We start from the raw sequence: 144,179 nt of genomic DNA on the forward strand, positions 1-144,179 counted from the left end.
TCCTGTGGAACTTTTCTCAGGCTTTCTCAGGCTAACCTAAGAGGTGACCTAACAATGCAAAGCAGTGGAGTATTTAGGGATTCAACTGTGCTGTAAAAGAAAGGCTGTGCAGAAAAGAAAAAGAAGAATGAGATATAATCTAAAAAGCTATGTCAGCTTTTCCTTTGGGCTGTTTTGTAAATGCCCTTCCTGTCATCACGCTGTACAGAAGAACGGCAAAAGGACTCTAGAAGTTTTAAACACTGCACCTGCTGCAACCACATTTTAATATGGAAGTTTGACGATGTGTTTTCTCCCCCTCCCCCCATTTCAAACAGAATAAAAACACAAAACTTCTCACAAAGATCTGAATAGCTTTCTCTGCTGGAGCAGAAAGTCGGTAGATGTGGGGGTTAGGGTGGGAGTGGGGGGACTGCCTTCAGTGTAGGAGGGGGTGTCTTTTGTGAGTTTTTTTAAAAATTAAAAGGATCTCAAGTTGGGTCAATAGTGTTGATGCCCAGTGTAGAGAAACCTCAAAATTATAACTTCCCATATTTTGTAACTTTTCACAGAAGAATCTTTTCTGTATGGTTTCATCAAACATTAAAAAAAAATGTAGTTTTAATTAGCTGTCAATTCAAACATTTGGATTCTACTGAACAATTTGACTGAAACTCAAGTCCCTTAGAAACACTACACTTTCTTCCAGGCATTTGTTAGCTCAGGTATAAAACTGTGAACTAAAAAAATTAGCACATGATTTCATTTCTAAACATCCATGCTTTAATGAAAGAACAAAACTTTGAGCATACAAATGACGTAGCTCTTTAAGTTTCCAATTAATGGCTACAGAAATCAGAACTAACTATATTAAATTTAAAAACCTACTGTGCTGTTCACCACGTTGTCAAAATCTTTTCAGTAAGCCTTGCAACTGGATGTAAACAATGCAATTAAAACCCCAATTCTAGCATTACATGGCTCTATTTCAAAGGCTCTGAATGTGTAGGAAAATATAAGCACATTCATGTAAAGTCATTTTTTCAGGTCACTAAACAACATAATTGGGCAATCATTCCTAATGCCCATCTCTAAAGCTAGATTTTTTTTTTATTATTATTTCTCTGTATTTTCTCCTGTTCACAATGAAGACTGAGGTCAAACGCGTATTATAGGGATCCTGGCTTGTGGCATATACACAAGTTCTTCTGATTAGCTCCCTTCGAATTAGTTACAGAGGTCAAACTCCCAAGTTCACCTTGAAGTGACTCTCCATCTTAGAACAGCAGTCTCTAAATATTAAGCTGAACCATAGGAAATTGCCACTTTGGAAGGTCAAAAAATATGAGATAGTGGCAATTTCATATGCTTCAACATAACACTAACATCCAACTGCCTTACAGGAGACCATAAATATTTTACACCTTTACATCTTCAGTTACTCCTCCCAGTCCAGCCCTCCCGAGTTGAGAGCAATGCTCGTAGTGATTCTCTAGGAACTATCTCGGAGGGACCGATGATCACAGTTACTTGCCTCTCGTGCCTCTTGGTTCTTGGCAAGTCTTCCAGGAGGGGGATTTGGTTCTGTCTACACCTGGGCTGCCAGCACTGCTAGCAAACGAGGGTGTTGGGACGTGGTGAGTGTGAGAAAGAGGGAGAACTGGTAGTGCAATTGCATTGCAAAATAGAGCTCTCTTCACATTAAATGTAAAGGTAGGAAAAAGACGCCCCTTTTTATGGCAAAGCGCGTACAAGACAGCAGAACGTGGGGGGCAAATCGCGCGGGTCAATCTTGCCAATCTCAGTATTACGTGCGTTCGCTTTGAAGTGCAGCGGGATTCGGTGGACGGCTCCTGCCAGCAATGAGCAGTCGCTCTTTTCGGTCCCCCACTTCATCTGCGCCAAGAGAGAGGCGACTTTTAAGGGTGACGATAAATCTCCCTGAGCTTAAAAGGCAGAGAGGGCCAAAGTGTGAACTTTTTACTTCGGCAACGGAAGCGAGAAATCAGTGATTCATTAAAGCGGAGACCTCCTTGGAAGCTGGCAAAAGAGGAGGAAAAGCAGCTAATTACGTCTCCCCTTTTCTGGGCTCGCTGCGACCAGTTTATAATCTGCTGCTTTAGAGGGTTTTGTCCGCAGCATCCTCTGCTTTCTTCCCCAGCCTCTCTCCTTCTTCTGGGAGCCAGAGAGGGTGGGTGGGGGCCGGGGTGGGGGTGGGGGTGCGGGTGGGGGTGGGTGGGGGGACAACCAGTCAGCCAAGCACCGAGCTCCAGGTGGCTCTCAAGTACTTCACTGCCAAAAGCCCGGGGGTGGGGTGGGGTGGGGTGGGGGGATCCTGCGCTGGAAAGCAAGTGAGAAAGGGGCTCCCCAGAGGGGACTGGCTCGGGCTGGAAGGCAGCAAACCTCGGAAAGCCCGAGCACCCAGCTCGCGCCGCTGGCCAGCGCCGCCGGCGCACGGGCGCTCCCCGGCAGCTCGCGGGGGCTGCAGGCGCGGGCGCGGGCGCGGGCGCGGGCGGGGGCGGCGGCCGCGGGGCCCCGGGGAGCGGACCCGGCCCCCCCAGCTCCGCGCGCGCAGGCACCGCGCTCTCTGCTCCCGGCTCCCCTGCTCCCCCCCCCCCCCCGGCCCCGGCCCCCTCCCCCTCCCCCTCCCGGAGTTCCCAGCAGCCGAGGGTTTCAGATGTCCCACCGCCGGTTGACCCCCTCCCCCCCGCTCTCCACCCCTGCAAAGGAGGCTTGACCAGCAGAGGCTGAGCCCACCTCTGGCTCCGAATCTCTGACATTTGGACTCGGGGCTGCAACCTGTTTACAAGCGGCCTTCCCAAAGGAAGGGGGTGGCGGGGAGGGGGCGGGGGGGAAACAGGGCCAAACAAAACACCAACCGCCATCTCCCCCAAACAAGAAGGGACTTTCTGGAGGCTTCACATCCACAGGCACCACCAAAAAGAGAAAGCAAGAGGGGGGAAGGAGACAGCGGCGACCGGCAGCTGCCTCCAGTTCTGACAACTCCAAAGGGACGCGCTCTGCGGACGGGCGCGCAGGCTGGGGCTCCGCGCGGAGGGGCCGTGGGCCGTGGGCGCCCACCCCGGGGCGGCGCAGCGGCTCCCCGGCCTCCGCCCCGGCCGCCGCGGGGTTTGTTCGCCGCGCTGTCATCTGTTTTTCAGACCTTTTTTTCGTTTTTTTTTTGTTTTTTTTTGTTTTTTTGTTTTTTGTTGTTTTTGTTTTTTTGCATCTAACATGGTGAAGAAAGGAGTGAAGAAGCGAACAGAGTAGCTCCCGAGGGGCGTGGAGCGCGCTGTGACCCAGAGCCCCGCCGCCGCCGCCGCCGCCGCCGCCGCCGCCAGCTCCCGCTACCGCGGCCACCCACGTCCACGTTCACCGGGAGGCTCGCGCGGCCGCGGCTCCCAGGACGCAGCGAGGAGAGGCGCGGCCCTTGCGGGGAGTTATGGATGTTGGTGCACTCGCTTCTGGCCAGATCCGCGCCCCGGGGGAGCTAACCAGCGGCCGCCACCTCCAGCTGTCTCCTTGCCTCGCACCAGGGCTTACCCTTCCAGTATGTTCCTTCTGATGAGACAATTTCCAGTGCCGAGAGTTTCAGTACAATGTGGAAATGGATACTGACACATTGTGCCTCAGCCTCTCCCCACCTGCCTGGCTGCTGCTGCTGCTTCTTGTTGCTGCTCTTGGTGTCTTCCATCCCTGTCACCTGCCAAGCCCTTGGTCAGGACATGGTGTCACCAGAGGCCACCAACTCCTCTTCCTCCTCCTCCTCCTCCTCCTCCTCGTCCTCCTCCTCCTCCTCCTCCTCGTCCTCTTCCTCCTTCTCCCCTCCTTCCAGTGCGGGGAGGCATGTGCGGAGCTACAATCACCTCCAAGGAGATGTCCGCTGGAGAAAGCTCTTCTCTTTCACCAAGTACTTTCTCAAGATTGAGAAGAACGGGAAGGTCAGCGGTACCAAGAAGGAGAACTGCCCGTACAGTAAGTAACAAATGCGCGCTCCCCTCCTTCCAATTATCCACCCCCCACCCCACAAGGGGGGGAAATCTGTTCCAGATGTGGCCAGCTAAATATTTACGTCCCCAACCCCTGTAAAATGATTAAGTGGAAGACTTTCACACTAAATCACTCCCCCCCCCATACATCGAGCTGCCGCCCCCTCCCCTTGGCGCGGCTCCCCCCCCCCCCGCCACCCCGTCCGCCCCGGCTCCCCCCCCCCCCTGCCACCCCGTCCGCCCCGGCTCCCCGGCTTGTCATTCCCGGGACCTCGCCGGGCGCCCGAGAGTCGTTGCGGTGCCCGATGCCCCCTCTCCGGCTCCGTCAACCCCGCCGCACCTCATCCCAAGGTCCCCCTTTCCCTCCCTTCTGGAAGTGGCTCCGGGTAAACACATTTTGTTTCTTTTCGCTGGCAATCTTATTAAGAGGTTTGGGACGGTTTCCTCAAGCTGAAAATAATTATCCGCTGTCAATTACAGGGGCTTTATGGGAGCTTTATTTAAGGAAGAAAAGTCAATTCCTCGGGCTCCCCACCCCCCATCTCTTTACCCTACTACCTATCTGGACAGGAGTGCAAACATTTTTCTGGTTTTGATTTTTTTTTTTTTTCCTTGACCCCTCATGTTGGTTTGAGTGATCGCAGCCCATGAAGTTAGCTTTTCAGGCACCAGCGCTGCTATTTGTCTTCCGCCTGCCTTCTCTCTCGGTAACATGATGCTCACGTCTGCATTGTCAATGGCATATGCGCTGCTTTGTGGTGTCCCGTTGTACTCGTTTCTTCTGAAACCTCTCATATTGCAGAGCCACACTACTACAGCATTGTAAACATCTGGGACTGGATTCACACAGACCTCACACAAGTTTCATTGTCATTCTTTTATTTTCAAAGTAAGAGTCATAAGTCTGTTTCCATGGCTGTAAGTTTGTCCCCATTGGATGAAGTTTTCTGCTCAGGATTAATTATGCTGCCTCCCCCCCCCCCTCCACCCCCCCACCCCCACCCCCAGCCCCATCCCTAGATTTCTTTCCATTTTCCTTTCTCTCTTTCCTTCTTTAGCTCTTTCTCTTCTTCCTTTCTTGCAGGGGTGTGGGCTGGGTAGGGGGAGGGAGAACTAGAAGAGGAGGGGTGGATATTGTGTCTCTTGAATCAGTCCAGCAAAGCCAGATTACTCTGTTGGCTTCCTTTCCTAGTTACTTTTCAAGTGGTGAGACTTATTCACCCTCTATTGATGGCTATTTGAAAGGATCCCGAGGCTATGTAATGGCACACTGAAGACAGTAGACAATGACATTTAAACATCTTTAATGACCATTTAGCATTATCTCAATGGTCTTTCCTAAGTTACCTTTTAAAGGGACCTTTATGTGTCAGTTGTTTGGGAATTTCTTGCCAACTCACTTAAATACATGGGTCGGACATTCCCAGATACCTTGGCCCAGAAGAGTACCTGGTACGATTGGGAAAGACAGCTAATCAGAATTTAGGATTTTCTTTTTAAATAAAGATTTATAAGAATTAAGACTTAGATTCCTTATTTGGGGATCCACATGTATTCAACATTAACTTCTGTTCCTCTTCAGCTGCTGCTTCCATTTACTAAAATTAGCGATATGTTTATAAGTAATAAAAATATTGTGAAAGTATTTAAAAATATTCCATCTTGCGTTTAATATAGAGATGTTAAAAAACCCATTACCTCTTTTTTTCCATTCTGATTCATAGAAAATGGCTGAAATAATGTCATTTATGTGGGGGGGGGGTTTGTTTGAAAGTCATTCATTCCCTGAATTCATTAGATACTATGTAGAGATATTATAGTTGTTGATTAAAAACTTAGTACCTTTGTTCACTTCTAAAACAAAATTAGTTGTGGTGTCATCCAGGAAGGTCGATGGGGACAGGGAAGAAGTAAGCCAAACACTTGCTGAAGAGTGAGCTGGGAGTTAAAAAAACAAAACAAAACAAACCCCATTGACTGAAACTCTTCTTTGTATTTTTAGTTTATTTTCAAAGTGTTAACCTTGAGCAAATTTTTTGTTTGTTTGTTTTTGGACACTAATTTGATTTTGCTATATTTTAAGTGTCTTTACAATGTGACACAAAGACCAATCTATACTAGTTTGTTTATGCAACTGAAATTACTATTTTCTAAAATATTAATCATATGTGCTTACTTAATAAAATGATTGCCAGGGGTATAAATTGAATTACATTTTTACAGTAAGAATTATCTGCAAAGAGGAAGGTATACAATTTTTATTGATAAAAACTATTGTGGAAGATTTCTATCCCAACCGTCCAAAATATAATATCTCTTCCATAGGAAAAGTATACCAGTAGTCCCTGTTAAAATATCCTATCTTATATAGTAATGCAGTTGTAATCAATGGTTGAAAATCAAAGGGGTGGGGCTTACTCTGGCAAATAATGTCAAACTATAAACAATTTAGGCTTTCCAAGAACATCTGTATCAAGACATGGCAAGTGAAAAGTAGAGGTTGAAAAAACCTTAATTTCACATGTGGCTGGGTAATCAGAACACTGCTACAATTTCCAGCTGGACTGATTCAGCTGAACTACATGGTATCATTAAGATATTGTCTAAATGTTGCATAATTACATGTGAACAAACTTTTGCCATGCCTACAGGGTAACCAGCCAGCCAGCCCACCAAATGGTAGCCTGTTAAATATTAGGGTTTCTGAAGAGTGTCAGTTCCTTGTCCAAAAACCACTTTTCAGTAACATTTTCCTAAACAAGTTATTAATTATTCTCAATACACAAAGCTGTTCTTTTGAGGTTTGCTTATTTGAAGCTTAATTTTCTTTGTTACTTTGACCCTAGTATTATTGCTGCTAAAATACAGTAACAGCTTATCTAAGAGGTTACATGTTTGGGATGTCCTGGGTAATTAAACAACTGCTTTCCTGGCTTTTTGCCAGCAAAATACTAACAAAGGGGAAGTAAGGAAATCACCCATAAGCATTGCAAAATCATTTTTAACTTCTACCTCCAAAGCTGGTTCCCAGAAATTGAATGGTTCTAAAAATATTACATGTGTTAAAGAAACTCTTCTCAATTTGGGTGATTTTAACTTTTTTTTTTTTTTTTTTTTTTTTTTTTTTTTTTTTTTTTTTAGTGGAGGGGGTGGTTTTTGGTTTGCTTCTATGCCATTATATGAAAATAGAATAAAAGGAGCAGAGATGAATTATGTTTCTTCTGCTACAAGTCTAAGAAAGCTTGAATAATTTAGAATAGCTGCAGTGTATCTGTCACTAGATATGCTTAGACTCATTTAAGTTTGTTTTATCATTCTTTACATCTAGAGCTTTGCCCTTGAAACATTACCACTCAGCTCCAGTTCTGGCCTCCTGGAAAGGCTGGATACAGCTGTTAGGTACCCTTGCAACTGGAACTGGTAGACTTATTTCTGGATGTGAGTGCACTGTGGGCTTCTCCCATGGTTGTCATTTGTAGAAAAAGGGAGTCTAGTGAAAAAATAAAATGTATCCCTAAACTTGAGAGAGCCAAGAATGGCTATTCTCAAAATGGAAAGCCACAGTGCCTATGAGTCTTTGTGGGAAAGGAATTTGGGAAACAATGGAGAAATCGGTATGTACTGTGTAGCATGTGCTCTATTTCTTCAAATACATATATCATTGAACACATAGTGGTCCTGTAATTTAGCTATAACTATCCACATTTTTTCAAAGATGAAGCTGAAAAAAGTAAATTACCCAAGGTCATTCAACTGGAAATTGACAGAGTTAGGTCAAGACTAAATCTATTTGGTTATATTATTTCTTTTACCTCTGCTACTGGCAACATTGATGCCAATATATTTGAATTGGACATCCCAAAACTCTAAAAAACAAATTATGCAAAATCTTAATCGCTTCTTGATATGAACACCAATAGTTCTTCAGGTTCAAACTGAGACAGTAGTAAATTGAGAGAGGAACAGAAATGAAACATGTTCAAGGTATCATCACTGCAGGTGATGCATTATCTAAGTGAAATATCTCTTTTGATATTTTGTTTGAGAATATATATGCTTTTGGAAACACAAACTACATGTACATAGATCTCAACTTTTTAACAGAGGGCATTAGAAATACATGACCATTTAAGAAAAATACATGAATGTTATTGTATATAGTAATTGTTTACAGCTGAGGGCAAAATGTTTAATTGTTCCCATATGTAATAAAAATAATTTGATTGTAAATACCAGTGTGAAATTGGGCTATTGCAGAAACTTCTGATATATGACTCTAAAAAGGGCAAAATCTTAGAGACCTAAAGCTATATATATATATGTTAAGAAAGCTTCAAAATGAGTCTGCATATCAAAAAGGTACTTCACCACATATAAATGACAAATTACTGTCTAGGATTAAAGGCTTGCATTATTACTTTTACATCAGGACTAGGACTTACTGTAAGTAGTTAAATAACATGAGAAAGTAACTGTTGAGGAAAATAGGGACTTGAATATCATCTCCTAATAAATATACAATGTGTTTTGGAAAGAAAACTTATGTACAACTTAAAGCTTCCTCTAGTGTCTTACTTAAACTGTAGTCATTTCTAGAGTTTGGTTGTATAATTTATAACTGGCAGCATTTAATCACGCACACTGAGGATTTATGAAGGTGGAAGACACTGTTTTTAATGTTTACATGACACTGTCCTGTTACCTTTACTGCATTTCTATCATATGGACTCTCCACTCTGATGGCTTTATCATAAATCTATTAAAAATGCACAATTACAGAGTTTCCTCTTTACAGACCTGATTTATAAGCTACAAGTGAAACCCAAGAAAACAGTTGGCAGAAAGCACATGCCAATACTAAAGTATGAGAACTCAGAAACCCCAATCTCTAGGTAGGTCTTGGGTATTTCAGGGATCTATTAGGCGAAGGTATGGACCACTCTTTAAAAACAGGTGTTTTCAAAATGATGTTTAAGCACAGAATTTAAAAGAAAAAATGTGCCTTATTGAATGACCCATCGCATGCATATTTTCTTCTGCATTTTTACTGTCTGGTTCAGAGCAAAAAGGCTTATTCCAGTTCATTTTTTTAGTGTTCAATGAACTTATAGCAGAATATGAAGGAGCACTTTAAATTTCTGCACTGTTACCTTAATGTGCAGAGGCGAACGCCATTTATTGTTCAAACGTCCAACTTTCCACAAGCCAAAATGTTGGAAAAAAGTTGACAGCTCATTTGAAATGGAGCTAATGTTCCTCACATTTATGAGCTGCCTGTGAATATCTACGTCTTTCCTAAGCCTTAAATGTCTGTATGCTTATCCAAAATTGTGGTACAAATGTTATTTCTTTATTATGCTTCAGAAGGAAGAATAATACATGCGTATTAGTTCAAAGTGATTTTTATCTATCTTAACGTTAATTCTGTGAACTTTGCAATGAAGAGTAATTCAGATGACATTTTTAGTATACTGTTCCAACATTTGTTAGCATTAATAGTTGATACTTGCTTAATATAAGTAAAACATTAGCATTTCCCTCCCAGAAATTAGAGTTCTCTTTTAATTTTCCAGTAAGATGGACATAAGATTTATGTTTGTCATTTTAATACAGCTTTATCACAGTCTAGAAAATAACAAACCTCGTTTTGTCTCAAGTCCTTTATGCAGAAATATCTTTATTTTTCATGGCATATTAAAATGATTTAAGATCATTTACATTTACCATTTGACTAGTGGTGTCTGTTATTTGGTTTTGCCAATTAAAAATACTTACTTTTCATCATTGGCACCCTTATTTTTCAGTGCCTGTTACCTTTACCTGTGCCAGTCAGTCAATATAACAAGTGACAACCTAGGAAGAGGCCTTTAAAGTTAGTGAAAGAAAATGTACCTGATCTTGGGAAACCATCAGTGACATTCTGATCAAGAATTAATGAATATACAGTGTCATGCTTTATAGGATCATTTAAAAACCAAATACTTAAGAATAAGTACAGCATTTACACAAATAGAAAGTTTCAAGATATCTAAAAGGGAGCCAGGTCATCTACCAAATAATGGCCTTAAAGGCCCCCTTGCCTTTAAATCAGGTCAGTTGTGTTCTTTCTTTGAACACTGTGTTCTAATTGGAACAATAAATCAAAGAAGACACTCAGAGTAGATTCCCATGTAAGGTGGACAACTGGACAGTGACTTTTTACTGCTGCTAACACGTGCATCCAATTACCATCTGAAAGATTCATAGTGCTGGCAGTAAAGCATTGCCTCATTGTATAGTTCACCTAATAATTCTTCAGCCTAAATCTGTCCACCTTTACCTATATCTAATCTGTCAGTATGTGTGTTATCATTAATGAGGAATTTTCAAATGTTTGGCATGCTTCCTACAGTGAATGATGACATTGAGAGATTAATGAACCATTTAATTAACCATAACAGAAGAGGCAAAGTATTGATTAAGTTGATGTATCCCCAACTTGAAGTAAATGTCAACAAAACATAACCTAATAATTGTACCACAACTATAACTTAATTATGAATAATGTGGATTAGTGCAACTTAATTCCAAGTAGCAGTGGTTAACTGCAAAATTGAGAACTTTTTAAAAGGCATTTTTCTATAATCATATTTTCTTTCAAGAACCTGGTGTTAACATGTTTTTTTACTAAACAAACTAAACCAAAACATGATTTACTGATAAACATGCGTGTTAGTTCATCCTTAACCTTTTTTTGACACATTGTCCCTGTTTGAGGATAACCTGGCATATTCATAGAGTCTAATTCAAGCCTCATCAGCTTCCAATAGTTCTGTCTTGAGGCATTTATTCACCTGAAATATTAGACATTTGTGATAGCCCCAACTCTGAGGCAATGTGAATCCATGATACTTTTTCAGTCCTTTAACCCCTTCATTACTTTTTCCTCTTTTTCTTGTTTTCTCCCACCACCCCACCTTCTCTGGTTTCCAAACCCTTTAAATACCATGTAAGCCAGGGAAAGGCATCCATTATCACTGCTCAGCATGCCAGACTATAGAGTTAAAGCCAGCAGCCTCAACGTTTTTGGATGTGCAACATCCAAGACAGATAGCTTATATTCTATGCATAAAAGTCTTTAGCAATGTCAATTCCACATACTCCACAGGGGTCTTTTCTCATTTTGAATCTCCAGTGCATTGTCTCTTATCCCAGCATTTGGGTCAATTTCTTAGAGATCTGCCTTTAATGAAATAGGCAAACCACAGATAAATACCTTCTGTGAATGAATGTTGATTGTCTGGTTACTAAATCACCATCTTGCTGCATTTTTCCTCCAGATTAAATATTCTGTTTCCAATAACTCTCTGCAGGTTCACTTTACCTTTCTTTTAAATTGTTTTAATACGGGATCCCTGGGTGGCGCAGCGGTTTAGCGCCTGCCTTTGGCCCAGGGCGCGATCCTGGAGACCCCGGATCCAATCCCACGTCGGGCTCCCGGTGCATGGAGCCTGCTTCTCCCTCTGCCTGTGTCTCTGCCTCTCTCTCTCTCTCTCTCTCTCTGTAACTATCATAAATAAAAAAAAATTAAAAAGAAAATAAATTGTTTTAATACATGTAACACTTAACAGCTACTTTGTCAATTTCCATACTTCTTTTGTCATTAAAGTGAAGATGATTTAGGAAATCAGATAACTATTTCTCTTCCATTTTAGTCATCATTTATTTCAAAGAAGATGAATGCTAATCATAAAGGTCTTTACTATTTCCAACTTCTTAAATTACAAAGCTTCTCTATACATCCCTGCCAAATTAGCATTTTTTTTTAAAGATTTTATTTATTTATTCTTGAGAAACACAGAGAGAGGCAGAGACACAGGCAGAGGGAGAAGCAGGCTCAATGCAGGGAGCCCGACAGGGGACTCGATTCCGGGTCTCCAGGATCACGCCCTGGGCTGAAGGCAACGCTAAACCATTGAGCCACCCAGGCTGCCCCAAATGTAGCATTTAAAAACAAAACCCAGGGATGCCTGGGTGGCTCAGCGGTTGTGTCTACCTTTGGCTCAGGGCGTGATCCTGCCGTCCTGGGATCAAGTCTCACATTGGGTTCCCTTCATGGAGACTGTTTATCCCTCTGTCTCTGTCTCTGCCTCTCTCTTTGTGTCTCTCATGAATAAATAAATAAAATCTTAAAAAAAATAAAAATAAAAACAAAACCCATTTACTCATTCATAATAGTTGTCAAAGGGGAAAAATGTAAAATACACATGAATATATACTCTAGAATGACCAAATATAGAAATGCACATATCTTTGTTAGAAAGATAGTAAGTAAGACACTAATGGGAGTTAGAATTTGAATTAATAGCATATGTGTATGCTTGTTTCTTCCCCTTTTTGTACTGATTGCTGAATTAAATTTATTTTTATTATATACAGAATGTGACTATATAAGTTAGATTGCTCTGTTACCATAATAATTAAAAGTCAAGCTTCTTTTTACAATTGGTTTCAAATTATATAGATATATAAATGTAGATATAGTTCCAAAGCCTGAGTTGCTTTGACTTATTGATAGAATTATTAAAAGAAAAATTAATATTTTATAACATGGGGAAAATGGTGACACATGATATTAATATGCAAACTATTTCTCATCTAAAGTGAGACATATTTGTGATGATATTAATAACGCTAATTACCAATGTAGTAAGCCAGATTTCTAGGGCATATTTTGGAACATCTCTGTAGAAGGGTGTGATTCTACAAGTATGAAAAAAAGAGTATATTGATCATATTATGGTACAAAAGCATGATAAATGAAACTACAGAAGTGCTTTAAAGCTGAAACAAGAAAAAAAATAAAGCTGAAGCAAGGGAGATGGTAAAGAACATATAATTAGAGTGTTAGAAACCAGAGGAAAAGCAGAAGACAGAGTATTTAGATACAGATTGTAGAAAGAGGAAGACATGCTTTGCTAGAATGATGGAGACTAGGGTTTGGAACTTCCAGGAAAGAGATCAAGCTAATGAGTAGCACTGCAAAAGGGCTGACATGACAAGAAAGGTGTGAGGGAAATATAACCCAAGCCCTGGCATTTGAGTTAAATTAACTGAAATGAGAACCTGTGATCTAAAAGGAATCGTACAGAAGTAATCGCAGCCGCAATATCAAAGTAAGAAAGGCTAAGTCCAGAGTTCCTGCTAAAGAGGCAGTAAGATAGAGGGATTAAAAGTGTGGGCTTTGATTAAAAGTGATTACAAGCATGGCCCTGGATTGAAAATGAGTTTTGAAGAAACAGAAGTGGTGTAGTTGAGACTCTGAGCTGCCAGACAATAGTGTATGGCTTCAGCCAGTTGTTATCAGTAAAACAACAATATTAACAATACCTTCCTCTTTCCTATATGGTAAAGATTAAGTGAGATTATTCATTCAACAGAAATCAAGTGCCTGTTTTGTGTCAGATACTGTACGACACTACATATAGTACTGAAAAAAGATGCTGGCTTTGCTCTGACAGAGATTCACTCTAAAGACAGTGACCAAAAAAAAGAAAAACAAACCAAATAAACAAAGAGCTGTGTGATGAAAAATTAGGGTAAATGCTATGGAAGAAGCAAGTAGTATACTCTAAAAGAACACAATTAGTAACTATTCTAAACCTCCTAGTTAATTAGAGGCATTTGAAGGTGGTAAGAAGAGCACTGGTAAGAAGAGCATGAGGAGTGTTTGGTGCCTCCTCCAAGAAGTACAGAATTGGCATACTGAGCCTGGGGCTTGGTGAGAAGTTTGGAGAAGTCAGACTTAATACAGGGACTAGCTTAATGGTGTTTGGTGCCAAATTAAGGCCTCATTAAGTGGCTATTTTGTAAAGAAAATGTACATATGATGCTTCCCTTTGTTTTAAGGGAAAGGATTAGGAAAGCAACTAGCAGATGATTCGCTGAAGTGGGAAGTAAAAATATTGGAGCTGAAGAAAGAGACAGGAATGAGGAATACACCTGGTATTTTTAGAAAAGGGACATATTAGAACACCTGAAATTATTTAGGATTTGCAAATTGTAGTGTTTGTAATGTTCTAAAGTTTGGAGGGGGAAAGAGTAAAGGTCTGATTTATTAAAAGACTAGTAGCAGATATTTGAAAATTGAAGATAATTTGAGGAGACAGCCAAGAGTTGAAAATAAAGAAGATAACAAATATTTTCAAGGACGTATTGTAAAAGAACAAAGGAAGACAAACAGGAATGAAACAGGTAACTGTAGAGAATGGAGGAAAGCAGATTATTGCAGAAAAGGCAAAAAGACAAAAGTGACTCTAGGCTAAATACTTTCGAGACAAACTATGCTTCAAATTATGATATAGTTTTGAACCAGGATTATCACAGATGCTCAGTTCTTAATAAATTCTGTAAAGTTCTTATTTCTCATCCCATGACTGTGACCTCTTTGGCCCATAGCCTCAAAGGGTTTACAATCTAAAGGTAGACAGGAGACTTTGACAAGGAGTTGGAAGATAATGTAAGACATTTATACTAACCACCAAAGAAGCAGGACAGAAATTAAGCGAACAGCCACCATGAATGACATGGACAGAGTCACACTAAGGATAAGAACTTCACACTAAGGATAACACAGAGAAAGGAGTAAGAATGTCCTAAAGAGGGCACAGAACCTTACATGAAGTGTCCAGGCAATAATGGACAGGTGAAGGGGGTGGAGCAGAGTATCTAGGCTGGCACTACCTTAAGAAAAACAAAGGAAAATACACTAGAATATGTTGTCATGTGATAGTGGAGTATGTAAATACCATGGTATTTAGGACTTCTCTGCTAAAATATTACATTAACATAGTTTTCTTTTTTTTAAGATTTTATTTATTTATTCATAAGAGACACACAGAGAGAGAGGTCAAGACATAGGCAGAGGGAGAAGCAGGTTCCCTGACGGGAGCTGAATGCGGGACTCGATCCCAGGACCCTGGGATCACAATCTGAGCCAAAGGCAGATGAGGCCACCGAGGTGTCCCATTAACACAGTTTTCATTTAAAATTGGCCTTTCTTATTTGTTTTATTTTTTGGAGTAAAGGAAAAACAAGCAGAAACCAGAGAAATACTTTAAAAGAGTATATAAATTATAGTAGAATAGACATAACTGAAACATCAAAATTCTAGCTTGGTCAGGAAAGCAGACAAAAACCCAAAACTAATTTTATACTAGGGACATGAAAAAGTAGTTCTGATCTCCACCAAATGACACCATCTTTAGCACTCATCATTACTTAAAAATTTAAAATAGTCCCTAGTGCCGAAGTTCTTAAAATATACATAGCATTCGGAAGGGTTTTGTCATTTCTCAGCAGATTCCCAAAGGCAACTACTGAGGACTCAATATTACTTGCTCCTGTTGCATATTTTTTCTTGTCCTTCCTGTTCTAAAGTATCTCAGATTTACTTGGTTTAGGTTTTTAGGAAAAGAAACAAAGTAAATACAGCTCCTTTTCTTGCAAAAAAAATATATATATTTACATATTTTTAAAACAAACTAGGCATGGGACACACCAAATGCAACTGCACCCACAACGAAGACCATGAGCTTTGGAGACAAACTTCTTGGTATAGAATCAGGGCTCTAAAACTTTGGAGCTTTGTGGCCTTGGGCAAATTACTTGGTCATGATCTTTGCAACTCTAAGTGAAGATAATAACATCACCCACCTTGTCACTGTTGGATGAGATTGTAAACTTACAACTGGGACTATAAATGTGAAATCCTCGATTATAGGACTGGGCACCTTTGAAGAGCTCAAAGTGTTAGCTCTCATTACTATTTTATGCAATGACTACTGTGTTGTTTTTAATTATCTCCTTTTCTGAAAGGATCCCTAAGTCATGGGCTAACATAAGATTAGACAGAAAAGTGATTATCATACTAATTTGCTTCATTTATAAAGCATTTTTATGTTTTCATGGGTTGATTCTCAGAAAAATTTTATAAAATGGGTAATTGTTACTCTCATACTATATTTAGATGAGAAAACTGAATCTAGAAGTTTTGGTGCCAGGCTCAAGTTAGATAGCATGAGTGAGTCAGGATTCAAACCTAGGCCAGTCTAGGGTGACTTCTGCCTTGGTGTGCTCAGACAGTGTCAGTATGCGCCTCTTGCTCTGGCATATTATTAATAGCACCCTATTCACTCTCGAAGGCAAAATCACCCTAAGCTAGTTTGGTCTATGTATGGCACAAATCTACACAAGCCAGTTCCCCATTAAATACTTTAATTTCTTCACAATGTCCTTAGAACAAGATCTATATTCCTTAACATGTAAGGCCCTCATGATTTGTTTCCTATTAAGCCCCTACCCCATTTCTTACTATACCCCCCATTGTAGACATACTGAGTTGATGTTAGTTCCAGGATATGCCTTGTCCCCTCATGTCCAGACTTTGCAAACACTACTAGGTCTGGCTGGAGTGATGTTTCTGTCCTTGTCCCTAGCACTCTTCTTTTCAACATCCTGTTAGATGTCATCTCTAGAAAGCCTTCCCAAACATTCCCCAAACACTTTGTCTCTAGTGTTTTAACACATTATCATGCTTTATTAGTTTGCCCATCTAGTTTCCTCAAACACAGAAAACCTGTTGGGGGTAAGGGCAGTACATATCACATTGACCTTCACATGCAAACCCTCAATACGGAGTCTGGTATATAATGGGTCCTTTCTATATATTTACTAGGTAAAGATTGTTGTTTTTAACTGCATGTCCTTGATCCAAGTCACTTAGACTCTTGGGTTCGGTCACTTGGTCTGAAAAGTATGATTAATACACCTAACCCCCAAAATGTGGTTGAAGTAAATTTATCTTTTAAAATTACATCAGGTCTAAATTCTACAGTTCTGAGAACTTAGAAAATGCTAGACCCATCATTATTTAATTGAATGTTAAGCCATTAAATTCATACAAACTTCTAAATCGAAATATTATGTAACCCTTGAAATGGATTCTTTTTCATATTTTTCCCATTTTCCTTAAGTTACTATTGCCTATGATCAATGGATATAAATGATGACTTTATTCTGTTTTAAAATTGGTGCTGGCTGTGCGACACTTTTTGTTTCAGAGTTATACTTGGATACTGGAGTAGTTTGGTAACAATTAAGAAATGAACAACTCTTGGTAATTCACTTAGAGAAGGAGAATGTACTGCAAAGAATAGGAGTAAAAGCATGTGGTTCATAGTCTTGGTTGTGTTAGAACATCTGCTGTGCAATCTTAGGCATGCCATTTACTTTAACTTGTCTTCAGATACCTAATCTATGAAATGAGTGCATTGAACTAAATTATTATTAAAATATTTCTATATCAATACGCTCATTCCCTAGATTAAGGACCAGATTCTGCAAGCATACTGATATTAAGAGATAACAACTATGATATGCTGAATAATAGCCACCCAAAGACCGTAAGTTCTAATCCCTGGAAGGATCACCAGGATCACCAGGAGAGTAGAGCCTTAGGCACAGAAGGCTGAACCATAGGTATAGAGGTAGAGACCATAAACATAGGCCCAGAGGCAAGACCCTCAAGCTATGGAGGACTATTCTAAGGTGCTGAAATCTACAGGAATTTGCCCTACTAGATTTCAAAATGGTTGAGACTGGTGACACTTTTCTTCCTTCCACTTTTCCTTTTTTGTAATGAAAATGTCTATAACAGCTGTACTATGCCTGTGCCACCACTGTATTTTGGGAAGAGATGCTTTATTTTCTAGTTTTACAGATTCATAGATAAAGAGGAATTTTGCTTCAGGATGGATCATACCCAGAGTCTTACCCACATCTGATTCAGAATACGTAGGTGATAAGACTTGGGATTTCTTAACTATGATATTTAAATGAGATTTTATTTTTTTTAAAGATTTTATTTATTTATTCATGAGGGACAGAGAGAGAGAGAGAGAGAGAGAGAGAGAGAGAGGCAGAGGGAGAAGTAGGCCCCATGCAAGGAGCCCAACATGGGACTCAATCCCGGGTCTCCAGGATCACACCCTGGGCTGAAGGCAGCGCTAAACCGCTGAGCCACCCAGGCTGCCCCATTAAATGATAATTTAGAGGGGAGTTTATGCTGTGTGTAAACCCTGAGGGATGTCCAGATAGAGTTTACTTATGCAATGGATGTGAATTTTGCAGGTCCAGAGGTGGTATAGTATGCTGAATAATGGTCATTAACGGTCATCCAAAGATGCTGGGACCTAACCCCTGGAACCTCTGGATGTTATTATAGTGTTTTTGCAGCTGTGATTAAAGAATTTTGAGATGAGGACATTACCCTGAATTATCCAAGTAGGCTCTAACTACCATCAGAAATGTCTATAAAATAAAGGCAGAGGGAGATTGGACATACACACAGAAGGCAGAGGGTAATTTGATGATAGAAGCAGAGAGAAGATTTGAAGATGCTATACTATTGGCTTTGAAGATGAAGGAAGGGCCATGAGCCAAGGAATGTGGCTCAAGAATCTGGAAGAGGCAATGAATAATATCTCCCCTAGAGAGCCTTTAGAAGGAATATGACCCTGCCAACATTTTTTTCAAAAGATGTTATTTATTTATTCATGAGAGACACACAGAGAGAGAGGGGGGCACAGACACAGGCAGAGGGAGAAGTAGGCTCCATGCAGGGAGCCTGACATGAGACTTGATCCCAGGTCTCCAGGATCATGCCCTGGGCTGAAGGCAGCGCTAAACCGCTGAGCTACCAGGGCTGCCTCCTGCCAACATTTTTATTTCAGCCCAGTGAAACTGATATTGGACTTCTGGTCCCCAGAACTGTTAGGAAATAAAATTCTATTGCTTTAAGCACCAACATTGTGGTAATTTGTTACAGCAACCCTAAGAAACTAATACAGTCAGCCATGACCATTTTATGTGGCCCAAATTAAGGATAATTTGGCAAAAGCAGTATCTTTTTTTTTAAAGATTTATTTATTTATTATTTTAGAGATTGAAGGAAGGACAGAGGGAGAGAGAGAATCTTAAGCAGGCTCCAGGCCCAGTGCAGAGCTCGATGTGGGGCTTGATCTTAAGACCCTGAGATCATGACCTGAGCTGAAATCAAGAGTCAGACCCTTAACCGATTGAGCCAACCAGGTGCCCCCCCCAAAAATAGTATCTTATCATGAAAAGTACTAAGCATTAATTTATTTTATTTATTTTTTTTATTTTTTTAATTTTTATTTGTTTATGATAGTCACAGAGAGAGAGAGAGAGGCAGAGACACAGGCGGAGGGAGAAGCAGGCTCCATGCACCGGGAGCCTGATGTGGGATTCGATCCCGGGTCTCCAGGATCGCGCCCTGGGCCAAAGGCAGGCACCAAACCGCTGCGCCACCCAGGGATCCCTAAGCATTAATTTAGATGTAAGTGCAAACACTTTATCTACCTGTTGAGTGTCTGAGATAGGTGACTAGATTCTTCATCTGATCAATGAAGATTAAAATAACTTCTGTAAAAATATCCAACCAGCTATCAAGCTTATAATAGAACCTCAAATTTTAGTTGAATCTAAATTGATGATGAGTTTCAATGACTCTGTATCTGTAAAACATTGTTTAAAAAATATAGTTTAGTTCTTTGATTGCTGGGCCCTGCCAGAGCAGAAGAAGGGCTTTGATTGATGCAGAACTGTGGTCTGATTTTTCACTTGGTTATATATTCAATAAAGAGTATCTATTCTCTTCCTCATTGGCCCAAGAGCCGCACTCCTGAAGGTACGTGCTAAATCCAGGGGAACTGTTCCAACTTAAAAAGGCCCTCTTAGAGCTAAAGGTTATAGAAGAGCTATTTAATAAATGGATAATTAATATAATTAAGCAAGTGGTACTCTGCAAAGTATTTCAATGTCTCAATATGTTGAAGCCATATTTGCTCTCTTTGAAACTATACTCTGGGGCAACCTGGGTGGCTCAGCGGTTTGGTGCTGCCTTCAGCCCAGGGCCTGATCCTGGGGTCCCGGGATCGAGTCCCACATTGGGCTCTCTGCATGGAGCCTGCTTCTCCCTCTGCCTGTGTCTCTCTCTCTCTCTCATGAATAAATAAATAAAATCTTAAAAAAAAAAAAAAAGAAACTATACTCTGCATCCTCTTTCCTCTGTTGCTGTGAATAAAATTCACATAACATCTTAGTTTCAGCTTTTCACATCACAAGATGTTTCCATAATGGGGCAACTCTCCTAAAATGTATTATCATGACTGTTTATATCACTTAAAGTTTTAAAGCCTGGAAAAAAGCATGATTCTAAAGCTGGCATTTCCTCTTATAGAGAATTAGTTTATTGGAACACCTGGGTGGCTCAGTGGTTGAGCATCTGCCTTTGGCTCATGTCATGATCCCAGGGTCCTGGTATCGAGTCCTGCATCAGGCTCCCTGCAGGAAGCCTGCTTCTCCCTCTACCTATGTCTCTGCCTCTTTCTGTGTGTCTCTCATGCATAAGTAAATAAAATCTAAAAAAAAAAAAATAAGAAGAAGAAAATTAGTTTCTCTCCCAGCAATAGGGGTATGAAATTGCAGACAGTAGATAAATGTTTTTGTTATTATGTCTTAAAGCAATGGGGCTTTTTTCCAAGCTGAGGCTGACTGTGACATCTCCTAAGTTGGAGTGTGATAAAGCTCACTCCTTTTTCTCCTTCACACTCACTGTTAACTGAGCGTTGGGGCTAAAGTAATTTGAGGAGAGGTAATGGTGGTGATATTGGGAAATGTGGGTGCAAATATGAATAGGGCTCTCATGCAAGGGAACTGGGTAAAGGATCCGATCCACAATTATCTTGAGCAGAATGAGTTTGCTAGCGGTGAGGGTCAATCTTACCATCCCTGGAAGCATTCAAAACTGTTTACTTGTAGTCTCTGAGACCAGGCAAATAGCAGAGGTCCATACAAATCTACAGAAGGCTCCTGAAACATTCTTAGCAATAGAATGGCTGGTTGTGAGTTCTGGTTTGAGAGGTAGCACTTAATATAAATAAGATTCCTTCTAATAAGTACACAGAAAAGATATTTGGAGCAAAAAGAGTAAGAAAGGCCAAATTTGAAAGAGCTAGTAGTAATAGGCAATGTTAAGTATTTCTCAGAGTTGGACCTATGGACCACGTGATCAGAACGTACTAGGGTGCTTGCTTAAAATGCGAATGATAAGAGTCCTATTCTGGAAGGACTGGTCAGCGGTACACACACAGGAATCTGAACATCAATAAGCACCTCAAGTGATTCTTAATGCCAACAAACCTCTAAGAAATAATCAAATTAAGGACACACTAAGTTTGGTGTGGAGGTGATAAGACAAAAGGCCAAAGGTGTTTGAGCTTGGAGTAACGGAAAAAACTTGGCAGAATGAATTTCATACACATACTGTGTGTTTGCATATTTTCCATTTTTTGCACATATTCTGGGAATGGGGAAAGTGCCAGTATATTTTGTAAAGAGGAAGTAATTTTAAAAGTGAGTTAAAACATATGCTGAAGTGTAAATACTCTTTGGTTGGTGAAAGTTATTGATAAATCTGAGATTAGGTCAGTCTTTAGCTCATGGTTGTCAAGGCACGAGTCATGTGTGCCAAATCTGTGGTGATGGGAGAGAGGCTCGACACCTGTCTGAAGCTGGCTGTTTCGTCCCCAAGTCATAGTGCCCTGCCACTGCTATTTATGAGGAAGAGTTGGGGGGGTGCTATATCAAATGACAATTGTGTAAACAAACTTTTAGAGATTCAGGGCTCCTCCCCACTTGTTCTGTTATTGTTGTTGTTATTTTGAAGCCACAGGAATCTGTGTACAAGCACCCCTAATCCCAAGAGTGTTAGCAGGAACGGAAACCTCAAAGTGATCACTTGAGTTTGCTGCACAGCTTCCAAAGCTAGAATCACGAAAAAGGAATACTGATGAGATTCTAGAGTTTCCTGGAAATGATCTTCCAAACTCCAGCAGCTCTTTAATGGCTTAGGCATTGTTGAGGGGGATTCCTCTTTGTTGTAAGGCTTTCTTTCAGCTGTGGAAATTGTTTGAGCATCAGTTCCCTATATGACCCTTTATTCAGGTGATTCAGACTGGCAGGCACTATAGCAAAGGCTGTGTGATATGGCCACCCTGGCTATTCCATGAGTATGCAAATGAAAGACTCCTTTCTGGTTAAGTGACATTTATTTATACCTACAAAAGACATCTCAGACCAGATTTACAGCCCAAATAATTTACAGAATGTCTCCTGCAAAGTCACAGGAAATATGGATATGGAAATGTGAATACAAAATCAACAATTAGCACACCCTCTGATGCATCTTTTTTTCCCATGTTTATTTCTTCTTATATATTTTTTCTTTGTACTGAAAGCTTCAAATTCACTTCATGAGATGAGCCAAAATATATTCATCTGAGTTGAGCTGTACATAATCACTGACACTGGCCATAATTTATTAATCTGAGATAGTTATCGTACTGACCAGCCTTAAGGAGTATAGTCGGGTTTTTCACATTCCAAAAAGACTTCATGGGTTTTAAATTATTTGTTATATCCTGCTGTGCTCTATGAGGTACTTGGCCAAAGGTGTTTTTGCCCGATGTTTTGTGCTTCAAAGAAGGCATCAACTTTTTTCAACTTTTAAAAAAATCTCAAATTGAACACTGCTGATTTTATTCACCAGAAAAATGCCATAAATTGTCATGCTATTATCCCTTTTGATCACAAGGGTTATGGAATAAAAGCACCCTGTTCTGAAACTTCCTATCATCCCATGGCCTTATTCGGTGACTGACACTTTAATTGAATTAAAGTTTTCAACTAGTAATAGTGACATTTTGTCATACAGTAAAGCTAGAAAGATACTAGAAAAAGAAAAATAACTTAGAAAAAATGGTATTCTTAAATTCATTCTTATTTTACCTTAAACATAATAAACATTCAGTAATGCTTCTACAATCTCTTAGATTAACTGCACAGAAAAAAATTGTTTTCCTATGTTGATCATTGGAAATGTTTGGAGGCATTTATGTTTTAATCAACATATGGGTTCTTCATGTCCCATTGGTTATTTATCATTTTGGATATCAGTAAAATACATCAAATACACAGGAAAAGTGGCGTTTAAAAACAATATAACAAAGATTTTATTAGGCAACATAGAATGATTGATGTAAATTGGGGGAAGAGTCTTAACAGCTGATACCTAGCTCCATAGTTGTAAATATTGTTTCAGTTCTGTGTTTAGAATGGGATAAAAGAAAAACAGCTAATGGTGTTAAATGCTTAGTGAGTCCTAAATACTTCACATATGTACTCATTTAATCTTCAAACAACCCTAGGGTATGGATACTAGTGTCATCCTAACTTGCAGATGGGGAAATGTAAAGGTGATAGGAGACTGAGTAATTTCACTGCAGTCTTACAGTTAATAAGAGATGACGCTGGGACTTGAACCAGATAAAGCAACCCCACTGCACAGGCACTTAGTATGATATTGCACTTTTCCGTAGGATACAACCTACAACTAGTCTGATTTGAAATCATTTAATCAAACAGAGGCAAGCTGACAGTATGGGACATTAGGAGATTAAATTTTATAGCTGGGGAGCTTTATGCAGTGATCTATGCTTTCCTGACTCAACTTTGCCTACTAAAGACCAAAGAATCCTTCTTCTTGCTATCTACAAATTTGTACCCACAGCTTCAAAAGGTTGGCTCCTGAGCAATCTTTGATGCTGTCTTGATACTCGTGATGACTAAAATAGAAACAGGACAATAAAATATATGTACTTTTCCAGTAGTAAACTTTTAAAAGAATGATAAACTGGAAATGTTTTAAAGTTTTATAGTATGAATTTATTTTTCTATCAGTTCTTTCAGCTCGAAATTCTTTATGTCATTTACTTAAAATCAAAGATGATACTTTTGACCTAATCGCATATGAGGGGAAAATACTTTATTTTCATGCAGTTTGGGAAATATTTGTCTGGAAGCCAAACTGCCCAAAGATATATTCTTTCACTAAGAAAGCAAAATTTTAAGAGTTTACTTTTCCCTTTTATTTAATGTCCCCATAGTTTCCAAGTTCAAGACTTGAAGTATTCTCTTTATTAAAGAAAGTCATTCATATTAAACCCCTACATCCACATGTAGCCATTTTTAAATCCAAAGGAGAACTTAAAAATGATCCATATATTGAGTCAAATAAAAGATTTATTCCCCTATCTTAGCAAATGTCTTTCCTAATGAATTTCAACCAAAGTAACCTAGACTCAGCTTTTGGCATACTTCATGCTAATGGTAGATTTGCTTTCTGCTTTTGAAGGCGAATTGATATTCACAAATCATATGTCACAAGCCACTAAAAGTGTCAGAATCCCACAGCAGGCCCTTGGTGGCTTGTTAATCTCTCCTGTTTAAAGGAAACAGACTAATTCACTTAAATATAATGAAAGCCATGCCTGCTCCAGCCCGGTCCCTCAGAGTGTCAGCCCATGCAAGTCCTGCCTTCTTTCTTCACCTCCTTCTTTCCTGGCTCTGACAATTAAACATGAAACTAAGAAGCAGTGATTTCCTTAATGTTGCCATGTCTGAGTTATTTCAGATGTCACATATGTAAAAAATACTGAATGTTTTTTTTTTTTTTGCATTGAAAATACATAGAAGAAGGTATCCCTGCACACCTTTCACCATTGTTCTCAACAAAGCATAAAAGATAAGCCAGGATGGTAAATGGAAGGACCAGATGTATATATAACCTTTTGCCCTCATTATTCTAGTTGGCTTCCATTAGGGAGAGGGAGGAAAAAAATAAAATAGTACAAAATAGGAAATAATTGATACAGAGGTATGAGAATGAACTTTTACAGTGGATTGGGTAAAATCTGGATATATGATCAGAAAGATGGAAGAGTGGGTTTTCCAAGGTACCAAACCATAGGTGATTGGTATAAAGTTGGTGGAAGGGAGAGAAAGAATTTCTCTTAATTCTGTGCATCCAGAAATTGTCCAACTGTAGTCAATCATGCCCAAGCTATGTTATTTTCAAAATTTCTCAGTTTTTATCTTTTTTTACACTTTGAAAGAAAAGCCAAATGTTCTCCAACTCTTTTTGCCCAAATACACAAAACCCTCACTCTTTTGGCTAATTATACCTATACTTAGCTTCCCCTTACCCAAACTTGGGTATTTTCCTCTTTTAATAGCATTGTCTATTTGTGGTTCTCCATGCTGAAACTAACTGCAACACATGGTGAGGTGAGATTTTTCTATCAAGTACCTTAGCGACAAAGGAAAGGACCTGGGGCTGGGATGAAAACAGATCTTTACTTTTAACATATGTCCTAATCAAGCTTAAAGTCATAAGAGTGAAAATCTGGAGTTAGGACACTTAAAGGGAAAAACAATTTTCATTGCAAGCATACTGTACATGTTAGTCATGGCTCAGTGGAGTAGAAATTTTATGGAGCAAGAAGGGGGAGGTGCAAGAAGAAGGTTTTGAGTTTCCTTCCAAATGTATTTTTAAAAAAGCATTACAGAATCAGTATTTATGAAAAAAGGAAGACAATGACAAAAAGGAAGCTTTTTCTTTGGCAAATTATCTACGATCTGAATTGACCACCAGTAAAGGGACGTGAAGAGACCAAAAGAAGACAATTAATAGAAGAGCTCCCAAATGTGTCGATGTCTGGAATCCCACAAGACAACCTGCCAGAGCCTGTTGACGCTAATCTTGGGGTATAAAGTCTGAGTGAAGGTTGTAGGAAGGGAAGGAGCTTTCAGAGGTCACTTAGGTCACCCCCTCCCTCTCTCCACAAACCACATTCTTTGTCATTTTAGATATCTCACACCCACACTGATATTTAAGAATCATTATAATTGGAGAATCTACAGTTTTCATTAATAGCCACTTCTAGTTTTGAATATACTATCTGGATATGTATACTAAAATTTTTAACATAAGCCTCTGATTCTCTCATCTTATTTTGTCTTAGTTTCTTCCAACAAATAAGTGAGTCTATGTAACCTATTTAAAATCTTTACATTTTCCATTTATTTCTGTCTTCTTCAATTCTTTTGTTAATGCCTTAACAGTTTTTATTGTACAGGTCATTCATTTCCTCGGTTAAATGTATTCCTAAGTATTTTATTTGTTTTGATGTTATTGTTAATGGGATTGTTCTCTTTATTTCTTTTTCAAATAATTGGTTGTGAGTGTGTAGAAACATGACCACTTCTATATGTTGATTTTGTATCCTGCAACATTACATTGTCACATAAAAACCACCTGTAGAAAACCATCCACAGAGATTATATTCCTATATTTCTCCCTTGACTTCCTTAAATCAAAAGAGTTCATATAATGGTTGAATTCATTTGGATACTTTATTTGGCTTAGAAGACACTTTCACCTAGATATCTTATTTGACTTTTACAACAGCTCTTTAATTACCCAGGATAGGTGGTGATATCTTCATAACATGTATGAAAAAACTAATCATATTGCATTTAAACTGGAATTCTCTTCCTCTGATTTCAAATTAATAATCTTTCTGCTCACTATTCTGTTTCTCCTAGATCAGTCTTTCTTAGACACAGTACTATTGACATTTTGGATCAGATAATGCTTTGTGGGAGGCTGTCCTGTGTCTTGTAGGATGTTTGGCAGTACCCATGGTCTCTATCCACTAGATGCCAGGAATATTCCTGTACCACTAGTGGCAACAAAAAATTGTCATTGTCACAGGCCAGAAGCGGAGAGATTGACAACCAGATTGTATCTGGAGAATAACAGTATTCAACTCCTATTAGGTATCCTGAAATTCCCTAAATGTAAGATGTGTGTTTTCCTCTTAATATATGTGGGATTGTTGAGTCGTCACTGTTTTGATAACAAAGGTGTCTATTCACAGAAGATACAATCTACTACATTCCCTTCATCCTTCTAAGGCCTTTAGTTTCCCATCATAAGGCAATTTTCCATCTTTCCTTTAGAAAGAATCACAGTAAGAAATGTTCTTTTTCTTTTTTTTCCTTTTAAAAATTAATTTTTTTAAAATTAATTTTTTTAAGATTTTATTTATTCATGAGAGACACACACACACAGAGAGGCAGAGACATAGGCCAAGGGGGAAGTAGGCCCCTGTGGGGAGCCTGATGCAGGCTCAAGTCATGATCCTGGGATCTTGGGATGGAGTCCTGCATCAGGCTCCCTGCAGGGGCCTACTTCTCCCTTTGCCTATGTCTCTGCCTCTCTGTGTGTGTGTGTCTCTCATGAATAAATAAAATCTTAAAAAAATTAATTTTTAAAAGGAAAAAAGAAAAAGAACATTTCTTACTGTGATTCTTTCTAAAGGAAAGATGGAAAATTGCCTTATGATGGGAAACTAAAGGCCTTAGAAGGATGAAGGGAAGGTAGTAGATATTTGAATCACATTGTAAATAAATAATTATTTATTTTGTTTTATTTTTGAAGTTTTCTTTATTTTTATAGTATTCTCTGAAGCTGAGAGCTTTTGAAATATGTGATTCAAATATAAAGAAATCATGTTTATTACTAGTAAAGTTGTTGCCTCATCATCGTGGAATCCAGGGCTATCTTATTCATGTAGTCAGGGGTACATGAAAGAGCTAGAGAGACAAATTATGAAGGAAAAGTTTATGTGGGGAAACTAGGAAATAACTAATGAGATCAAAAGAATGAATAAGACCGAAAGTGTATGCAAAATTATGAGTGATTGCAAGTAGATGTAGTTAGTGACATTCTGCTTTCTAACGTAATAAATTACCTAATGACACAGAACATATACCAAGTTGCTAAAAATTACTTTCTTCATATTGTAAAGAGGGTCTCATTAACCAGTGAAGAAAGTCTCTGTGAAATACTTTGGGGATAAAAATTTAGTCATTGCTGTCTCCCACACGGAGCTCACAGTCTCAAACCAGAGACAGACATATGCACAATTATATAGTACATTAACGGCAAAGAAACAGTGTAGTGGAGGCACAAGAAGAAAGGAGAGGTAAGCCTGCCTCAGTCTAAGTGTCTTGGGTAGGAACATGACAGACACATGTGATGGCAATTCATGTTTCTCCAGGAAAGAACCTCTTCAGCAAAGAAGATAGGATACATAGAATATCTCCAAGAGTTTAGGAGCATTGTAAATAGAGGGAGAGTAGCACGTATAAGGCAAAGAGGAGTATAATGCAGATTTATTCTCTAGCGCATAGTATCCATTTTTACTCTAGGATATCTCTAAATGGGATAGTGAATATGACAAAATGGATATAGGACCAGCTGCTGTGAGTGTTAAAGTTGTCAAGCATGAAGAAATATTAGAATAGCTGCTATAGGAGCTTTACATATGTGTTGGTTGATTCTATCAAAAATAGTATGGAACAGATGGTTGGTTTTTTTAAATTCATTTTTCAGAAGCATTAAGGGATAATTGATCGAAGTTGATGAGGACAGTAAATAGCAAAGCCCTGATGCCAAGTTAGGTTTGCTTGGATTCAATCATTATGAAATACTGTCCTTCTATGTGTGTTATCTGGCTTAGTAAGATGTTATAGAGAGTACACTCTCTTCAGAAGACTTTCAGAAATGGAAGCAGAAAGCATAAAGGCACAGAAGTTGTTTGGACAAAATAAACATAGACCACCTTTCTGGTAAAGGGAGCAATTGAGAGAGCAAAAGGAGGTAGTTTTGTGTGTGTGTATTTGAGAGGAAGACTTTTTGCAAATGCATGTAAGTGAGTGAAAAGTGACATCTAGGTGCTCAGGAGATGGAAATTACAAAACTGCTGAGCAGACAAACTGAAATCAGTGAAAATTTTCAAGTAAACTTACAGAAAATATCGAATGCAGATTTATTAAGTGCAATATAAAAATGAGTTTGTAAGGCACAAAGAATCTGTAGAAGCCCAATATTTCTAAGTTTTGCCAGACTATGCAAGACAGACTTCTCTCTCCTCCCTGGCTCAGATCCTAAACAGAGCTATTATCTGGAGAGATAATTCCAGATGCTCTGACCTCTTCCAAATTCTTATTTGATGATCAGTCATCTGGAGTGGAACTCTTACTCTCCAATGGGTTTTCAGAGCGATGCACCAAGCTTTGCTCTCCTAATTAACACTATGGGTCATCTCCATGCACCCAGTAGTTCTTGGAGACTGTCAGAATTCTCAAATCTATGACACTGCCCCTGGGAAGGAGTAGGATGGGTGGACCCCTTGAGTGGCCTTCAAATGCCTCAGCATTAAAATAGAAGTCTCTCATGAGTGTCTGAAAAATCTCAGCTGTTATTCCTCCAACTTAAAAAATTTTTGAACTCAGAAAGCAATAAACTACAAACTAAGAAGGCCCAGAGAGCTTCTGTGGGACAGCAGAAGCCATTTTTAGCTGAACTAGCAAACTCTGATTGTCATCATTCCAGTTAAGATTTCAACACTGAAGAATAATCTTGACACAGTTGCCTCTGCAAGGCAACTCTTTCCATTTAAAAATTTGTATTATTGCTTATTAGTGTACTACCTTTTAATGTAGACATTTCAGGACACTTTGGTTTGTATTCTATATTGGGTCAATGAGATTAACTAGGACAACATTCATTCAAAAAAGTTTTGGTTTGGAAAATTAGGAATTTGCCCATGTTTTCATCAGCATCAGACCTCCTTAGAAGATCCAAATTTTGAAATATCATTAAGACAGAATATTTTCTAGATAAAGTCATGCCCTTAATATTCTTTGACAATCAGTCAACTAGTGATGGGACTGCTAGAGGTATCTTGCTTAACTTTTAGTGGTAGTGATAATGACTGTCATCATGTGCTGCAAACATTAAGTACCTGCAGGCATAACACAAAGTAACATAAGATTCTAGGCCCCAAGCTTAAGAGTCTTACAATCTAATTTAGGAGACAAGGTTGGTAGTATAATTATAAGAATGTATAAAATTTCCTAATTATTAAATACAAATAGAATGAATGGTATGTAAAGTCAATACAGAGGCAGGCATAAAGAAGCCATAGGGCTAAACATTTCAGAGATGCTCTTTAAAGGAAGAATATAATCTAGAAAAGTGGCTGAGATGGCAAGGAATTCGAGATGGTGGCCATGGCTTAAAATAGAACTGTGACTAGTATGTTCAGGTATCTAGGCCCAGATGCTTGTAGCAGAATGAATGGCTGCCATAGAGAAAAGAATATGAGATATTAGCAAGAAAAGCTATACTGACATATCAAAAGCCATCAGAATATCTTAAATGTCAGTCCCAGCAGGAAAGTCCAATTAATACATTAAATGCCTTACCCTTCAAAACCACTTTTCTTGATGAAGTATATTTTAAACAATGAAATCTGTTTTAATTAAAGATGAGTCTTATGTGGTTAAGATAATGTCATTTTATAGTGGAATAATGAATTGTAGCATTTGGACTTCAAAATCCTCCAAATGTGACTTGGCAAATGTCATCCCATGAAATCATGATATGTCATAGTGAGCCAAAATGTTGAATGAACACTGGTCAATAGAAAGCCTGTTTGTGGTTTCTAGGACTATGAGGATATGCGATGACTTCAAGGCCAACTCAAACGGTTCATAAAAGGATACAGGTATTCCAAAAAGATAATTTATCCCCGGGAAGTATCATTTTCTAAACAATCACAAGGCGAAATATAGATCCCATATTTTCAAGTTGGAATTAGGTTTTCCAGTCCAGTGGGATTAGACCCGTTAACCACCCAGCACAAGCTACCTTAACTAAGGAACAAAGTAATCAGCCATTAAAGAGTACCTACCATATGCAAATGATTTATATGTGATCTTGTATAGGTTCCCTACTGAAATGTCCAATGAACATCTCCCTCCCTCTGATGCAGTCTGCACAATTGGCCCAAAGAAGGTGTACCTAATCCATACTTCTCCTCTCCCCAGCAAAGTGGACGGTTTTATGATTTCCCTGGGAAGCTGTATGACAAATGCCAGGTAGGATAATTAAGGATTATTTTCCCTAGGAGATCCAAAATGTCATGTCAGTGTCTGAATACGCACCTGATTTTTGGCATAAATGCATCCAATGTGTGTTAATATAATTTTCCTTACAAAATCCATGATGTAAAAATGTGCAAATTCAGAGCATACCTAATAGTAGGAAGAAAACCCTGAACACTTCACTAGTACAAAACTAAGTATAAGCACTCTGCAATGCACTGTGCACAGTTCAAAAGAAGTACAAGATGGTACTCTGCATTTACAAGACTTCGAATCTTGCTAGGAACCTCTCTTTGGGGTATAAGACTACATGTAATCAGCTGTTGAAAGGCTTGAGCTTTTGTGCATAATGAGATTTGGAGGCTTGGGCCCATGTACATTGCATCACACAAAAAGAAAAAATGTACCACAGAGTCTTTTGCGGTGAATATCATTCTGAAATTTTCTATTTTGGGAAACTAATCCTATTAATTATATAATTTCCATTTTTTCTTGGCTTTTAAAATAGATATATCAATTTAAGATACAATGTACTAGCTTTCAGTGTTCTCAAGGGTAGAGCATGTACCATTAAAACTGATGTGTGGAGATAATATGCACCACATGGTTTCTTACTGTCTATATGTCTGGCTTTAATCATAGATTCTTCATGAAATGTTGCAATCCTGGGGTGAGCTAGATGTGAGATTCTTCTGGGGTACAGGCTGAGCTGTGGATTATAGGTGAAACTGCATTACAAGGCTACTGAGGTTAATTATGTCTGAAAGTTTCCTGTACAATCCACATCAGTTGACAGTCTCTGCACACTACATAAACAATCTGGAGGGAGTCCTTTATTAGCAGAGCAAGAAAGCAGCTAGCTGTCTGTGTTCTATAATGTCCTTTAGGTTTTTAGAGATTTTGACTCAAATGGCCCTCTGCTTGCTTAATGTATGTTTATTCAAATCTGTACTTATTAAGCCAAACAATGAAGAGCCAAGAGGATCAAAAAATTGAATATAAATCCTCAGTCTCAAATAATGTCCTGGGGATTATGTGCCCCAGGACAGTAGTCCAATGCACCACAGGGAAAAGCATCCTAATGTTTACCCAGAACTCCGCATCTCTGCTGGAGCGCTGGGAGCCTTCCTAACCTGCAGAAGTTTTATTAAAAAGTGAGCCAACAAGCAGAGGTTAAAGCTTTCATCCCCTGGGTATGTTGTGTCTTATCTATTGGAGCTTCTGCCATGTAGAAGAAGTCTCCTAACTCTCAATGAGTCACAATCCTCTTATCTGTGACACTCTTTCAGTTGTTAAACAACAACAAAAGAGCAGAAACACACTGGGGGCCCCATAGTCTAGGCTGGCCTGGAAACACTTTTGTCTTCCATCAAGTCTTCTGACTTTGAAGGCAATTAGCCTTTGGAGTACACCAGGTCCACATTTCCTCACATGGGCTCTGCTTCATCATCTTATCATTTGGTGGGTATGGCACATTCTGGAAGAGACAGAGGGGGATGTAGAATTCCCACAGGTCTTCTGAATTACTTCCATAGCAGAAAAGATTAGGAAGCTTGCAGATCCTGAAGACTCTGTAAGTACAAAGGTACCGTGCTCATAAAGAAAACCTGATATTCACCAAAATGTTGAGAAAGTAGGAGAATTTTGCCCCAAATTGGCATCTTTGTCATTACACTGCTTAAGCATCTTACAAAGAGGCACAAGAGCACAGTGGCTAGGATCAAGGACATGGGATCCATCCTGCTTGAATCCTGGCTTCACCACTGATCACGAGACCTCAGGCAAATTAACTAAATTTTAGTTATCTTTCAGCCAAATAGGATACTAATAGTCTATTAGATACTAATAGACTAATAGGACTATTAGATGGTTAAATATTTTGATACGTGTCACCTGGTAAGCATTCAAACTTCAACTGGAAATGATCAGTCCCATCCATTTCTCTGACACCAAGTTCATTGTTAGCAATTTGCATATTAAATTTTTAGATCTGTAAACTGGGAAAAGAAATACACATGACTTACAAGATATCTAAGTTTTATATTCACATACTTGTGAACCACATGACTGTGCGACTGCTTGATCTTTTTTGGGTTCAGGTTTCCTCAGCTGTAACATGAGGAGGTTGAAGTAGATTACTTCTATGACCCCTTTCAGGTCTAACGACTAATTACTCCAACCCTAGAGTTTTGTTGTTGCCAAGCCAAAATAACTCATCATGTTTCCAAATTGCATTAGAGTGTTTGTTTTTCACCATATCTTAGGAAATTACAGGTAGTGTTAGTGATCTAAATGGCATCCCTCACCTACATGCACACACATATATTTTTTCTTTGTAACAATCCTTCTAAAAGTTTTGGCAGTTGAAACAGGAAGAAGTGAAACATTAGATTTTTGAAAGCAAAGTATATTGCAGGGAAAGGGTTATAAGGTCACCTGGTTAGTCTGAAGTGTGTAATTCTTTTCTCTCTCACCTCATTCTTGGTTCTTCAGAGTAGCAGTTGAGTAATATCGTATCAGTTTGATAAGGCTCCCTTGCCCTTCCTAACAACTAAAACCATCCTGGACACCTTTTCATGGACACTCCCTCCATTAAAACATCAGAGAACTTTAGAACTGCTTTTAAAAATAGATAAATTAATGATTTTCTTGAGAAATATTTTTCATGAGAAGAATCTGACGGAGAGTTGATAATGCTGCATAATATGATCCTTACACTGAGTAAAGACATGGAGCATTTTGGCCTCCAGAAACACGCTCAGGAAATATCCCTGGGACATTGATATTAGAAAAGGAACAGACGCAAACTCTACTACATTTGGCTGCCAGTAAAGAGCTCGTTTTGTTTACATTATTACTCTCCAAAGAAGACAAGATGAGATTGTCATTATCCAAATGTTGTCCAGTGTTTTCCAGCTCAGTTCCTGAGCTAAAGTAAGAGATTGCCAAAAATCATGTTTACAACATTGAATGCATTGTGTAATAAAGTGTTAGGTAGATCAGCTAATAAAATTAGTTATTTTAGACTTAAATCTAAGTTGAATTTGGGTCTAATTCTCTTCCCCAAAGGGAACAGAGAGTTGATTTTCTGATAAACTGAAACATACCCAACTTTTTGTTGATAATAAGGGGTGAGATCTCTTATCTAGATATTGCCCATGGGAACCACTCTTTTTCAGTGGGAGAAGTTGGCCAATCTCAACTGAATTGCTAATGGTCATCTTTCTAATTGATTCTGATTCTCAAATTTGTTAAAACAAAGTTGGCAAAGAATATTTTTTATTGTCCCTCTTGGCTGACCTATGGACTCTGAGCTGGAATGGAGTTGGTAAAAGTTTAGGAATGGAACTGAAATTACATCCTTAGATTCCCATCATTAATTTCCTAGGGGAGATTGTAACAACTTCACCTCCCACCCTTTCCTGACACTGAGAGTTGTATGATCAGCATTCCCTTGTTAAGGCATTAGTGGATCAGGCCTCTTGGGAAAAGCACTGATGTGCTTTGAATATTTGACCCAAAGTACCACTCAGGATAATTCATCTCAATTTATTCTACTTATAAAATGCAGATCAGGAAAACTGAATCACGATGCTTTAAAATAAATGCACCCTGTTCTTAAAATAGCCATGAGGAGTCATACATAAGAAGTCTCCTCTTCTATGCTATGTTGTACTTACTGTTATTTTAGTGTTGCTGGAGTATTGCAGAAAAACTTGGGCCATTGGAATCTCCTTGGTTTTATGAAACCTTTGTAAACTAACAATTAGTCATCTTTCGTTTTGAAACTCAGAAGCCTGAGATGTTGATTAGTTCTCTACTTTCTGAGTAAAGGATACCATTTTAATGTAGACTGTAAATACATAGCAGGATATGTTCACACTTATGAGTCCTCAGGAAGCCTCCTTGTGCTACTCATAACTATTCACATCAAAGCCTTATAAGCCGTTCTCTCTTTCTGCTCATTCTTTTAACATGTCCACAACAAAAACATCATTCCATGTAGAAAGGGAATATACTTTGACTTTTCTATAAATACCCCCTTAAGAAGATCATTTGTAATATTAGGTTGGGGCTACATACGTTAGACTATTTTGGTAGATGCTGAAGAATCCAGGAGACAATGATTATACTTCTTGAATCAGTTGTCTTCTTCCCTACCCCATTTTCCCAATACTAAATTCAAGTGAACTAAATGTTCTTGTAAACCCTACTTTCCTTTTCATGCCATTCGGACTGTAGTTCTGCAGCATATGGACATATGTTAGAGACTGGGTAGATGCAAAAAGGATAAAGTCACAGCCTTTTCAGGATCTGAGTTTACATCAACACTGCCTAGCCAGAGAGAAAGCCTAATGAAGGAAAAGGGAACTGGTATTACAACGGTAGTGAATCATAAAACCTAATAAAACTAAGATCCAACCAAAGCCGCATCTGGGAGTGAGGTTTTAAGGAGCAGGCAGGAATGTGCACTAATTATCGGATTGTTAATATGTTACATGTGTTTTGGAGAAGAGATAGTGTGACTCAGGGCAGGCAGTAGCTGAACCAGTAGCCCTGGGTTTTATCCATCACAGATTTAGTACTAAAACGCCAGCTGCATTATAACTTTTCTAATGGAACAAATTCCCATATGTCACCTGGTGCTACAAGCAAACATCCTACCACTCTCAGAGACTTTTAACATTTATATGAAGACTAGGATCTGTTTGGACACCTTCTCAACAGGATAGAAAGTTTAGATATATATGCTAGGGGATGTTTAAGTTTTGCCATGACAATGAACAAAACTCATGTTCTTCATGACCAAATAGATATGAGTCAGGTGGTTATTTGACTTAAAGCCCGTGTAATCGCCCTTTAGTATGAGGTAGATAGAGAGTCAGGGAAGACATCTTAAATACAATATACTACATATTACATATTTAATAAGCCCTTCTCATTACTGTACCTTACTCTTAATCAATATGAGAAATGTCATCAATTACAATACCAAGGCAACATATATGCTAGGCAAAAACATTTTAATAAGAACTGGGAACATCAACATTTAACATGTTGCCCACTCTCTATTTTCCATTTAAGGGTTTAACTTGACAAAGAGATTTAAATGTTACGAAAGCTGCAATATAGGAATCTTCTATATTCTTTGCTAAGCAATATGTTTGTATTCTCCTATAAAGGGGGGAGGGGACTTTCTAACATTCAAAAGGTAAGGTGGATCTGACAAACCCTAATTCACCTAAACTAAGAAAAGAATCCCTGCAAGTTGTAGCTTCTTATTCACCACCTTACTCTGTGCTTTGCTTTATTACTTAGTTGTATTACTACCAGCATAAGAGATAAAAACAGAGAAAATCTTCAAATAACTTAGGAAATAAGTGCATTTGTTACAAATTCATTTCAAAAATGGAAATATATGAGCTAGCTGGTTAAACTAGAAGTACTCTTACAGGCATAGCTGCTGTCTAGCAATGAAAATAAGAGCTGTTTTTTCATGATAAATGACTGAGTTTTCTCTCCCCAATGATGGCTTAGTAGACAGTTCACTTACTCTTAAAGCTAATAGGAAGAGACTGTAAAGCCTCCACAAATTTCCTTATTTCCTAGCTTCTTTTGCTGAAGAAAAATTTTCCAGATACATCCAACTTTACTAACAGAATCTTCCTATTTAGAAGGTATCTAAGAAGCTCTTGTGACATTGGAAAGCACCCTCAGAATTTCTTTTCTGTATTATTTCTACATAATTGCCAAAGGATTTGAGGCAATTAAAAAAAGACAAATGCACCACACCACCTCTAAAATAAGGAAATAAGAATAGGAATTATGTAATAAGGGTTTTTGTTAGAATAGTTTTATTAGAAACTATGCTAGAGGTGGCTATTAAGCATAATGTTTGGTTCTAAGCTTATTGAATGTAAAGAGAAAAATAGAACAATGAAATAGTTCTCAACAATAACCACAATAAAGTAAAATAAACAACAAAGCGAGATCATCTGGACAGTCAAAAATATATCTTGCCATTGGACTCTTTTGTGGATACTAAAGAAAGAATGACTTACAGAAATGGAAACTAATATTAACTAAGAAGAGAGCATTGAGCAGACACTGTTTTAGGTATCTATATGATTTAATTCAGAAACATTTCAAGATCTCTGTGAAATGAACAGTATTAGCTTTGCAGGGAAGATGAGCATGCTGAAGCTATGTGATTTAATTCTACCTGCACATGGTACTATGTCACATTAAGGGAATTTTTTAAAATTCCAAAATATGTTTTCTAAGTATCTCACCCATTCTTGCAACCAACCTAGGATATAATAATAAGAAGCCTGAAAGTTTATTTTTAATAATAACAAAACAACTTCTGTTAGTGTTTATTGAGCACACACTACATCAACTCATTTAAACCTCAGAAAATCCCTTGTGTTAGGTAATCTTAATATCTTTATTTTACTGATGAGGAAAAAGAGCCATAGAGAGATCAACGTTCCCAGGTCCCCATAATTATGGAACCTAGAATTTTCCCAGGGTAATGTTTAAATCATGTAATCTTGGTAACATAAATTAACACAGTTTGTGCATCTTAGAATATTTTGACATTCTTGGTCTTTCAACTGCCAATCTCAAAACTTGGTTATCTCAAAGTTCTGACAGGAGCTGGGAAGGAGTCAGGCAAACTTATGAAATGCACAGTTGATATTTTGTTCCCAAAGGTAAGAGCCTGGCTTATACCCTGGCCCAGGTAAGGGTCATGCCAATTCTGCATCAATGTTGCCTTTTGGATGCACAGAAGGTCAGGCATGAGTTCCCTCTGTGGCAGCTTTTGCACTGTGTACAAGCAGCTTTTTTACTGAACCCATGAGTTCTGACAATGGATTTCAATACACCCTGGACTTGTGCATCGAAAGTTTCAGTCCCTCAGAGCCAAAAGCCCTCACCCCATTAACTAGCTCAGTGGTGTGGCATTGTAGTTGTGCATCAGCCCCAATGCTGTGACCAGTGCTGAATGACACCTACTCACATGTCACTGTATCTCCGAATGTGCTCCTCTTTCAAGGGATATGATTCTGATTATTTTTGGCCCTTTTTAGCCTGAGATTGAATCACTAAGAATGATTGACTGACTCTACAAATATCCACTAGCTTTTAAAAATTTTACCATTAAAGTCAAATTAAAACACAGTTCTCAGTTGTCAGAAAATTTTACAACTTAGGAGTACAAAATAATAAGCTAAACATAAATCAATAAATATTTAACTCTAGACTGTGTATCTTTATGTGTGCGTGTGTTTAATTTGAAGAAAGGAACATGTTGATTGTACATCTTTTAGCACAAATTACTAGGTTGAAACATGTACTTTTAACTACATTCCTCCAAATCTTATCTCTAAGTTGAAATTTACATGGTTCAATCCAGTACCTCCAAATAACAAATTATTAGTAATAGCAAAGTAGCAATAGAAATGTTAACATAGAAAATAGGCAGTGGTAATCTGGTTATCTTCCTTCCTTAAAAAGGATTCCAGGAGTGCCTGGGTGGCACAGTGTGGGTGAAGTGACTGTTGGTTTTGGCTCAGGTCATGATCTCAGGGTCATGAGATAGGGCCCCATGCTCAGAGGGGAAGTCTGTTTGAGATTCTCTCTCTCTCTCTCCCATTCTCCCTCTGCCCCTCCAGCTCATGTGCTCACTCTCTCTCTCTCTCTCTCAAAGAAAGAAAGAAAAAGGGCAATTCTAATAATGAGTTATATAGAAAAATACCTACTTATGGTTTTCAGAAGGAAAGCACACATTGTAGCTTGTTTCTCTGTTTAATTAAGCAAACACAGTGTTTGTGATCATTTGACTCAAGTTTTACTTATAGTTCTCAAATCTTCAGATATTTTCTGTTGTTAAATATTTGGAAAACCACATAACTTCAAAAACAACATAGATTATATTAAATAAGATAAATCAGAGAGCATGACCTGTCTTTAAACATGCATAGTCCTGAAGCATAAATAATATGAGAATGAATCACTGACTCATTTTATCTATTATCTATCTGTTCACTTATCTGTTATTGAATGATAAAGTACTTTTTTGGGGTAAGAAAATTGGAAAACAATGTCATGTCTTTAAAGCATGCCTCATGTAGCTGATTAGCATATTTTTAAAAAGATAAATAAGAAACTCATATTATGGACTGTTATCTTCTCTCAAAAGAGAAAAAATAAGAGTATTTAAAACCCAAGAGAAGTTAAATTTTAACATGGGCTAAACTGGATTAGCTTATGTTTATCATTTTAACAATGCCAGAAAAAGCAATCTACCTGATCTTAGAAGATTAATTTTAACCAATGGATATCTACCTATTTTAAATATTTTCTAAATTCTTATCTGCAATATAATACATGTAGGTTTTTATTGGTCATTACTTTCTAAGCTATCTAATGACACAAATATAAATAATTTTCTCAACATAGAAGTTACTAAAAATCAACATTCCTATGAAAAAATAACTGCACTGCCATCTAAAGCATGAATCAAAACCAAGAATGACCATAATGATTTTATAAGCTCTTTGCGAAACACAGATACTCATTTTTTTCCACAGAATGAACCATGAATATAATAAAAGTATTCTTCATTTAAAAAACTCTTACTGATCATTTTAAACAATATATTTCTTAAATTACATTATATATATTTTAAGAACATATATATTATATATGTCCACTTATGCATTACATATATGTATATGTTATCCATCTATGTTTATGTACATATAATTTTCTCATTGCTAATATATGTTCATTGTTAGAAAGAAAAAGAGATATTAAAATTATAATTATTCAAAATTTCACTACCCAGAGGTGACTGCTGTTCTATGGTCAATTTTCTTTTATTCTTCTCTCTGTATCTATGATTACATAATTCTATATTATGTTGATATTCCTAGTGGATATCATGCTGCATATAGTACATTTTATCTTGGTTATAGTTTTATTTTTCTCATGGATATTTTTTCATATTGTTAAAAATATGTATAGATAGTAGTTTAAGACTCCTGTAAGATACTGACTTGTAGCTATATCATAAATTACTTAACCACTTACATATAATATATATTTATTATACATAATTAGGAAATACATATATGTCTCTACTTAAACTAATCATATTATTTTAATATTCTGATTCCAATCTTTCAGATAAATAAATGAGACTTAGGTTTCCCACAGCTGATAGATGGTAAAACTAGCGTTGCTTGTATGATTCCAAACACTATGCTCTTAGCCACTCAACTTGACTATCTTCAAATGATCTAGAAGCCAACTTTTTTTTTTTTTTTTTAGAAGCCAACTTTTTAGGTCAAAGAGTACTCAAATTTTTAAAGTTACTGACACATAATTCCCAAATAGCCTTTCAATGTTTTCTAAAGATATTTAATCTGAGCAAACTTAGAATACCAAACTACTTTCAAAACCAAGTGTGAATCAAAATGGTATGACATATACACCTAGACCAAGTCTAACTTGATTTCAAAATAGAGGCTACATTCCAGCAAGGGAAATAACAGGACTTCATCAAAGCTAGTGAGATACAGATACATATAAGCATGTGCATGCACACACACACACACACACACACACACATACACGTATGATTTTTCTTAGGGAAGAATTGCCATTGTTACAAAATTAAGGCCATGAAGACATGGTCTGTAAAACAATGTTATGTTGGCAAATTGAACACCAATAAAAAATAAATTTATTATTAAAAAATAAATTAAATAAATTAAATAAATAAATAAATAAATAAATAAATAAATAAATAAATAAATAAAGCTACGGGGGGATAAAAAAAAAGATGAGATAGCTAAACTGCTTTGCATGTGAACTTAATAGAAATCTGGCTGCTGGGGCAAATAGATAAGCAAGAAGCTTGAAGAAATGAAGAAGAGGTGAAACAAAATAGGAGGAGACAAAAGATTACAGAGATAAGTGGATAGTGAGAAATTTGCTCATAGTGTAAAGTGGGAGGAGGACAGAGTCAGATCGAAGTACCCTGGAAAATAAGCACATCTTTATTTCATCTTAAATTATTTACACTATATCCCCTCTCTAGTGGCAAATGTTAAGGGAAGCCCACTACATACAAGACACCTTGAATGAGTTTAGGGGACAACATTATAGAAAAGGAGCCCAACTTCACAAAGCAATCAGTGTAGAACATAAGGAAGAGAACATTCATGGAATGTTGAGATTGAAACTGGCACATAAGATTGAGGGTTGAGTAAAAGCAAGAATTTAGAGCCAGAGGTGATGAAGAGAAGCAAAACTCACCACTTTCCAGAACCCTCCACAAGCAGAGTTGACAGATAAATATAGGTCTTCCAGTTAAATATGATTTTTTTTATACCTCAAAGGACAGGGCAAACACTAATATGCACAGTGTCAGAATGATTATAAAATCCAAATCCTATGTTAAGTACGTGCTATAGTCTGAATTTTTGTGTCCTGTCAAGATTCATATGTTGAAATCTTAAATTCCAAAGTTGATGGTATTAGCAGGTGGGACCTTTTGGGAGGTGATTAGCTCATGGAGGTGGAGCCCTCAGGAATATTATTAATGCTCTGGAGATTCACAGAGCTCCCTTCCACCATGTGAGAACACAAGAAGTCTGTAACCGAGAAAAGGGCTCTCACCCTCATTCCAGCACACTAATCTTAGACTTCCAGCCTCCAGAACCACAAGCAACAAATTTCTGTTTATAAGCCACCTGGTCTGGTATTTGGTTATAGCAGCTGAGCAGATCAAGACAGGACCCCATTTCTGTCTCTAGTTCTGCTTCCAGTATGACAGGACTCTTCCATTAGCAAGTTTTCTTAATATATCAGCTTTAATATCGATATTTCATCCTACTATTGCCATCATACTATTGGTTTCATTAAAAAAATGAGCTTTTAATAACTCACTGCTTGCTCACCTCTAAATGAACAACTCTTTAGAATAGCTAAGACATTACCTTAAAGAAATTCTGTGATCCTAACAGTGCCTTGGTAGCTATCTCACCTGTGGTTCAGCCAGAAGGTAAGTAGAATCCTTGGGATCTTCTGTTAACTATCCTTATATTTGTGAAATATTTCCACTCAGACAGATTCTCTTTACATTTTATACCAAATTATGACAGCCCTAAAAAATCCCCAACATACTGCAGAATCGTTATATGGAAGATTCCTATATTTACATTCTAAATTTAATAAAAAGATGGCCACAATGTAAATAAAACCAGAAATTAAACGTTAATTGTTCTTTGGAAGAAAAATGGAAGAAAAGAATTGTTCTTCCGGGAAAACAATAAAAGTCTTGAACCAGAGGTACTAGGTTCTATCCATCAGTACAATGGGATCCTGCTATAAGGGCATGAGCAGAGTTTAATTAACAATTATTGATGGAGCATTTACTATGTGCTAAAGCTAGAACTTTTGCTCTGGCATAATGTTACAAAGTAAGTCACAGTCCCTAAAACCAAGTACCCGATATTCATATAGCAACCAAGGTATGGATAAGATCTAAAAGGTACACAAAAAAAGGAGTGATTCTCAGCAAGAGAAGGAAGATTTCCCATGAGTGAATCATCATATGGAGCATACCTTCAGGTTTTTGAAGGATACGTAAGAGTTAACCAAACATGAAAGGAAGTATTATTCAAACCAACATGAGATGTGTGAAAACTTCAAGCACTTTAGTATTGCTTGAGTGTAAGATAGAAGGTAAGGAAGGCCAGTGAGGCAGAAGTCACCATATCATTAAGAGATTCTCATGACATACACCAATGTGTTTTAAGCAGTAGTGTGTGACATATGAACTCAAACTGATCTCTGAGTAACATGAATGAGAGACTTAATTGAGGCAGAAGTAGTCCAAGGGTGTCTAGGGAGATAAATCAGACACATTATGATGCAGTTCTAACCTCCAGCAAGAAGCAGAGGGGATGGATTCATCCACTTACCCATTTTTTTCGTCAAACGCTTGTTGTATCTGTGTTTGACTCCAAAGTCAACACAATATCTCTTTATTGAGTAGATCAAAAGGAGAAATACAAGAATGATTATGCATATTACAAAGAGTGCCCCCAAAAATAGGAGCAAAAGCCACAGAGTGGGGTATCTCAGAAGACAAGTGAGAAAAGTGAAGTATGAAAGAATAGTTACTTCAAATGCCACTGACAAAAGACTTAAACAAGAAGAGACCCTTGGAATTTGGCAAGGTGGGAATGTTGGTGTCTAATGAAAAGGTGCCAAGTGGAAGCCCAGTATTATTGAGCTGAGGAGGAGAATAAAAAGTGAGAAAATGGAAATATATAGACAGTGTATGACTTGGTGAGACAGGGAAGAAAAAAAATAGAGAGAAGCTTGGGAAAAACCTGAGGTCAGATGTAGGTTGTTTTTCTCACACCTGTCAGAGTGACTAAAATAAAAAAGATAAGAAATAAAAAGTGTTGGTAAGGATGTGGAGAAAAAGGAACTCTTGTGCACAATTGGTAGGAATGCAAACTGGTACAGCCACTCTGGAAAACAGTATGGAGATTCCCCAAAAAGTTAAAAATAGAACTACCCTATGATCCAGTAATCGCACTACAGGGTATTTACCCGAAGAATACAAAAACACTATTTTGAAAGGATATATGCACCCTTATGTTTACTGCAGCATTATTTACAACAGCCAAATTATGGAAGCAGCCCAAGTGTCCATTAATAGATGAATGAATAAAGAAGAAGTGGTATATATATATATATATATATATATATATATATATATATATATATGTTTATATATATATATCATACATATGAGATATATATATACACACATATGAGATACATATATATAATGGATATTATTCAGACATAAAAAGGAATGAAATCTTGCCATTTGCAACAACATAGATGGAGCTAGAGAGTGTAATGCTAAGAGAAATAACTCAGAGAAGGACAAACATCATATGATTGCACTCATAGGTGGAATTTAAGAAACAAAAAACAACCAAAGGAAACTATCTTAACTATAGAGGACAAACTGATGGTTATCAGAAGGGAGGTGGATGGGCAAATGGGGTAAGTAAAGAGGTGGTGAGATTAAAGAATATACTTACCACAATGAGCACTGAGCAATGTATAGAATTGTTCAATCACTATGTTGTACATCTGAAACGAATATAATATTGGAATTAAAATTAAAAACTTAATAAAAGTTAAAAAAATATTTGAAGTTTAGAAAAAAAAAGGTAGATTGTTTTTAAGATGAGAGCTACCCAAACATATTGCAGAGAATGATCCTGTATTTGGGTTGAAAGTGATGATGGTAATGGTCAATTTGCTTGAGAGCTAATATGAACGGAATTCCAATAATAATGGGAGTTTTAATGTATTAATATTCTTACAAATAGAAGAATAAAAAATATGGTTGAAATCTGCTGTCTTGGGAAATACAATTTTAGTTCAGTTTTATTTTACTTAAATTTTTCCCAATATATCTTCAAATTGAATCTTCCCATTTTCTCATTCTGTTAGTCATTATTTACCAATAAAATAATATACTCTCAGTAATTTCCAATCTTTTGGCACTTGAAGACCATTTTTCAGACTCTACATGGAATCATTATAATTACATAATGAGGGATCCCTGGGTGGCGCAGCGGTTTAGCGCCTGCCTTTGGCCCAGGGCGCGATCCTGGAGACCTGGGATCGAATCCCACGTCGGGCTCCCAGTGCATGGAGCCTGCTTCTCCCTCTGCCTATGTCTCTGCCTCTCTATCTCTCTCTGTGACTATCATAAGTAAATAAATTAAAAAAATTTTGAAAAAAATTACATAATGATAAAAAGCTAGTATGAATGCTTTAAAATAAATTTGATCATTTTATCACTACAAAATATTCACATACTCGGGAAATGACACTTAATCAGGTTATAGGCAATGTGTAATGTGACCATTGATCCAATAACTGAAATCCTTAAAGCACCCAAGGCCACAGATTGAAGATCCACATATAATATGAAAAGAAGGGAACCAGCAAGTAATTGTAATTACTACTCTAGCCTGAATCAGGGATGTTGCTAGGAGTATACAAATGCTTTTATCCAAATTCAAAAAGTTATTTTTCAAATGAAATCCTTTGAAAGTCCGAACACTTCCTTCCCTTTACTGACCCCTAGAAACCACTGACCCAGTACATACCAAAATCAGAACAATGCTGAAACTGTTATTATTAGCAAATGTTTCACAGAAAATCATCTTGAAGGAAAACTTGTACTCTCTCAATACTGTATTGAAAATACAAAATATTTTTATTTCTGGAAGCAGAAGTGGGTCAGGGTGTTGGTTAAAAAAAAAACATTTTTTTAGGGAAACCCTATTTTGGTAAAAAGAAAAATTATTGCCCAATTATAACTCTGCTTTAATCTGGCATTTTTACTGTGTTTGATTTAAATGTAGGGAGCAAAAACATTCACTGAATGTTTTTAAATTTTTCAAATGATGTATCTTGTGGTTTTATAGTAACTTCATGAAAAGTACAATTGCTCCAAATGCTCTTTTGTTAACAGTTTGTCTTTAATTGAACATGGTACTGTCATCTGCCTGAATGTATCCCCACACAGGAATAAAGGTTGTGTAAATCTCAAAACTGGATTGTGATGATGGACTGCACTGACGTACTTGGGCTAGGAAAGGAGCTTGCCTCTGCTTTGGAGAAAGCACAGTGTTGCTCTCTCCTTACTGTGTTGTCATGCACATCCTCATTGTTCCTGACAGATGTCCTTCTGTTCACTGTCTGCCCAGATTTTTTTAAATAAATTTATTTTTTGGTATTCAATTTGTCAACATACAGAATAACACCCAGTGCTCATCCCGTCAAGTGCCCACCTCAGTGCCCGCCACCCAGGCACCCCCACCCCCCGCCCACCTCCCCTTCCACCACCCCTAGTTTGTTTCCCAGAGTTAGGAGTCTTTCATGTTCTGTCTCCCTTACTGATATTTCCCACTTATTTTTTCTCCTTTCCCCTTTATTCCCTTTCACTATTTTTTATATTCCCCAAATGAATGAGACCATATAATGTTTGTCCTTCTTCGATTGACTTACTTCACTCAGCATAATACCCTCCAGTTCCATCCACGTCGAAGCAAATGGTGGGTATTTGTCGTTTCTAATGGCTGAGGAATATTCCATTGTTTACATAGACCACAGCTTCTTTATCCATTCATCTTTCCATGGACACTGAGGCTCCTTCCACAGTTTGGCTGTTGTGGACATTGCTGCTATAAACATTGGGGTGCAGGTGTCCTGTCTTCCCAGATTTCTAAGAGAAATCTTGTCCTATTGGTTTGTCCACTCCATTCCTATGCCTGGATTTACATCTGTCCATGTTAACTATATTGACATTAAAATTAAAAACTTAATAAAAGTTAAAAAAATATTTGAAGTTCAGAAAAAAAAGGTAGATTGTTTTTAAGATGAGAGCTACCCAAACATATTGCAGAGAATGATCCTGTATTTGGGTTGAAAGTGATGATGGTAATGGTCAATTTGCTTGAGAGCTAATATGAACGGAATTCCAATAATAATGGGAGTTTTAATGTATTGATATTCTTACAAATAGAAGAATAAAAAATATGGTTGAAATGTTCCTTAATCATAGCTTTTCCCTAAACTGTCTGCATGCAGGATTTTTTACTCTTCCAGAGTAAAAAGTGACACCTTTAAGTTTGCAGACAACACTGAAGTCTAAGGAGAAACTCCTCAGCCTAAATTACTGAAATATCTCAAAGTGTGTAACTGATTTTTTTCTAAATGGAGATGAACTTTAATGCAGGCAGCATTACAAAGAATTTTCATTTTCTTTATTTTAAGGGTCCCTTGGCTCCCTCCTCCTACCTGTGTTTTACTAGACTGCTTGACCTAGAGCTGGCAATCTGTAAATATTTTGAATAATGGATTCTGCTTTCTTCATAAAGCCTCCCACAATTTTCCTAATCCCAAATCCTTGTTCCTTTGAACTTCTGTTGAAGTTATTGTTTGTACTATTCATTTGGCAACATATATATTCATAGATGGATTTGTGACATCTATATATCGAACATTTATTAACTCTTCACAAATTGTTTTGTCCCTTGACAGTATGTGCCTAATACAGCATTCAGGGAACTTAATGGCTGATTTAGGAGCCAGGTCTAGATGCTGGAGTGTAACTGCTACTTCCTGCAGTAAAAAATACATATGGTACTTGACAAGTGGTCATTGACATGTCTGTGATGCTTGTGAAGATCAAATTTAAAACTAAAAGAATATAATTTTATACAAGAGACAACTAAGGAATAGATAGCAATAGATGGTATAGACTGAAAATACTTCTACTAGTATCTACTAGCTTCCAAATAGGATTTAGCATTAAATTCACACATATCAAAGGAACAATGGAGTTATTAAGAGATACATACCTAGTTTTTAAAGCTTATGTTAGAAAAGACAGGGCTGCCTTCCCAGCTCTGCCTCTATCATCACTAAATGGTATTTCTGCAAAGTCTACTGGGTTAGAGTAGAGAAATTAAAATGACCATTATTCTTTAAACATTTTCCATGCATTAAATTTATTTATTTATTTATTCCTCATATGAATCTTATGAGAAGTAGGGCTGTTCAGTATCACCTAAAATCATAAAAGGTAGAACTGGGTTGAGGTCTGTCTGATTTTTAAATTCTATGATCAATCCACTGTCTGATGATTTCTTCCCCATCACTTTTGATCATATGCTGTCATGTTTCTGTTCTTACAACTGCACCCTATAATAGCAGTGCTTAGCAACACTGATAGTTCTCTGGTTTAGGTCTTCAAATGATGGTGTGAAATATCTTTTAAGACAATCCCCTTATCATGGGAGTGGTCTCTAATGCGGGCATTATAGAGCTTTTATTGTTTTCCCCAAAGTCTTGAGTTGCAAAATACCTTACCTACTTATAAACTCATTTTGTGTCCTTGTTTTCTTTCTCTTTCCTTCCATCATTCCCTCCCTCCCTTTCCCTCTCACTCTCTCTCATCTATCTACATAAATATGTAAAATAATGAACCATATTATGTTGGTCTTTCACTATAATCAGTAAATCAGATCTATGACTTAACGAGGTAGAACCATGTGATAGTTTTTTTTTTGTTCCTTTTTTAAGAATTCCTTAAAAAGTGAAATCTAATCAATTTTATTTAGCCCAGTATTTATCATATACATCAAATTCCAAGAAGACATGTTCAATGATTCTGCATTATATAAATAAGCAAGAAGCAAATTCCATTAAAAAACATTACACTATATTTATTAGATTAATAAACATTTATTGCCATTTAATTTACCAAGAACTCATGTGCAAGCTTTCATTCTAGAACCTAGACATCAAACAGCCCCCAGAGATGGTGAAAAATAGGAACAGAGAATTGATTAGGAGAAATTTTTCTCTTATTAGATAGCGATATAAATCAGATCATCACATAAATCCATCCTAATTTAGATTGCTTCTCATGTTAATTTCTAGGATATTTTTAGGAAAGTGAATTTTTTTCTTCCTAGGCTGATTCTACCTTTGACTTCATCTTTCTTTTTCTTTGGGGTAAAGGAAAATATATAAAATCCTAATTTTCTTTTTTACTGTTTTTAAATTTACCCAAAGTGGTAGATTTTAAATCTTAGAAAGAGGACTAGCTGAACCTAAATTTTCAAAAGGCATTCTCTTTCAGAATTTAATGTTTGCTAACACTTTTCAGGTACAAAGTGAAATATATGGGCTAGCAATCATTTATGTTAATATCTTTAGAATAATGAAAAGTAAAACTATCACATTGGCAAAAGATAATACCTAATGCCATCATTATACAGAAATAATTAACTCTGTCCTGATATTAACTGTGTCTTAAAGCCTGCACAAGCCATGTTCTTAAACTTTCAAACTTTTATTATGTCTCATAATATTTTTGTTATTAGGTCAGTGCTGGATGTTTTTTAAAGAGTTAAAGGAAAGTATCAAGAAGCTGAAAAGAGAGGCACTTTATGGGCATAAGGGTAGATTTCAAAGGTTTATGACTCTCACTCAAGTTTATAGCTCTTGGGCAATTCTTGAAGGGATTGGGAAAGAAGCAAGCCCAAGGAATAGTATTCCTGTTCTTAGGGTCACTTTCATGTCACCTCCCAAATTCTGTGTTGATGCATACTCTTGCTTTTTTCCCATTCATCCACTATTTCAGCTGCATCTGCTTTGATTATTTTTATATATTCCTCTCCGCTTTATTGCCACTCTTGCTTAACTATCTATAATAGTAAATGCATGTGAAGTAGAAAAAGTCATGGTCACTTTGGCAGTATGGGCAATTGGTAAGCAGGAAAAGATCATGACTATATTCTAAAATTCTTCATTCCTAGTCTTTAATAAATTCAAATTTCTTACCATTTTTTATCCTATTAACCTAATCGTGATGAAACAAATTTAAAGTTATGGGAAATGAACAAGGTTGCACTTACTTTAAAGAGGTATGTAATAATGGAGACCTAAGTCTTCAGAGGCAAGAGATGGGTGTTGATAGCTTAAAAAGATTGGGGGCAGATGGCCTGAAGTGGTTGTCAGTCTTTTGTTCAAGATAATAAAAAAAAACCTGAAGAAGGGGAGAGAATCCAGTCAAAAGTGAGAAGGTGAGAAGCTGAAGAGCAAAGAGCAGAAAGCAAGATGTTAAAGATAGGAGTCAAATGGCAAGAGGAAAACTTTAAGATAAGAGGACACTGTTCAAAGAACCTCAAAGTGGAAAAAGAGGAAATAAGTGGAAATTTCTCAGAATGGGCCTAACAGGTCTCTGTTACACATGCAGTGTGTTGATGGGAGGTTATCATGGCGTTATAGGTAATTAGCAAATACACAATATGAAAAATTCTCTTGCTAGCCCATTCATATAAAGAAGGATAATTTCTTTTACAGGATGCCTTATACTAAGCTTGTGTGTGTGTGTGTGTGTGTGTGTGTGTGTGTGTACAGTGTGTGTTGTTTTCTATTTTCCTAAATCCCACATTTCTTTAACATACTGGAAGAACAGAAATATCATTTCTACATTTAAAAGCTAAACACCAATTAGATTATAATATGTGTAATATTTTTGAGGAGGGGGTTAATTTACACTTGCTTGCATTACTGAATTCTAAAATGATCTAACTATTCTGATCCTCACGTTGCAGCATTTAGAACCTAAGATGTACAGACTTCAGATAAAAAAAATAAGTAATACAATTTTTATATGTTCTTTGTGCTTGGATTTTAATCTCTGTTTTGAGACAGATTCAGTATTTTAGAAATTATCAAAAACTACCTTTTTTAAATCATATTGATTGTTATGATCTCTTTTAGAAAGGAAAATGGTAAAAGGAAAAGGACTTTTTAAAATTAAATATACTTGGTGCTAAATGACAAAAAATTAGATTCATTGATCTGGCTTTACATGAACACACCCTTTAAATTCATTATTAAGTAGCTGGTTAGATCATCTCAATCTAAGTATGGTTTGCCATTCTAAATTAATTTTCTATCTTATCTTATAATCTTCCTCACGGAAAGACAATAAAACGTCTATTATTTGCCCTTGATACTTGAAATCACAAAAGGCTAATAAAATTAATAGAGTAAATAGAGTACTTTAACTCAGCTGTTAGGGTATTTCTGATAAAGTTACAGATAAACTTTACATTGTAATTCAAAGCTAGGAGAGGGTTTTGTTACAATTTAGCCTCTTCAGAATAAATGTTTCTTTGAACTTGTGCTTCAATGAGGGAGGGCAAGGGGAAAGCCCTGCTGATCTTTTAAACACATCAAAGCTTAGGAAGCTAACATGCTGGACAGGTGCTTTTGTCAATCTGAATGGTATCTGCACCCCATCTTCCTATGGAGATATGGCATTTGTCTCCTCTCAATGGCAAACAGGAGCTCCCATCACTTCAGGAACTCTAGGAGGTCTATTCGGAGCTTCATAATTTCTACGTCTTTCAGTATCTCTCCAGTTTGATTATCATCAGATCATTTTTTCTGACAATTTCGTACTCAGAAAAAAAAATGTTCAAAGTACTGGCTGTGGAAAATATAGGAGATTAAAAAGAAAAAGGAAAATCATCAATAAAGCTATCACTCAGAAGTAATCACAGTTATTTTAGATTATCTGCCTCCTTTCCGATAATTATATGTAATATATAAGATACATGTTGAATAGACTTTCAGAGAATAGCAATCATACAGTATCATATTTAGAGCTTACATTATTAGCAAATCCTATCACTAAATGATGTTATTTCTAACATTTTTCTAACATATTTTCAATGATTGCCAATGGAAATATAACAATTATATGATAGAATAGTTTAACACTTATGTTTAATTGAACATTTAAATCATTTTCTGTTGTTGTTATTACACATAATGGTTTCAGTGTATTTTTTAATACATCATCTGTTTTTGTCATTCCTTTTTTTTCCCATAGATTTCTAAACTCTTTGATTAAAGGGTTTAACAGTTTTAAGGTTATTCCAGCAAATTGCTTAATTGCTTTAAAATGTTCTAATTTACACATCTCTCACCAATTCACCAAACCCCCACCAACACTGGCTATCGTTGATTCTTTTTATCTTAGCTACTTTGATAAGCAAAATATTTTTTTAGTTTGAATTCCTTTCACTAAGGGGCTAAATATTTTGTATGCCTAAAAACCTGTATTTTCCTTTTGAGTTGTATTTTTACGTCACTTGCCCAATTTTCTGCTGAATTTTAGTTCTTTTTCATTGATTTATGTGAGCTTTTAATGGACTGGGTTTAGTTTCCTTGTCAAATTTGTAGTTGAAATGTTCTCTTTTAAAATATCTTTGTTTATTGTATATGATGTATAAAATCATTTAGTTTTTAATATTCAAATCTATCATTTTCACTTTGAGAGTATGTCCTTGCATTTGTTTTCTGATGCCCCAAGACAAGATTATTTCTCCATATTTTTACATCTGAGTACATGATGGTACTGTTTTTCAAAGTTAATGCTTTCATTAATTCAGAGTGTAACATCAATTTGAGGACAGGATCCAATCACCCCCTGTTACCTAAGTATTTAAATAATTGCCCAGCATCCTATAATTAATCTTCTGATTTTTCATGCTATCTGAATCATAAACTATATTTGACATACTATTTTTTTTACACTATGTCTAATTCCAATTTATTTAAGAAAACATGTAAAGACAAAAGATAAAATAGGGACACCTGGGTGGCTCAGCGGTTAAGCATCTGCCTTTGGCTCAGGGAGTGATCCTGGAGTCCCCTAATCGAGTCCTGCATTGGGCTCCCTGCACGGAGTCTCCTTCTCCCTCTGCCTATGTCTCTGCCTCTCTATCTCTGTGTCTCTCATGAATAAATAAATAAGATCTTTAAAAAAAAAAGATAAAGGTAAAATGCAGCCAAAAAAAAAAAAAGTTAAAATTGTAGATGGAATTAAGAAGTTAAGACAAATTTTTTACCTTCAAACATAATTATGCGAGGAATGGACTGTAAATAATGTCCCTAGTGAGTATAAACAAGTTTAGTATGTTACAGGATTCAGGACTCACAAGTATAAGAAACTAATGCTCCTAAAAATTACAAATTATCTGTTTGATGAAACCATAATGAAGGACACTGTTATATGGTAAAATATATTCTTTATGATATTTTTGTAACAGATGGAGCAATACTAAAAAAGAAATGTTTTTTTTACTAACACGTTCTTTTCAAGCCCATAGCTTTAGTTTTCTGATGAATTTAACTATAGTTTAAAACTTATAAGAATGGATCCCATGTCCCTCAAAATTTTTGGTACTGCTACAATTTTTTAAAGATATTGTATAGCCATAAATTCAAAAATATTTAACCTGAAAAGTCCTTGCACTGCCTCTAATGGATGCAAACAGTTGAGGGCAGAGCAAGGATTAACAATCTGAAGAGTTAGGATAGAAATGACATTTTCATGAGTACATTGAGAAGAGATAAAAGGTCATGTCATATTTCTAATAGAAGTCCATACTCCCTCGGCTTGATGGAAATGTTAATATATAGGATAACTAATGTCCCAGCTGTCACTCCATTCATGAATCTTTAGGTGCCACTGTCACATTGTTGAAATTATTGTATCTATATAATGTATTTTATTATCTCATAGAAAATGCTTTCCTCAAAGTTACATATTTTTAAAGGTGAAATTTTGCTATTCTCAGCTATTTATTCTTCTCAAAGAAATATAAGACCCCCTTACCAAGTTGTAACATTGAAATTGTATCAAGTACATAATAAATGAAAAACTGAAACATTTCTAATATTCATAACTCTTTATACTCATCTTTTATCTTTCAACATTTTGTAAGCTTCTTCCTATAAGTCCTGCATATTTTGCTCATGATTGTTTCTTATTTTATATCTTAGGATTTACAAAGGTATTATTTTCAAATAGTGGATGGCATAGAGAAAAACTACTAATTTTAAATATCTTGTATGGAATCAACTTAAAGAATTAAGGTTTTCAGTAGATTATTTTGGTGTTGTAGTTAGGTAATCCTATTACCCAAAGGTAATGATAGTCTGTCTTCCTCTTTTCAATACTTTTCCTTCTAATTTCTTTTAATGTTCATTGACCTGAACTTCTTGGTTCAGTTTTTAAAATTTTTTTCATTTATTTTTTTCTATTTTTAACTAATCTCCACACCCAATGTGGAGCTTGAATGCATAACCCCAAGATCAAGAGTCACACATTCCATGGACTGAGCCAGCAAGGCATCCCTTTGGTTAATATTAAATACTAGTTGTATCAGAGGGCATAGTTACCTAATATTAAACTATGTTTGAATTTCTGGAAAAATCTCATTTAATCATAATGGCATCTTCCTATAGTGTATTACTGAATTTGATTTACTAGTATTTTTTATGATGCAATAGTAGCTTTCTCTTTGTGTTATCTTTATCATATTTCAGGGCCAGTGATATGCTTTTTCTTTTCCAAAATAAAATAGGATCATTAATATAGCATGAGTTTATCTGGTTTAGAAAATTAAATAACATTCACAATTACAATCATTAGATCTTAGACCCATTGTTAGGACTGGAGTGATTGTTTACAATAGTAGTGGTAGTAAAGGTGGCATTCTATCTTAACTAAAGTAGATTCTTTTCTCTCTTTGACTCAGGTGATGAAGAACATAGGTTCTAATGATATTTGAGCCTCTGGTGTTGAAGTCATTATCATTACTAAAATTCACTAATTTTATCCTGATATGTTTAATATTCAAGAATATAAATAAGTTATATGAGTTATTAAAGTGGGTATACATATATAATATAGTATATTCTATAGTTTACTTACAGAATTATTTTTTTCCATTTCCTCAATCTATACTTTTACATCATACAGTCAATAGGGAGGAAAACTGAATTAAAGCTTGACATGTAGGCAATGTCTAAGCATATAACTTAACTACTACATGAATTTGTACAAAGGACTTGTTTTCCATGGTTAACTTCCATGTATTAAACAATAAATTAATACTAAATATAGAACTACATCATTGTCTGTTAATGATGCTCAAGTTGTAAATTAACAAATAAATTTACATGCCAAGTTATATTTGGCTTGTCGCTTTGGGATCATAAAATCTGAATGTTTCCTCCCAGGAGAATTCCCAAGAAGAGTTTATTTAAATTTTCTTATGATAAGGTATATTTAATATGAAAGATTTTTTATTTGTATACCAAGATATATACTAAGTAGAATACTAGCTGTGAACGGGACTAAAGGTACAGCCAAAATTGAAGATTTTCAATCATCAAAATTACCAAAGTTCTTGATGCAAAAAAGAAATTAGGAGACCTTTCCAATCTAACAGTGCTTGCTGCAGAAAAGGTGCAGTAGGTCATTTCTTCTCGTGAGGATGCAGCAGTGTCTCTTGGTGAGTGACCATTGTGGATGATCATTGTTTTGTTGTGACCCATATATTCCCACCTGTTAGGCAGTTAGACAAGCTGTTCTGATCTTTAACTTCTTCTTTTGTTATTCACCCTTTCTTATCTTGAAGTTAAATTCTGAGTCTGGCACTATGTGAAAGAGATTTGACTATACACAATATTAGATCTTTAAAAATCCTATAACATTAGTAGGGGAAAGCATTCAAGTAAGAATGAGTAGGAAGAGAGAGAAAAGTTCTGTGATATAGAAATTTTCTTATGCTCAGGTATTTCCTCTCAGTATTTATGATTAATTTCCACTGAGCCTTCCTGAGGTTTGTTTACAACCAGAATATTTATTTGCCAGCTGATAGAACATCATCAGGCATCAGCTTTCTTGTTCTCCTGTCATTACTAACTCAGGTAGAAGCTACTTTGCATAGCATCATTTTTCTAGAGCTAGGAAAAAGAACATTAGGCTGGGGTTGGAAAAACTTGGCTAACCACTGCCACATAAAGTGAGGTAATTCATTTAACTATTGTATACATCCAGTCTGTCCAATCCAAAATACTGACAGTCTTTAATATAACCTATAAAGACACTTCTATTGATAAGCATGTAAGGCATTTCCGAATATAGTTTTTGTGTGAAGTGACTATATATTTCCCTTCGTAGTTGGAATGATAATGTGGCATGCATTTCTTTTCAGTGAATTGGGAGAAAACTTGCTTTGGTATTTGGGTTTCAAGAAATCTTTGTAGATGATGCCTAGGAATATTCAAAATGTGCTTGAGGAAAGGGCCAGAAGCAGTATTTTTTCAAAGGGATTCTCATTCTAGAGTGCAGGGATAATATGGCAAAACGAGAAGATGGGAGCCTAAAGTTATAGACATAACAAAAGGACACTTATATCCTCAATCAGAAATGTGATATGGGGCATCACAAAGTTTTCAGACAGCTGAGGCTTACTGGAAGCAGAATGCTAGGAAGATAAATCTAGAGTAACACTTATCATTTGTATAAGGAAGTATACAAATGATGTATACTCCTCGCTGTAGGGGCAAAAGAAATGATAATCACCTTTTTTGTACCATATGACAATTTGCTTCTGAAAAATAAGTGAGGCCCAGAAGACTTAGTGTAAGAGCTCTGATGAAGGAATAGGAAGTCAGATCTAAAAACAGACAAGAGGGTCAGACTCTGCCTTCTTTCCTCCTGCCAGCTCCTCCCTCTTCCTACAGTCAACTCCCCACACATAAAATACAAATGTAGAGATAGTAGGATCCAGACACACATCATTTATCATTCAAACTGGCAGTCTCAGCATCAGCCCCTTCCAATGCACTATGGAGGTGCCTGTTGAGAATATGGAAATCAAATCATACAGAGGGAAAGGACTCACTTCATCTGTTAGTCAACTGGAGTTAACATTTTGAAATCCAATAAAATGCAACATAATCTAGCGGGTATAGCGGGTAAGACCCTACACATTTGATGTCTCATTAGAGTTTGTACCTTGACTCTGTCCTTTTCAATTTCAGCATATATATATATATATATATATCATCATATATTTTATATTTTATATATATATATTATATATATATATAATGGGGCCATCAAGGTAAGGACCACAGTGTGCTTAGCACAGGGTCAAGTACAAGTGCTTTGAAATATAATTTTTTGCTGCTAAACTTAGACTACTCTTCTGTCTGGAAAGAAGTCCCACTCTGCAAGAGTTCAGTGCATCTGGACATATGTACTCATTGTTCCATCAACACAGCTTCCTTCTGTAATAAATTACACCAATATGGTGAATATTTTCTGTCTAGACTGCTTTTAATGTGTTTTTACATAATTGTAGAATTGTCTCTCAAATTAGGTTCAGTTACTTCTACTTTTTGGTAGGCCTATCTGTTAATTAAAATTTACTAAAATATAGTAAAATACTAGAGGGACCTTAAGTCTTCATGTATATACTGTCATATTAACCCTGGATGTCCAGTGATGAAGAACAATGTGGCTTTGCCAAATGAGTCCCTTCAATCTGGTGGACTTCTTTCCTTCTCCTCCTTTTTCTTATCCTTCTGTCCCTCTCCCCCTCTCTTTTTTTCCTTCATTTTCATCTTTAACTAACTAGAAACTTCTCAGCACATGCCGAATGTGTTTCCTTCCTTGCTTGAACCAATTATGTGCCAAAGAGTACTAATCATTTAAAACTCTTGCTAGTCCAAGTGTTCTAGGACAAGCAGCAATGAAATCACCTGGCACTTTGTAATGCAGAAACTGAGGACCCCGCCCCCCCCATGTGATTAGTTTGAGGAGCGCTATTTTAATCTATTCTGCGGGTGATGTAGGGAAGATATGGTTTCACCCACTAGAGGGCAGTAGGACACGTACACCACTAAACCCTACCTTTCCCAAGTAGGATTAAAAGTTCTTTTAAGGATCACCTATAGTTGCCAAAGGGATAGTATACTTAGTTCCTTTAAAGGAAAAACCACAAAGTCAAACCAGGTTATACAGAGAAACTCAACATGTGACATTAATGAAAGAAGCAGTTCCATGGCACTAGCAGAGTATAAAATCAGGTGCCAGATCCTAAATTGTATTTTTGGCTCTTGTTTGTAGATTATAGAATTATAAAGCTGGAAAAGACTTTGATGATCACCTCTGGGGCAACCTCCTTATTTTACAGATGAGGAAGGAGACTCTGAGGGGTTAACGGGCTCTTCCAAATTCATGTAGCTCACGGTCTGCCAAGCCAAACCTGGAACTACTATCAACAGACTCCCTACCAAGAGTAAAAAGTTTTTAACAAAATGCTAAACATATCTCTGCAGTATTCCATGGTAAAATGGAGCTCACACTTGTGCTTTACACTTATGGTGGGTTAACACTGTTAGTCTTGTCTGTTAAGAGGGAAGATAGAAAGGGAAACATTTGTATATTTTTCCCTTCAGTTATTTATATTCAACAGTACTACCATCAGAAACAAAACCTAGATGTCTTCAGCTCTAGCCCCAAAGTGTCCACATGTAAATATCAACCAATCACTAAGTATTGAGTAACCATAATATTCATGGCAGTGTTTTACATTCCTTTTAGCATGATGCTAACATGATTTCTGTTCTTGGTGGTCTTTGGTTATGTGTGTTACAATAGCTTGGCCGGTAACTGTTTTTTAATTCTCAGTCCCATATGGTTTTTTGCATGCAAAACAGGATCAACAACATTGTGTCAGACCCAAAGATACAGAAGGTGATGAAAACTGAGCTGATAGATCTTCATTCATCTAAGAAGCTGGCAAGGCTTTACAGAGAAAGGAACCCTAATTGCACATACAACACCCTCAGTACAACTTGCTCATATGTCTTCAAAATGACCTTTTAAAGAATGTTTTAAATGTCAGTGATTTTTGGAAAACATTGAACCAAACATGGAAATCGCATGAGAACAATTTCTGAGTCTGTAATTAAAGGCACAAAGCTACATTTTCAATTTCCTCTCCCTTTTTCTCTTATCAATGCAATTATTTAATAAAAACTAAAATCACGTAAAGTTAGGAGACATAAGCATTTGGATGTTGATGGATATAATGCAAGCAGTTTCTTCGAGTCTCAGTTACTGGGCAAAGCTCCAAGATAAAAAAAAAATGTGGTGAAACAAAGTCTTAGTGGGGAGATCCCAGCAACAAAGAAGCTCCAAAATAACTGCATACATTTTTAAAAAGAAATATCTTATCTTGCTTAATTTCTACTTTGACAAAAAAATGTAAATCTAGTTCCCAAATAAATTTTTCAGTCACTTCCCATTTACCCATCTCTCTACCTTTAGCTATCCTGTATAAATGTCATAACTGATGTTAAAATTTTCCCAGTCATAACTATTTATAGTGTTATCCACATGATCATTTTTAATTATTAGACTATGAATGCAAATATAACCTCAAGGATCAAATCAGTCTGAATAAAAGATCCAAGTAGGATTTTTTTTTCTATTTTTAACCAAACAGACAATAATCTTAGCAAAAAATGGCAATGTCTAATCAACTGAGCTAATAATCCCTAACCTATAAGCAATTTAAATCATAATTTTGATATTATCCTGAGGCATAGACAGAATATATACTATTTATACAGAGTATGTGTTTTCCCTACCATAACAACAGTATAACAACTGTAAAGAAAAACAGTAGCATTTAATAAACCTGATTTTTAGCATTCATTATGTGAATGATATGCAGTTATTTTAGAAGAATATTACCATTTGGACTTATGCTACCTATTTCATCTGAGAATAGTCTTTCTTCTTTCTCATTATAATAAAAGAACAGCTCTCAATTATTACCAGTAATATTAGTGGCATACTCATGTTTATATATCAAATACGCTTTTAATTTTCTGAAGCAGAGGCAAATTGCTGGTGATATCTTAATGTTTAGAGGTAGTTAATGCCAAAAGGCTTGGACCTGATCTTAAACTGAATATTTCCCAGATGTGTAGTAGGGTGAAAGGTGGAATAACAGAAACCAACTTCCTATTCATGTTAGACTTACTTAGGTGAATTTTAACTAAGGATTAATTAGACAATGAGACTTTATAAGCAGTCAACCTCAGCTCCCAGAGATAAAAGCTGAGGACCTGTTCAGTTGTAACATAACCCATATGTTGAGAAAGAGAAGTTATCAACTACCACTGTCTCCTTGCACCTTGTTTATAATGCCTTTTTAGTCAACTCTCTTTTGAAAATCCAATACTTTTGGAAATGTTGAAAAGCTATTTACTAAAGGATTAAAGAACCTGTAGTTTTTTTAGGAAGTATCAGCTATTGAAGTAGCAAAAATATATGCAAAATATTTAACTCATGCGATGAACTCATAAATATAAAAGGACAGCTTAAGAATGACAAGAGGAAACTGCTATTAATGTGGCTTATCCTAGACCAGCTTTGTACTAGCAGATACCCTGGGGACACTAAGGCTTTAAAAATTCTATGTCACCGTGGGAAGCCAGGCTGCCTATTTCAGGAAGAGGAATTTGGCACAAATTCACAGTTGTTTGTCCAGATTCAGTAGAGACTAAAGATGAATTAGAACAAAATCTTGCCAGTTACCCATTCTGAAGGGTTGGGTTCTTTAGCTTGACAAGATTTTGCCACCTAAAACAGCTGTTTTGTGTTGAAGACTAGATGGTGATTTTGCCAGGACTACTTAGAAGATCTCAGCCATAGATGCCAAAACAAATGTTTCTGATATTGAGTGTATGCTCATTTTGTGATGTTTTTCATTTAAGTTATCATGTGAATATGGAGGCTGGTTGAAGCAGGAGGTGTTGATGAAGAAGACAGTGATGTCAGGTTAAAATATGCCAAACAATTAGGAAGAGATCTGTTTCAACAAACATAATAAAATCTAGACTTGGTGAAGTCAAAAGAAATCAATGAGATGTACCTCTTTGCTAAAATAAGAGCAAAATCTTCATCTGCAATATCAATTCTTCAAATATTTCAACAAGTTATTCTGGATAGGAATCTACTTGAAATGATTTTCCTTATATGGTTTTCGTCTCCTTAAACCTTTTTTTAAAAAAAGATTTTATTTATTTGACAGAGAGAGAGCACAAGCAGGGGGAACAGCACGGGGAGAGGGAGAAGCAGACACCCTGCTGAGCAAGGAGCCCAATGTGGGGCTCTATCCCAGGACCCTGAGAATAGGACCTGAGCCAAAGGCAGACACTTAACTGACTGAGCCACCCAGGCACCCCTCTTTAAACTTTTTGAAAGCATTTATTAACATAGGTAGGATTGTCAGGCTATAGTTAGAATTAAAGTAAATATACAGAATCTGCCTGTGAAAGTATCTTGCAAAAAAGAATAACTATATAATTTTCCTGTCCCCAATAAATGTGTCAAAAAAACCCACCATGTCTATTTAAAGACTCAGTGTGTCAATACTTTGCTTCAATTTAAAAGTCAAAAATAACTCTGACTTTCCAAGGTGATTACCTTACATAGTAGCTAGCTAGCAAGGGCAACTGAAAAAAACTATCAGATTCCGATCAGTAGTACACTCCTCTCTACAGGGATGCCAGTATTTTTGGAAGAGTTGAATGAAGGTGAAAGAAAATACAACATTAAAATGAGAGTCAGGTACAAGCATTTAACAGGATCGTGTGCACATCCCTTGAAGTTTGTGAGTGGGAAGACAGCTAAGCAATTGTCTCTGAAGCTCTCTTTTTGGAAATCAAGTTTGTTTAACTGGACAAGACATGTGGCACAAGTCTGTGCAATTAGATCACATAGCCTCGTACCACAAACATAATTATTAGCGGCTGTTTTTGTTGAATGGCAGGTTAGAGAAACAATAAAAAGAGGAGTTGATGATGATGAAAGAGGAAGGGCGTGAAATTGTTGTACTCTTCTAGCAGCTTTTAAGTCTCAACATAAAGAAAAGACTCTGTCATCTTCTCTGGACTTAAAGTGTTGACTGAGAAAGCAAAGAGGGATGAGAAGGCTGTTTGTAGGTAGGAGGAATAAAGATAGGATCTCCCACCATGTCAGAAAGCTGTTAAGCACTCAAGGTGAAAACACCCGGCAGGGGTTTAGAGTCAACAAGTAACTGTTTATATTTGGACATTTGCAGCAGACCTCATTACCTTAACATCCTCCACCAAGTTTCCAAGGCAAAGGACATCCAGGGTGGTGACTGAGAAAACTAGACTTTATGGTTAGGCAACTTTTTTTTAAGCTTTTCAAATAGTTTCTTATGACTCCACACCTATGTAAGGAGAGGGAGGAAAGTGGTCCTTTTGTTGTGGTTGAAAAAGTGGAATTTAGTAGGAAATGACTGAGCAGAATAATTCTGTACTTAGGCTTGGGACTTCATTTCATTCTTCCTCTTCCTATACCACACAAGTCAAAGTGACTCTTTTTATGCTCGGTAGGTGGCTTTACACAGTAAACATTGAATATTTTTTAATATTTTCATATGGTTATATTTGGTAATCAGTCCCTTGAGGCAATAACGCATTACTTAGAGTTGAATATATATACACAAGATTAATGAGAGGGATCAGACTCTGGGTCAATCAGAGACTGTGCTGAGAATGGAAGACAAACTGGGGCAGTATTGGGGGGACAATGTCATCCTCCTCTATATTCCTGTCTGCTCTGAAAGATGAAACAATTTTTAATTGCCTTCTGATCTCACCTGAATATCCAGGGTTGCATTGGCACCCTCAAATTAAGAAGGATTACCTGCCAATAACATTTGCTCTTTTCCTCTTTCCAGAGAAAAGTGCCACCGTTGAAACAGGTACTTTGCACATGGATTTATTAATTTGTTCCATGATTATATATTGGGCATATGCTGTGGGCAAGGTCCTGCTAGCACAGATGTGGCCCATATGGAGAAACAGAAGAGCCGTGCTTCCAACAAACTAAGGGCAAACTGAGACTCTTCCTATCTCTAGCTATATTCACTCTTCTAGCTCCTCACCATGGTTCTCACTTCTGCCAAATGATCCAAGATCAGAGTTTTGAAAGAATCTGAAATCTGCATACTGAACATTTCTCCTTGATAAGAAAATAGATCTAGTTTTTTTTATCAATGCATCAAGAATTAAGTTCAGTGACAGAGTAGCTGTAATCTATCCATAAATAAAAATTGCTTAATAGAGTTCCATTCCTGAGCGCCATTTCCATGGTCTGCCATAGTTTAATTGAGCTTTGTGAGCTTTCTCAGGGCATGTCTATTTTTATTTACTTGGTTTTTAAAAAATTTTTACAATTACATTTTAACCAGTTTGTATAAGACAGATGTGCATATTTCTACTCATCTATCTATTTAATAACACTGACCAAGAAATGTATAGCGTATTATGGGTCCTGAATTTCTGGGCCTGTTTTGGTAAAGTATGGAGACTTTAAATATATCTCCTTCTAAAATTAAATTATGACACTAGATTTGACATCTCTCTGGACATCATTTTTTAAGATTCTTATATGAAAACAAACAGGGTTTACTTTGAATCTTACCCAAGAATAATCTACACTGAAATATTTCAATGTTTGTACTAAATTAAATTATATTACAATCAGAGTTTTCTTTCGGTCATCTAGAATTACTAGGAGAAGAGGAAACATTTGCAATAGAAATCGAATAAAACTACTGAATGTTACTTGTTTTTTTATATATGTTTCAATTAATTACTATCTTGACTTGCTAAAAAGCCAACCACTTTACCTAGAATTATATTTTGCCTTTAATGGCAACTTGACAAATTATTTTCAAATTTCTTCCATTTTTCCCTATACCATATCTATGCACCAACATTTTAATCATTGTAAATTATCTTATTTCAGTTGAATTTAAGAATTATTTGGCAATACTGTATAAACTAGTCTGAATTGAGTAAGTCAATTAAAATTCCTTCTTGCAATTGATTATGTGAATTAAATAATATTAACTGAGTCTTCTGGAGGGAATGTTTTCAGATTTTGATAAATAAACAAATGGAAACATTTCTTCAAAAAAAAAAATTTTGTGAAGTTTTGTCCAGCATAACTAAAGTATGCTACAAAGAAGTTTAAGATAACTTTTCTTTGAATGTTATTCTTTTCCCAAAAATTTTAAAGGCTTTAACAATTTGGAATAAAATTTGAATTAAGTAAAGTGAAACATTTGCAGTTTGCAAGGTTTGGATCAAGTCAGTCTAATCATTTCATATCAGTGTTTCTCCTGTTTTAGGTTTTAATTTTCACTTTATTTTTTTCTATAATCTGGATCCCAGAAATAATATGTATTTAAGGACTCAAGTATATAGTAATTATAATCTATCCTCTAGTCTTTTTTTAAAGATTATTTATTTATTCATGAAAGACAAAGAGAGAGAGAGGCAGAGACACAGGTAGAGGGAGAAGCAGGCTCCCCGCAGGGAGGCCCATGTAGGACCCGATCCCTGGACCCTGGGATCATACCCTGAGCTGAAGGCAGACACTCAACCACTGAGCCACCCAGGCGTCCCTATCCTCTAGACTTAAATGCTAAACTTTCAGCATGTTTTATTCCGAAAAGTTTACTAAGGCTTGCACGAAGCTGAGTACAAAATAGTACTTGACAAAGAGCAATAGAGGAAAAAAAAAAAAGAGCAATAGAAGATATGTGTTGGATTCCAATGTCAATCCTTAGTTGCATCTCACTAAAGAAGGAATAATGTCACTCCCACTCCCAATCTCCCACCCCACATGTAATTAAGGTAACAGTATCTCTTCTTAAAACATCTCCTCCTCTCCCAGATTGTTCTTCTGGTGTTGTCTATGCTAGAATGTCAGGCTCTTACATGGAGTTTTAATCTTTGTTTTTATGCTGTCTCCAAATACCAATGTTACGTACCAGGAAAACCCTTTACATTAATTTCTGTGAAAGTATCCTTTACAACGTGCTCTGCAAAATACTGGCTATGTGCTTTACTTTGTGATCCAAAATGAATGTATGATGCTGTCTTCTATTTCCAGACTAAGAGATCTGTTTTCTTTGCCAGTTGTGTGATGTGGCAAGGGCAGGGCAGTTCCATGAATCTTGGGGATAAAGAATCACTTCAGCCTTGGTGTGTGGCCAAAAAGGGGCAATCTTCAATCGAGAGGGCCATGAGCTTTCTATCTTGATTAAACCTTTTCAGCAGAAGCCAGAATTCCTCATTGCCAATATCATGAGTTACAGAAGTATAGATTTTCACATATGGTAAATATTTTGGTTTGGCCAGTATATATAAACAGGTGAGTTGTCTTTCCACACAATTAAAAACAAAAAAACATATAAACCAATAGTAGTATTTATATTTCTTAGCAAGTGTTATAATTACCCACTGTCTAAGTAACGATGGAAAGAATCTATGAAAGAGTTAAGAAGCTAATTATAAATTATTTTACACCATGTTGAAAGCTTGGCAAATTTACAATTTTGTGTGCAAAGTGAGCCTGGGTTTGAATCCTAAAACTTGTTCTACATTAAGTATTTTAAACCACTTAGGGCTGTTCATGTTTGCTAATTTGTGAACACTTCAATGCATCAAGTAAGACTTTTTTCTTGCCAGAAACCCAACATCAAGATGTGTTCCACTGACCCACTTTATTCTTTTCATCAAATTGAGGAGCGAAGATAGTGTATATTATATTTAATTGTATCAAATAATTTCTTAAAAACTTTAGCAAATGCGGTTAGACATTTTATAGGAATGTCTTTAGGGTAAGCATCTAAACTGACATGGTGCTCAATTAGTGAAATATGCCATGAAGTAATTTCTCCAACTCTTTCTGTTGGCTTTTAAATTTTTCTTCCTTTATAAATAAAATGCAGTGGTCAAGCTCAACAAGAATGAATTATTATTTCTGGGTAATGAACAAGATAAATTAATCTATAAACATTTTTGCCTTGTTGCCAACAGTTTGTAAATGTTTATAGGAGCCTCATGGTATAGTAGAAAGAACATGGACTATTTCAGTCCTGAGTAATCTAGAAGTGCTTGATAAGTCTCTTTTTGTCCCTGGGTCTTCTAGTGTCATCAACTACGAAAGAGAATCAGAGATGAACCAGACACTTGTTAGATTTTGTCAAGCTCTTCTCTGACTCTACAATTTGCTAAAAACTAGTTTTTTCTTAAGCCTTAAATAATCTAAATTTTATCACTAAAGAGAGAGCCCGAGAGAGAGAGAGAGAGAGAGAGAGAGAGAGAGAGAGACTGGTTTTCTTATTTAGTAATTTTAATTGATTTTGAGGCTTTGAAATCTGTGCTTTAAATTAGATTGATCAGGAGTTTTGATTAACAGAACATTTCTCGAAATAATCTCCAATGATTTAGTGTTTTCTTTGGAGGGGGGTGAGGAAGTATAACTGACAATCCTGCTGACACCTCCTTATATTAGATCTAATTTAGAAAGTTAGTGGACTTTTACTAGAACACATTTCTAGTATATTTTGCATTCTCTATAGATTTTTCCAACAGCAAAAACATTGCAGTGATTTCCCTTACTTTTGCCAGGTTAATATTTAAAACCCTTCCTATAACATAATGGCAGATTTTCCTTCTCCCCAAGGCTTAAGGGACGAGACATAAGACACAGGAGGATGCCGTCAGGTTCTTTCCCGAAACGTGAAGTGTAGGAGGCATATTAAGTTTGAGCCAAAGTTGGGTGTGGCTAGATGCCCTGGCAAGAAACTAGGATTTCTGATTTTCTAAAATTTTTCCTGAAGAATTGGTTTTACAAAAATAAAGGAGGAAAAAAGGCAAAACTATAAATAGCTGTATGACTTTATGTACAAATATATTTGCTGGTACAGAAATAAGTTTACTTTTCAGGAAGAAATATTTTCAGTAACTATTCTTAGCCTTACCCATGGCTTTATTACCATTCAAATGAATTGTACTGGGCTTTTCTGAGGGTATCTCAAGACTCCTTTTCTAAACTCTTCTGTCTTATGTCTTATGTCACACTTCCTACCATTTCTCCCACTGTACATAGGATCCACTGTCAGTTATCCTGGGTCACAGCAAATGACTCAAACATGTAAGCATTCTAGTTTGTTTGTTTTCAGATTGCTGGTGGTTGGAAGTAGGGGGTTTGATTCCCATTATTAGGGGCACATAAGCTTTTCTAGTTTTTATTTCATGCAAAGTTAGCCAGACAATCTTTTCTCACTTTGCAAGTTAATTAATTTTATATCAACATTTACTGTGGACAATTCTCAAAAATTCCAAATAAAGTATCATCCTCACAAACATTTAATGTTTCTCATTATGAATATATCTCAAGAACACAAAAGGTAATATTTGAAAATATGACACTATTACAATGTTGATAACTATTTCCTGAAATAATTCAATAAATTCAAGTGGACAAAAGACAATCTCTGGAGAGGGAAAAAAAATAGAAATTGTCACATTTACTAAATCTATTGATCTAGCACAGTGCCATGAAGAAACACATTAAATAACTACCTGCAAATATTGTTGACTAATGATCAACATGGAAGACTCCAGAGTGACATCTCATTTGCAATTAGAAATGCAGGAGAAAATTAATCTTTAACATATTTTAAATAATTAATTTACAGCCGACACTATTGTCCCTAAAACTGTGTTGTTAGTTTCTGATACTTTTCATGGTAGGTCACTGACAATGGTTCGATTGCAATACTGATCAATTAAATATAGCCTTAAATTGAGAAATGTTTTAGAATTTGCCACTATATTCCTCAAAAAGGCCACACTAATGACTGCACTTAAAGCATCAGTTGAAAATGTAAAAGGTCACTCTGGCCTTTAGCAAATTGAGAAAAATACATATCTGCTTATATAGAGAGGGTAAGAATTTTCTGCTAACGTAGGTCCTGTTTCTGTCTGCAATTCTAAATGAATGTCAAGGGTATCTGAAAGAACTGTGGATGATAGAGAAACTAAATCGCTGTGTTGCATTCTGCTGAAAGGGCATCCAGAGTCTAAAATAGTACAAGGTAGACCAGAACTAGATTAATGATTAGCACACTCTGGTATCCTCTTTTAAAGGTGGTGAGATCATTCTAGAACAAGTATATGCCTTTAACTCTGGGTAGAGGATAAGGGGTCAAGTGAATTGCAACTGATCTGAAGCAATTTCTTGGCTAGCAGTATAATTTTAAAGGAGCCACATGGCCCCTTAGAGTGTTGACACAATTAGCCCAAGAGAATGCATGTAAAATACTTCAGGGAGTAACTGAAGGCATTTAAGTTTCAACCAACATTTCCACACTCTTAGTGAGGGGAAGAAAATAAAGGCTATGATAATCTTATTGCAAATCTTTTTTTAAAAAAACTGCCTATAGACAGAAATGAGGTATATTTGCAGACAAGTTCTAAATCCACATGATTATAGTTAGGCAGATGCTGAGTTCTACACCTATCAAAAATACACAAAAGAAAAACCTAGCACTTCCTTCCACATTCTTTAAAATTTTTTCATTGATGTTAAGTTGCTACCATTATTTATGACTATTCCTGTTTGTGGTTCTACTTTCCTGCACGTTTCTGTTGATGCCTTTTCATATCAAAGGTCTGCTCTGTCTCTGAATCATAGAGTATAGAACATGTGTGGTCCTTGGACCAGCAGAATTGGCATTTCCTAAGAAATGGCTAGAAATTCAAATTCTCTGGCCCCACCCCAGATCTTTTAAATCAAAAATCCCAGCAATTTGTGTTTAAATAAATCCTCCAGATGATTGTGATGCATGCTCAAGTTTGAGAACCACTGGTATGAAAACCTGGCTAACTCCCCACATCCTCATTCAGTGGACAGTAAATACCTATTGAATACCCACTGCTGCAGAGTCAACACAATCCTGTGAGCTGTAGGCAATTAGTCCCAATTTGTAAATAGAAAGAGGAGGAAACCAAGACTCAGGAATTATAAATGACCTACTCAAGGTCATACAGCTGGTTAAGTAACAGAACTGAGATGTTAAGCCAAGTTCTTCTGCTCTTTTGGAGCTAGTTCCTTCTCATTTACACCTAAACTCCTCTATTAATTTCATCATATAAAATATAACTTTGATGTTCCCTTTAAAAATCTGTGTGTGCGTGCCTGTGAAGTTATTAGCTGCTGTGTGTGTGTGTGTGTGTGCGCACAATTCACAGACAGATGGTGGGAGGGCAGGATGGAGAGAAATGAAATGGGAAAATAAGTAGGTAACCAAAAAATAAAATTAGTATCACAAATGTTGCTGTCCAGTCACTCAAAATATAAACAGATATATTTGGACATTCTTCCAAGACAGTTAACTTGAAGTCTAGATGCACTTCTTGAAATTCTTGAGTCAAGCACATATGCAATCCTGAACAGGTCTGCTTAAGCTAAGAGATATGAACACAGTTCTGTTAGACCCTCAACTGTGTGCTCTCCTTTCCCAGTCAGGCTTCAAAAACCCATTCTCTTCCTGCACTCTTTGCATCCACCACTCATGGACTATTTTTTGGGACATGCACTACTTAAGAATTTGGTGACAGTTTTCTACTTCATTACCTCTGTGAAATTTTTTGAGCTCATGTAATTGTCAAGCAGACAAATACCACCAGATGCTTGTTAAAGGTGATAAGGGAGGGAGACTACTAGACGAATCAAGCTCAACTCCAACTCAGACAAAGGTGATTGAGGTTTTTAAGGGAGAACAAAGAAGGATTACAGGAAAGCGGAAAAGGTGAGAAAAAAAGAGATGAGAGTCTATGTGGAAGTGGAAAATTACAGAAGGAAGGAAGTAGGGGAATTACTGAAAATAGCATGGGAAGGTGGGTTGGGACAATGTATAATTTGCAATTGGGCAACATTGTATTTTCCTAAAGACTCAGCATGGGACCTGAGGTCACCTTTAGGAACACAACCTAGTGCAGGTGGAAGTCAGGCTTACCTTTGGTCAGGGCTCTTAGCAGAGTGTTCAGGAGATCCTTTGTGCTGTGTGAGAGTTCAGCAGTTCACATAATATGATGAGGATTCGATCAACTCTGTTTCACATTGAAGAGAAATGAAAACATTATTTGAAATATTATTAATTACTGTGATGGAAATTTAGATATTGAAAACTGCTATATGTTTTTTTCTGGACATGATCTTATAAACCTGCAATCTGTTGGACTTCCTAGTTGCAAAGTAGCATTTCACTGTCAAAAATCATGAGTGGAATCATGTTTTCAACAAATTCAAGGGTATCAATGAACTACTAGCTGAAATAATAATTGCTGTGTAATTTTTTCCACACCAGTGTCTATGAAGCAAAATTATACCCCATTAGATTGTTTGCAAATTATTACAATTTTTACAACATAGGAAATTTATTACATGTTTTATCATAGATAAAAAAGATAAAACTAATGTAGTTTGTTCTAGACATAAACCTAAATATTTTTGTTGCCCCAGAATTTTGCACCTCATTTGTGTAGAACATCACTCTCTGAAATGTAATGGAGAACCTATCAAAAAGAGATTCTGGGATTTCTACACAAAACCTCATATGTCCTGTACTCAGAAAAAAACACCACCAAGCCTTGCCCATAATTTTGACTCAATTCTAACCAGATTTCATATTAATTCATCAGCTTATTTTAATGGAGGTATTCAGAAGTACTTTAGGGCATTCTACTTTCATAACAGAGGAAGTCATTAGCGATAATATTGATTTCCCCGAGTCATCAAGAAAAACATTACTTTTTTATTAGTAATCTCCATATATGAACAAGGAAGTAAGTGAACCTGGAGATGAAGGTGCCAAATTACTTTTTAGATAAATAACATCCAAGAAGCTGTAAAACTTTCATTACCTAGAAAATTAATCTATATGGAAATTAATCGCTTTGAGTTGACTAATCAGTGTGCTTCTCTAAAATACTTTTGAAATCTAAAACTCAAGTGTTTGCTATAGTATGGAGGAGTATTCAAAATAGGTAAAATGGTCTTTATCATTGCCTTTTTTATTTTGCTATATTCAACTTTATTCAACAAAGCCTTATTTAATGGAAAGAGAATGGGCCTTGGATCCGAATACCAAATCTGCCATACCCTAGGTGAATGTATGTTCTCCAATTTATTTAATTTCTCCAAGGCCCAATTTCAACATGTACAGAATATAATGCTTACTTGATATGTTTTGTGAGACTCAGATATGAATATTAAATATATGATACATGATAGTCACTCTGTACCATTCTTGATTTTTGTGCTATTACTGTCTTTCAATTCAACTTACCCTAATTGGTGCTTTCTTAACCAAGAATGTTGTCTTGAGAACTCACACTCTAGATAGCCTTTCTGATCCAGGTTTTATTTTATTTATTTTTTATTTTTTATTTTTTTGATCCAGGTTTTAGATCCCTTTTCTCACAATTTTAATAATGAATAGTTGAAGATATATACACATATTATTTAGAAAATTTAAAACAGCTTCAGATTTCTGTTGATTACTTATAAATAACAAATATTTATATTTTGTAATTCACTGACTTTTCCTTTGAAGTATATTCATTTGGGCATTTCTTTCTCTTTTTCTTATCTTTAAAATCTTTTTTTAAAGATTTTATTTATTTATTCATGAGAGGCACAGAGAGAGAGAGGCAGAGACAGAGGCAGAGGGAGAAGCAGGCTCTCCCCGGGAACCCTGATGTGGGACTCGATCCTGGGACCCTGGGACCATGACCTGAGCCAAAGGCAAATGCTCAATGGCTGAGCCACCCAGGTGCCCCCTCATTTGGGCATTTACATTTACTTTCATTTTCATTTTATTTGGACATAGAGTTATTATCTCAAGGTTTTACTAATTTGACCTTACTATCAAAAGAAAAAAGATTCTGTATTTAATGAGTCCTGAGTTTCTTTTTCTCAGCCATTTGCTGGACTGATCATTCAGTAATTCATTCAATATAATAATTCATTCAGTAAAAATATATTGAGCACATATCATGAAATATGTGTGTATACCCTGTTCTAATAAAAAAAATACCACTGCAATTGCTATGGTTCTTTTAGAAAGATACATGCTTAAGGGAGTATGACCTATGTGATTCTCAAGACTACCTTTGGAGCCACGTAGGCCTACACTTTATAGTATGGCCACATAATCTCTGAGGTATATAGTGTAGATGTGATAAAAACTCTGGGGGGTTTCATAGGCTTCTTTATATTAGGATATAATATAATTTATTTGAGACACTTGACAACAATTCATGAGAATGAGATTTAGCTTAGAGAAGTTAGGATTTGTGTATTACATTATACTAATCATATGTATATGTTTCAGGACATTAACTAAAACTATCAAACTATATAGCATAATTTTGAGTAAAATGTTTAGAGCAAAATAACAGACATGACTAATTCTGAATTCATGAAGCTCTGACACCTATTGAACTGCTTCCAAATTTCACAACAAAGTTTTTGGAAAGTACATTCCTCACCGAGAGCACTGCATTGAGTAGCATTGCTACTCAATGAAGTGTGATCTATACTTTTACTGAATAGTCCCCACAAAGTACAATTGGTGGGGAGAGCCAACCATAGCTCAAATACACACTAAATCTTTTTGCTTCCCCCAGGCCTTTCTTTCCTCACTCATTTTTCTCTGAATAGACTATTCCTTTCGACTTCCCAAATTCTCACCTACTAAAATCCTACCCCTAAAAGGTTCACTTCCAACATCAACCATCTTCTTCAAGACAACTTTACTATTTAAAATGAAGACAATGTATTTTCTCTCTCATGTACCTCTAAAATATTTTTAAAAAGATTTTATTTATTTATTCATAAGAGACATAGAGAGAGAGAGAGAGGCAGAGACACAGGCAGAGGGAGAAGCAGGCTCCATGCAGGGAGCCGGATGTGGGACTCGATCCCAGGTCTCCAGTATCACACCCTGGGCTGAAGGCAGCGCTAAGCTGCTTAGCCACCCGGGCTGCCCCTAAAATATTTTCTTTGTATTGTAATTACTTTCATTATATGTGTCCTTATTTTACCCAGTCTTAAAACTCCTTGAAGGTAACGACTGTGTTTTGTTTGTCTTTGCATCCTCCATAGTAAGAGCTAATACAAATCCTACACCATGGCACTTACTACATATTAGTCAAATGAATTTACTCAGAGAATCTCTAGTGTGTGTGTATAGAGAGAGAATATACATATATACATATACAGAGAATACGTATGTACATATATATACGTATACAGAGAACCTCTAGTGTGTATGTATATCTGAGAGATGATAGATGATAGATAGATAGATAGATAGATAGATAGATAGATAGATAGATAGATATAGATAGATACATTCTGTTTAGGATGGGATTTTGCATTTGTTTTTTACATCTAGCTTTCCCCACCTATATCCATTGTATTAAGGTTTTACTTGCCTTTTACTTTCTCCTGTTATGTCCATAAAAATATATTTAAGGAGAAAGTTACCATGCTGGCCAACAGTTTGTTTATTCTAATAGGCCCAAAAGAGAAGTATTCTTGGTGCAGTGATTGCTGGGGAGAAAATGGGTCAGATGCTTTTCTTCTGGAGAAGGATAAGAAGTATAAACTGAGAAAGAAACTTGTGAATGGCCCTCCTCAGATTAACTACTCAGTGATTCATCAAAACATAACTCATGCCTTGGCAAGTTAAAAGAAAAGATGATTTACATGAAAATTGTGATTTCTAGGTTATTAACATTTGAAGTTTATCAGTTTGCAGAATCCTCCCCACTACTATGCTGATGATGAATTTGTAGGTAGAATGTACCCATTAATATGAGCTGATTTATGTCACAATCACTTGTAATTTTGATAATCAATCTTTATTATTTAGGTTGTCAAATATAATTCAAAATAAACTTTATAGATTGCTATTATATATTTAAATGAATTCACAAAATATTGGCTTTTTCTAATGTTTTTTAAAGTTATATGTTTTTAGGTAAAATACTTCCTTTCTCCAAAATTGTCCATACAAGATGGTTGATAACTTAAGTGTATCTTAACTTCCTAACCTCCCATCTCATGAATTCCTTCCTTGTTCCTTGTTCTCTAGTTGGTAAATCAAACATGATTTTTCTAAAAATATCATACTGTTTCACCTTAATGCTTTTGTTCATGTCTTCTCACCTTTCCCCTGGATGCTTCTTATTCAACCTTCAAAACTCAAGTTAAGTCTCCTCTCCAAATCATAAGTCTGCCTTAGAGTCCCAGCCAATATGAACTACTTTTATTTTCGCTTCTTTTGCGTTTCATCTTAGCTCTTACTATCACTTAATTTGTTTTATTGCAATTCTCTGTGTATTTGTCTTTTACTCTCAATACAGCATAGATTTTGCTTAAGGAAAGCCATAACTTACTTGACTTTATGTTCCCATTTCCCAAAAGAATGCCCTTCTCCTCAGAGGTCTTCCTATGTGTTTGAATTAAACTGTTCAAAAGCTCTTAAATAGATTTAGAATACCACCTGGCATATTCATCTTTTAAGAGACATCAAAACTGATGTGGTTAAAACTTAATGTAAGTAATAGAATTTCACTACAAGAGTATGTCTTTAAAGTTAGAAAATATCTGACTTATATGAATGGGAAATATAATTTATGTTCCTTTCATTAATGATACAATTTTCAGGTGTTAGTTTTTTTGAGCAACAAAGCCTTATAACTTTTGAGATAATTGTAGATTCACATAGGTTGTAAAAAAAATATAGAGAAATCTGTATATCTTTCACTTACTTTCCGATAGGATGTCATCCTTTAATTGGCACTTAAATTTGGATCAAAGTATACAATACTAAGTTATTAGTCCAACAACATTGAGTAAAATTCTGGTTCTCCTTTTCAAAAATACTTTTATAAGCAAACTTGATCATCCTTACCAAAAAACAGAGAATACTCAATAGATTACTTATGAAAAATGTGCAAACCCACTACACTTAAGCCCCTCAGAGTTACTTTCACATTAATAGATGCTTATAATAAAGACAGTCATTGTTCATTAGGGAAAAGGTATCAGATTATAATTTACTGACATACCTGAAAATTCTTTGCAGAATTTGAAAAAACCTTAAGTCGTCTAGGTCTTCCCACTTTCTATTTTGAAGCATAGTGAACCTTTTCACACTAGTCTTAACTGGTTGCAGAGTGGGAAAACGGTTGATCAATTGATGAATTCTTTGAATATTGAGTTCCTATTTGTGCAAAGCAGAAAAAACGAGAGGTTTCTAAGCTAAATATGATAGATCATGTGCAGTGCATTCTCAGGAATAACTGGTCAAGGATTTAGTAACATTTGTATCACGTTTTTCCTTTTGTCAGCTCAGTCTCTTATCATCTAGTTTAATCCCATTACTTTTTATTCATCTTCAAAAATCCTGCTTTTATTCTTTGCTAAAATCATCCTTCAATCTTTTCATTCTAACAATTTCCAGTTACAAAAGCGTACATAGGGAACACCTTGCAATTTACTGACAGTGTTTGTTTCTTAAGGAAAGTAAACACCAACCTAAATATTTTACCCCAGGATTCAACCTCCTGCTTTGCTCTACTATATCTTCTGTTTGTGACATAAAGTATATGAGACTCCTTTCCCTGATACTTAGACATTTTACTTTGTAGCATGCCTATAAAGGCTATTCTCTTTGATGAGTCATTTTGTCAGATGGTTTTCCAACAGGATTCCACGTTGGAGAATGGGAAAGGGTGGGGAGATGATGGAGAGGCAAATAGACACAGAGAGCATAACAGTCTAAAAGCCAGAAGCTTTGGTGTTGAATCCATCACTTTATCATCTTGTATATATCAGCTATATGATCTCATATCCTCCATTTTTTTCATCTGTAATTAAGAATAGCAATACCATCTTAGAGGACTGTTGTAAGAATTAAGGAAATAAACTACAAGAAAGTGTTTTAAAATATGCATATAAGGGATCCCTGGGTGGATTGCTTAGCGGTTGAGTGCCTGCCTTCAGCCCAGGGCATAATACTGGAGTCCTGGGATCGAGTCCCACATCAGGCTCCCTGTATGGATCCTGCTTCTCCCTCTGCTTGTGTCTCTGCCTCTCTCTCTGTGTGTCTCTCATGAAGAAATAAATAAAATATTTAAAAACAAATAAATATGCATATAAATGGATCTATTTGTTTGTGCCTTGGGGGCAAGGGAGATATTGAATGCTCTCCCTAGAGTTACCTACAGTTTTCAGAGAAAATTACCTTTGGATGCACCAACCAAAATGTGTGTATTTGGGGAAAAGGGCTCCTGTCTATCAGTTACAATTTCCCTCAGTTTTCCATTCTTTCTAGGGGAAAAAAAAAGCCTTTAAAAATGCTGATGCATACTGGATATTCTCCCAAACCAGAGTTACGATTTTGCTATTTTAAAGACAATGTGGATGTTGGGATTAGTCTTTCTGTATCACAGAATGTCAACACATTTTCCAAAACTGAATTTATCAGTTAAATGTAGCCAAGAGATTTAGTTTATCTAAGTGCCCTACAAAGGAGAAATAGTTTACCACTGTTTTTACAGATTGAGGCAAATCTGACATATTATTGACATATGCTATGGATTTAATTTAATACCATAGTACAGATGTGTGCTCTGATAAGTTTTTGTGAAATCTAGGCTAAGATAGAGTTGTTTCAATATTTATGGGGTTGAAAATGCAGAGTTAGCAAAGGAAGCATTTTAATTAAAACAATATTTTGCCTTATATGCTCACAGTAAAATATAGGCCAATTCTTTTAAAGACTAACTACTTGTTTAAATATAGTTGTTGGGTTTTTAGGCACATTGAAATAGATTTGGGTTTTTTTCCAATTTTAAAATTTTTTAGTTATTGTTTTTTAAGGATTTATTTATTTATTTGAGAAAGAGAGGGGAGGGGAGAGGCAGAGGAAGAGGGTAAAAGAGAATCTCAAGCAGACTCCCTGCTGAGTGCAGAGCCTGACACCAGGCTCCATCTCACAACCCTGAGATCATGACCTGAGCTGAAACCAAGAGTTGTTTGCTTACCTGACTAAGCCACCCAGCTACCCCCAGTTTTTTAAATCTACTGATTTTAGAACTACCAGAAATTCAAACTCAATAGTTCTGAATTTTCTTTCTTTCACTTAAATGTATATAACCCTTCAAGTTTAGCTTTTTTTTATTGTGTGTTTTAGGTATCCTGGAGATAACTTCAGTGGAAATCGGAGTCGTTGCCGTCAAAGCCATTAACAGCAACTATTATTTAGCCATGAACAAGAAGGGGAAACTCTATGGCTCAGTAAGTACTCTGCTTTAATTTTCCAAGTCCACTGCAGTAAATCATTACCACAGTTTTGGAATGTTTCCCCCCAGACACTGAAGAGCTTTGTTATCATTCTATTGCTAGTAAATAGAGCCACAGTAGGCTGGTCACCAGAGTTTCAAGGGCTGGCAAAGCAGCTCTCACAATTCTGTAATTTCCTCTGTTGTTCACCCATCAGTCTACCACACACGCTGTTGCTGGCTTTCGTCCGTCAATGCTCTGAACTGTTAACGGGTCATACTCTCACGGAAGCATCTGGTCAGATTGGCACGGGTGCTGCAGACGACTTGTAGAAGAATCATTGAAAACAAAGATCTTAAATTGAGTAGGAAACCATACACTGTGTGTATTTTAGAGGTTAAGATAAAACAGGAGCTTCAAATTTTGTATTCTATTAAAATATGAGATGGGGAGACAGAGTAAGAAATTCACCATTTGTGTGCCTTCAATCAACTCCATAATTTTATTTATGTAGACAATAGTCACTAATTCATTGATGTAGTTGGTATCCAGCTGACACTTTGAGTACATACATCTCTGTGTTTTATAGCAAATATTAAGGAATATCACTTCAAAATGTGTAAAAAACCTTATTTTGTTGATTAGCATAAGAACAATTGCACTGCCTGCCTAGAGCCAGCAGCTCCCAAACTTGATCACAATCACTGAAAAGATTAAAACACACTTCTAGATTTTCTGATACATTAAAGCTGTGATAAGACCTAAGAATGTGCATTTCTAACGAGGTCCCAGGAATTTCTGATGCAACACTTTGATAACCCAAACTGAGAACCACTGGTCTGATTATAGAATAGTCATGTATTTCTTTTGTATCAGGTCCACTCATAAGTGGGGAGCTAGGCACCCACACTGTGGGCCAGTCCCTCTGTCTAGCATAACTGCATTTTGCATGGCAGGGGAGGAAGGTGGTTAAAGGAATTTCAGTTAAATTTTTCCATTATATGCAGTTCTGCTCATGCTTACCTGACTAAGGTAAATGGGCCATTTTAAAAAGTGGTGCCAGTCAGGGTTCACATTATAATCACTTCTGAAGCATTTTTAATTTATTTTCTTGAATGTACATGCCTGAATCCCTCCTTAATCTACTATTATCAGAATTACTGGGTAAGAGAACTGAGTTTATATTCTTTGCAGAGATACTAATATACTTAGTCAAAACCAAAGCTTTAAAGTAAAGCCAGATCACACAATCTAGATCAAGAGAAAAAGGGTAAATAATTTTAATTGCAATAAAAGATTGAAATAACTTTTAATTGATAAAGTGTATGTTTTTTAAAAGGTGACATCAAAGAGAAATGGAGAATTCTTAAATGAACTGTGTCAGAAAAATATTTAATACTTCTCTTACTTCCCTACCTTTTTCTTCTATCCCAGCATAGCTCGCATACTGTGCCTATACTTCTTACTGAACTCTAAGATGTGTGAATTCTTTCATCCCATTTCTATATCTAAAATAGATACCTACTGCTTTCTATCATAGCATTCCTTTTTAGTTATCTGCAATGGGTTTTATCAGAAATTCTCTCATTAATGTGTCTGTTGTTGACTCTCTTCCCCTAATATATTGTGAACTTAAATTGGGCAGAGGCTTCCTTGTCCCACACTATACCCTCAGCACTCAGATCCATCCAGAGCACAGAGCCCCAAGATTTTTTTTAGCTTTAATACTTATGATTCACCTAAATGCTATAAAACACATAGATTTCTAGATCCCTCCTCCAGAGATTCTGATACATTTGAGGTAAGGTATAAATATTTTTAAAAAACACCTGAGAATCGGAGTCTGCTACAGGTGTACCTCACCTTAAGAGACAGTATTTTAGGGCCACCAGGGTGCTTCAGTCAGCTGATCAAACCACTCTTGGTTTCAGCTCAGGTCATGATCTCAAGGTCATGAGATGGAGCTTGGTGTCAGGCTACACACTCAGCTGGGAGTCTGCTAAAGATTCTCCTTCTCCTTCTGCCCCTCATCCACCCACTCACTCTCTCTCTCCTTTTCTCTCTAAAATAAACAAACCTAGAGACATTGCTCTAAAAATTTATTTGGGGGAGGAAAAATAAGTATTTACTGCTACTTTTCTATACACAGCTCTTTTGCAAATATAAAATCATCTCAAATAACCTTAATCCTTCTAGTTTCTAAACTGCACCACCCCCTTTATTAGAATGAATGTAATTATTCATGCAAAAAGCTATCTCTGCTTTGAAGCCATATAGTTCTATTTATTTATTCTTTTTGAAGCCATATAGTTTTAGACAAACTAAGATGAATAAATGGAAAAAAATAGTAAGGATTTAAATTCCTTTCTAATGCAGAATTCTTTGTTACATTATAATCCCTTTTTTTTTTACATTATAATCCTTATTTAAGTAACTTACCTTTTCATCTTATTTTCAACCAAATAAATCATTTGACTTTTTTTTAAATCATTTTACTGTTACACTTAAATGTTACTTTGCAGAAGATAGGCACATTGGATAAATAAATTCCAGGAAACAAAGCTTAAACCAGTAACATTAACATAAATATACCTGTTTGTGATGGTTCTGATAATGTTCAAAATGATGATCTAGCTCATAGAAACACAGATATTTAAATATATACATATTCAGGGACTGAGAATTTAGTAAAAAAAAAATTTTAAATACCAAGTTGAGAAAAGCTGTCCTAACTGCCCAGTAGAGGCCAGCTAAAAGATGCCTACAATGACCTTTGTTTGGATTGGAAAAGGTGGAACCAGAAGAGCAAAGACCCCAATTCCTTAGCTGCCTATTTGCTTTAGTGTGGATATGAGGGAAGAGGTACATTTCTAAAGCAAGAGTTTTGAGATTAGTGATTACTTTTCATCAATAACTCCAGGGTGAAATACTGGATTTGTGGAATGAAGGAAACATCAATTCTTGTCCCAAAGATCCCCTTAAAAACACATGGCCACTTGAAACAATGCCAAAGGACTATGGCTATAGAGTGGAATTTCCCAGGATCAAAGTCTCAGGTTTATACAATAAAGGCAGTGATAGTCACCATGCTTGTAATTTCTTTGATATGGTAATTCACAAAGCAAGGCATTCTGTGTGTCATAGTTTTCAATTATTTCTAGACCTCAGAGTAAACCTATTAAAATTCCAACTTATGGAAAACTGTAAATAATCTACAAAATGGGGAAATCTAATATTTGTAAGAAACAACGACAGCTCCCCACCCTTCCCTGGACTCTTGTTTAGTTATCTAGAACTATCATGATCTTGCTATAAGATCTGCTTTCTTACCAGTGTGGGCATATTTATTATGGATTTATACCTAGATAAAGTTTGAAAATTTGATAAGCTCAAGTTTTTTTCTGTAATTCTATTTTCCTCATGAGACCCCTGGTCATTACTCTGAAAAAAAGGATTATACATAATGCTATTCTTTATCATTGGTATATCACAAATACTGTTCATGGAATGTTTGCTTCTTGACAGTCATTCTAGTCACTTAAACCATGTCATCTTCAAAACACACCAGCTTTTTTAAAGGGCCCTAACATGTGGTTATGATGATCAATTAAAATGAATCATGAGGCTTCAGAAACAGATTCTGTTTATGATTATGAGTTTTACTCTTCTGTTGCAGACAGTGCACATTAAGTGCACAACTTACGTACAAATGGCAACAGCAAACAAAACTCTTGAACTGGCGTTCTCTGGATGGTTTGTGTCAAATGGAATTCAGTGTCATCATCACAGGAATAAAAGATTTTATTTTTCTCTTGCAGAAAGAATTTAACAATGACTGTAAGCTGAAGGAGAGGATAGAGGAAAATGGATACAATACGTATGCATCCTTTAACTGGCAGCACAATGGGAGGCAAATGTACGTGGCATTGAATGGGAAAGGAGCTCCCAGGAGAGGGCAGAAAACACGAAGGAAAAACACCTCAGCTCATTTTCTTCCAATGGTGGTCCACTCCTAGAGGAAGGTGATGCTTGTGGATACAGTGGAACCAAAGGTTCTTTTGCCGGGACTCTCTGGTATTCTTCATAAAGACAGGAGCTCAGAAGGCAAAGACACATTGCAGATGTCTGCTTGCTTGAAAAAAAGGAAGTCTTTAAAGGTGTTGTACTCACTGCTGACATACGATGTTCTTTTGATTAGTTCTGTGTCATGCCTTATAATCGAGATATAAGCAGATTAAATGGGATGGAAGTTATTCCTAAGCGAACAACATTATGGCTGGGTTTTTTTTTGGTGAAGTTTTTGTTTCTGTGCTTGTTTTTTAACCTCTAAGATAGAACTCAAAGGACATGGGACAATCTGTTGAATGATCTTCGGGAAAGTTATTTATGGAATACGAACTCATATCAAAGACTTTCATTGCTCATTCATTCAAGCCTAATGATTCAATGAGCAGTAAGACACGCAAGCATTTCCTGGAAAGCACTTGGGTCACATCGTATGCACAACCAAAGGAGCTTTGGGCGTGGCATCATGGAAGAGTCAGATAAGATTTTAAAAAATGTAAACATGTTAGTGTAAAACTGTTCTAACAAAACAAATAGTATGGTATGCTTGTGCATTCTGCCTTCATCCCTTTCTATTTCGTTCTAAGTTATTTATTTAATAGGATGTTAAATATCTTTTGGGGTTTTAAAGAGTATCCTCAGCAGCTGCCCTCTGATTTACCTTTTCTTTTTCTTCAGCACACCACATGCATGTTCATGACAAAGTGTTCTTAAAACTTGGCAAACACTTCAAGAATTGGAGAGGAGATAGGGAAGCAGGGTGAGAGCCCCATGTGCTATCTGTTAACTTAATATGACTTCTACAATAAGAACCATCAACAATAAATATGACAGTGCTGTGGCATGGCTTGATGAGAGATATCTGCCATCATTTAAAAACATCTATCACTCCTAAGGCTTCCTTTCATAAGAAATAGACCCAAAGGCCAAATTCTTCTCTTTTAATACACCAATGGGGCTCCAAGAATATGCTAAAAGAAGGAAAATTGTTAAATAAATTTTAGTACCTAGCCTCATTATTTACTGATTTTCTGCCATGCGTCTCAATGGTAAGTGATGAAGAGGCTGTCTGCATATATAAGAGCCTTTTATGAGTCCCACAATAGTGCATCTCCTCCAAAGGAATTATTGAGGAATCTGAAGTATAACACTCCCAGGGGCTTAAACTGAGCAAATATATCCTGGTATATGTGTAGCCATATACTGAAATCTGTTCAAGCTGTATCATCTAGTCTTTACAAAACCGAATAAAAGTTATTTTCTGTAAATTTAAAGAGCTTTGGAAGATTCCATCATGTAACCATATCAAAATTCATTTTGTTAGAGCAGGTATAGGAAACAATACATAAGAGTATACCAGTCATCATCACATTGTATTCCACTAAATAAATACATAAGCCTTATTTGCAGTGTCTGTAGTGATTTTTTTTAAAAGTGTAGAAAAATACTATTTGTTTTAAATACTTTGATAACTATAAGATTATATTGATGCTGCAGTTTTATCTTCATATTTCTTGTTTTGAAAAGGTCTGTTTATTTTTACTGTTTGGATACAGTATATTGGTACAAGGGAAAGACTCACTAAATGTGTCTTTTTACTAAAGTTTAACTTCTAGAAAGGCTGGTGTTTTGTGATCCTCTCTTATAACTTAATTGTGTCAATGCTTAACCAGTGCTTCCAGTTAATCTGTTATTTAAGAATTAGCTTTATTAGGAAACTTTCCCATAAAGTAATCCCATAAAAGGTCTTATTTTTTCATTCCTTAAAAAAGTTGGAATTTCAAAAGATATGCATTTGAGGCAGAGAGTTTTGGCTTATGGCTAAAGTTGCGTTTTGTGGCACTTGGCTTCCAACTTGCTTCTTAACAAATCAGATTCTAAAAATGTTTAATTTTTGTGGTTGGAATCTGTATGTGAAAATATAATTGGTAACTGAATCTGAGAGCTATAATGTAATGTATTGCTATCAGAACTAGATTACCTTTGTTCTTTCATTTTAAAATAATAATTGCACCTGACACATGAATACAGACCACCCAAAACCAAAATTAAATGCTTGGTGAGACAAATATAGGATTAGATGACTGCACGAACAGCAAACAGGGCACAAACTGGATTCGTATTTCATGTAGCCATTTAGATTGCTAAGGAGACTATGTGTAAACAGGCATCAATATCAGACTCCAAACACTAAAACAGCTTCTAGCAAAATGTATCAAAGCTTGCAGAAGCCAAAAATAGAAAACATCACCCTCACCTCCCCCTCCCAACACACACGTGTGCAAGTGTGCTCGCACTTGGGTGCACACACACACACACACACACACAGAGAGATAGAGACAGAAACAGAAAGGAGATTCTCCTGAATTTAAAAATGGCATCTTTGCTTGATATTGAGATAGAATTCTGGTCACCTTTGTAGTTGGATTGTGCTACTGAAGAAAAAGCAGTTCCAGCCCTGAATATTGTATATTAAAAAATAAATCATCATGATTTTGGGAGCTCAGTCTCTGCGGGAAGTGTGGCCCCTAGCCATGATGTCAAGGTGAGTTGGCCATAAATGTGTGTCCATCTGAGTGCTGGTACTAAGGAGACTCCTCATAAAGATATAAAATCCCTCCCTCTTCCTACCTCCCAAAAGGCTGAACAGTGTATAGTATGTTACATTTCAATAAATCAATAAAAATGCTGGGAAAAGAAAATAAAAATATTGTCCTTGTTTGTTTTATTAGCATATACCTAACTATACCTGGTACTAAAAAGAGGAGCTCAAGTGTTCTACGCATGGCAGGAGGTGGTTAAATGCCCCACAGTCCCAAACAACAACAAAAGAAAAAAAAATCACTGAAACATTTGTAAGTTTTCTTTAATGTTTCACATGTGTGAGTCAGCTATCCTTCCTCTAATAACAACCAAATGCTTTAGATTTTTCCTAAGGATTCAGGTCCACCTAGTTTACACAGTGGATAAAGAAGGATGAATTGAAAACAAGGATGGCTTGTGAAACAATGAAAGACGTTTGGAGGAAAGCCAGTAGGCTGCAAACTCTGATTTCAAGAGAGAGTAGGCCAGTGGATTTGATTTGAAAAGTAGAGAGAGAAAAGGATAAAGTTGGGTCCAGGGCTCAAGCAAGGTTATGGCCACCATCTAAATTCATCAGCATTAATGCTGCACAGTTCCAATAATTTGGAAGTCATTAATTCAGGATTTATGACTATTCAGCCAAAATGAAATTTTACCTTTTCCTTATCAGTGAAAGCTTTAGCTGTTCCAAACTTTGTTTAAGTAAAGATATCTGTAGGAAACTCTGAAATACTTGCGATGCCTAGTGCATTAGAAGTAACCCATTTAATACAAACAAATGCCAGGCTGATGAAGAATTCTTGTCTATTCACTCCATAGGACTTTGGCAACTTAAACAAAACAATAAGAAAAAAAAAAACAAGAGTATTTTTGAAGGATACTGGAAAGAAATGGGCAGGTCTGAATCCACCAGAAGTGGGACATGAAACAACTAAACTCTGCCTCCCCCAGCACTTTTTTCCTCTGACCCCTGACTGGCTTTATTTGCTTGCTTACTGCTTGCCACCAATTTATGTCTTTCCAACTCCACAACCCAAAACCTCTTTTTCTCAAGATCCCCAGGTGGAAACATCCTAGGTGTGAATGTTATTGGTCAGTTTGGGATAGCATCCCAACCTCTAGAGAGAACAATATGACAAAGCACAGGAGCATTGGGATTGGCAGGTTTCAATCACGTGACCACAGAGCTACAGGGTGCAGGTTTTGGCAGCCCACACAATGGGAAGGAATGAAGAGTGTACCAAGCAAAGGGCAGTGCTGGGCAGATCTAAAAACAAATATGGTTCTTCATTATATCTATTTAAATGAGACCACTGACTTAAACATATACCTTTTTTCAAAACATGTTTTAATCTTATATTTTTCACTAATTCTGATTAGCCTTCCCCTGATGTGTTCAAATCAGAGACATCTCAAGATGTTTTTCTTTTATGCATTTTTTATAAGGGAAAGATTGTATTTGTTTTGTTTTAGAGCCAAGAGAAGGGCCCTGAATGTAGCCAGGATCACTAAAATTCTGCAAACTTTATGGAATAATAATTGAGAGGAATACGAGTTTTCACTAAATCAAAAGGTAATCCTCCTATTAAATATCAACCTATGCCATAACAATATTAAAATTATTTCTTTAAAGTTAACTCAAAATTATGTACCAGTATTTTCGAGTGTATCAACATGTAGAAAATATCTGCAAGTCAAATGCCATTCATTTTTTTAAAATGTAGAATAAAAAAGAAAAAAACCTGCTTTATGTCTTTTACTATCTCTTGTATACATTCACTATGAGGCAAAAGAAAACTTTATAACATACATTTCTGTGTTTTGCTGAGTAGAATAAAGCACAGAATGCTCCTGCAAGTTTACTGAAAACAACCTTTAACAAACACCATGTATTAGTAAAATGGAATAATCATGATCAAACTAATGAGATCAAAGGAATTGGTCTCATTCCTAGGTGGCTAATAGTGAATATTTCCATGTGGCTGCTCCATGATATCAGCTAAGGGCAACAATTCCATATTCAAAGAGAAAAGCCATATGTAAGCCATATATGCATGTGGCATGTATTATCTTACACATTTTTATTATCCTCCACAAAAGAGCCTATGTTCATTTTTTAATATAGGCAATTGCATCCTCTAGAGATGAGCACAGCAAATGAAGAATCAAAACATCCCATGTTCCTCATTACAACTGTAAATTGAACATATGCCTTCATACAACTTAGGCAGTGACCCCAGCTGTAGAATAACCAACTACAGTAAGGTCTTAACCCTTCTAACGTTTGTTTTTAATTACCGTATACACATCTTAAATGACTAAATAATCTTACAATTTTCTAAATTAGTTATCATTTCTGTGCTCAATTTAAGCTGCTGACAATGCAAATATTCCCAGATCTTTCAAGGAGCAATAAATTAGAATCAGTGTTTCACCAGTATTATAAATCAAAAAAAAAAAGACTGCTTTTTTATGATTATGAGAGGCATTCAGGTTAAAGGTTGCTTATCAATTCAACATTGAAAATATTTTAATATCAGGTATTTAAACACGAGACTTTTCAATATCCACTTTTTTCAGTGACATGATCCATACATTCGGATATTAATAGTATTTAAGCCAATGTCTGTAAAACTGATAAGAAAAAATCTGTTCTTAGAGAGCTAACTCTAACAAAAGAAAACTAAAAGCACTGAGAAATGACATTGCAAATAAGATACAAAGAGTATCTTGTTTTCCTGATAAATTGATATTAAATGTAAAATGCATTTTATAATGCAAGCTTACTCTCATGCAGGAAACAAATGAAATTTAATAGTAATAAATGAGTCTAATAGTATTTTTTAAATCAGATCAAATGAAATTTAATAGTAATAAATGAGTTTAATAGTATTTTTTAAGTCAGATCGCACGATTTTCTTTCTTATCTTACCCCAGGAAAGTTCTGCTTTTGGCCTCTAAAATCTCCCAAGAAAGAGTCAACTCACCACATTTCAACTGCAACATTTTCTCTTTCTCTTCATTCTTAACTCCCGGTGATACTAAATAGCTACATGAAATCTATTTCCTTACTAGACTCACAAGAAAAGATAGACTTTATTTAGACTCCTTTCTACTTTCAGCTGCTTCAAACAAGTGAAACTCCACAGTAATGTACTTAGTAGAGATTGTTGAATGCCTAGAATTGTTACTTTCACCTCTCTGGTTTTTTTTTTTTTTATTTCTATTTCTCTCTATGGTTATATTTCCTAGTGATAAAATTAGTGTTTCCTAATCATTGAAATTATTCACTCCTGCTTTTGAGAAGAAAAGAAAAACAAAGTTTAAACATAGGACCTCTCAGAGACTGTAGTCCTAACACCCAGTGTCTTAGAAGGTAGTCTTCTTAGGAAATATGGTCCATGCAGATATAATTAGTTAAGATGAACTCAAACTAGAGTGGACCCCTAATCCTAGTATTACTTGTGATCTGATGAAAATAGGAAACTTGGGGATGCCTGGGTGGCTCAGCGGTTGAGCATCTGCCTTTGACTCAGGGCATGGTCCTGGTCCCAGGATCGGGTCCCCCGTTGGGCTCTCTGCAAGGAGCCTGCTTCTCTCTCTGCCTGTGTCTTTGCCTCTCCCTGTGTGTCTCTCATGAATAAATAAAATCTTTAAAATAAATAAAATAAACAAAAATAGGACACTTGGACATAGACATGCACTGTACACACAAAGACAGAGATTAGGATGAGTCTACAAGCTAAGCACCACCAATGATCACCAGCAAGCCACCAGAAAGCTCTTCACTCTCACAGCCCTCAACCTGCCAATACCTTAATTTCAGGCTTCTGGACTTCAGTACAGTGAGACAATTTCAGACTTCTGGACTTCAGTACAGTGAGACAATGAAATTCTGTTGTTTAATCCACTCAGTTTATGGTACTTTGTTATGGTAGCCCTAGGAAACTCATATAGTCTATAACCCAAGATCCACAGAACTCAGGAGAATATCTGACATATCTGGAGTCATAATGCTTTCATGTAAATACATAGAATTGTTTAACACTAACCTTCATATCAAACCACCTTAACCAACTCCTAAGCTATGCCGCTGCAAAGTCTAATGTATAGTTTTGCTCAATAAATCTTTACTTAACCCATAGATTTTTGTAGTATCCCTATAATCATGTCATGTTTTCCCCTCAAATTTTGTAGCTTGCTCAATGACCCCAAATATGATAGATTCAAAAAACTACACTTGACCAAAGTATCAAAATGCTAGTTAGATGAATTTGATGTAAGCCAGAACATTTAGTGAGGAACAGACATACTTTCAAGAGTTCTGATATTTCTAAATTTTGACCTTTCTTGTTTACTAGAGAGACAACAAAAAACAATCACATTAGTACATACAAATATAAATCTACATATGGTATGCCCATTAATTCCTGATAATTTATGATGATATTATAAATTAACATCCCAATTATTTTATGTGAAATATTTACAATTAGACTATAAAAGAGACATGACTATAAAGTCATGACTATAAAGTAATGGAATTGGCTAATATACTAAAATTTATACATCTAATGGATATTGGCCATTTCAGAGAGCATTAGGAGACCATATTTATATTAATAATATTCTTCATCTCAGAAATCAAATGCTCCTACCTCCTTTCAGGGCATGATTTGATGCAAGTGACTTTCTGTTCCATCCCATCCATAGCAGTTTACATCAGAGATAGGTACCTGTGCTCACACTCATTTACAATCCTAGCTTCCATCTTTTTAGTCTTAATTTTCCCAGAATTACAAAATTAGCTTTTGACTCCAAATATATTACTGAATCAGTTCCTATTATCCTACTGTTGTGCAACCATAAAATGGGTAGCTAATAAGGGTCTCCTTCCCCAAAAACTTTAGTAAATCTATCTAGAACCAACAGTGTATAAAACAAGGAAATGTTTGTGCTTTGCACCCAAAAAGTACATGGATCTTCTGTAAATACAGTCACATTTGTCAAACCATTTCTCCTAATTTGTTTACTCCTCCTCTTTTGATCATCTACCATCTGAACCTCCATCTTCTTATGTGAAACTAGTAATCAAATAAGCAAGAAGCTAGCAGGCCTTCAACAAAATAGACATCTGCTACAGAAATAAAATGACCCCAGGATAACCCAATCCTAAGTCAGTGGCTGCATATAACCACAGGAGCATTCAACAGTCAAACTGTCACAGTTTGATTCTGGGACACAACATAGCCCTATCACTGAAAATTGTTCAAGATTTGTCTCCTACATCAAATGTAGAAAATGAATTGAAAGGTTAAGCTCTATCATTCTGCTTTTATACCCTAATTTTATAAATGATAAGACTGAGGTTCAGTTTCTTTACCAGAGCTCAGCTAGGTAATGAATGCAGATCTCCTGATTCTAAAATCGCTCTTCCTTCCATTATCTGGGCACTTTGCAAATAAATAAATAAATAAATAAATAAATAAATAAATAAATAAATAAATAAGAACCACACCATTTACAGTCCAATGTTTTGTTTTGTTTCAATGTACTTCTAAGGATAATGAAGGTGTTTCCTTTTAGTGACACATAAGAGGAGAGGAATGCTTTTTTAGGAGGAATAGCATATACTTTTAAATCAGAGACAGAGAGATCATTTTTAACCCTAGCTCTTCCATTCTCTGACAGTGAAAACTTAAAAAAGTTATCCCTTTTAAGATAAAAATGAATGGACAAAAAACTTGAATAATGGTTCCTAACATTTGGGACAGTAGTAAGGATTGGGCATTTCATATTACTTCACTGTTTTGACTGGCAACCAATAAGTGCCTCAATACGTGTTAACATACTTCCCCCTTGTTGGTCGATTGCTAATATTTACAAAACATTTCCTAATGTGCTAAAATAATAACTGGGTCACTTTCAAAGTCTCCACATTTGCTCAAGAAGATTACTCCATTACACAGATTTCAGGTTTGAGTCATGTATTATTTTTTTCTTCTCCAGAAAATCTTCTTTTGACCATTTCATCCCTATATGTTAAAATCATGCTTCTTCAGCACGGTGGATTACTGAGCTCTGGACCAGCTCATGGGGAGGTACTTTGGTTTTGAAGTACAATCTTCTCCCCTTAAGAAAAAATGAATGGGCTTTCTGAGGCATCAGAATGAAGGAGGCACAGATAATATAAACATGGACATAGCTTTCTTACTCTAGATATGGAGGTGACATCATCTATGGAAAGTTTGGTTTGATAACCAAGAACAATTGATGCTCTAAAATATTCACTTGGAAGAATGAACACCAGGAGCACAAGAGTTTCTAGTAAACTTATAGATGTTTTAGCAATATTTCAGCTTTTCTTTTACCTCACTTTCCTAGAAAATGAAAGTGATAACTATCTAACCCATAGTGAATAGGGGGGTACAAAAAAACAACATAAAATTTTTTTTTCATATTCTCCACTGTATAGCCACCTACTTTCTGTTACATTTTTAATCCTTTTGCAAATAAATTGGGAAATGAGGGAAACCATCCCTATCCATCCTCTTTGTTTCCAAGCAAACAGCTTAACTTTTAGAATCTTGCATACTTAATGGCTGTCCAAATCCCCTTTTCAGGACCCAGGCACTCATTCCCTAGGTGGTAAAGGCAGGTTGCATGCTTTTCCTTCTGCCTGCCTTGGCAGTCACATCCAAAGACAGCTCACTGTCAGGTATAAAAGCCTTGCCCCCTTGCTCAGTTGAGAATAAGAGTCATCCCTTATTTGACGGGTCATCCCTGCGGGATCAGCTGAGACATCTGTTGTGACTTCATTTCAGATCAACCTCTTTCCCTCTGCCTAGAGCTGTTTACTTCACCTCTCACAGGTGTTTGTTCTAAGAGCACGCCCCCATCAACTTCCTACGTGCAAATCTCCACCACAGAATCTGTTTCCTTTGGAACTAGTTCTAAGGCTTCATGTTAAGTGTAGTTTGTTTGTTTTTAAGGTAGGGACTAATTGATAAAACTGTAGCAAAACAACTACCCCTTCTTCTGAATGATGGTTGCCTCAGTTTTTACTTAAATAACATGTGAGATTAATAAGTCCACTAGAGAAACCTAGGCACACACACACACCAATTCCTAGAAACAAATTGATGAGGAAAGCAGCAATTTTTCGGACTAGCTTGGAGACAGCCAACAGCATAAGCAACTAAGAATGGATTTACCAATCTAGTTCTAGGATATGAACTAGCGGCCCTGGGCACTAAGCTAAGTGCCAAAATCATGCAGAGGCAAAATGGCAATTGTCTAAAAATCTTTCCCTTTTCTTCATCTTATGAAAGAATCAGCAGAGAGAACCTATGATAGATGCAATTCTATTGTGGAAAACCTAAAGGTTAGAAAAGCATACTCAGACATTTTAAAAGAAATATTGCTGAATGTTTCCTTACAGCAAAGAAAAAAGTCAGTGTGAGAGATATGTAGTATATGAACTTCACTGTAAAAGAGTTCATTTCAGTTTACCATGAATCCAGACAGCAAAGGATACTATTTTCAAAACTAAGAAAAGTTCCAGGGCAGCCCCTCCGAACAGTTTCTAAGTATTTGTATTTTTGTAAAGAAAATCACTGATAACAATTTGCTATTATTTTTTCCCCAGTGTGCTATGTTGAAATTCCATTACTGAGAGCCTCAAACATCATTATCCAGGACAATTCCCTATTATTATGTTGGAAATGGAACTTAATTCTAGGTTTTCAAATCCAAGTCCTAAGTGGGAACTAAATGTCACAGAACAAAATGTCACGCAATGAGATCGGATGCTAAAATATGTGACAGTAACCAGATGTTTCCCTAACAATTACCACACAGCAAAAGCCAGTCAAAGAAATGAGGTACAGTGCTTCTCACAAGCCAGAGAGCTTCCACATTGTTATGTGGTGTGCTCGTATTTCCCAGTTTATATTCTGATGAGCACACTCTGGATGCCTCTGAAGAAATACAGAATATAAAATATGGTTATTTTTATGAGACTTCTTAAAAGAAAGTACTCAAAGAAGTCTCAAATAGGACAACTCATAGTATCAACAATAAATCCAGGTTCTCATCAAAATATGAAGTAGACAGAAATAGGTCTCTAATCATCCCACTAAAATCCTTATCACCATCATCCCTGCTCTAATGCTCTCTCATTAATTACTTTGCCATTTGTGAGGCATGCAAACAGGCAAAAAGAAATGGGATTTAGGAGACAGATGTTCAGCTCAGAGACGAAGGAGCAAAATCAGAGGCCCCACCTTGGATACTATCTATGACTAGCTCCTGAGTCTCGGTTCTTGGACTGGCCTCAACATCGACATAAAATTGCAAGTTTCGGGGAAGTGATTTGTTTTAGGACTGATATTCCTTTAGCCTCTTGATATACAGTTTTAACAGTTTTCATTAACCAAAGATGAAAAGCAGAAATTCTTCAAGTCCAATGGAGATGAGTACCCAAACCTCCATGAGATAAGGGTAAATATTAGCTTAAGGGATTTATTAGCTTAGTGGATTCAAGAAAATACGTCAATAACCCAAGTCAGAAATAGGATATAGGAAATACACAGCCTTTTGATGTAAAAACAAACTTAGATTAAGACAAATCTTAGAGATGGTCTTATGGTATAACAATTTGACCCAAGAAAACATAAAATACATTTAATTCACCTTATCTGTATAGTATTTCTTTTGGGGAGGCTCTAAAGTATTATATAAACTGGTATATTTGTATTAATATATGTGATTTTAACATAGGATAGGATAACAATTTTGGAAGTGTTCAAGTTCTAAAATGTATCCTTAAACAACTTCATTATATTAAGATATCCCTTGGCAGCTAAAACACAATATACTATATTTTGGGTGTTTTTTTTTTTAATTCTGAGTTTGCTAATAAGCCTTAAAATATAAAAATATATAGTGGCCCTCTTTTTCCACACTCAGAAAAATAATATTTGATGAATTTTGCATTTTTCTTCAGCAGCCTTGGTATGCAAAGTGCAAGAAACAGGTGACTAAATTTTGAGAGAAAAAGGTCAAAATTTTTCTATTTAGTGCAAATTTTAACTTCATACATTCAGTTTAATTGCTGCATGGCATTCCATTTTATGAAAATAACATTATTCACTTATTCACCAATCCTCAAACTGATGCACATGTAGGTTTTTATAATCACTGATGTAGTGAAATATCTCATACAAGCCCCTTGGTGTACAAGGTCAAAAGGCCTCTTCAGTGTGTAATTAGAGATGGACTCTAGGGTTTTATCACCTTTGAACTTTCCCACATATTGTCAAGTTGCTCTCCAAAAGAAAAACTTTTCATTTTAATACCATTTGTGTTTTCATGTCAAAGAGATTCTTCACCATCTTAACGTTGTAAGCTTTTCTTATAATTTTTTCCAAAAGTTGTGAAAGTTTCTTTCATATTTAGGTTTTCAATTGATGTGAAATTTATTTTTGCTATAGCATAGAATATGGATAAAACCTTATCCTTTTTAATATGGGCAGCAATTGGGATCCCTATTTACTATTAGGTCCACACTTATGATATACATATATGTAGGGTGACCATATATATTTTTTCATCCAAACCAAAAAGCTTTCAGAATTAAAGGCGAATTGTTACTAATTATGCTCAGACAGCAAGCAGAAGCAAAAATGTCCCAGGCAAACTGAGACATAGAGTCATTTTACTCATAAACCAAATTCAAATATGTGTCTGAGTCTATTTTTACTACTTGGTCTCCTCTGTTAAAGCTTGTCTATTCCTACAGGTGCAACACACAATTTTAGTGATGAGTTTATAATGTCAGATAATTTCAGGCTACTTTTAGTAAAAGGTTAAGAAAGACATGATCTTACAGTATAAAATTAGTTCATAAAAAGTACAGATGGGGGGGCGCCTGGGTGGCTCAGTTGGTTAAGTGTCTGCCATCAGCTCAGGTCATGATCCTGGGGTCCGGGGATCGAGTCTCGCATCGGGCTCTCTGCTCAGTAGAGAGTCTCCTTCTCCCTGTTCCTCTGCCCCTCTGCCCTGCTTGTGCATGCATGCTCTATCTCAAATAAATAAATAAAATTTTAAAAAATTCAGATTAGGAACTGATATTTGCAGCAAATAACACTGTGAAAGATTAATGGGCAGAATATACCAAGAATTCGTACAAATTTCTACAAAAAAAAAACCACTTCATATCCATCAAATTAGGGAAAATTGGAAATTTTGGTAACACTAAGTGTTGGAGAAGATTTGGTGAAATGGATAATCTTACGTACTGCTGGTGTCTTGTCAAACAGAGAAGGAAAAAAGGAGAACTATCTACTTACCTTCTTCACGAGAAATGTTCCAAAATGCTTCATGGCCCTTTTTATTTTACATGAGCTTTCAAATCAAGTTATCTTGTTCCTCTAAAAACTGTTTTTGCTTCATCTGAGTAGTTTTTCTGCTCTCAGCTGGCCACATCACAGCTGGCTTGCCTAGGAGAGTACCAGTGAATTTAAATTATTCATAATATTGCTTTATTGCACTAAGGGATACATGTGCTTTAACTACACTAAGGGATAAACATGCTGGAGAATATATGGTGCATGACAGCTGTAGTAGAAAGATGGTAGGGCAACTGTGATATGAGTGAGGGAGTTCAATTCTCTTGAGTTATCCTCTAGCATCATGGTGGTCATTATTTTTTAAACCCTTAAACTTATAATTTTGAGATACTTATATATTTCACATGTAGTTGTAAAAAAATAATAGAACAAGAGCCTGTGAACCCTTGAGCTAATTTCCCTCAATGGTAACATGGTGCAAAACTGTAATACAATATCACAACCAGGATCCTGGGATGAAGAGAGGCACCATATAGGACATTCTCATTACTACAAGCATCCCTTATATTGCTGTTTATAGCCACACCCACTTCCTTCTCACCCCCTGCCCTTAACATCTGGCAACCATTAATCTGTTTTCTATTTCTATGGTTTTGTCATTTCAAGAATGTGATATAATGAAATCATATCGCATGTAACCTTTTGGAAGCAAGTAAAAGCAAGGGGGTGGAGATAGGGAAGGAGAAGAGAAATAGGAAGCATCATTTTGGGATTTTGACTGAATTGTTAAAAATGCATAGTCTAATTAGGAGAAATTTTTTCTCCATTGTCTCATTCTCTCATTTCAACAGGCTTTCTACCTCTTCTTGTACATTTAGGTTTCCTCCTTTGTAATTGCATCCCTGCCAACTATTCTGACCAATTTGGTGAAGGGAACAGTCTGACATTCTAAACTTATGTAGCAGAGCCCTTTCAGGTATATCCCTAAATCATGGTGGAATAACAACTATTTCAAGAATGTGCTGGTTACTATTTCTTTCACATATCAGCCTGTGATCTAGATTCAGTAATTGAGAATTTCTTTCTTACTAATACTCTGAACATGCCTTTTACCATGTCCTCCCTGCTCACTCATCCCCACCACATTGTTCTCAACGCTTCTCAAATACACAGGCATCGGGCCACTTCAGGACGTTTGTGCTTGCTGGTTCTCCTTTGTGGGACTCTTCCCCCAGGGTACCTATATGGCTTCTTCGCTCATTTCAATCAGGTCTCTGCAGAAAGGCCATTCTTAACTGTTCCACACAAAATATGTTTGTACATGGGTTTATTCTGATGCATGGCACTTAATAAAATCTGACATACTGTATATTTGTTTGTTTCTTCTCCACTGGCATTTAAGGCCCCTAAGAACAGATTCCTTTTGTTCACCATTATATCCCTCAAATTTAGACTGGCTCCTGGCATGGAGTTGGCAAATATTTGTTGGGCAAATGAACAAAAAAATGATAAAACGAACTTTCACCCCCTTTGAATGCTTGTATATTCCTAGTGATTGGGCACAGGGAGATCTTATTGCTGCATATCCTTAAGGTAGGAATTCAAGGGAAAGTTTGGAGAAAATCATAGAATTAATGGCAAAATGAGAAAGAGAACCCAAGCTTCAGGATCAAAAGTTTAAACTCACACTTTCCCATGAACTCTGACAATTCTCTACTTTTACATTATTGTCTAAATTTTATTATCTGAAATTATTTCATCTGTTCAGCCCACTAGAAATTTCACAGACAGAACTTTTTCAACATAAAATTTATAGCAGGATTGGCTTCCTCAAATCAGGTCTAAATTACCCCAAGAACAAGCCTTTCCCTATAGTATTTTGGCATTTCCCCTCCTGGCTCCAGTCAGATCCCAGAAGCCAAAAGGTGTTCCAAAATGAATAGTAACAGGAAGGAAAAATTAACCAAACTCTTGAAGCTCCAAAACTATTGGTTTCAAGTTGCATTTGCATTTTGGTGTGGATCCGTCATGAGAGATGAAGAGGAAGGGTTATTATTCAGTCTGAGCATTTATGTTTGAGATAATTTTTTTTAGTTGTTAAGTTTTACTTGGAGTTTCTTTGTTTAATTATCTCCCATTTCTTGCTGACAATTCATTTTTAACAAAGTTCTCCTTCATGTATATTTAGATAATTTTCTTAACGGGAGCCAGAACACATTTAACATAATCAGGATGGATCTAATTAAACAGAGGACAGATGTCGATCTTTCCATAATACATAGAAAAGTTGTAAGATTTCTTTTTAATTGAGCATTAAATATGCAACAGATTTGTTGCCACCTCTGTAAAATTACAGCTTCAATAAATATATATATGATAGTTTATATGTACATATACAATAGTTTTCAAAGATACAGGAGAATAAAAAATAAATACGTGTAGAAAATATTTTACACATAGTTATTACGCAGGTTAGCCTAAAACCAAACTTGCCAAGTTTGAGAAAAAAACTACTTTCCATTCCTTCCAGTAATATAAAAGTATATTCAGTGTACAGTGATGAAAATTGTTATCCTTTCTTGCCTCTTCTCCTTACTGACTCCCTCCACGCCCAAGGTAAAGTAACAACACATTTTTTTCATAAACTATTTCATAGTTTTTTAAAAGAAATGGCCTGAACAATCTCAGTGTAGTCGAGACAATATGGATATTGGAGACTGACATAACCTGCACTCAAATTTTGGCTTAGTCATTTAGCTGAAATTTTTTTTTAAAGATTTATTTTTATTTATTTATGATAGACAGAGAGAGAGAGAGAGGGAGAGAGAGAGAGAGAGGAGGAGGGAGAAGCAGGTTCCATGCAGGGAGCCCGACGCGGGACTCGATCCGGGCACTCCAGGATCGCGCCCTGGGCCAAAGGCAGGCGCGAAACTGCTGTGCCACCCAGGGATCCCCCATTTAGCTGAATTTAAAGGAAATTTACTTATGGTAAAATAGAGATTATATTTCTCCCCTCAAAGGTTATTATAGAGATCTGAAACAATGCACACAAAGATCCTAGCATAGTTTCTGGATTACAGAAAATGCTCAATAAGTGCAAAACCAAGTGAATTCTGAGAAGAAAATCTTACAGGTCCTTACTGATATTCGTTTCAAATAAAAAACTGACTTGCCCCCTAAATTTTTCGGATACCTGATATAACATTAATATTGGAAGGGACCTTAGATCAAGGAGTTAAACCCATTTGTTTCAGAGATAATGAAACAGAGGCCCTGAGTAATTAAGTGATGGAAGAAACAAGACTTCAGGTAGCCTGGGTTCAAAGTAATGACAAAAATTCATTTTAAAAAATGAGATTCACAATTCTACGACTAATCACTTTAATTTTTCTAGGGTTTTCCTCCCACCTCTTTTCATATGGATATTTCTTCTCATGTGTTAGAATTACAGCCTAAATATAATTTTATAGTTTTTTTAAAGCCTGTGATTTAAGAAGTTGGAGAAGAAAAAAATGAAGAAACATAGGAAAACAATATCCCATTTGGGGAATTATGGTCGTTTGATGGCCTCAAATTCTGGTTGGCCAATTATTGTCCACATTTCTACTGACTCCGTTGGAATTTTCTTTTCTAAGTAAATGACCCCTGTGATCTAATACCATAGTCCCCAACCAGGGATAGTAGAGAGGAAAATCATATGTCTGTATCAACTGTGAAAAAATTTCTTTCTTAATCTTTCAACCCTTCTTGCTGCATTTAAATCACTAGATTTATAGGATCTCAAAAGTGGACTGCACAAAATTATCCATATGATGCGTGAAAAACTGTTACATATTTTCAGTTAAAAGGAAAACAAACTAAACTTTCTTAAAATCCAACAAACACAGGGACACTGTTCACCTCTGTAGTCCTTTTGTAGCATTTAGTGGACTTTACATGTGGCCAATTATGCAGATTTATTAGGTTATATTAGCCAGTTTTAATTCAACTAGCCCTGACAAGATGAGATGGATAACTGACTTTAAAAGATTTCCATAAATATTCAGAATGAAGATAACATGGTGAATAGAAGCACAAGCAAACAATAACAGAAGTACTTCTATTCCTAGACCAAGCTTTAGCTTCATTACAAGGTTCAACATGGTAACTGTGCAACCCAATCTGACATAGTAAGATTGCATGCAGTTGTTGAAAATATAAAAGGTCCATTTCTTGAAAGTAAAATTTTATCAATGAGTTTAAAAACAAAGCTTTGTTTAAAACATACACGCATTGTGTGGTAAGAGGAATTTGAAAACAGAAGCTTGGAAATGTTTCTACTGTCACATGATTTTATATTGAAAATTATATACATTAACTATTTCAAAAACCTCAAGTATCTGTGCTGTGCACACACAATGTGCAAACATGTGAGCACATGCACACACACACACATATCATGAATCTTTTTTCCTAATTCCATTTTCATAGCTTTGCCCCAAAACAATCCTCCTCTTCATATTTTGTTTAAAATTTGAAAATACAAAGTGTTTTTCCTTCCTATAACCTCATTATAAGGCTTTAAGGGTTTTTATAATAAAGTGAATTTTAGTCAAAATATACAATTCCATAAAAATGTACATATTCTAGGTGCTTTACTAAAGGCTGTGTGGTTGTAAAAAATTAAGGACTTATAATCTCTGAGATGGTAGCAATATAAAAGGAATCGTGGACCAGTAGATAAATAATCTTGCACAAAATATAATGTGATAACAGTAATATATTACAGAAAAGACTGGGTAAATTCTGAATTATGGAGAAAAGGTAGTTGAATTTGGCTATTCAAAGCAGGGTACAATTTGAACAGGTGATATTAGGTAAAGAGAAAGAGAAGCAGAAAGCCAAATAAATCCAAATAAATGATACCATCAAAGGGAGGAGAAGGATACTATGGGAAGAGAATGTTGGCATAATCAATGCCTGGTTTTTCAGTAATAGTTTTAACACATATGGATGTACTTCTACGCAACTTACTGTTTAGTTTAACTTACTTTTGAGCTTTATATGAAAGAAATGAAACTGTATGTATTTTGTAACTTTTTTTTCCCCAAATGTGGGTTTGAGACTCATCCATGTTGAGAAATTGGCTGCAAAGTAATTCATATTTAACTTGTAGTTTTATAAAGATATGACTAATTAATTATTCTACTATTAAAGAATCTAGGTTTTGTTTGCTTTCTTTTGTTTTTTAGTTTTTGCTGTTAAAACATATCTTCCAGTATGCACACACACCTACCTAGGAGCAGAATAGATGGTATGTGTGCATTTATTACCTTATCAGGTAATATGAAATGGTTTTTCACAGTAATGGTAATCATTACACTTCCACAATGTTCCCATTCCAACACATCCTCACCAATACACTGTATTTTTAGAACCTAAAAAAATATTTTAGCGACATTGTTGTGTGAAATGGTAACTATTACCCTTAATACTCATGAAAGTAAAAGTTACTTAATAAAGATGAGTATTTCATAGTTTTGTGGGTCATTCTTGGTATAAGGTACGTCCTCAGTAACTATTTCTTAAATTGATGAGTAAAGAATAATCAAATAGCATTATATGCATTCTATCAAATCATGAATAGTTTTACAGTAAGATTCTACTATTTTTCTGAAGGTATCAAGAATTTGAAAAACCAGGATGCCAGGGGGGCTAGTGGTTATGTGTCTGCCTTCAGCTCCTGGTGTGATCCCAGGGTCCTGGGATTGATCCAGCAACAGGCTCCCCATAGGGAGCCTGTTTCTCCCTCTGCCTGTGTCTCTGCCTCTCTCTCTGTGTCTCATGGAATAAATAAATAAAATCTTTAAAAAGAGGAATTTTGAAAACCAAACCCATGTTATTTGGAAAGTGTTGCTATATATCTTTCAGGGTTGTAGCTATTCTGTAAAAACAAAGTAGAATGGTATGTTTCTTATTTAACTCCAATTTTTCTTATCATTTGAGCTTGATCTGTAAGAATAAATTTGCTTCTAATTAGAGTAATGCTCAGATAACATTAGCTTGCCCTTAAATTTCTCAAATTGTTTGATAGGCAATTTAAAACTAGATTTGCTAATCATTATTTAACAGATCTGTAGTAACAGATCACAGGAATATTTAAAAATCATGACCACAGATCAGTTGTAATTGCCTGCTCTACATTCACTATTGAAGCATCCCTAATGTTTTGTTACATTAAACATAGGTTCCAGCCATGGTGACCTTATTTCAGGTTTCTGAATGTGCCGTGACCTTTGTGCCTCTAGGTCTTTAAATATGCAGTCCTACTATTAATTCCCCCGCCAGTTACTGGGTCCAAGATTTCATTAGACTCCACATATCAAAAAAATCATCTTTATTATGCTTACAATCATTTCCTCCTTCCCTTTTTCACACAATCATATTCTACTTTATCACTCCTCCTCCTCATTCTTTGAACAGATAAAAGTCATGTAGAAAGCTATTATTTAACAGTAATATTTTCAAATAATCTTTATATGTTTTAACAATATCCACGGAGTTCAAGAAGCCAATGGATATTTTTCTTATTAGAGACCTGTTAAAATAAAATTAATGGTGCAGTCAGCAGAACCTTTTGTTTGTTCTTTACACCTTTAACATTTGTGAGCAGTTGCCATTATAAATTTTATATATATTTTAAGGATATTTTCATAAATATATATTAACTATTTGAGATAATCCCATTTGGGTTTTTCTACTATACTTAATACAATAGTTTAAATAAAGAAGAAAATATATTTAATTCACCATTCCAATAAAGGTACTAAAAATAAATAATTTCCTGAAAAGAATCAATTCAATAGAATTATTTAGACACCAAATTAAGTACTTTTACTTATCTAAGTATGATCCTATCTTTCTGTATAAGAAAATGAATCTTCTATCCTGAAGCCAAAAAAACATTTTTGGAGAGCCCTTCCCCTCCATAAAATGCAGAGTGTAAGATTATTTCTTAGAACTTCTCATTTTGTTTTGGTTTTCTATTTGCTTCCCCTTAAAATAGTGTGCCATTTCCCAGGTTTCAGACATGCTTATTCATATATGCATTCAGAGTTTAATATTAGAAACATACTATTTTTGGAAGTGTATCTATAAAGTATTTTCTTTTTTTTCATACAGTATTTGACTTTATTTGACTTACCTCACTTAGCATAATGTCCCTATGTTCTTTCCATGTTGTTACAAATGGCAGGATTTCTTTTATTTTTTATTTTTATTTTTATTTTTATTATTTATTTATTTATTATTTATTTATTTATTTATTTATTTTTATTGGAGTTCAATTTGCCAACATATAACACCCAGTGCCCATCCCATCAAGTGTCCCCCTCAGTGCCCGTCAGCCAGTCATCCCACTCCCCACCCACCTCCCTTTCCACCACCCTTTGTTTCCCAGAGTTAGGAGCCTCTAATGTTCTGTCACTGTCTCTGATATTTTGCACTCAATTTCTCTCCTTTCCCCTTTATTCCCTTTCACTATTATTTATATTCCCCGAATGAATGAGACCATATAATGTTTGTCCTTCTCTGACTTGCTTCACTCCGCATAATACCCTCCAGTTCCATCCACATTGAAGCAAATGGTAGGTATTCAACATTTCTAATGGCTGAGTAATATTCCATTGTGTACATAGACCACATCTTCTTTATCCATTCATCTTCCGATGGACACCAAGGCCCCTTCCACAGTTTGGCTCTTGTGGATGTTATTGCTATAAACATTGGGGTGCAGGTGTCTCAGTCTTTCACTGCATCTGTATCTTTGGGGTAAATCCCCAGCAGTGCAATTGCTGGGTCGTAGGGCAGTTCTATTTTTAACTCTTAGAGGAACCTCCACACAGTTTTCCAGAGTGGCTGCACCAGTTCCCATTCCCACCAACAGTGCAGAGGGTTCCCCTTTCTCCACATCTTCTCCAACATTTGTTGTTTCCTGTCTTGTTAATTTTCACCATTCTCACTAGTGTGAGGTGGTTTTGATTTGCATTTCCCTGATGGCAAATGATGAGGAGCATTTTCTCATGGCTTGTTGGCATGTCTTCTTGGGTGAAATTTCTGTTCATGTCTTTTGCCCATTTCATGATTGGATTATTTGTTTCTTGGGTGTTGAGTTTAATAAGTTCTTTATAGATCTTGGGTACTATCCCTTTATCTGTCATTTGCAAATATCTTCTCCCATTCTGTAGGTTGTCTTTTAGTTTTGTTGACTATTTCTTTTGCTGTGCAGAAGCTTTTTATCTTGATTAAGTCCCAATAACTCGTTTTTGCTTTTGTTTCTCTTGCCTTCATAGATGTATCTTCCAAGAAGTTGCTACGGCCAAGTTCAAAAAGGTATTGCCTGTGTTCTCCTCTAGGATTTTGATGGATTCTTGTCTAACATTTAGATCTTTCATCTACTTTGAGTTTATCTTTGTGTATAGTGTAAGAGAAAGGTCTAGTTTCATTCTTCTGCACGTGGCTGTCCAATTTTCCCAGCACCATTTATTGAAGAAACTGTCCTTTTTCCAGGGGATGGTCTTTCTAGCTTTGTCGAATATTAGTTGACCATAGAGTTGAGGGCCCATTTCTGGATTCTCTATTCTGTTCCATTGATCTATGTGTCTGTTTTTGTGCCAGTACCACACTGTCTTGATGATCACAGCTTTGTAGTCCAACCTGAAATCCGGCATTGTGATGGCCCTGGCTCTGGTTTTCTTTTTCAACATTCCCCTGGCTATTCGGGGTCTTTTATGATTCCACACATTCTTAAGATTACCTGTTCCAACTCTCTGAAGAAAGTCCAAGGTAATTGTTTATTTTATTTTATTTTATTTTTTTAAAGATTTTATTTATGTATATCAGAGAGAGAAAGAGAGGCAGAGACACAGGCAGAGGGAGAAGCAAGCTCCATGCTGGGAGCCTGATGTGGAACTCGATCCTGGGACTCCAGGATCACACCCTGGGCCAAAGGCAGGTGCCAGACCACTGAGCCACCCAAGGATCCCCAAGTCCAAGGTATTTTGATAGGGATTGCATTAAATGTGTAAATTGCCCTGGGTAGCATTGACATTTTCACAATATTAATTCTTCTAATCCAGGAGCATGCAATATTTTTCCATCTCTTTGTGTCTTCTTCAATTTCTTTCAGAAGTGTTCTATAGTTTTTAGGGTATAGATCCTTTACCTCTTTGGTTAGGTATCCTAGGTATCTTATGCTTTTGGGTGCAATTGTAAAAGGCATTGATTCCTTAATTTCTCTCCCTTCAGTCTCATTGTTAGTGTATAGAAATGCCACTGATTTCTGGGCATTGATTTTGTATCCTGCCACACTGCCGAATTGCTGTATGAGTTCTAGCAATCTTGGGGTGGAGTCTTTTGGGTTTTCTATGTAGAGTGTCATGTCATCAGCGAAGAGGGAGAGTTTGACTTCTTCTTTGCCAATTTGAACGCCTTTTATTTCTTTTTGTTGCCTGATTGCTGAGGCTGGGACTTCTAGTACCATGTTGAAGAGCAGTGGTGAGAGTGGACATCCCTGTCTTGTTCCTGATCTTAGGGGAAAGGCTCTCAGTGTTTCCCCATTGAGAATGATATTTGCTGTGGCTTTTTGTAGATGGCTTTTAAGATGCTGAGGAATGTTCCCGCTATCCCTACACTCTGAAGAGTTTTGATCAGAAATGGATGCTGTATATTGTCAAATGCTTTCTCTGCATCTGTTGAGAGGATCATCTGGTTCTTGTTTTTTCTCTTATTGATATGATCTATCATGTTGATTGCTTTATGAGTGTTGAACCAGCCTTGCATCCCGGGTATAAATCCCACTTGGTCATGGTGAATAATCTTCTTAATGTATTGTTGGATCCTATTGGCTAGTATCTTGTTGAGAATTTTTGCATCTGTGTTCATCAGGGATATTGGTCTATAATTCTCCTTTTTTTGGTGGGGTCTTTGTCCGGTTTTGGGATTAAGGTGATGCTGGCCTCATAGAATGAGTTTGAAAGTACTCCATCCCTTTCTATCTTTCAGAAAAGCTTTAGTAGAATAGGTATTGTTTCTTCTTTAAACGTTTGATAGAATGGCCCTGGGAAGCCATCTGGCCCTGGACTTTTGTGTCTTGGGAGGTTTTCGATGACTGCTTGAATTTTTTCCCTGGTTATTGGCCTGTTCATGTTTTCTATTTATTCCTGTTCAAGTTCTGGTAGTTTGTGGTTTCCCAGAAATGCGTCCATTTCTTTTAGATTGCCTAATTTATTGGCGTATAGCTGCTCATAACATGTTTTTAAAATAATTTGTATTTCCTTGGTATTGGTGGTGATCTCTCCTTTTTCATACGTGATTTTATTAATTTGACTCTTTTCTCTTTTGTTTTTAATAAGGCTGGCTAACGGTTTATCTATCTTACTAATTCTTTCAAAGAACTAACTCCTGGTTTTGTTGATCTGTTCTCCAGTTCTTCTGGTCTCTATTTCATTGAATTCTGCTCAAATCTTTATTAACTCTCTTCTTCTGCTGGGTGTAGGTTTTATTTGCTGTTCTTTCTCCAGTTCCTTTAGGTGCAAGCTTAGCTTGTATATTTGAGGTTTTTTTCCAATTTTTTGAGGGATGCTTGTATTGCAATATATTTCCCTCTCAGGACTACTTTTGCTGTATCCCAAAGATTTTGAACAGTTGTATCTTCATTCTCATTAGTTTCCATGAATCTTTTTAATTCTTCTCTAATTTCCTGGTTGACCCTTTCATCTTTTTAGCAGGATGGTCTTTAACCTCCACGTGTTTGAATTTCTTCCAAATTTCTTCTTGTGATTGAGTTCAAGTTTCAAAGCATTATAGTCTGAAAATATGCAGGGGACAATCCCAATCTTTTGGTATTGGTTAAGACCTGATTTGTGACCTAGTATGTGGTCTATTCTGGAGAAAGTTCCGTGTGCACTTGAGAAGAATGTGTATTCAGTTGTGTTTGGATGTAAAGTTCTGTAAATATCTGTAAAATCCATCTGGTCCAGTGTGTCATTTAAAGCTCTTGTTTCTTTGGAAATGTTGTGCATGGAAAATATGTCATTTGCAGAAAGTGTCATATTGAAGTCTCCCAGTATTAATGTATTATTATTTAAGTATGTCTTAACTTTGGTTATTAATTGATTGATATACTTGGCAGCTCCCACATTAGGGGCATAAATATTCATGATTGTTAGGTCCTCTTGTTGGGTAGATCCTTTAAATATGATATAGTGCCCCTCTTCATCTCCTACTACAGTCTTTGGGGTTAAGTTTAATTTATTTGATATGAAGATTGCTACCCCTTCTTTCTTTCAGGGACCATTTGCATGGTAAATGGTTCTCCAACCTTTCATTTTCAGGCTGTAAGTGTCCTTATATCTAAAATGAGACTCTTGTAGACAGCAAATAGATGGGTCTTGCTTTTTTTCCAGTCTGAAACCCTGCATCTTTTGATGGAATCATTAAGCGCTTTCACATTTAGAGTTAACTCTTAAAAGATTTGAATTTAGTGTCATCATAATACCTATTCAGTCCCTGTTTTTGTGGATTGTTTCTTTGGGCTTCCTTTTTCTTTTAGAGTTCCCCTTAATATTTCTTGCAGAGCTGGTTTGATGGTCACATACTCTTTCAGTTTCTGCCTATCTTGGAAGCTCTTTATCTCTCCTATTCTGAATGAGAGCCTTGCTGGATAGAGTATTCTTGGCTGCATGTTCTTCTCATTCAGGACCCTGAATATATCCTGCCATTCCTTTCTGGCCTGCCAGGTCTCTGCGGAGAGGTCTGCTGTTAATCTTATATTTCTCTCCATATAAGTTAAGGATCTCTTGTCTCTTGCTGCTTTAAGGGTTTTCTCTTTATCTTTGGAATTTGCAAGTTTCACTATTAAATGTCGGGGTGTTGAATGGTTTTTATTGATTTTAGTGGGGGATCTATCTCCTGGATCTGAATGCCTGTTTCCCTCACCAAATTAGGGAAGTTCTCAACTATGATTTGTTCAAATATGCTTTCTGGTCCTCTGTCCCTCTCGGTGCCCTCTGGAACCCCAATTAAATGTAGATTTTTCCTTCTGAGGCTGTCATTTATTTCCCTTAACCTTTCCTCATGGTCTTTTAATTATTTTTATCTTTTTTCCTCCACTTCCTTCCTTGCCATCAACGTGTCTTCTATGTCACTCACTCTTTCTTCTACCTCATTAACCCTCGTCGTTAGGACCTCCAGTTTGGATTGCATCTCATTTAATTAATTTTTAATTTCAGCATGATTAGATCTAAATTCTGCAGTCATGAAGTCTCTTGAATCCTTTATGCTTTTTTCTAGAGCCACCAGTAGCTTTATAATTGTGCTTCTGAATTGGCTTTCTGACATCAAATTTAATCCAAATTCTGTAACTCTGTGGCAGATAGTACTGTTTCTTATTCTTTCTTTTGTGATGAATTCTTCTTTCTAGTCATTTTGCTCAGTGCAGAGTGGCTTGTTAGAAGCGCAAACTCTTCTCTCTGTAGCATTCCAGCTGTTCTCTCTTTAAATCTCAGGTCGAATTCATAAGTTTTCAGGTTGATTTGAAAGTTATCTAGGTAAGCTGGTGAGGACAGGTGACTTGGGGACCCCACTCCTCCGCCATCTTGCTCCGCTCCCTGTATATAGTATTTTCAACTTCATGCTCTACACATCTTTCTAGACATGAAAGATCAGTTCTGAATACCAGAAGCAGAAATGTTTCAACTTCCATCCTCCTACTCTCAACATTCACATTCTTCCCCTAGGCTAAGGAAGGCCAGAAAACCTCCGGGTACTTCATCACCTGCTTCATTTTGCAGAGAATGTTTTCCGTTATTTTGAGGAATTAATTATTGGGATTGCTTTCTCTAAGACACTAGTCATTCTATACAAGGAGTTGAAGTAGCATTTCAATTCTGTTTCAAGAACAAAAGGCTTTGCCCTTATCCTCCAGAGTTCCTTCCATGGTAAATAACTTGGGTGTTTTTAAAACACAGTATGTTATCCCATGAGTAAAGGGACATTATAAGGAAACAGAGACTAGATATACAGCTCTCCCTTGCCTGAAGCACCTAATTGGTGATGCTGCTGATGTGTTGCATTGGAGGTTTTTCAAATTAGCCATCCTTATATCTTCCTCTCAAAATACTAACCCATTTAATATCTTCCTTATGTTTAACTTAGTGAAACAATCTTTTTAAGTCTGATTCTAGTCATTTTTCTCACATTTTTTAACATTTTGTATTTCACTCCAAATTATTAAATACTATCAATTAAAGCTAGATATGGAATTAGTTGATTTTAATATTTGATAATGTGAGTATAAAAGAAAAAAAGAAACAATATTCTCTGTGCTTTCTCATATTAATTATGTCAATACATCTTGTTAAAGAAAGTGTTTTGTCACTTCATCATGTGATCTTCCTTTGTCAATTAAAGCAATTAATACACAATTTACACACACACACACGCATAAGGAAGCAAATCCTATGAGTTGGACAAAATCTAATGTTCTGCATGTTCTATAATAATTCCCCCTAAAGTAATTAATTTTAAATATTTCTTGGATTTTTAAGATTTTATTTCATAATGCTGGTGTTTTTTCCAATTTTGTAAGGAATTTTATGTTTTCAAGTTACCAAATAACTTTAATGGTTAGCAAGTAACTTTGTGTTTTGTGTTTGTATTGGACAATACTCATCCATAGGTGAGTAGTCTGTAAAATGAATTCGGAAATCTAACTATAAGCCATCCCATCATAACTTGGGCCTGTGAATCCCAGGGCAAAAAATAATTCAGCTGCATCTCAACAGCTTGTAGAATAATTAGGACCCTTAGGTTTGGAATTTCACCAAATCAATTTCACCCACTACTTAGATTTCAAAAATATTATTTTTCTTGTAACCTTTCTCACACTGTGATATGAGGTGGACAATACAGTCCACCTCTGACCAAAATTAAGACACCTCACTATTTGGGGGGTGAGTGTCAGTTGAGTACCTACTGTAGATTTGACAGTAAGTATTTTTGATGATTAGTCACTTCTCTTTTAAGAATTTCTCCAATCATTTACATTTAGGAATGTGCCTAAGTAACCCGTTTCTATTTCCTGAAATTGACCAAGTGGCACAAAGAGTGGTAGGACTGAAAACAGGCAATTGACAACCTACCGTCTCATCCTAGCCACTAGTTTTGGTTTTGTTTTACTTTTCAGACATTTGTGCCTAACAAGGGGAATGCTGTGAAAGAAGTACATGACAATTTCCTATTTCAATGGGACTTCTGGTCTTGCCGAGAACAAAAGAAACGGAGACAAGATTTATACACGTGAAACAGAAAATCAAAAGTGAATCAGGTCTCTGCCTAATGTTGGTACCCCAACTACAATCCAAGTGGCATGGCAACAGACACTTCGGCTGTGGTACTCAACTCTACCCTCAGAACCTAAGACAGTGCCTGGTACACAGTAACAACCAACACTGCAGTCTGGACTGCCACTGACCATCACCTTGATTGTGAATGTGGCATCTGTAGTGACTGACAAAGAACTCTCCTCAACCATACTCCACTGACTTCCAAATCCTACACCACATTTGAAAACCATTTCTTTTTCTATCAGCACTACTACTGTAGTGTTACCAATAATACTGAGGTAACTTTTGACATGCTTTTTTTGAAATAGTTCCCCTCGTAGGCTTCTTGCACACAAAAATTCTTTTATTTCCATTTAATACTTTTGAACTCCATCATCATCAGGCATGTGATAAGGTTCTGAGAGTATAATTATGAATGAGACATGGTTCATTCCTCAAAGACCTCAAAATCCAGGATTCTTAAAATATATTTCCCACACTGAATAATAAATGCTATAGTAGGAAGCAGAGAAGCCAGATACTATTAGGATCCAACTGTGTTCCAAGCTTAGGATCAAGCAATATTCTATGGCTTTCCATGATCTTGTAAGTTAGGGTCTATAATATCTAAAGTTAGATCTGAGCATTCTGTGTTCACAGAGACAGAATATCTTCCCAAAACAAGAACTTGTACTCATGGGATCCATACTTCATTGTGCTAACTACCCTGTACTACAAATTGTACCTCACTCCCCAGTTCTTATACTCCATCATACTGATTTCCCCATAGTGTGTTGCCTCTTCCACTTTGTCTCTTTGTTACCCCTCCTTCTCTGAACCATTGACCATTGGTTCAACCATTGCATATCCTCTGGTATGAGGTAAAAGAAATATATAATTATCTAAACTTAGATAAGATAAGCTTAGGTAAGATGGGGACGCTTGGGTGACTCAGCAGTTGAGTGTCTGCCTTTGGCTCAGGATGTGGTCCCAGAGTCCTGGGATTGAATCTCACATCAGGCTTCCTACATGGAACTTGCTTCTCCCTCTGCCTATGTCTCTGCCTCTCTCTCTCTCTCTCTCTCTGTGTGTGTGTGTGTGTGTGTGTCTCATGAATAAATAAATAAAATCTTTTTAAAAAGAAAGCTTAGCTAAGATGTTTTTGGAGTCCTAAAATTTCTTTTCACTATCAATGACCTCCATATCATTTGATACAGTGACCTCCTATTCTGTGTTTTAAGAATGCAAAATTGCTGTTAGGTTATAGGAAATCTAAGCACCATATAAGCTGATTCAATACTGTTTTACTGAAGATGCAATGAACTCAACAGGAATATGTTCCCACAGCTATTACAAGGCTTCAAGAAGCTTAGATACATCTCTGTTGGCCACACAGGAGTCTTAAGTCTAAAGAAATAATATCAAAGTGCTATTTTCCCTTAAATCTACTAGATGGTTCAAATACTTAAATTCATCCACTAAAAATCCATAAGGACTTACATATATTTCTATTGGCTTTATCTGAATCGAGATCACCAGATTGTAGGTTTTTAATAATGCACTCTGCTAACTAGACCCCCAAACTTAAATTGTGAGTTCAAAACAAGCTTGTAAAAACTAATAGATGCCACTTACGTGCCCTAAGTCTTGCCTCTGATTTTATAAAATTATTTTTCCAATGGCATAATTCATATAAAAGAAATATGTTTGTTTTAAGTTTTTCCCCTCTCTTTTCCACATTCGTGGTAACTATTCACTCCTAGTTATTAATATCATAATACAGAAAGTGGACTTCTCTGAACAATAGTGTGGCTACGGTGGCTGGAAAAACATGAGAATTTGCTTACAAAAAATTATCCACCAAAGCAAATAAACTGGTTTTGAACTATACAAGCTGCCCACAAAATATTTCTTGGCTTTTTGACCCTGTTTTTCCTTTGGGTAAACAGAATTCAAGGACATGAATACCAACCATTGCTGACATCAACTTCTTAGACCTCAGTTAGTGAATTCTCACTTTCTCTTATTTCTGAAATGATGCTACCCTTCCAGAGGGTAAAAACAATCTTACACAAACCTTTAAGGACAATTTCACTTTCTTCCAGCTCAAGTACATTTTAAAGTTCTTTTGACAGAACAGCAGGAGGTAACGTATCCTTTTATGTTCCTGGCAACATTTCATATTTTAAATGTTTTATATATTTAATTTGGTATTCTTATCTGAAACAAAGAAGTAGGAAATAAAATTGTGCATGACATTCAAAGGCACAGAACAGTGGTATTTTTAGGCCATGTGATGACAACTGTCTTGTATATAGATTCTCAGTCAGCAGAATGAAAAGGTAACCTTACTTGTATATAGAGAGAACTAATCTGAGTATTTTACTGCCTTTGTATTTGAAGATTTTGTCTCTTTTGTACTGACTAATTCTTAGAAATAATTCCATATAATTCTTTTTTACTTTGCTTCCTAAAGAATTATTTAAGTACCTTGGTTCAGTGTCTGACAATCTACTATCTTCTCCAATATTTGAAGAATGAGACAAATATTGACAAATGAATAATGTATTTAAAATTTTTTTAGCTGAAAATAAAAATCATATCATTATGGAAAATACAATGGTCCTCAAAAATAACTATTTAGCCAGCAAATGGGTCTCTTTTGGTGTGTCTACCTTTCTATGATACTAGTTGTAGAAATACAAGGTCCTTCTACTTAGGTCATTGTGGTAACCTGAAAACAGTTATTTCCTCTTTTGAGGGCCATGCAGACATGTGGCAGAGAAAAAATCTTCAATACCTTGTAGTTCTGGTGGAGACACATTATAATGATACATCTATCATCAAGGCAGAAACACCTTGGCAGCTTATGAACATAGCAGTGCCATATTATATAATGTGCTTTGTAAAACATAGGTCAAAAAAATCTATTTAGGGAGACAGAAATCCACCATGATCAAGTCAATGTTTTAAAGAAAATTTAACATTTACATTAAAAGTAAATAAAAGCTGAACCATATCCAGACCATATCTATGCTTCACTTGCAAGTTATTATTAACCTTAAGTTATAGGTTCACCCTATAAGCAACTCAGAAAGACAGACATATTTTTATGAAATGCACAGTGACATGTTGGGTTTCAAGAAATCTGAAGGTCTTTTCATCTGTCACCTTCAACAGGCTTATTCAGAAAATTATTTATTTATTTATTTAGTCCCTTCCTTATAACTAATTAACCATGTGTTTTGGGGTCATGAGATGCCATGATGCAGATCACATGCCTTTTCTGTCCACGGATTATTTGAACTCAACCAAAGCTATTTCAGATCTATTGTTGAAAATAACAGTTCTTGTCAATCTGTATTGCATATAACAGCTGCTGAGTTGTGACTATATCATTGGATATAGTTTGAAATAACACCAGAGTATATTGAACCATGAGAAATCCAAACCAATGAATAATTTTTTTGAATAAATTCTTTTCTTTGACAGCTCTGACAATCCAAAACAAATCTTGACCAAGCTTCTTAATGATATCCCATACATGGAAAAAATAAGTTAATTTTACTAAATAAATAAGTGTCCAGTCATTAACTCCACTCTGGATTTTTAGTTCAATTTCAAATTGTTCATACTAGTATGTAGCAATATAATAGATTTTTACATTTTGACCTGGTATCTTCTGACCTTGCTAACCTTGATTTTTTAAGTGTAATACCTTTTTTTGTAGGTTCTATGTACACTTTTCATAAACAATCATGCCATCTATAAATAGATAGATTTTATTCATTTCTCTCCAATCTATATAGCATTTATTTATTCACCTATTTACTTCCCTTGTTGCACTGCTTAGGACCTTCAGCATAATGCAAAATTGAAGTGAGATGAGAATAAGCATTCTCATCTTTCCTCTCCCCTAATCTTAAGGGGAAAGAATTCAGTCTTTCACAATGAAATATTATGTTAATCTATTTGGGGGTTGGGGAGGAGGGGAGAAGATCCCTTTATTGAGTTGAGAAAGTAAGCTTTTATTTCTAGTTTGTCGAGAATTTTATCATGAATGGATGTTGAGTTTTGTCAAATGCTTATTCTGATAAATATGATCATATTGATTTTCTTCTTTAATTATTGATATCCTGATTGCATGGATTTTGAGTACTGAACCAGCCTTGCTTTTCCAAGATAAGTCCCATACAACATTTTCTTAAAATTGTTGATTTTAATTTGATTACATTTCACTGAGGATTTTTTAAAAAGATTTTATTTATTTATTCATGAGAGACACAGAGAGAGAGGGAGGCAGAGACATAGGCAGAGGGAGAAGCAAGCTCCTTGTGGGAAGCTTAATGCAAGACTCAATCTTAGGACCCCAGGATCACGACCTGAGCCAAAGGCAGATGCTCAACCACTGAGCTACCCAGGCATCCCTCACTGAGGATTTTTATACCTGTTTTCATGAGAGATAGCAGGCTATGTTTTTGTTTGTTTGTTTGCTTTGTTTTTTACCTATAATGTCTTTATCTGGTTCTGTTAAAAGGTTCTGGCTTTATAAGATGAATCTAGAAGTTTTCAGTCCTCTTCTGTGGTCTCAAAGAATTTGTGTAGAATTGATATTTCTTTCTTGAATATTTGGTATATCAAGTCCACTCCACTGAACATACTTTAAAGTCAGCAATTTCATGTAAACCAATACCATTCACACCTTAACTAGGAATCCTTGATGTTTTAAAGAAGTTACTTCTCAAATTGACTTTTGGATTTAATTTAACCTAAATTGTAAGAGTGTTTTACAAGGTATTTGATAAGTTGATTCTAAGTTTATGTGGAAGAACAAAAAATAAAGTATTGCTGAAGGATAAAAAGATGATATAATAAGCCCCCATGAAACATCAATGCTTATTATAAAGCTATAATAATTAAGACAGTATGGGATGGGCTAGGATAGACAAATTGGCCAACATATTAACTAAACCAAGAGGCCAGAAACAAACCAGTACATATAAGGGTACGAGAATATGAGACAAATGAGAGAAATGTGTTATAACTCCCTGAAGACAGGTTTAGCCTTTAAAAAACAAACAAAAAAGTAGTCTACCTTTTCCCTTGTTTGCATATACACTCTCTCAAATAAATAAATACAATCTTAAAAAAAGAGAGAGAAAATCCTAAGAGTTCTCACCACAAGGAGAATGGTTTTCTTTTTTCTTTTCCTCTTCCTTTTCTGTTTATTGTATCAATATGAGAAGATGGATATTAGCTGAACCTATTGTGGTAATCATTTCACAATATAAGTAAATAAAACCATCATGCTGTATATCTTAAACTTATGCAGTGATGTACGGTAATTAATTCTCAATGGAACTGGGAAAAAATTTCTGTTAATCAAAAAACATGAAGTAAAAATATAGACTAAACTGAGACAAGTTACTTGCAGCACAAAGCCACCACAGGAATAGTATAGTTATAATATAAAAGACTGTAAATTGGTATGTAAAAGATAAGCAATAGAAAAAATCAGCAAATAAAAGACATTCCACAGAAGAGGGACTATAAACGTAAATAAATAGAAAATAAAAAGCACAGCATCAGTAGAATTCACATCATTTCAAACTAAGACAGACAGTGAGATACCATTTTATACCCACTATATTGGAAAAACTAAGAAGTCTTATTCTACCAAGCAGTAAAGGGTAATGTGGATCAAGAGGATCTCATATACATTACCTGTGGGAAGGTAAATTGTTATGATCATTTTGAAAAATAATTGGGTACTACCATGTAAGTGAAACATTTTTATGCCATAAACATTTTTATGCCTTTTATGCCATACTAACTCCACTCCTAGGGAAATGTTTGCATAAGTTTACCAAATGATATATACAAGAATCTTCAGAGTAGTATTATTTATAATTGCAAAACAACAGAAACCGAAATGTAGTTCAGCATCATCAGAAAAATGAAGAAATTATGTTATGCTCTGTAAAATTCTATTAAATAAACTTACATGCAAAATAATGAATGAACTGTAGAAGTATAATATTGATAAAATAAGCCCCAAAAGACTATGTATAATATGATAACATTTTTATAACGTTCAACTATTTAGGGATTCATACACAGTGGGAAACTTTTTTATAACGAAGTAATGATAAGCAATGTTGAGCACAGTGTTTTTAGGTAAAGCAAGGAATTGTGATAGAGTAGCATATGAACCTTCAGTGATTCTGGTTCCATACCAGAGCATTTTATAATTAGAATTTACATTATTTACATATATATCCTTTGGCTTATATCAATTATGTAAATTAACAGTTTTTAAAGATTAAATAAGGTTGCGTATGTGTGTATGTGTATACTTTTAAACTGCTTAGTTGTTATCACTATACATGATTTAATCCTATGCAAGGGGAATGAGCAAATGGCCAGATTTCCTGGATTCCTCCAATTCTATACACTGAGTGATGAGAGAAAGAAGTTTCATCTGGATTAAGGGCTCAAGACCACAATATATTTTCACTCTAGTGCTATACCATTTCTGCCTGAAGCCCCTATCCCTCAGCCTGTCACTAGCTTAATAGCCTGGGGAAAGAAAAAGTCAAAGAGAAAGCTTTATCACCACATAATGAGTTCAGTTTTTTTGTCTCCTCACTCCTCTTCAAAAAAGAGAAGCAAACAGAAGACCAAATCAGTTACAAATCCTGAACATAAATACGCCAGAGGCCTTCCATAATCCTACAACCTATCCATTATCTTCTTTTGGAAGAAAATAAAATCAAATAAAAGGGAATAAAAGGGGAACAGAAAGAAACAATGCCTGACTGGTTGCTGAAATTATTCTATTTTTTACCCACTGAAGCTCAAGTCACATTTTTAGCTTTCAGATAAACTTGTACAAAAGCTGGATCCAGGTCAAATGTATTTCCTCTTATAAGATAATTTTTTAAAACTTCCCATTTTTCTAGAAATACTTTGGGTAATCTATTGACTTCTTTCTGTGGTCCAATTAATCTAGCACTATATATGTTGCAGATCATATGTCAAGTAGTGTGAAGCAGCCATTCCCAAGACATATTCTTGCCATGCCCTTGCCAAAACAAGTAGAAGCCTCCCTGAGCCTATCATAATTCATACTTTAAAAACTTCCATCCATATCAACTGTATGATTGTGGAAATCTCAATTAGCATATGATGGTTTCAACAAATTGAAGAAAATCTTATAAGAATCCATGAGAGATATCTCTACTACTTATTGAAGCCATAAGCCACCTGTTTAGGCTTAGAGCAGAGACAGAACACAGAACAATTAAAGGTAACTCAAGGGGTACCTTTAAAAAAAATCTTTAAAAAAGAAAGGTAACTCAATTATATGCTTATATCATTCAAACATAATGAGGTGATATATTCCAAAGTAACACTTATTTAAAAACTTCCTTCCTTTGCCCATAAGTTTTCATCATATGCTACGTATAATTTTATTCTAATTTCTCTCTAAAAAATGTGAGAGAAAGAAAACATGTTAAAAATTCTTCTGGGCACCTTGAATCAGCCTTGTTCTCCACCTTCTCTTTCTTTCACTCTCTGTTAGGTAGATGCTCCCAAAGAGAATGGGATGAGGCACTGTTTGTGGTCTGTTAGTCTGGCTACAGCTAACAGGCTCCATTCTAGTGCTATAGTAGCTCCAGTGGCACAGGGCTGGGTGATTGTGGCTCTCAGTTTCAGGTCCTAGGGATGCAGGACCTGGAAAATTTAAAAAAAAAAAAAAGGCCTTTTTTTTAAATAAAAATAAATTTTATTTTTTATTTTTTAAAGATTTTATTTATTTATTCATGAGAAACACACACAGAGAGAGAGGCAGAGACACAGGCAGAGGGAGAAGCAGGCTCCATGCAGGGAGCCTGACGTGGGACTCGATCCCAGGTCTCCAGGATCATACCCCGGGCTGCAGGTGGTGCTAAATTGCTGTGCCACCAATGAAAATAGGTTAAAAAAATTTTTTTAAGGGAAGGAGAGGGAAAAATCTGGGTTCATAAAGCCAGAATCATCCTTATTGGTTTGTGAAAGAGGAAGGACTGTGGAAAAATTTTAAGTTAATAATTTTTTACTAAAACTATATGAATCATTCTATATATCTGTGCAATCTGAGCCACCTTTATCTTAACCAGTGGTTCTCAATTAAAAACACATAAGGGGCTACGATTTTAAAAATTTAAGGGGCATCTGGGTGGCTCAGTCAGTTAAGCATCTCCCTTTAGCTCAGGTTGTGATCTCAGGATCCTGGGAACCAATCCCATGCTGGGCTCCCTGCTCAGTGGGAAGTCTGCTTCTCCGTCTCCTTCTGCCCCTCCTCTCTGTTCACACATCTGCTCTCTCTCTCTCTCTCTCTTAAATATTTTTTTTAAAAAACGATAAAAAAATAAACATTTAAGGAACTTTTATTCTTCCTTCACTACTGAGGGATAATTTTGCTGGGTATAGAATTCTAGATTAGTGACTTTTTCTTTTCTTTTCAGATTGTATTTATTTATTCATGAGAGACACAAAGAGAGAGGCAGAGACATAGGCAGAGGGAGAAGCAGGCTTCCTGTGGAGAGCCTGATGCAGGACTGGATGTCAGGACCCCGGGATTGTGACCTGAACCAAAGGCAGATGCTCAACCACTGAGCCACCCAGGCACCCCATGGGTTTTTCTTTCAACACTTTAAATAATTCATTCCACTTTGTCCTTGCTTGCATGGTTTTTGATGAGAAGTATGCTGTAATTCTTATCCTGTTTTTCCATAGGTAAAGTGTTTCATTCCCTGTGACTTAACATTTTCTTTCAGCCTTTGATTTTCTGAAGTTTGAATAGGATTTGCCCGTGTGTGTGTGTGTGTGTGTGAGAGAGAGAGAGAGAGAGAGAGAGAGAGAGAGAGAGAGATCCTGCTTGGCTGTACTCTCTAGATTCATCAATCTCTCTACATTTAGGGAGAGTGGTTTTCCCTATGACTTCAGTTTTCTGATAAGTTCAACAAAAATCATTGATTTTTAGTTTATTCCAATATTTTTCTTATAAGAACAGGAATGATGACTTATAAGCTCTTTACATGTCAAAACTAAAGCCAGAAGTCTTAGGGGGCTTTTAAAATTCAATTGAACTGGTTGTTGAAAGGAATTTGTGTTTTTTTTACTCTCTGGAATGATTATAATATTTAGCCAGTATTAACAGCCTCTTCCCTTAGATCTTTAGATCTTAAAACATTTCTAAATTATGTCACTATTCAAGTCTCTTAATAAGAGATAATGTGAAATACCCTATTTATAATTTTCTTTCTGATGAATATCACATGGTATATCCATTTAATAGCATTTTTCTATGATGATCATTAAAAATGTGAGACCACAACTGTGACACTTCTGGGCTTAATCCTGCATGTCAGAACCAAGCTTCCACTTTTACTTAACATGATCATCTATCACTTCCTAAAACTTCACTCACTTGGGACAAATCACTCCTGACCAGTCATTTTTTACATACTTACCCTTGCTATTACCCTAGAGAACTCTAAAATCCATACCAAAAAACCCCACCAGAATTCCTAGTTTTATAGATCCTGAAGTCCTAAGAACTTTACTTCTACTCCTCTTAAATAGCCAACCACATGGTTGCTCTCTATCTTACCTGACCTGAATAATACTGTCATAATACTCTTATCGCATCTCTTCTCTTTGACTATTGCTTCTTATTCTCCCTCATTAGGTTTTCTTCTTCCATTCTCCCCTAATTGTGTCTTTCAGTGTTGCTTTCTTCCATTCTTCTTTGTTTTCTAAACACTTCCCATAAGTAATTTTATCAAACATTCTGACTTCAATTATCATCCATCAACAAAACCAAAGAACTGTGCCTCCACTTTCCCCAAGAAAACATGTTTAAAAGTAGATATCTATAGTTTGGTTGTATATATTTTATATATTTCATAATTTGAAGGTACATAGTTGGAATCTTTTTCATTTTTCAATTACATACAATAATTCAAAACATATTCTTTTTGAAAAAGTTTCAAATAGCCATCAAATTTAAAAAGAGCCTACCACAAGAAAAAACTTAGCATCAGTAGTCTAGGCAAATGATATGTCATTTCTAACTGATTGACTGAATTTTAATCACCTACGTGCTGCTCCATGCAAACATAAGCGGTGATATTCATTAACTGAGGAGAATTACAATTGTCATCAATTACTTGCTGCTTTACTTTCTGTGTAAAGGTCTAGTCTCTTGAACTATACAGTAATCTCTTCCCCCCTCTGTAGAAAGACTTAAGTGTTTCACTTCTTTAGGATAATACATCCAGAATAATGAAACTCAAACAAGGTTAGCAACAAGGTTCTGGGACCTTGTCACCCTCTGAATTTAGAAATCATCCAGATGATTCTGTTACAAATCAGAGTAGCTCCGTCTGGTCCAATGTTGAAGATCTAGTAGTGATTGATAGGTATTTGTTACTTGATTGATGTCTATCTGATACAGTGAGAAATTTGACTCCACATTTAATATATAGAAAAAGGGAATCCCTGGATGGCTCAGTGGTTTAGCATCTGCCTTTGGCCCAGGGCATGATCCTGGAGACCCGGGATCTAGTCCCATGTCAGGCTCCCTGCATGGAGCCTGCTTCTCCCTCTGCCTGTGTCTCTGCCTCTCTCTCTCTCTCTCTCTCTCTGTGTGTGTGTGTGTGTCTTTCATGAATAAATAAAATCTTTAAAATGATAATAATATATACAAAAATATGACATTTTTCTAATATGTAAGAAAGTTACCTTGTTGTTTTGTTTTGCTTGTGCTTTTATTTCCTCTTTAGCAATTTGACTTTGGATGCAAACAGGATAACTTTCTTGCATTAATGGAGTTATCATCCCTCAATTTTCTTTGAAACAAGAGGCTAAGAATTATTATATGAACATATGATCACTAAACTCTCCAAAAATTCTCATTAGTTCATAGGATATTTCCCTTCTTATAAAATAAAAATTATTTATTTATGGTTATTCAGCATACATCATAATTATCTGTCATCTATAACCTTCTACTATGATCCCTTTCCATTTTTTCCAAGTAAGCAGTAACATTTCCATCATTAAATATCATTTAAATCATGATTGTATCTAGAGAAAATAATTTCTTTTTTTTTAGAAAATAATTTCAAATATGGGACAACATAAAATCTAGATTCCAGCACCAATCATATACCATACTTAACTAGAGGACACACAATTTGAGAAGTGAGATGTAACACAGCATTAAATTAGTCCCTCAGCACAGTAAGATATTTAGTAGGCCATTATTTTCACAGTTCATCACAATGAGTAGCTTTGCCATATTTGCTTTATAGGGAACATTTTATCCACCCCATAAAAATCTTTTTTCCCCATCTCCTCTTCTTTAAGCAAGGGTTGATAATCAGACATTGAATTTTAATAAGTGTAAGAATATCCTAGTTCACTGAGATTAGAAGCTTTCCTTTGCAAGATTCCGTTCTTGCTTCAGGAAAACTTCTCTAACACTCTCCAGCATAATATATTGTTACTGCTTTGACTTTCATTCCCAAATAACTCCATTAATTACCAACAACCAGACTTCACTTCCTTACGATGTTTTGTGCACCTGGTTTGCAGACAGGATGTAGTAACAGAAGCCGACACAGCACACCCAGACCGCAGTACAGGCCAGAATGTTGGCTACTCTCAACTAATTTTATGTGTCTGTGGAAAACAGAGCTTTGGATTTCAACCAGCTGAAATTACTGTTTGCTATTTTTCTATTCAACACCAACATTTTCTGTACAAAATCAGAACAAGGAAAGTGAATTTTCAAGATGGTGATCAAGTCATCTTTTACTTGCAGACCTATTCAAATAACTATGGATTCACATGTTAAAATAGAAACCTTGTGAATCAAAGCCTTCCAATAATTTGGGTCTTTGTCATTGACTTTGCATATTACAGCATGATATCTTTCTAGTAACAATTACACAATAAAGGCTGAGGGCTCCTCTGGAAAAACAAACCAAAAAGGCCTTAATATACTGCATTCTTATTTACCATTTATGTCTATATTAGTTCAGGGAGTTGAATGTCTACTTAAAATAAGTCTTAAAATGCCTTCTCTGCATGTGGCATGAGCTCCATGCCTGTAGTATGCTCAACAAATATTTTGGGGAAAGAAAAATGCTTTGTTTTTATTGTGAAACCAGGCTTTCTTCCCTCCTATTTCTCTCACATTAACTTGTTTTGTAATATCCAGGGTATGTTTTCTGATAAGAAACTAGCCACAGGAGCTGTCTTTGGATCTTGCCTCCCTGGGATCTAATAAAACCTCCAAATAAAAGCGTCAATGAAGTTGATAGTGAACTGTCCCAAGACCAGCCATGTAGGATGTAAGAAGCAAGCTGTCTATGATAATGTAAGAAAAGCACATTCCACACTTTGACTAGGAGGTTATATTGAGCTAAAGATACAGATGAGGAAAAGACCATAGTATAATTCCTCAAAGATCTTCAGCACAACTGAATTAAAGTTTATAACTACAGACGCTTTAAGGTACATTACAAAAATCCTTACACTAACTTCAGCATTCTAAAATAAAATGCAGAAAGATATACTCTGGGCTTTATATGCTCTTTCTGGACCCCATGGACCTTGATTTAGGGAGATCTAGGATCACAAAAACCAACTCAGGACTGCCTTCAGGGCCATTGCATGGTACCCCAGGAAAGAACCAGAATCGTTTCATAATAACAACATACTGTTTGGACCAAATTTATTTTACTTCCCATAATATTATCAAGAAAAATGGAATGAGGTGATTGATTTTGTGGGAGGACTGGGGTAAGGGCCAAGCATGACAGAAATATTTAGAGCTATAGAAAACTGGAAATTTAAATTTTTTTCTTTCTTAAGGATAAGACTACTTCATTTTAAAATTAAGTGGAACTTTGCTCCAAAAAGATTTAATATTCTAAATTTTTTCTAAAGTAAGAACAGATAGGAAAGTAGAAAAGTCGCTGGACTATACAAAATGAAATCTGCAACAGCATTTTCTCTAATATTGATTTCATCATTGAAGAAATAATTGGAATTTTTCTTCTAGAGTACAGACTTTGATAGAAATGTCGAAAGATTTTTGCTAACTTTATCTTTTAATCTTAGTCCTTGTGGCAATTATTCCCAGACCTTATTGTGGTTTCCTGCACAAAATTATACCCTTAAGCAAAGCAGCCTTGCATTTACTACAGCCCAGGACAATAAAAAGTCAACGGCAGGAGAAAATATGTTTTATATGTTCAGTTAACTTTACACAGAACTGGAAAATATTGGCAAGTGGCACTTAATTATATGTTATTCTAGTTTCTTTAATATATATAAAAATTGCCAACCTGAAGAGAGATTATTAATTTCTGGTTATTTAGAGAAACAATAACTATTTCTATTATTAAAGCCTTCAAAAAATAGCCTTGTATTTATGACTTTTAAATTCTTCTACTCAATTTATAGCATTATCATTTATTTTTAATTTAAATTATCTTCATATATAAAATGAAGGAAGAGTGATTTTATTTGATACACATAAAAATATAAACTAGACCTAATTTCTTTAGCAGGTTGATTTGGGACTTGTATTAGTTTAATATCATCTGGATTAGAGATCTTCCCAATGGTGGTAGAGTACATATGCATTAATTATATATTGCTATATAATAAATTACTCCCAAACGTGGCTGCTTTAAATAGCAGACATTTATTTTCTTACAGTTTTGGTAGGCCAGAAATTCAGGGGTGGCTTCACTGAGTGGTTCTGGCTCAGGTTCTCTCATGAGATTACATGCAAGATGACAGCCAGGGCTACAGTCATCTGAGTGCTTGGCTGGGGTTGCAGGATCTGCTTCCAAAATTTCTCACTCTTTCATGCTTACTGGCAAGAGGCCTCAGTTCCTCACTGGTTGTTGGCAGGAAGCATCAGGTTCTTGCACATAGGGTTTCCATTGGGCTTCTTGAGTGTCCTTACAAAATGGCAGCTGGCTTTCCCAAAACCAAGTCATTTAAGGAAGCAGGAAATCAAGGGGAAGCCACAATGTCTTATCACTTAGCTTTAGAAGTCACATTTAGAAGCCATCATTTCCACAATATTCTATAGGTTACAAAAATTATCTCTGTTCTACATGGGAGGAAAATATACCAGGATGTGAATACCAGGAAATAGAGATGGGTGCAATGAGCTACACCAATCTAGTCCAGAAAGGAAGAAAAATCAAGAAGAAGAAGAAGAAGAGGACAAAGAGGAAAGAAAGAAGAGGAAGGGAGGAAGGAGGAGGAAGAGGAGGAAAAGAACAACAACACAACAGAAAGAAAAATCCCCATATACATGAAAGATGGATAGCAAGGTCATAGACAGTAAAAATTTCAGAACTAAAAAAAAAAAAAAAAAAAAAAAATTTCAGAACGAGCTGGCACATTTTTAGTATTAAAACATTTCTTGAAAATAGCTGCACAAAAGCTACTCACACTTTAAAATAAAATGCACAGGCAAGTGACCAAAACCTTGTGGGATTCTAGGCATGTACCTGCCTTTTATTCAATTATTTTAATTTCAATTCTCAAATCTTCCAATAATTGAGACTCCTTATGATTGCTGCTTAGATTTCCTACTCCTTCTAAGCACTAATAAGATGGTGAATAACGTGTATAAGAAGGACCTCATGAAATTTTACCAACAGAAATTTAAATCAAATGATATAATAATTTGTTACCATTTGAGTTGTAAGCTGACATCATTGGTGGCTATCAGCTCATGGCTATGTAACTAAAAAATAAGATTTGTAAACTGTAATCTGAGTTTGTACATATATAAATAAAATCTCTTCTAGAAATGCCGTGTGTGTATCCTACATGTAAACCTATGTGTAATAGAGGCCATACGGAGGCATGAACTAAAAGCATTTTTACAGTTTCTCAAAGTCCTAAAGATGTCTGACTCATTGGTCGTACTTTTTGACAAGAAATCTTCACAGGAAACATCATGTAACCTGGATTAGTTTTACTTCCTCATTACTGACTTTCTAGTTGCACTCAAGGACCTATATCCTCCAGATTGACAATGAACTCTTAATAGAGTTCAATAGTTCCCCACCATCCAGGAAATGACAGTGAGAAACTTATCAATGATGAGGTCAAACATTTTATTTGCCCAATGTCTGCCCATAGTAACAGATGTCCAGAAAGTACACAGCCTTAAATTAGAGATAGACATTAGCCAGAAGGGAAAAATAGTGATTCTAAGTGCAAAAGATGGTAAAAGAGCACAATAAAATAAAAAAGAGAAGTGAATTTGCAGAAGGAGGAGAGAAACAATAGAAAGGATAAAAGCATAAGCTGAGTTACATGGAGCAAGGAAGGTATACAACTTCAAGTAGGGGAAAATACAAAACAAAACAAAAACAATACAAAAAAACGACATACACACACAAAAAAAAGAAAGAGAGAAGAAAGAGAAAAAAGAAAATGCTATGAGAGAAGAGACAAAAGAGGCTTTATTAGAATTAGCATCCAGGCACGCCTGGGTGGCTCAGGGGTTGAGCATCTGCCTTTGGCCCAGGGTGTGATCCCGGGATCTGGGATCAAGTCCCCCATCAGGCTCTTAACAGGAGCCTGCTTCTTCTCGGCCTGTGTCTGCCTCTCTCTGTGTGTCTCTCATGAATAAATAAATAAAATCGAAATTAGCATCCAGCACAGCAGGTACCAAGAAACACTGCAGAACATCAAGTACAAGCAGAAAGATACTCTGACCCACACACAGACATAATAGAAGAGAGTCTTGGGATTATAGCTGGCTCAGTAGTCAGAAGTGAGGAGTGGAGTTAGAGACAAATTTGGGCTTGTATTTAGGGAGTGCTAAGCCTCATAGAAGAGGACATCTTATAGGTGTGTATTGGGGGGTAGAGGTAGGAGGAGGTTGGGGGGAGCTGGGGATAAAAATGTGGCACAGAAAGTCAGGAGATTCCAAATAGCATTAGGTGTCACAATGGAGCAAAGGAGGTTGGAGGACAGAGCCCAGACAAGTTCTAAAGAATATACTCTTGTATTTTCCTTGACACAAAAGACAGAGCTCCAGTACTAAAATCACCTAGTGGCACAAAGCAGTTTATCACAAGAAGATGACCCATTAATCAAGAAACTATGAATTAAACATTAATTATCCATGACATGAGAGACTATAGGACTCATAATGCCAAAGTGGCTTTAATGAAATCCTTAATTTGCAAAATTTTATATATGGAGTTATATTCATGAATGCAGCATATTACCAGACACTCCACAGATACTAAATGAGCTATTCTTTCACTTGAATTTCTTACTTACTTCCTTATGACTTAAAAATGTAAGAAAAGAGTAATGCTACCTTTGGGCATTTTTAGTAGGAGGCTAAACAAATGTGAGTGGGGGTTAACCATGTAGCAATCAAGGATGTGGCTAAAAAAATATAGAGGTGGAATAAATTGAAGAGCCAAGTAGCTCTACAAATCTGTGGTTCTATTGACCACATTAGAGTATCAATTTATATAAACAGTGCACTTTTAATCTTTTGAAGTACTTCCACATATTTTCCATATTCCATTTCATATCCTTACAACAGTCCTAGGGTAAGTTGGACAGGTATAATTATATCTGTTCATTTAGCTGGAGAAATAGACTCACAGAGGATAAATGGATTCTATAAGCTGGTGAGTAACAGAGATATAGTATACGAGTACCCTGAATCCCAGCGTGGTTTGTCTCCCCCAGACCAAGCCTCTGGAACTTGAAAACAATCACTAGGAATATTGCTGAACTATAGATTCTAATGTAGTAGTTCTAGGGTGGGACCCTAGGACTCTGCATTTCTAATCAGCTCCCAGGTGATACCAATGCTCCTGATCTATATTCTACACCAGACTGCATCTAATTCAGTAATTTCTTGGGCAGCCCGGGTGGCTCAGTGGTTTAGCACTGCTTTTGACCCAGGGCATGATCCTGAGGACCCGGGATTGAGACCCACATCAGGCTCCCTGCATGGAGCCTGCTTCTCCCTCTGCCTAGGTCTCTGCCTCTCTCTCTCTCCTCTCTCTCTCTCTCTCTCGTGAATAAATAAATAAAATATTTAAAAATAATAATTCAGTAATTTCTTAAATCAGTAGCTGACCATCAATTATTTTTTAAAATATGGATTTAGGAGCCTTAGTTCAGGTACAGATTTGGTACAGAACCCTGATCTCTGCATTTTCTTTAAGGTTCCATGGATGATTCTGATTAATAACCAGGGCCAAGGATATTTTCACACTTATAAAGTCATAGCACCTGTACTATACATTTAAAAATCTTTAAGAGAGTATTTTCATTGCAACTATTAGGAATTCTGGTTCTCTTCTAACTCACCACAAGAGAACTTTTTCATCCATTTGTAAAATATTGAACTCTTTCAGATTTCTATCTCTCATTTTTTTGATCTCAAGATTTTCATTTCTCCAGTTTCCAAGGTACAAAATGTTTCACCACTCTATAATGTCACAAGATGTCAGTTTCACTCATTCTTGTTTAAAATAACATCACTTACAAATTTCAATCCCTATTTTCTTTGACCTTTTAAGATGTCTATGGTTCTTGAAGAATTTAGGTGTAATTTTCATTATAAGGCACATTTTAGAGGTCTGTACAGAGAGATAAGAATGAAGTGTTCAAGATATAAAAATCATTTCAAGAATTACAGTTTGAAAGGGAAAAAACTAATATCTGAGTGATGATTAAAGAGATGGCAACCCTACTGCTGCAGTTAAGCTTCTCAAGTGAACTCACGGCAAAGACTAGTTGAGATAAGAACAAGCACTGATAGAAAGCATTAGAAACGATGTGCCATGCTGGTCTTGCATGTGGTCTTTGAGCGTTTGATAAACTAGCAAGTTATCGTCCAGAATCTCCACTCATTGATTTGAGGCACAAGTTAAGAATAGTCTAAGGATGCACAGAGCTTTCTTTTTTTTTATAAGGATGACCTTGGCTTTAAATTGCTAAACTCTACTGTAGCCCATGTCACTCTTTATATAAAAGTAAACAAAGGTGGTGATCATAGGCTATAGATTCTGGAAGAACAGTCTGGGAAATTGAGAGTTCTCCCCATGCACAATCTCAAGTTATTAATGTTACTTTTTTGGGGGTACTAATGGGGTAATGTCACCAGAGCAGAGATGTCTTCTCAGTTTACAGTGGTCTTAGTATCACAGTAATTTTTTCATAGCTAAAAGAAATACCGAACAGTTCTACTTAATCAGTAGTTAGGGTTTAACAATTTGCTAAGTATTTATATCCTAACAACTCTGTGTCTGTTGAGCACAGTACAACATCTCAAACCTTGGAATCAGAGAGAACACTGCTACATCATTTCCTGTTCCAAAATGATTTTCACAAAATCCTTGCTTTCTATCATAGAAAACCCAGCCTCACAAAGATACAACATGAACAAATGGAACATAGCAATCTAATGTTTAAATTGTTAGCTCACATAGTATCCAAAACAGGTTACTGTAATTTCCCTTGAAATTTTAAAATATCTAAAAAAAAATTTAAAAATATCTGGTAATGTCCCTATAAATCTGCTGCAGCTCCACAAAATGCCTTTGTACACAATTTAGAAAAGTGGCTCTAGCAAATTTGAAGCCCCAGACTCAGATTTCTGGTCCTGGCCGCTGAACCTTCTAGCCATGTCTTATGGGGGAAATCTATTAATTACTCTGAGCTTCAATTTCTTCATTTTAAAATATAAACAGTTTCATCACTCTAAAAACGAACATGACTAAAAGTACTTTGGTACATAGAAATACTATACTAGATATGTATTTCCTTAAAAGTGGTCTAGTATAGCAAATTTTAAACTTTTATTTTTTTAAAATCTAGAATTCTTTCTTCAATAAAACACCCTTAAGATACAAAGCACACATGTGAGATTAGACATAGAGATAATCCATTGGAAAAGGCATGTTGGTCATTTCCCTCATACCAAGCCCTTTATCTCTTTATGCTCTGCTATGTTCCAAGGGGGATGGATTCCCACTTTCTTGCAAATTGGCTTAACACTGGGCTTGTTTTATAAGCTATTGGAAGAAGAATCTAATATTCCTCCTATCCTGTCTTCTGGAAACATCTTCAGCAGTCCTGCATTCCATCTCCCATTAAAGGCTCCCTCCTACAAGGTTCTCATTCCTATCACATGGCCTCAGCTCCTCCTCCTGTCTCACTCGTCCAATGGGTACGGGTGGACTCCAACAGATGCTTTACTTGGAGTTGCCTCAACTTCCCCAAGTTGCTATCTCAAGCTTGTACCTAATATCCTGTATTAAATTTCCTACACCAAATTTTTTGCTGTTAGGTTTTACTTATGACTGCTCTCTAACTGATACTAAGATGTGAATAGCCCAAAGCACTGTCTTTAGGCCCCAGGCTTCTGATATAGTGTTCCTTTGGCACATCTGAAAAACGGAAGGCTCATTTCTCATTCTATCACTAAAAAGCTGTACAATTTTAGGCAAGTCACAGAATCTCTGAGCCCCATTTTCCTAATTCTGCAAGGATCATACCTACCTCCACTCCTGATAAATGGAAACTATTTGGTTTGATTTTAAAAGATCAGACTGACCTTTATTACAACCCAGGACTTTGTGTCTTTGGATAAAGGGTTTACACTTAAAAATGAAGACGTTGATTTTCAAGACAAAAAAAATATATATATATAGACCTCTCCTCCACACTCACCATCAAAACCCAGGCCTAGCTTTACAGAAAGAAAATTATGAACTGTTCTTTCAAACAATTAGATGGGAATGAATGAATTTCTATCAATTGCAAAAAAGTTAAAACAGATCTTGTTTACAGCTACTGATTCATGTTTCTATTCTGATCTTGGTGTTTATGCCTAACAACCCACACTGGTATTGTGCTCATTCCTTCTTGTATTGTGGTTTCAGCACTTCCAGAGTGGTTTTAGGCACTCCTAATCCAAATTTTAGGTTCATGTACTCAGAGATAATTATCTTTGGTTGCAAGGAGGATGCACACATGACAGAAGATGGAATTAGACAATTATGGTTTGAGAATTGCTGCTCCAAATAGAAAAGTTGAAACATATATGTTTGTAAATAACTGTGGCCTAGAGTATATTGTAGGGTTTTTTTCTCAATAAAACTTTTTTAAGTTCCATGTTCTGTAACATCAACTCTGTCTGATAGAAAAAAGATATTTGGGTCAATGTCACTACCATGCATAGTCTGATCCATGACTGAGTACTGACTAAATAGACTACAGCAATATGAATACATTGTATTGTGACTCCTCTTATCAGCCTGGCCCCTAGGATATAATAAACTTGGAAAGGAGCAAGAGTGAGTCTTTTCCAATATGTATTTCCCATGCCAGCATAACTGCCTGACACACAAGTGGCTTTCCAAAGACCTGAGATGAGTAAATGAATACATGCAAGGCTCGATTAAAACCAACTGATGCCTTCAGCACAGTCCAACAACAGTGTCTCCTCAGCCAGGGCTCAAAATGAAGACCTTAAGAATCATATGTATAAATCAGCTGGTAAGTTAAATGCTAGCCAGACTCACCAGCTATGTTTACACTGGATATAAGGGGAAACTCTCAAGCCATGAAATAGAAACAAATGTGGAATCTGACAACAGCTTTAACCCAAACTTTTAGTCACTCATCATGACAAAGAAAATGTCTAATAATAACAGATTAAAGTAAAATATGGCAGATAAATATGATACCAAAAAAATGAACTGACATCAAGAGCAGCAGTGAGTGGGGAGAAACTCTAATGTTCTTCTTCCTTGGTGTACTTGCTTATTTTGCTTAACAATTAATCCAGGCTGAATGGATGGCAGAAAATGTAGGGCTAATTTTGGAGAAACCCTCCCTTAACAGTCTCCCTGTCTGATTTTCCCAAAACGCTTTAAGCCCCAGGCCACAGTTCTATTCCATGACTCTACTCTTCTTTCCTCATGTATCTTTTCCACTTTCCCCAATTCTATGACATCATGCCTGACAGAGCTTTCCTCTGGTAACACTCTGCACCCTCACCACCCAAGCCTCTGGCCACCTAGTCAACCAATGTTGTTGCATAATGTGCATAACACTAAGGAAAGCATGGGAATATAAAGGAAAGATAAAACAACTGCAGTGCCTTCATCCTGAAAATAGTTATTATCTAGCTTGATAGCCAATGCACATATGCATGAAAATATTCTAGGTCTCAATTTCATCATTATATCAACAGGAAAATGTAGTTTTTCCTAGCGCTCTCATTCTGTGACTGTAGGACTTAGAAAGTAATAAATCACCAAATCCAAATTGATAGAGTATTTGCAAAATGACACAGCAAAATTGGAGAGTTACTAAGTCATACAAAGTTATCCAAGAGTCATAGTTAAATGAATTAGATAGACTTCCAATATTCAGATAGTCTGAATGACATTGGATAAATAAGATCTTAGGAATGAGAAGCCCTCAAGAAGTCTCTCACTCCACCCCATTATTCAGATTTATTAAATCTTAACATTTTTTTCATACTTCTCACAAATCCCTATTGTTAAGAAATATTGTTAACAATAGTGATTTCTGTGATGTTGATCCTATTCTCCTTCCCCACTGGATAAATCAATTGAAAGAAGAATGGATAAATTAACTGAGATATACTATGGAATACTCTACAATAGTTACAAGAGATAAGTATGAACATAGACAAATTTTTAAAACAATGAATGGTTAGGTTGATTCCAGGTGTTCACCAACACAAGCATTGTTGCAATAAACATTTCTATACATATTTCCTTATACGTAAGTGCAAGAGTTTCTCAAAAGCCTATGTTAAGAAGTGAAACGTGTGGGTTTTGAAGGATATGTACATTTTCAGCATTATTAGAGATTGTAAAAATCTCTCTAAATAGATTTTTTAACCAATTAGTAACATATGACAGCTCTTGTTTTTGCCATCCTCGGGGATATTTGGTTAAAGAAAATTCAATTTTGACAATCTAATAGTTTTTAAGTTTAGTTCTTGAGAATGTTCTTAAGAACATTAGTTCTTAAGTTTATTGCTTCTTTCTATGAATTGCCTATTATATCCTTTGTGTATTTTTTTGGTTTTGTTATTTTTATGTTGATTTGCATGAATTATTTATATATCCTAGGTAATAACATCTTGCTAGCCATATGCATCTAAAATAATGGATAATAATAATAACTTTGTGAGGTGCATGTTTTCTTTAGAATTTGTTCATTTTGATACAATCAAATTTGGCATTTTTACATTTTGTAGTCTTATGTCTTCTCCAAAATATTCTCCCCTAAAGGATAAAAAATGAGTGGGAAATATCAGAAAGGGAGACAGAACATGAGAGACTCCTAACTCTGGGAAACGAACAAGGGGTAGTAGAAAGGGAGGTGGGTGGGGGTGGGGATGACTGGGTCATGGGCACTGAGGGGGCACTTGATGGGATGAGCACCGGGTGTTATGCTATATGTTGGCAAATTGAACTCCAATAAAAAAATAAAAAAATAAAATAAAATAAAACAAAATAATAAAATAAAATAAAATAAAATAAAATAAAATAAAATAAATCTCCCCTATATTTGCTTCTAAAAACCTTTAGAAAAAATTAGTTATCTTCCTTTGTATGATGTGATATATGAATCTAATATTTTTTCCTTTATAAACAATCAACTTTCATAACATTGTTTATTGTCACTGCTTTATAATTCTGCCTCTAATCTATTCTAAAAGTAAATTTTAGGCAAAAACGAGAGCTGTCAAATGTTACTAATTGGTTAAAAAAATCTATTTAGAGAGATTTTTACAATCTCTAATAATGCTGAAAATGTACATATCCTTCAAAATCCACACATTTCACTTCTTAACATAGGCTTTTGAGAAACTCTTGCACTTATGTATAAAGAAATATGTATAGAAATGTTTATTGCAACAATGCTTGTGTTGGTGAACACCTGGAATCAACCTAACCATTCATTGTTTTAAAAATTTGTCTATGTTCATACTTATTTCTTGTAACTATTGTAGAGTATTCCATAGTATGAGTATATCTCAGTTAATTTATCCATTCTTCTTTCAATTGATTTATCCAGTGGGGAAGGAGAATAGGATCAACATCACAGAAATCACTATTGTTAACAATATTTCTTAACAATAGGGATTTGTGAAAAGTATGAAAAGTTCTTTCCAGAACATTCCAGAATGCAGCACATCTAAAAATTAAAGTCTCTCTTTTAGAAATCTTGTTTTTAAAATACCCATTCTGAGACAGTAGTGGGCTGGAAAGAAGAAGAAGAAAAGAATATTAATGATGCTGGGGACTCTTTGGTATAACTCAGCTGCAGAGATCATCCCCAGCCGTAACTTGAGACTTAGGACCATTCTGGTACAACCAGAGTCTCAAAATCATGTCATGCATAGACTTCAAACTTCTTGTGAGTCTCTGAAATGTATCTCTATGTTCTCATCTTCAGCCTGAATTTATCTATGGCCCACAACCTGAGTCCATGACAGTCTCTAGATCAGTACTTCTCTGGGAGCAAAATAGGGAGCGACATTATTTAAGTTGTTTTTAACACATCATCATCTTCAGAATAACATGGTCCACTATAGGTGCATTGCCCTCAGGATGACAGCTCACCACAATGTTTCCCTGAGGGTAGTTGGCCGTGTTCTGAATCAAATGCTTTCTTCTTGGGAATACGGGGTCATCTATCAGGGAAAGAGAAATGACCCATACAAACTACTAAACAAACCATCTCCAGGAAGCATCTCTGAGGAAGCCAGTGGACAGGGTACATATGGACATTACTGAATTATCTCAGATAATAAAGGAGGGGCTGTTAATATAATCAGACGGGTCCTGCAGCTGTTCAAAACAAATTCTGACCCCAGGTAGTAAAGAGACACATATGAAAGCAGTAATTTCTGGGGTGTTTTTTTCTCACTTTAATACTCCCATAATTTAAAAAGAATTTAATGGATTTTCATTTTCAAGACCTGGAAAAACAAAAGTCCTCCTAAGCTAAGAGCAAATGCTTCCAGTGTTTGCCTAAAGCCATTCTTTTTATTGGGGCAGTTACAGCCCCTTGAGAAGAAGGGGTTTATAATGGAAAAAATGAGACAGCATCAAGCATAATGAAGCTCAGAATATAAATAATAAAAACACTGTTAATGCCTGACACTTTATGTTTCTAAAGAAAACGCCTGCTATTTATCTAAAATAAGACAGTTGTTGAGGAAGTGGATAAAGACCAGGCCAACTTGCCCACAATGGTTCATTCCCTTTAAAATATTCCACAAAAGACAAGCACATATTTAACAGGATTCTTTTATTTTACCTTTATTATTCTTCAGGGAAAATGATCCCTTGATGTGTGTTAGATTTCAGTTAATTTCAGTCTCCCATCTAATGCAGCAGAAACACTTTCAACAAAGTCCCCAGTGAGGGGAGGATCATGTTTTTTTAGCTAAACCATATAGCGTCTTAATGTATGAGAAAGAACAGGAGAAATCCCAGGGCCCATTTCTTCCTGCAGTACAGATTTTGTGTGTAGAATTCTTCCATCGGGGGTGTGTGATTTCTTGAAGCAACAGAACTTTTCTAAACAACTTATAGAAATATGAACTTAATTCATAACTTCATGGAGCTTGGTACCACAGACATGGCAATATATGTGATACTGTCCCCGTCCTCAAAGAACTCCTATTCCAGGAAGCAGAGTCAGACATTAAACATAATTGTAGGCAATTATTAAACATCTTATGTGTGCTTACCACTAGGCTCAGCTCTTTACATGCTTTATGTCCTATAACCTGTACATCAATCCCAGCAAGGCAGGGAGGGTTATTATTACCACTTTTTGAGTTGCTTCTAACAGTCTTCAAGGGATTAATGAGCCTCCACACAGGCACCGGACAGCTTGAAAATTCTGTGATTCTTTAATAATTATATTTTAGATTTTAAAACATGACAGGAGAAAATTATTATGAAGATGATATTCTTAGCATGCACTCATGACAGATTGTGGGAAGTTTTCAACTAGCTCACAGATAAACATCATAAGCAACATGTTGGTATTTTTTATATTATACTAAGTGTAAGTTATTTTGGAATATAATGTAAAGAAGTATTCTTTTGGCCTAAATGACATAAACTCAACTCAAAGTGAACTCACCTAAATAAATAAATTGAGGAAAGTATTCAAAGTTCAAAGGTCCTGGACTAGTAATCTCCAGGTACAGGTAAATGCATGTATTCACATATTACCAGCAATTGTTCTACTTTCCTCTGGGTCACCCTCTTGGTCAGGTAATTTTTCTCCTTGCGAGAGGATCTCCCTATAGTTTAGTAAGTCTGATGGAAAGAACTTTTCCTTTTTTTTTTTTTTTAATCTAACAGAAATCCCAGAATTAAATATCATTAACCTGATTTGGATATCATTGCAGTCAGAGGAATAGAATGCTCTTTAAAAAAGAAAAAAGAAAAGATTTTATTTATTTTTGAGAGAGAGAGAGCAGGAGAATGAGTTGTGGGAGGGGCACAGGGAGAAGCAGACTCCTCGCTGAGCAGGGAGCTCTATGCGGGACTCAATCCCAGGACCCTGGGATTATGATCTGATCCAAAGGCAGACACTTAACTGACAGAAGTCACCCAGGCACCTGGAGTAGAATGTTCTGATGGATAAATCAGGATCATATAGCCACCCATGGCTCCAAGTGGAGAAAGTAATCCAACCTAAACCACATGGACTGAGGATGGAAGAAAGGGATTCCTCAAAATAAATCAGAGAGTTGTTGCAAAAAAAAAAAAAAAAAAAAAAAAAAAGTGGCCAGATTCTGTACAAGGAAATACAATTGATGTCCTTCACAAAGAGGATAAAGTAGTAAAGAGCTAGACATGTTGAAGATTGGTGACCAGGTAGAGTGATATAGAAGAACTTTAATCCTCTTTTCCATAATTATTTGATGCTCCTGAAAAGAAATCTGGGTAAAACAAAACAAAAGAAACAAACAAACAAACAAAACGGTAGAAGAAAACCAGTATTATGAAATTAACAATACCAGTTAAATCACCTCATGCTCCTAGCTCCTCTCTGAGGCAGAGAAGTACTCATTGAATCCCTGAATGGAGGTAAAAGAATCCATCTCAATTTAGTGTTGAGGTAGAACAATTATTAATTGAGCAAAACACTTTTTTTTTTGAAAGACAACCTTTTATTACTTTTACGTACAGAAAATTCAACAGCATCCATGTAGCCCAGCTTGGTGGCTAGTTCTTGAGCCTTTGCTTTTTCTAGCTTGGCGATGGAAGCCACTGACTTGGGACCCAGGACATTGCCTCCCCAGTGGCGGTGGATCTCATCGTATCTGTCATTATAATTGGTCCTGATGGTTTCTACCAGCTTAGCCAGAGCTCTCTTGTCTTCCGAGTTAACCTGTGTGAAGGCAACAGTGGTGCAGGTCTTCCTGTGGAGCCGACGCCCCAGCCTGGCCTTCCCCTTGATAAGGCAGTAGGGAACCCCCATCTTACGACACAGGGCAGGCAGGAGGACAACCAGCTCAATGGGATTCACATCATGGGCTATCACTACCAGCTGAGTCTTCCTGTTTTCCACCAAGGTGGTGACAGTGTTAGCCCCAGCTCAAAGGACAGGTGGCCTCTTAGTGGGGACATCCCCTTTGCCCGCAGCTTTCTTCTCCTCCAGGGCCAGCAGCTTCTGCTTCTTCTCTTGCCTTGTCTCTGGTCTGTACTTGTGGGCCAGCTTAAGCAGTTGCATAACTGTTTGGTGGTCCAAGGCCTGGGTAGACTGGTTAATGGCAGGAGGCACTTTGAGACGTTTATACAGGATGACCCTCTGCCACTGCAGCCGGATGTAGCTTGGCCACTTGACAAAGTGGTGAGGTCCCTCTTGGGCTGGATGTCCAGTCGGATGCCAAAGTTCTTAGGCCTTTTCTCGAACAGGGGATTGACCACCTTCTTGGCCTCCTGCTTCTTCACCATGGCAGGGGCCAGGGCCACATTCTTCCTCTTCACCTTCTCTGTAGCAAAACACTTTTCCTACAGTTTCTTAATTCCAAAAAAGGACAAAGGTACTCACTCTTAAAATTGAAGAAGAAAAAAGTTAGAGTAAGGTGTTGATTTTAAAAGATTCTATTTTTCTTACAGGAAAAATCTCTTAGCTTATCCTCCCATGTATCTCTTGAAATTCTCTACCTTAGAAATTGCTGGGTAAGATACTAATCAGAGGGCTTTGAATTCTCCAAAGAAAAGTCTCTAAATATGAAAATCAGTGTTAAAATTATTAGAACTTGGAAAGATAAAACTACTTAGGTATCATACACCACAACAAATAGTCTTTCAGTCACATTTAACAGATTAAACTCACTGATTAAGATCAACAACCCATCATCTCATCAAATTAAAATATATTCTAGTTTACACACTCAGTTTTGTATACACTCTGAACATCAGAGCATAAATAATGTACATGCCAAATGTTGACTTTAGAGCTTGTATAGGCAGAACGAGTTTTTCCTCAAAAACAGACATACAACTAAGGAGATATGTTTTAAAATCTTATATGAAATGATCTTAAGCTTCTGCCAAGAATTCCAGTAGAAATATAGATTTCTTTTGCAGTCTATCTTAAAACAGGAGATAGCTGAATAAACATTTTCTAAAGACTTGTTTTCTGTAAAATTTTATTCATAAGCTACCTTCTGAATCATAAATTCTACAAACTTGTTGGACTCTTCGCCTTTCACTCTGATCAAGTATAAATATCAATCCCACTGAAGATGGCCTCAGGAGAGCAATTGTATTCACAGGAACATTTGAAATGTTCAAATAATGGACATTTAATACTATTAGTTTGTATAATTCTTCAGAGCCAAGGTTGGCACATTAATTTATCCTCCTCAACTTTTCTTACTGATATATAACTCCCTTATCCTTTAAACATGCTTACCACACAAAACATTGGCAGGATCTGAACTCTGCGTCAGATGAAAACAGAACAAATTATTTGCACATAGGTCCAATTCACATAAGATCCATATGTGTGTCCTACTTTATGTTCATCAATTTCACTTTCAACTCCAGAAACTCAAGGATGTCAGACTTTCAGTTCCTAGATTTGGCCTTTTATGGAAACAAAAGCTACTCCTCCTTTGTACATCTTGAAATAATATTCTTTGGTAAGAGCCTGGAAAGATATTATGTGTACATTTGAGGGTGTTATCCACATCCACATATATGGAAATTTTTATATGTATATATATGCATATATATATGAAAAACATGATAATTCTGTGTGTGTGTGTGTGTGTGTGTGTGTGGCATTTAGATCTAACACCACTCACATAAAAAGTTTACAGTAGAAAAATATTTGTAATTCAACTTCTCCAAAGGAGACCAGTATAAGATTATTCATGATGAGAACTCATTCAAAATTCTTTAAATGTCAAAATAATGGATATTTTACTACTTTCATCTAGCCTGCTTTCCCAAGATGTTGAGTAAATTGGATGTTTCCACTAGATAGTTTCTCTAGATATTAAGTCTAAATATAGGTTTTCTCTCATTTCCTCTCCCTCAACTTTTTAGATTTATGCCCATCATATTTTTTTAAGATTTTCTTTATTTGAAAGAGAGTACACACATAAGCAGGGGGGAGAGGTGGGGAGAGAGGCAGGGGAATCCCAGGATTCTGGTGTTAACAACCTGCAGCCACCTAGGAGCCTTTGACCAACACATTCTTGGTCTCCCATGAACAATCACACTCTAGCCAACAGTTATTTTGTGTCTCACTCAATTAGACTTAGCTACTACATGGCCACATTCTACCAAAGATAAGTTCTTTTCACACTGAAGTCAAAAGAATTCTGGGCAGGCAACAGGGAAAAGCATAGGGACAGGAGGGCCTTTCATCTCTCTTTAGAAGATAATAGCTCCAGGCCTCTTGTTGCTTAGTTCTTCTCTGAAATTCCTGGATTGTTTTCCACTTAAAGGCCAAGCTACTGCTCCCTTAGCTAATGTCAAATACAAGACCACCACAGCTGCCAAAAAACAAACCAGAGAATCATAAACTAGCCAACACTGAATTCTCAACAGTATCCATTAGCTTGCTGATTCACATGTTACTTATTCCCACTTTAAAATACAAAAAGTTAGGCAATGGGAAACCACAGCACATTTAACCTGAAGCTTTGAAATGTGCACGGATGACAGCAATACATGAAGTCAACACAGGAAATATAAGTTTAGAGCTATGGCAAGCTTGGAGAGTTTCTGGAACCACAGATCTTACTTTGATGTTCATAGCTATTTCAATCAGCAAAAGTAGCAGTTGTAGAGGAGAGAAAGCAATCAAACAACTTCGGCTAGCATTTCTCTAGAGGACTTTTCTTTCCTTTGAGGAATTCTTTTCGATTTATTAAGTTATCTATCTCCTTTGTAGCAAAGTGTTTTAGAATGTAAGAATTTACCAAAGTGACAAGTAACCTACTGGGAATTAAACCAAAATGCAAACTTAGCTGTTGTCTTTAAAACCACATGTCTTTAAATCCCTTGGTTGTTAACTTTTATCCCAAAGAAAAGAGGCCTTAACTTTCATTGACTTTCGCTAGGTAATAACTGGACTATTTTGAGTTATATTTCCCTTTACCTTGACAACTTAATTGACCTGTTAGAAGTGTAATTTACTATATAAAAATGCTCCAAGAGCATTAAACAAATTTTATATAAAAATCAAAAGAGTATATATATTTTAAAAGGGCAGTATGGAATAAAAATTAGATTAAAATGGTTTTAAGAAGCCCAAGTGCAAAATTATGATGCTACAATTTCTATTCAGAAACATTATTCCAAAGCCTTAACACAACTGTCTACCTCAGATGTATCATGGCCATCCACACAGCGACTTTCTTTGGAATTAAACTTTGGAATTACTTGTTTACACAAGAAAACTCATCTCAGATGTAGCATCTGTTTCTCACTAAGGCTTAGCTTTCACCTAATTCTCCAAATGGGTTGACTGAGGTTCAAGAATGTGAGGTGACTCACTCAAGATCATACAGTGAATCCAGGGCAAGCTGCCTCTCTCCCTTGAGTAGTAGATGTATATCTTGGTACAAAACTCAATTGATGCTGTTCTCGGGCCTGTGACACATACTGACATCCACTTGAAAACCTTAGTTCATTGAGTAAATCACCTGACGTCTTTACATTTTTAAGTGTATCAGAAAGAAGGAGAAAACACCATGGAATCTGAATACATTCACCAGGTCTCCTTTATTAAATTATGTGTCTTGACTCCAGAAGCAGCCTAACCTAAAATATTTGAGTATGAAACCCACAGGTAATATTATCTATCTTGTATAATGCAGCAAGAATGCAGTAAAGGGAAAAGAATATATGTAGAGTATATTAAAAGGTAAAAAAAAATCAACAAAAATCTGTTTACATGACCCTATATATTTATTTCATATGAAACATTTTACTGACTTTATATACTATGAGCAACTACTTTCATATACTAATTCTTGCTTGGATAATTTATTGTTTTACATCACTCACTGCAAGGAAGCCAAATAATACTTAAGGTTAAAATAAATCCAAAATGATTATATTTCAAAGAAATTAACTGTGCTATAAGTATAAATCTATATATACTCAGCCAAACTGAGTTACCACTGTGTGAACTTATATATTTTCCTATCAATAAGCCTATATATTTCAACATGTTTTCATTTTAATCATGATCTTCAGTTAAATGTGTGTGTACATATACACAGATATGGAATTGTTTCAATTCTCTTCTAAATTACAGTGAACAGAATTATTCAAATTTTTATCAGCATTTTCCAAAGAGTAATATTTATTTGATCCATTACTATAAGAACAGCTTTGAATCAAGCAACATATCCACAGAGGTCACTTTCAGACTTATTTTTCTACAGGTCAAAGTTCTAAGTTCAGATGTTTCTACATACTGTAATTACCTATGATTGACTCAGTGATTCCTAAGTCTGGCACTATAACTAAAATGTTCTTTTCTATTACTTCCAATAGGTATCATATAATTCTTCTGACACTCCCACCAAAGAGTTGCTCAAATTCCCTCTACTTCATTTTAAATAAAAAAATAAATGGGTTACGTCAGATGTTAACATTAGAGAAGCATGATATAGGGTGAAGAATATATGAAAATTCTTTATATCTTTGCAATTCTTCTGTAAGCAAAATTTTCCATTAAAAAGTTTAATCTTAAAAAATATGCTTTATGTCATTTTAAAGTGGAATGAAGTGACGGTGAATATTAAAATAAATAATCAGGATCTGAAGGCAAAAAAAAAGACAGGGAATTCTTTGGAGTAACCCCATGGTTCTTTCATGAATTTGATTAACCCTTAACTATTTTTCTTTGGCTTCTTTTAATTTTCTGAAATGTTGTTGATTAGAACAGTCAAAATATCTGTAGTCATACCAAAAGTGTGCCCAAGTCTTTCCATAAAGATGACTTGTCATGAATGTTCTTCAATCACCTCACAGTAATTTTGATAAATTATTCAGCAAACATGTATGGAACACTCACTGTATCCCAGATATCAAATTGGGCACTAGAGCCATGAAGTTGTAAGGTGTGGTCTCTATGCCTGGAGAGCTAACACTGCAGTGGGTGGAAATATAGACAACACATAATGAGAAGCTCTAATTCAGCAATACTGTAACTCCAGTTGAGCTTTCAGGAAAGCTCCACAAAACAGTTTTTCTTTCAACCTAATGGTCATAAAGCTTATATTTGACAGCACTGTGTAGTTTACAAAATGGCCTCATATAATTCTTCTCTTCCCAGCCTCATCATAAGCATGAATGCTAGATAGACTGCTTTTTCATTCATTCCCATGTTACCGATGAAAGTTACACCCAGCCACACCCGAGGCTCAGAGTTTCATTCATGTCCTATGAACTCTTGATTTGTCCTTGTCACACCTTCCTGGGTAGAGATTTTGCCAGACTCTCTCTATAAAGATTCCATTCTTTGTTGATATTAAAGTGAATGCCCAATTTATTCTTCTTTGGCTTTTCTTCTCTTATCACCTATTTCTCAAAACAAGGTAAATAATTACAGTTATTCTAGTTTCAAATCAAATCTCCTTTCCCAGGATAGGAAGTTCGCTTTTGAAAAAAAGTGATTTTTCTTAGACTCAAAAGTCCTATAAGTACATTAGACATATTTTGGAAGAGAATTTAATCTTCTCAAGTCATTCATTACTTTCTGGTGTACTAAAGAGGCTGACACATGAAAAATATTCTTCAGTATTGTGCTTCACACAACATATTAGTTTGCCGCTTTTATGTGCCAGGTATTATGCTGAGCCTTAGGGATGGAAAGATAAATTAAAAATAGGATCTTCCCTAAAGGAGGCCCTGATCTAATAGAGGTAGGAAGATGGATGATTAGAACACATATGAGAATTACTATTATATACGTATGCCCAGAACCTTAAGAGGACTTGTAAGGAGTTCCTAATGCAAAGGATTGGAGGGAAGCATTTTAAGCTGACTTAGAAGCAAAGGTTTGGAATTAGTAATGTAGCTGCTCAAGGAACTGGTAGTAATTTAAAAAGGCTAGACCCAGGGATGCCTGGGTGGCTCAGTGGTTGAGTGTCTGCCTTTGGCTCAGGCATGATCCTGGATTCCTGTGATCGAGTCTAGCATTGGGCTCCTTGCATGGAGCCTGGTTCTCCTCCCTCTGCCTGTATCTCTGCCTTTCTTTCTGTGTCTATCATGAATAAATCTTAAAAAAAAAAAAAAGGCTAGATACAGACAGAGTTGAGGGAATGGAGAGATCCCATTACAGAGAAGTAGCTTTGTGTATCAGGCTAAGGATCACAGACATTATTCTGAAAATGAGGAGCCACAGGAGGATTTGAAACAAGAAAGATGTGATCAGAGATAATATGAAAGATATAAAGATCATTCTAGCTGCTGTGTAGAGAGCAGACAGGAGCAGAATGAACATTGGAATCCAAAATAAGTGAGAAGAACAGAATAACAGCCAGGAACGCACTGATGAGAATGAACCTGTTTGACCAGGTAATGATAGCTAGTCTTTTTTTTTTAAGATTTTATTTATTTATTCATGAGAGACACAGAGAGAGAGGCAGAGACATAGGCAGAGGGAGAAGCTCCCCTGTGGGGAGCCTGATGCGGGACTCCATCCCAGGATCATGACCTGAGACAAAGGCAGACACTCAACCACTGAGTCATCCAGGTGTCCTGATAGCTAGTCTTGAGAGAAGGAGAAGAGTCCAGAGCTACCAAGGAGGCCAATATCATTCAGGAGATAATTGGGTGTGAGTGGAATAGAGATGGATAAAGAAAAGAGGATCCGGGTCGCCTGGGTTGCCAGCTTAGGTAAATTGAGGGAACCTATCCACAGAGGAGAGTAAAAAGGAGGTTGCCAGAAGGTCAGACTCACTTTTGGGAGTGGGAGGGGGAATCAGGACAGCAGAGGAGGTGTTTAGTTCAGGACACGTTGAGGTAGATACCTGCTTATCTGCTGTGGGTCTACACTAATGCTTGCTTGGGTTTCTGAAAACTGTCAAGGGTTGAGGAGTCAAGGGCTGACGTTTCAGAGGGGGAGGCCAGAGTCTAAATCATGGATTTATCTCTGATTATCAAAGCCCCAGCTTTCCCATCTGTTATTACCTATCACATATGCCTGTTACAAGGATAAAGCCACAAGTAAAATAAAAAGCCTGGTATTTAGCATAGAAAAGGAACATAACAATTGTACATTCTCATGATTTTTCAAAAATGCTCAGAGCAAACCTAATGCATTTATAAGGGCTTTTCTTCTGAGAGAGAAGAGTAAGTACCTCTCCTCTCAATTATTTGATCATTTTGTATATTCATACTGTTATTCCTCAAGATGTTTTAAAAAGCAGATTTTACTGCTTTCTGGCTTGATGTATGTTAAAATTACTTCTGAAATTTAATATATAATGAAAAACTTTAATTCAATTTAAGCAGATGAAATCCTCTCACTTTATAAAAAGTTGATATTCTGTGCTATTACAAACTGTCTGAGTCTCACTACTTGTATATACTAGAGATTAAGGTGACTGAAAGAAATGTGGAGGTATTTAATTGCCTAATTGTAAGTTCTGGTTGGTAATTTCCCTTTTTTAAAAAGACAGAGATGATAGTTCAAAAATTTCAGCTGGATTTAATAAGCTCACACTCTAAAATATAACAGAGTAGAACACCCTCCCATCTTACTTGAGAGCTCATCCTCAAGAATTCCCTTTAGTCATTCTTCCTACGAAAGGTCATTGGAAGGAAACTGGAAGATCTAGTGGCCTTTTTTTTTTTTTCCTACCAACTTTCTGTGCTACAATTTTAAAAGTCTGGATGTAGCACAATCAGAACTCCTCAACTACAGAACATAAATTTTTAGTACTTGTTGTTCTGGAATCCAACAGAAGAAATATTTGGCTTTTGCTTGGCCCCATCCCATTAGCATTAATAGGTTGTTTTCATTGGAGTTGTCTTCAAAAAAGATATGGATATGAGAAATGATATATTTAAACACCAGTTTTCAAGCTAAGGTCGTGAAATGCAGCTTTTAAAAATGAAATAGAATTAACTGGACTATAGTACAGCAGACTAGAAAATATCAGGCCGCACCCATGAAAGTAAAGTAGATACTTTTGGGGGAGACCTTTTATTCATACACTGTATGACATATTGACATATACGCAGACATATACAGAGACACACATAGCAATACAGATACACCTGCATGTGTTTACCGGGTCGCAATATATGTTCATTAGAGTTAAACATTTGAAAACATATACCATAAGACAAGCAAATTAGAAAAGATATAATACCGCTCCCCAAGTTCTTTTTCTTGCATAGTTATACCCATCTTGCATTTGAAATCGGTCTCAAAATTCATTTTTAAAATAGAAACATCTTCTGCTGAAATATGTTAAACACTGGACATTAATGATGCTGACAATGATAACAGTAACCCCACTCTGTTCATATTATACTCTGCAAAAGGATTTCCAATCAATTACTTAATGTATTCCCTTTCTTTTCAGCAATATTGCCAAACCAACAGGAGAAGCAGTAGCAGCTGTTTGAAGCGAAGCACAGAGTGACTTGCCGCAGGTAACTCAGTAGCAAAACTACCTGCTTAAACCTGGTCATTTAAATCACAGTCTTCTTTGGATTGTGCAGCTTCGTGCAGCACAGCTGCAATTAGTTTGCCACTGTTTATTTCATGGGTCTTTGTCATTTGTTTTGTGTTTAAAGCGCTGTCCACAAAAGAGTCCAAAATATTTGGGGAAAGGCAAGGAGGAGGAACATGCAGAGATGACTTCATGATTTAGGAGTTTGTAAGCTGTCAATTGTATTTTCACCCAAGAATGAGCCTTTAACTGCAACTCGCTAGCAGCCAATCTGCTTTGTAGATGTCTTTTCCTTCCAAAGATGATTCCAGGGCCCACGATGCAATACACCACCCAATTAATATTGCTTAATTGAAATGACAATTGCAACTTGCCAGGCCACTTTTAATAGGAGAATTCATGGGGGCACCTGGGTGGCTCAGTGGTCAAGCATTTGCCTTTGGCTCAGGCCTTGATTTTGGGGTCCTGGGATCAAGTCCTGCATTGGGCTTCCTGCATGGAGCCTGCTTCTCCCTCTATGTCTCTGCTTCTCTCTCTCTGTGTCTCTCATGAATAAATAAATAAATTTATTTTAAAAATATGGTAATTCATGATTATAGGAGATGGATTACAATTTAAAAGACAGAGATATGAGATGGGGTGAAAGGAGAAGTGAGGAGTCTCTGGAGAAAGCACCCAGTATACCACATAAAATGAGCTGGAGAGCTTCTCCTGCTTTGGCAGGCTCTGGAACAGAGACCAGGAACTATCTGACCTACACGTCTA

At 36.2% G+C, this 144,179-nt stretch overlaps 1 protein-coding gene, 1 non-coding gene and 1 pseudogene across 2 annotated transcripts; 2 read left to right on the forward strand and 1 right to left on the reverse strand.

Annotated features, from left to right (window-relative positions):
- Positions 1–3,035: 3,035 nt before the first annotated feature.
- Positions 3,036–83,507, forward strand: FGF10 (fibroblast growth factor 10). The gene is made up of 3 exons (XM_026017015.2): positions 3,036–3,954; positions 76,646–76,749; positions 80,553–83,507. The coding sequence occupies exons 1-3, from the start codon at positions 3,579–3,581 to the stop codon at positions 80,748–80,750; spliced, it is 678 nt and encodes a 225-aa protein (XP_025872800.2). The 5' UTR covers positions 3,036–3,578; the 3' UTR covers positions 80,751–83,507.
- A 32,202-nt stretch (positions 83,508–115,709) lies between these two features.
- LOC112933805 (small nucleolar RNA SNORA54) lies at positions 115,710–115,831 on the forward strand. Its single transcript, XR_003237745.1, has one exon. It is a non-coding gene; the product is annotated as a small nucleolar RNA SNORA54 (small nucleolar RNA).
- A 15,944-nt stretch (positions 115,832–131,775) lies between these two features.
- On the reverse strand, positions 131,776–143,608 carry LOC112933790 (large ribosomal subunit protein eL8 pseudogene; annotated as a pseudogene).
- Between the last annotated feature and the right edge of the window lie 571 nt (positions 143,609–144,179).

This window comes from Vulpes vulpes, chromosome 4 (assembly GCF_048418805.1).
Source record: "Vulpes vulpes isolate BD-2025 chromosome 4, VulVul3, whole genome shotgun sequence".
NCBI lineage: Eukaryota > Metazoa > Chordata > Mammalia > Carnivora > Canidae > Vulpes > Vulpes vulpes.

Coding starts and splice junctions, on each gene's coding strand:
- FGF10 (XM_026017015.2), top strand. CDS start 3,579: ATGTGGAAATGGATACTGACACATTGTGCCTCAGCCTCTCCCCACCTG. Junction 3,955..76,645: donor GAAGGAGAACTGCCCGTACA/GTAAGTAACAAA, acceptor TGTGTGTTTTAG/GTATCCTGGAGATAACTTCA. Junction 76,750..80,552: donor AGGGGAAACTCTATGGCTCA/GTAAGTACTCTG, acceptor TTTCTCTTGCAG/AAAGAATTTAACAATGACTG.